Source organism: Aotus nancymaae, unplaced genomic scaffold (assembly GCF_030222135.1).
Source record: "Aotus nancymaae isolate 86718 unplaced genomic scaffold, 86718_ANA_hifiasm-v0.15.2.pri h1tg000059l, whole genome shotgun sequence".
Classification (NCBI taxonomy): Eukaryota; Metazoa; Chordata; class Mammalia; order Primates; family Aotidae; genus Aotus; species Aotus nancymaae.
The window spans coordinates 52791656-52935834 of record NW_026988473.1 but is presented as its reverse complement, the minus strand read 5'-3'; the positions used below and the strand labels follow the sequence as shown (position 1 = coordinate 52935834).

General features: G+C 36.7%; 3 protein-coding genes across 7 annotated transcripts; 2 read left to right on the top strand and 1 right to left on the bottom strand.

Annotated features, from left to right (window-relative positions):
- The first annotated feature begins 4130 nt into the window (after positions 1-4130).
- Positions 4131-24095, top strand: ZNF215 (zinc finger protein 215). Its single transcript, XM_064365607.1, has 5 exons — positions 4131-4530; positions 13313-13395; positions 14792-14924; positions 15253-15348; positions 23257-24095. The coding sequence occupies exons 1-5, from the start codon at positions 4131-4133 to the stop codon at positions 24093-24095; spliced, it is 1551 nt and encodes a 516-aa protein (XP_064221677.1).
- Positions 24096-60259: 36164 nt separating this feature from the next.
- On the bottom strand, positions 60260-79954 carry ZNF214 (zinc finger protein 214). 5 transcript variants are annotated; one of them, XM_064365219.1, is made up of 5 exons: positions 79732-79954; positions 79302-79364; positions 78689-78777; positions 63369-63515; positions 60260-62219 (listed from the first exon to the last, which is right to left on the bottom strand). In XM_064365219.1, the coding sequence occupies exons 2-5, from the start codon at positions 79316-79318 to the stop codon at positions 60526-60528; spliced, it is 1947 nt and encodes a 648-aa protein (XP_064221289.1). In that variant the 5' UTR covers positions 79319-79364; positions 79732-79954; the 3' UTR covers positions 60260-60525. The 5 variants fall into 5 exon arrangements, with proteins under 5 accessions (XP_064221289.1, XP_012312158.2, XP_064221291.1 ...); XM_012456735.3 differs by having other exon boundaries at positions 79736-79954; XM_064365221.1 differs by lacking the exons at positions 79302-79364; positions 79732-79954 and adding exons at positions 67800-67847; positions 69140-69237 and having other exon boundaries at positions 78689-78771.
- Positions 79955-80096: 142 nt separating this feature from the next.
- On the top strand, positions 80097-135675 carry NLRP14 (NLR family pyrin domain containing 14). The gene is made up of 12 exons (XM_012456733.3): positions 80097-80413; positions 98282-98597; positions 99442-99513; positions 102400-103996; positions 106028-106192; positions 107693-107860; positions 115369-115539; positions 115974-116144; positions 117578-117748; positions 119819-119989; positions 134471-134641; positions 135344-135675. Exons 2-12 carry the CDS (start codon positions 98309-98311, stop codon positions 135477-135479), a joined length of 3282 nt encoding a protein of 1093 aa, XP_012312156.3. The 5' UTR covers positions 80097-80413; positions 98282-98308; the 3' UTR covers positions 135480-135675.
- Positions 135676-144179: the final 8504 nt, after the last annotated feature.

Genomic DNA, 144179 nt, shown 5'->3' with positions numbered 1-144179 from the left:
TTGTTGCAATAAATATCTTTGTTATTTTTACTTTTTAGCATAAAGCCTTTTTTGTTTTGTCTTTGACATATGGCCTGTGACCTCATAATTTTTCTCTCTCCATTTATGTTAATTTCAAAGTATCTGGGCCTGTAGTTCATTTTTTTCTATTGAACTCACTTCAGGACTATTCCATCAGTCATATTTAAGAGATCTCTCTTGGCTGGTGGCTCACGCCTGTAATCCCAGCACTTTGGGAGGCTGAGGTGGGTGGATCATCTGAAGTCAGGAGTTGGATACCAGCCTGATCAACATGGTGGAACTCCATCTCTACTAAATATAAAAAATGAGCTGGGCATGGTGGTGTATGCCTGTAATCCTAGCTGCTTAGGAGGCTGAGGCAGGAGAATTGCTTGAACCGGGGAGGCGGAGGTTGCAGTGAGCTGAGATTGTACCATTGCACTCCAGCCTGGGCAACAAGAGCAAAAACTCTGTCTTTAAAAAAAAGTGGGGGAGAGAGATTTTAGTTCAATGATTGTTCTTTTCCCATAGGATTGTGCTTATTTTCTTTAATTGGGCTTGTGTGTAGAGGTGGTTCTGATTTGTTTTCTGTGTCGAGTGGGACCATGAATCCTCTAAGTGGGCCTTTCATCTGCAGAAAACTTCACTGAGCCAGCTGCCCCTCTTTGTTGCTTGTTTTGTTTTGTGTCTTCATGGAGTAAGGGCTGAGTGGTATATTTCTGGAGCCTGTAAGGATCTGTCTGAAAATTGTTAGTGTCCTGAAAAAATACAGTTGCATAAACCAAAGGTGGAGCTAATGAGGCCGTATCAGGAGTGTCGTGGATGTCAACAGTTGTGGCAGGTTTTCAGTCTGTTGTCTCAACTGTGAGCCTTGGCAGATGTAAATGTGTAGAAAGATAGACTTTTGTTACCCATTTGGGGAGATGTCAGGGAGTACTCCAGAGGGATTCATTATAGGCAGCACTTGTTTCAGGGCAACTGGAAACAATTTTCTATTCAGTGAGACCCAGGAATAGCCCATGAAAGGCACCATTGCCCTTTTTCTCCCTCGGCCATGACAGCCTAGATGGGATCTTTCAAGCCAGAAGGCACCTGCCTCTGTGGCTTTTCACTTGCTGTGGGGAATCCTTTGGGGAGTTTGCATTCACAGAGGAAAAAAAGTTTCTAAATAAATTCAGTAAAGTTACAGGAAAATAGAGAAGATAGTACAACAGACTGTCCATATACCCTTTCACTCATTTTTCCTATTAGTAACATTTTATATTAGTATAGTACATTTGTTACAATTAATAATACTACATTAACTAAAGTCCATGTTTTATTCAAGTTTAATTTTTACCTAATGTCTTTTTTACTGACCTGGAATCCATCCAGTATACCACATTACATTCTGTCTTCATGCCTCCTTAGGCTTCTCTTAGCTGTGACAGTTTCTCAGACATTCCTTGTTTCTGATCATGCTGACAGTTTTGAGGGAGTATTGGTTAAGTATAGAGAACCATCTGTTGGATTCTGATGTTTTTGTCATTATTAGACTGGGGTTATGGGTTTAGAGCAGGGAGATCACAGAGGTAAAATGCCATTTTTATCACCTTGTCTTAAGGCTACATGCTGCCAACATTACTTACTGCTGCTGATGTTAATCTTGATCACTTGGCTGAGATAGCGTTTGTCAGGTTTTTCTACTGTAAATTTACCTTCGCCCTCCCCCACCATACTATACTCTTTGGCAGGAAATTCCTACTCAGAGCCCATACTCAAGGGGTGGGGAGTTATGCTCTATCTCATGGATGACTGAGAATTTGCATAAACTATTTGGAATTTTTCTGCATAGGAGATTTATTTATTCTCCCCCATTTATTTACTTAATAAGTTACCATTTATATCAGTATGGATTATGAGTTTTAATTTAATTGTTTGAATTATAATCTAATATTTATTCTGTTGCTTATATTGTTCCAGATTTGGCCATAGGGAACTCTTTCATTTGGCTCCTGTGTACCTTTGATGTACCCCAATAAATATTTTAGTTTTATTTATGTTTATTTTTTGAGCATTTCTTTACTTTATGTCCCTATAAGATACCCAGTGTTTATCTTGTATGACCTCAGTCCTAGAATCAGCCATTTCTCTAAGAAATCCTGGTTCTTATTGGAGAACGGTATTAGAAACCAAGATCTGGAAGCTAATTGTTCTTTTGCTGCTGGGCTATTCTTGCTTCTAGACCTACTCAGCCAACAGAGCAAGGAAATGTGTATTTATACTAATCTATGTATATATACATATCTGTAAATATTTCTGTATGTAACCATCTTCATCTAAATTGAGCGAAATACAAATTCATACTTATATCTCCAGTGCTAATCCATTATCACATGGATCATTTTAGCCTCCTTCCCTTGGTTATTTGTAAATTTCTAGTCAAACATTGAGAAACCTCACTTTCACCAGTAATTTGCCACTAAGCTGTCTTTTCATAATTCTCTGTATATCCTTCCCCAGCTCTGTTCACTAATCCTTATTTGAATGTTGAATGATCTATTCAGGTAGGCATTGCCATGGATAAGGTCACACAAACTTTTGGCCGATAAGATCTACAAACATTGTAATACATTTGTGTGCATATGATCTATTGAGTGCTTACTGTCTGTCAAGAAATGAGATGAGAATTTAATCCCTATAATTTGATCAGCTATTGTTATATCCATTTTACAGTTGAGAACACAAACTTGGGTTAATATAACTTGGTCAGCTTAACATATGTAGTAATTAGTACAGCTGGGATATAAACTGACTACAAAGTATGTACTCTCATTCACTATATATGCCTATAGCAGAGTTTCTAAACCTTGGAATTATTGATACTTTGGGCTGGGTAATTCTTTGCTATGGGGGCTATCCTGTGTAGGATATTTAGCAACATCCCTGGCTTTTACCTCCTAGATGCCAGGTACAGTCTCTAGCTATAACTATCAAAACTGTCTCTAGACATTGCCAAATTTCCCCTGGTGGCAAAAGCTCCCAATCAAGAACAACTCACCTTAGATGATTATAATCAAAATGATGCCTGAGTAGTAAACTGCATCTGGACTTGGAGAACTGTAAATCAAATAGAAAGCTGTATCTGGACTTCCCTGAATGTAGTGACTCCTATAATTTGGCAGCCTTTTTGGGGCAACCCTAAAAGTTGTCCTCAGTTGTTATGAGAGATATTGGCTCCTGGGGGAATTCTTTTGAGTCAGAGTGTTTCCTACACCACATTTATGGGTCTCGTCTCCCTGTACTTGAGCTAAACTCTGCAGACTCACACTGAATAAAAGTGAATATTATTCTTTTGCTACCAAGTTGTTTTTTGCCTTCTGAGTAAATTGGTGCCAAATATGACCTGTGGTAGTCGTGTGAGTCTAAATGTTCAGTTGTGCCTAAGACTCCCTGGTGGTCATTGTATACTTGTCCATAGTGAGTCCTAACAAATAAAAACTTTTAATTGTAGTCGGAGACTGTACTTTTTGATTTATTCCTAATAATAAAATAGTTTATGGATATTGTTCTAGTATATTTTATATAATTGCTTCTTACCTTTCTCGTGCTATTGCCAGTTTTCCTCATCTTACAGAATTTTATTGGCATTCTAATGAGAACTTGGGGAAAGGTTTTTCAGTCATATCTAGTCAGAAGCCTTAATATCCTACCTGAAGATTTGTGTTGCTTAATTTTAAAGTAAAAATTATTTGCTACCTGATACAGAATAAATCTAATTGCAATTCAATTATGAAGTCTTTTTAAATCCAAGGACTCTTTCCTTATCATTTGTTTTGAGATGTCTATTTATCTGCGTGTGTTTCTCTGTCCTGTGGGAAACTGGTTAGGAGAAAGGGAAAGCATATTTTCTAGTTCTAAGAAAGAAAAACAAAAATAGAAGGAGAATCCATGATATGTATTTTTTCTTAGGCAATTTTAAGAATATTATTTATGTTTTAGTGCTATACTAATAGATGTTTGTTACCTGTGGGTTAATTCCTTTTTTTTTTTTTTTTTTTTTTTTTTTTGCAGGTTCTTAGCTCAAGCCTGAGAATTACTGCAATCTAGTAAGGCAGATTTGAACTACTGTGGGAGTACTATTTAGGAAGATGCAGCCTCTGAGCAAGTTGATGGCTATCTCAAAACCTCAAAACCTGTCTCTACATGAACAAAGAGACTTTCTGAGAGCAGATCTGTCTTGGCAGCAGGAAACCATCCCTGTCATGGAGACACAGGACTCTGAGGCATCTCGTCAAAAGTTCAGACATTTCCAGTATTTGAAAGTGTCTGGACCCCATGAAGCCCTGAGCCAACTCTGGGAGCTCTGTGTTCAATGGCTGAGACCAGAGATTCATACAAAGAAGCAGATCATTGAACTGCTGGTGCTGGAACAATTCCTGGCAGTCCTGCCTGAAGAAGTCAGGACTTGGGTGAATTTACAACATCCAAACAACAGTAAAGATGTGGTGACCCTCATAGAAAATGTGATTGAAATGCTTAAAGATGAAGGTAAGAATATAAAAAAATTAGAGGTAAAATACTTGACCTTTCCATGTGAAGAGAAGTTATCTTTTTCTGAAGTTAGAGGGTATCAAGTGCCAGATATTGAAGGAGTTTATATTACTCTATTAGGAAGCCTTAACTTTATTCTGTAGGTAATAGAAATAGAGAATTAGATCTCACAGACTGGATAAGGGAGTGAGACAGCTGGATTTGCCAGTTGAAAATATTACGTTGACATCAATTTAGAGCAGGAGTTGGTAAAATATGGCAAACAGGCCAAATTTTTTAAAAATAAAGTATTATTGGAACACAGCTATGTCCATTTACATTTTGTCTATGGTTGCTTTTGTGCTATGACCAGAGTCGAGTACTTGTAGCAGAGACTGTATTGTCTGCAAAGTCTAAAATATTTGTTATCTGGCCCTTTACAGAAAATGTTTGCTGACATGTCATGTAAAGGAGAGAGTCTGAGGATTCTGAAAATAGGAAAACCAGTTAAGAGACTATTGTGATAGATTAGGTGTTAGAGAATGAACTTTGGGAAAATAGGAGTTTGAACTGAGAGGAACTATAAACGTATAAAAAGGATACGTTTTGAAATAAATTCACATGTACTGACCTGCATGAGTGGAATTTGGGAAAGGGGAGAAGGGTGTAATACTTTAATTATATGGTAAGTTTTTTTGAGGCCCTTGTGAGATTTTCACAATGAATAAACCAATATATAGTTAATAATATGGCTTTAGTGGTTAGAGAAGATTTGGAAGCTTATAGGTATGAACAGAGAAGTAGGAGAAATACAAATCCTTAGGGAGATCAATATTTAAGAGCTGGTCTAGATGTAACTGTCAGTTACAGGAAATGCAGAGGATAGTGGAACATGTTAAACTATACCATGGTAATACCCTTTGTAAAATCCAAACTGGGGAACTATAAGACAGTCCAGTTTTTAAGGGAATTGGGAGGAGTATGGCAAAGTGATATAGAGATATATATCTTTTAAGTTTTTTAAATCATGTGAATGTGTGGACCTTATAAGACATGAGGCCGTGACTGGATATTTGATGAGGAATTATTGACTGGGGACAGTGATTATGTTGATATTGTGGTTATAGTTAGTCTTTTAAAAATATTTTTTTTTAATGAGCAAAAGAAAAGCGAGGTAAGCAGCCTAGAAAGGAATAATTTAGGAAGTCAGAGAATCAGAAAAGATTGGTATCTGAGTTAAAAAAGGAGAAATTTTCAAGAAGTAAATGTTCAACAATGGTATAACAAAAAGGTCCTATTAAGATGAATATTAAAAGTAATTTACTGAAATTGTTGATTTGGAGGAATTTTAAGCTTTAGTTTGAGCAGTTTTAGAGGATTTGAGGGGTGCTTATCTGTAGTGAGTTGTATTAGTTTTCTATTGCTACTATATTAAATTGCCACAAACTTGTTGGCTTAAAACAACATGAATGTAGTATTCTACAAGTCTGTAGATCAGAGATCCAACATGGGTCTCCCTCAGCTAAAATCAAGGTAATGGTGGAACCATTTTCTTTCTGGGGCTTATGTTCCCCTTCCCCTATCTTCAAAGCTAGCAACAATAGGCCAGGTCCTTTTCAAACTGCCACATCTCTGATGCTTTATTCTGTTGTCACAGTGCTTGCTCACTCATGGTGCTTCTTACTGTTTCACCATACTGGGAAAAGTTCCTCACTTTTCAGGATTCATGTGATTAGGTTGTGATCACACAGATAGCTCAAAATGATCTCTCTCATCTTAAGGACCTTGACTTTAATCACATCTGCAGAGTCACTCTTGCCATGTATCCAAGGACTAAGACATGGATATCTTTGGGGGCTGCTATTCTGCCCACCATGTGGATTAAAAAAAAAATAGGCATGAGGTGGGAATGTGATCATGATTATAGACTATTCTTGAGAAATCTAGTAGAAAAGGAAAATGAGAGGTTGCAGGGTAATATAAAACTGAAGAAAGGCTTTTGGTGGTTTCTTTGATTTGTCTGGTGGCTTTCTGAAAAACCTGCTCATAGGTCTTGCCCTTCTTTTACCTAACTCAAATCACTCAGGACTGAGGTGGCTACCTGGGGTGCATTTGTCAAAAACATGGAAATGTATTAGCTACTGCTGTCTTAGATAATAAATAACAGTTGAGATGTAGAACTAACCAAAAAGATTAGGAGGAAAGGCTGGAGAATGATATGCTTTGAAGGAATAAGGGATTTTGAAAGCTCCCACATATATCTGAAAATCTGGAAGCTTGGTGACATGTTCAGAAAGACCTAAGAAAGTGCTACGCCTCATCTCTAGCTGACCTTCAGGTGCTATACAGGAAGTGAAGACTAAGGTAGAGTTAAAACTGAGTGTTGAGTGTGCCCTAACACACACAATGCATCTGCAGAGACCAGGTGATGGCTTTTGTTTTTGATTTTGTTTTTATGTTTCAAGGCATTTAAGAAAACCTCTGTGGAGTCACAAGCTGACCACTAAGCTGAAGGAACAGAGATTCATGCAGGTACACACTACACACAACATAGAATATAGACTTTACAAAATTAGTTCAAAGGTTAATAAATGAGCAATAACTACAACAGTCAGAGCCTCAAAATATATGAAGCAAATACAGAAGTGAAAGAGAAATAGCTCAAGAATAACAATTGGAGATTTCACTTTTATTAACAGATAGAAATACTAGAAAAAAGATTGAAAAGGAAATAGAAGACTTGAGAAACACTATAAACTGGCTTGAACTAACAAATATACAAAGTGTTCTACCCAAAAAACAACAGAAGATATGTTTTCAAGTATATATGGAATAGTCTCCAGGATAGACCAAATGTTAGGCTAAAAAACAAGTTTCAGTACATTTAAGTAGATTGATATTCTATAAAGTATCTTTTCCAACAACAGCAGAATTAGAAATCAGTAACAGAAGGAGATCAGGATAATTCACAGATAAGTGGAAATTAAAAGTCGCATAAACAATGGGCCAAAAAGGAAAGCACAAGGGAAATGAAAAGATATTTTGAGAAATGGAAACAAAAATACAACATATCAAAACTTATGACATACAGTATGTCATAAGGCATGGCTTAAATTATGGCTATAAATGCCTACATTAAAAAAGATCTCAAATAACCCTCCACCTGAAGGAACTAGAAAAAAAAAAACTAAAAGCAAGATGATGAAGTACGTAAATAAATATTAGAGCAAAGATAAATGGTGTGGAGAACACAAAATAATAGAACCAACAAAACTAAAGTTGGTACTTTAAAAAGATCAGTAAAACTGACAAAGGTTTAGCTACACTGATCAGGAAAAAAAGGACTCAAATTACTAAAATCAGGAAAAGTGGGGGCATTACTACTGGCCTATGAAAGTGCTCATAGAATACTATGAACAATTAAATGCCAACAAATTAGATGCACTTAGATGAAATCCACAAATTCCAAAAACACAAAAGGACCAAAACTGACTGAGAAGAAATAGAAAATCTGAACTCAACTCACCAATAACAAAAGACTGAATTAGTTATTTGTAAACTTTCAACAAAGAAAACTCAAAGATGATATGGCTTCACTGGTGAATTCTACTAAACTTTTGAAGAATTAACACCAGTATTCTCAAACTCTTTCAAAAAATGGGAGGAATACTTACTAACTTATCCTGTGAGGCAAGTATTAATCTGATGCCAAAGCCAGACAAAGGCATCGCAAGAAAAGAAAATAGCAAACCAAATCCAACAGCATTTTAAGAGGATTATATAAAATGACTTAGCGGAATTTATCCCAGAAATGCAAGTATGGTTCAACCAATGAAAATATATCAGTGTCATATTAATACATCATATTAATACAGTGAAAAGGGAAAATTAGAAGATTATCTCAATTGATGCAGAAAAAGCATCTGACAAAATCCAATGCCCTTTTATGATCAAAAAAAAAAAAAAAAAATAGGACTAGAAGTGAGCTCACTCAACCTGACAAAGGGCACTTAGGAAAAACCCACAGTTAATGTTGTACTTGATGAACTTGATGAAAAGTGAAAGCTTTGTTCTTAGAATCAGGAACAAGACAAGAATGTCCATTCTTGCCACTTATATTCAATGTCATACTAAAGGTTCTAGCTATGGAAAGGAAGAAGTAAAACTATCTCTATTGGCAGATGATATACTCTTATATAACCAAAATTCTAAAGAACCCAGTAAAAAACTACTAGACCTAATAAATTCAAAGTTGCAGGATACAAGATCAACAAAAATAGATGATGTCTCTATAGCAATGAACAAACTTAAAAAGAAACCAAGAAAATAATTTCATTTATAAAATGTGAAAAAAAATCAGAGGTATTGGACTTGTCTGCTGAAAACTACAAACAATTGTTTAAATAAAAGACCAAAGTAAATCCTGTGTTCATGTATTAGAAAACTTAATATTCTAAAGATGATAATACTCCCCAAAAGCAATCTACAGATTCAAATGCAATCCCTATCAAAATCCCAGCTGCCTTTTTTTTTTTTTTTTTTTTTTTTTTTTGGCAGAAATGGACAAGCTGATCCTGATACTCATATAGAATTGGAAAGGACCCAAAATAGTCTAACTGCCTTCATAAAGAATATAGTTTTAGAGTGTATACTTCTCTATTTCAAAACTCACTAAAAAACCGCAATAATGAAAGCTATGTGGTACTGGAATAGAATTGCGAGTCCAGAAATAAACTCATACATCATGTCCAATTAATTTTTGACAAGGGTGCCAAGACATTAAATTAGAAAATAATAGTTTTTCAAAAAATGTTGCTGGGACCACTTGGTTTCCATATTCAAAAGATTGGAGTAGGGGCCTTACCTCATATTATGTACAAAAAATGAACTCAAAATGGGTCAATTGTCTAAATATAAGAGCTAAAATCATAAAATTCTGAGAAGAAAATACAGGAATAACTCATCACCTTAAATTTGGTAATCAATGCTTAGCTATGACACCAAAAATACAAGCAACAAAAGAAAAAGTAGATAAATTAGACTATCAAAATTAAACACTTTTGTGCATCAAAAGACATCAAAGCAGTGAAAAACCTACAGAATAAGAAAAAATATCTTGAAAATCATATCTGATAAGGGTCTAATATCGGGAAAATATAAAGAACTCTTACAATTTGATGACTTGATAAGCAACGCAGTTTTTTAAATGGACAAAAGGCTTGAATGGATATTTCTCCAAAGAAGATATACAAATGCCCTAATAGTATAGGAATAAATGTTCAGCATCATTAGTCGTTAGAGAATTGCAACTCAGAACTGTAATGATACCCACTAGGATGGCTATAATAAATTACAAAAAAAGGAAAAAGAATGAGGTTAGCTAGGATATGGAAGAATTGTTTGGAATTGTATATTATTGGGAATATACAATTTTCAGCCACTGTGAAAAACAGTTTGGTGGTTCCTCAAAAAATTAAACATAGAATTACCATATACCCCAGAGAACTGAAGACCCATATTCACATTAAAAAGTAGAAACAAGGGCCAGGTGCGGTGGCTTGCACCTGTAATCCCAGCACTTTGGGAGGCCAAAGCGGGCAGATTACAAGGTCAGGAGATTGAGACCATCCTGGCTAACATGGTGAAACCCGGTCTCTACTAAAAATACAAAAAATTAACCAGGTGTGGTGGCACGTGCCTGTAGTCCCAGCTACTCAGAAGGCTGAGGCAAGAATCACTTGAACCCAGGAGGCAGAGGTTGCAGTCAGCTGAGATCATGCCACTGCACTCCAGCCTGGATGACAGCAAGACTCCATCTCAAACACACACACACACACACACACACACACACACACACAGATGGACCTCCAAAACATGCTAAGTGAGAGAAGTTAGACACAAAAAGTCACATACTCTATGATTCAATTTATGTGGAATGTCCAGAATAGCCAAATTCATAAAGACAGTATGAGGAAAGTGAGTATACGGGAGTGACTCCTAAATGAATATGGGGCTCTTTCTTGGTAATGAAAATGTTCTGGAATTAGATAGTGATGATCATTGCACAACATTATGAATGTATTAAAAGCCACTGAATCGTATGCTTTAAAATAGCTAATATGGTGAATTTTACATTATGTGAATTTTACCTTGTTTTAAACTTAAAGTCTAAGTTTCAAAGAGAATGAAGTGATTTCATGAGAGGCATGATAGAATGGGAGAAAATTAAAGAATTAATTTAGTGTAGTGGGACTCTGATAAAAGTTGGAGAATATACAAAAAGCAAGGATGTGAAAATTGAAAGGATAGGAAGATATATTTTCCAATTGATTTATCCAAGTTTATTCTCATGGTAGGATAGTTCTAAGTAATAAATACCAGGGTATAAACAAGGAAGTAGATTGGTTGCTGATTGTTATTAGAAATAAGAAAGTCAAAGGTTTATCAGTCTGGGTTGCTGGAAGGGTTGTCTGTGCCAGTGTTGAAGTTACCTATTGAAAGACTGTCAGGATTTGGAGTGGAAAGCAACAAGTGAACCAAGTAACCAAAGTTTTTATTAGCCTAGTACAATTACTTTAGTGTTGGTCATTCACAATACACTAGACTCTCTGAGGGTGGGTATTTGTGTATCTCACATAGGAGATAGTAAATATGTGTTGAAAAAAATTAATGTGCAATAGCTTAATACATTCCAACATCAAGAACAGTACAGCTAAATGGCATAAACCAGTAAGAAATATTTTTGCATGAGAGAAAATACAAGGAAGTGCAAGGGAGGTACAAGTATATCAGAACAATTTCCAAGATCACAGTGTTTAGAGGATGCAAAAAGGTCCCTTTGATGATGCCAAGATCCATTTAGATAAGGGAGAAGGAAGAGACTATAAAGAACTTGAGACTATGTAGATTTTTTTTTTAATGGAATGAGGTCCTCAGAAAACACAATGTAAGAGTTCAAGAAGGGCAGGTCAGCAGGGAAGAAGTAAGGGAAGAAAAGGATCTTCAGAGAGCAATAAATAAGAGGATAGCTGCTTGGAGGTATTTGTACCTTTCGAAGATACCTCAAATATTTCCAAGAATGTCAAGAACAAGAAACAGTATTGTATTGACTGTCCTAAAGATTATGGAATTGAGCAGATCGACATTCCACAAAGTGTTACAGACCTGAATAAAGTTAACAGATATTAGGGCCAAGCTCACACTTGTAATCCCAACTCTTTGGGAGGCTAAGGCAGGAGGATCACTTGAGGCCAGGAGTAAGACCAGTCTAGTCAGCATTGCAACACCCTGTCTCTAAAAAAAGAAAAAAAAAATTATCCAAGCATGGTGGCATGTGCTTGTAGCCTTTGCTATTCAGGAGGCTGAGGCAGGAGGATTGGTTGAGTCCAGGAGTTTGAGATTGTAGTGAGGTATAATCGCACCACACTGCACGCCAGCCTGGACTAAGCGAGACCATGTCTCTTAAAATAAATAAATAAATAAAAGGTTAACGGACCACAATCTTTGCAACATTCACATGGTATGTTGCTGAGAAATTTGGATTTTTGTTTGTTTTTATTTATACAGAGTCTCCTTCTGTCACCAGGGCTGGAGTGTGGTGGTGCGATCACCACTCACTGCAGCCTCCACCTCCTCCTGCCTCAGCCTCCCAAGTAGATGGGACCACAGGCACACACTCCAACACCTGGCTAATTCAGTATTATTATTTGCAGAGAAGGGGTCTCTCCCTATGTTGCTTAGACTGGTCTTATATGCTAGGCTCAAGCATTCCTCCCACCATGGCCTCTCAAAGTGTTGGGATTACAGGTGTGAGCTACCACACCTGCCCTGATGTGTTTTAAGAAGCCCCATGCAGTTGTTTACATTATCATTGAATCCAATTATACATTTATAATGGAGAATTAATGCTTACTATTATAATGCTGCATGGTTCTAAGATTTTGGGGGGGTTTCAAAGGTCACTAAAAGTTTTTAAAAATGCAAGTGGAGACGATATAGATTTGCCAACTCCTTTTAAGTAAAAACATTTTTTAAATCAATAATTAACACATTAGAAAACATTTAATATCAAAGAAAGTCCCTTATCTTGAATAAATGTAATGTTATACCAAACTTATTACATTGTTTCTACTCTTTTTATTTCACCCTGAATCAGTGAAAACTTCATCACAGACCAGTATTAGTCCATAGTCTGGCACTTGAGGATTACTAATATAACTCATGAATCTTCCAGAGTGGCCCTTGGATAAACTTCTCACTGAATGGCTGGATAAGAGAATTGGTTCTCCTTCAGAATTTTATGTCTTGAAAAAAGCAACAGTTCAAGGTGGACAGGTTGTTTAAGTCTATGTATAGTAAGCACAGAGCAACTTACAGGAAAATAATCCTTGAACAGAATTCTCTATGGTATGTTTGAGGAAGGGATTGGTTGGATAAAATATTATTAGTTCCAAGTAGAATTACAGCCTGTGATGGCTAAGCTATAGTGAGGCTTTAGTTATGACGGAATTAGTTATTTTTTAGAATCTGCTATAACCGTAGATGAGGTCTGAAAATATTATTTTGTCCCTCTTTCTGATTCAATAGATCTCAAGCCCTGGTAGCATATCAGAATCACATTAAAAATTTTTTAAAAGATAGGCCTGACCTTTGAAGATTGTGACTGGCGGTAGTGCCTGACCTTATTTTTTCAAAGTTCTATGGATAATTCCTGTGAATATCACATTAAAACAACTATAATTATTAGAGGTTGCTCCAGGGCAAAACTTGTCTCCCTAATATTTTCCTTCATCTTCTTCAGATACACCCTGCAAGGACTCTGTGCCCCAGAAGGGGAGCATCAAGGATAAAATGAAAGCTGACTCACAAACTGGCAAACCACAGGTGAATTAAGATTCTAGTCCTTACTGAACATATATGCTTGTTTTTAGTATTACCTGCCTTCACTTTTTTGACTTTTGAACTTTTGCCAAACATGGTTCCATCCAAGGACATGAGACTTTTATTTTCCTACAGGACATTGGACCTGTTGGTGATACGCTCTTAGCCAGATACTCTCTGTGTATCTGTTCCCTCAAAAATATAGTTTCTGTTTTATCTGTAGAAGCTATAGATGTAGAGTCTACTCAGAAAATGTTGAGAATTAAGGCTCAAGAGTAGACTCTAGAGCAGTGTCACTTACTAGGCAAAGTAGAAGAAACCTCAAAGCATACTAAAAAGACAGGACCAAAGATGTAGGAGAAAACTCGGGAAATGGGACATCATTGAGGCCAAGGGATGAGAATATTTAAGGGAAAAATGCTTTAAAAGGTCAAGATAATACAGCCCAAGTAGTGTCTATTCACTTATTGTGGTGATACTAAAATGCACAGGAATCTAAGCCAGATTGTGGTGTGTTGAGGAAAGAGGAGGTGAGAAAGCAGACAACTTACTCATAAAGACTGGCTTGAAGGAGAGGAAAGGAAGATGTTTATATAATTTCAGTGTGATTGAAAGTGCCAATAAAGACAAGGTTGAGATGCTGGAGAGACAGTGGAATAATTGATGGTATGATACAGGTGGGAATTAATTCATTAGCCAATATTTTATGTAGTGCATAGTATGCCAAATACTTTTATGAGGGTTGAAAATAAGATTGATAAAATGAAATTCCACCCTTGTGAAAATCACATTCTAGTAGAGGTATACAGGCAAATACAAGCCAAATAAGATAATTGTAAATAGTAATAATTATTACACAGAAAATAAACAATTGTAACTGATTAGTAGGGAGGATACTTTGGGCAGTCAGGCAATCTTGCCTATTTGATGAGTGACGTTAAACTGTGAGTCCCAAATGATAAGAGTTAGTAGGCAGCATTTCTCAAAGAAAATGCTCTACCTCTCCTCCCAGCAGATCCTAAATTTTCATAACAAATTTTCCTCAGAACTACCGCAAACTCTTCCTGTTCTCAACTCCTTTTATGTAAATTATTTGTACAGCATAATAATTTTTTGTTTGACAGTTATTTCAGTTGTTTTTCTCTCCCACAACCATAATGTAAGCTACTCTGGAATAAGGACTGCACTTCACTTTTTTTTTGCAGCCCTCACAGAGTATATATAATGCCAATTTGATTGGCCCTTAATACAATTTGATTTTCATCACTTAGAAACTAAAACATTGTCCTATCAATTCCTTGTGTATTCTGGCTCCTACCCTATTCCTTCAAACCCATTCCTCCTCTGGTAGTGTTTTGGGGAGTGACACCTTTGATTAAAAAGGAACTTAATGTTTTAGGAACCAGTGACATTCAAAGATGTGGTTGTGGAATTCAGCAAGGAAGAGTGGGGGCAACTGGACTCTGCTGTAAAGAACCTGTACAGGGATGTGATGCTGGAAAACTTTAGGAACGTGAATTCGTTGCGTAAAGGTGGTTTCTATATGTTTACCTAATCTGTCCATTTAGTAGTCTCTTCTTACTGCTAAAAGCTATAGGACTGCTGAAGTGGCTAAGTTCACTTTTGGGTCTGGGTTCAGGCTTGCTAATGTCCTTTGGACACAGTAGCAGATTTTCTGACTCTTATCTGGTTGAAGTTCTTTCTGATATTGAGCCAGAGAAACACAAGTCCATGGTGCTCTTCTGGCCTTACCCTTCAGCAGCTTAGATTACTGTGTTTAGTTAGAATTATCTTCCCTATAAAAATGTCTGAACTGTTATGTATGTTAGTTGTTGTTCTTTTTATTTTCTCCATGAACAGCACATCTACTTTCCAAACCAGTTGAGAGCCTTGAGTTGACAAAGAAGAAGAAAAGATGGATAACGGAGAAAGAAATATCAAGGAAGACTATTTCTGGTAAGAATCAGGTAGATATGAGGCCATAATAAGAGGTCTCTCTTTCTTAAACATACAGATAATGTGCAACCTAATCTTTGAATTGTTAGTTGGGAAGGAGATAGCAAAACCTACACTTTGAGGGGAAAAGCACATCATTGCCTTTCGTTCACAGGTTCTTTTTCTTATGTGGTAAAATAGTCACATAAGGTTAAGGATAGGACCACAGACACTTAAAGCTGTGTGACCTGAGAGAACCTTTGTGCCAGTTACCTCATCTGTAACATAGAGTAATAATAGTACCTACCTTCCGGTTACTGTGAGTACTAAATGAGTTGGTGTGCCTAACACACTTAGAACAGTATGTGGTCTATGGTAAGTGCTACATCAATGAATATTAGCCAACCTAACGTTGAATATTATTCTGTATTTTAAAGAAAGTAAATCGACTTTATACTAGAGTGATTTCTAGTAATCTTCCATTTTTCCTTTTTTTTTTTTTTTTAACCTATATCACTTACTTTGTTTTCTGGAAACAGAGTTCTCACTGTTGCCCAGGCTGGCCTCAAACTCTTGAGCTCAAGTGATACTCCCTCTTCAGTTTCCACCTGGAGAACTTCTTAACTTTTGCCTTAACTCCCTATTTTCATCACTTTTTTATTCTTCATTCTTGTTAATACTTTATAAGAGAAAATTATTGTGAGATTAATATAAGTTCTAGTAAGTATAGAGAAATAAAACAAGGAATATAATTTGCCCATTACTTCACTCTCCAGAGCTATGCAGTATTAATTTTTTTTAAGCCATTTTCTTTCTTTGTAACGTTGTATCTCTGTGGTTTCTGAAGATTTCTTTTCTGAAATTGTGGAACAGTTTTGAAAATTTTTCCAAAAGTCATCAGGAATATGTCATTTTATATCCTGCTCTTTTCACCTAAAATGCCATCATGAGTGATTACCTATTTCACTAAATAATCTTTGAATATGTGGTTTCTAATTCCCATATAATATTCTATTTTATCATAATATATTTAACCATCTCCCCGCCCCCCCCACTGTTAGACTTTTAGGCTGTTGCCAATTTTTCAGGCATGTCTGATAACTTCCATAGGATACCCTATTAGAAGAGGAGCTTGACATTAAAGAGTATAAATGCGTTTAGTTGTCTTGTTATGTTTTGCCAAATTGTCTACAGAAAGATTATACCAATTCATACTCTCACTAATAATAGAGTATTATTATCTCTTTATTATCATCATATCAAACACTGGGTATTATGTACCTGAATTCTTTATTAATTTGAAAGACAAATTACTCTTTTCTTCCTTTCTAAGATAAATACCCTCTGTCCCCACCCCCATTGTGCTTTGGACCTCACTTCTCCCTGTCTTTTCTCGTTTACATTTTCACCATTTCTGTCTCATCTTTCCATCAGCTTTTTAACCTTTTTCTGGTCATTACCAATTTTTAAAAAAATGTTTATTTTTGTTTTACTTTAGGTATATACTATATCCAGCATTTCTCCCATTTCTCCCCATGTTATCCCTCCCCACCCTCCTCACCACCCACTGTCCCTCCCCTACCCCCCCCACAAACTGCCCCCAGTGTGTGATGTTCTTCTCCCTGAATCCACATGTTCTCATTGTTTAACACCCACCTATGAGTGAGAACATGCAGTGTTTGGTTTTCTGTTCTTGTGTCAGTTTGCTGAAAATGATGGCTTCCAGATTCATCCAGGTCCCTACAAAGGACAAGAACTCATCATTTTTTATGGCTATGTTGTGTTTCATGGTGTATATGTACCACATTTTCTTTGTCCAGTCTATCATTGATGGGCATTTGGGTTGGTTCCAGGTCTTTGCTATTGTACACAGGGCGGCAGTGAACATACATGTGCATGTGTCTTTATAGTAGAATGATTTATAGTTCTTTGGGTATATACCCAGTAATGGGATTGCTGGGTCAAATTGAATTTCTATTTCTAGATCCTTGAGAAATTGCCACACTCTCTTCCACAATGGTTGAACTAATTTACACTCCTGTTGAACTGTGTAGGAGTGTTCCTATTTCTCCACATCCTCTCCAGCATCTGTTGTCTCCAGATTTTTTAAGGATGGTCATTCTAACTGGCATGACATGGTATCTCAATGTGGTTTTGATTTGCATTTCTCTAATGACCAGTGATGATGAGCATTTTTTCATATGTTTGTTGACCTCATATAAGTCTTCTTTTGAAAAGTGTCTGTTCATATCCTTCACCCACTTTTGAATGAGGTTGTTTGGTTTTTTCTTGTATATCTGTTTTAGTTCTTTGTAGATTCTGGATATTAGCCTTTTGTCAGATGGGTAGATTGCAAAAATTTTTTCCCATTCTGTTGGTTGCTGGTTTGCTCTAGTGATGGTTTCTTTTGCTGTACAGAAGCTCTGAATTTTAATTAGATCCCATTTGTCTATCTTGGCTTTTGTTGCCATTGCTTTTGGTGTTTTAGTCATGAAGTCCTTGCCTATGCCTATGTCCTGGATGGTTTTGCCTATGTGTTCTTCTAGTGTTTTTATGGTGTTAGGTTTTATGTTTAAATCTTTAATCCATCTGGAGTTAATTTTAGTGTAAGGTGACAGGAAGGGGTCCAGTTTCTGCTTTCTGCACATTGCTAGCCAGTTTTCCCAACACCATTTATTAAACATGGAGTCTTTTCCCCATTGCTCGTTTTTGTGAGGTTTGTCAAAGATCAGATGGTTGTGGATTTGTGGATGTGTGGTGTTGCTTCTGGGGCCTCTGTTCTGTTCCATTGATCTATGTATCTGTTTTGGTTCCAGTACTATGCTGTTTTGATTACTGTAGCCTTGTAGTATAGTTTGAAGTCCGGCAGTGTGATGCCTCCGGTTTTGTTATTTTTGCTTAGGATTGTCTTGGCTATGCAGGCTCTTTTGTGATTCCATATGAAGTTTAAAGTGGTTTTTTCCAGTTCTGTGATGAAGGTCATTGGTAGCTTGATGGGGATAGCGTTGAATCTATAGATTGCTTTGGGCAGTATGGCCATTTTCATGATATTAATTCTTCCTAACCATGAGCATGGACGTTCCAATTTTTAAAAGTTTTCTTTCAACCCTACATCCTCTTCTAGCTATTACTGTCTTCCTTACCTCTTCTTTGTAGCCATTACTGTCTTTCTTACCTCTTCTTTGTAGCCAAACTTCTCAAAGTACTTTATGCCTGTTTTTCTCATTTCCTCACCTCTTATTCTACATTCCAGTTTAGCTCTTATCCTGACATTCATCTGAAACAGCTGTTGCTAAAGTCTTTAATGACTTCATGTAGCTAATTCCTATAGATATTTTAGAGAACTTCCTTATCTCACTTGCATTCTCAACAGCAAGTTACACTGTTAACTGTACTTCTTTCTTAAAATATTTTTAGGTTCTCGTAATACTTCTGATTTTCTTCTTTGTTTGGCTATTCTATCTCTATTTTTTGCAGACTTAGCTTTCTCTAGCTTTCCAATAAATTTCAGAGTTTCTCAACATTTAATCTCATTTTTTCTTCTCTTCTTGCTCTTTTCTTCCCTAGTTTGTTACAACCACAACTGAACTTAAATTATCTTACATATATAGGGGATTTACAGATGTATATCCTTACCTCAGACTTTTTCTTTGGAGGTTTAGATATGCCATGATATTTCTCTGGGATATCTTAAAGATGCCTTAAATTCCATGAAACCAAAGTCTGATATTTTTCCCCCTTTCTACTCTTCTGTTATTCCCCGATTCAATGACACTGCCATCTACCTAGTTACACAAGATACACTTTAACTATTCTTGACACAACTTCTTCTCCTTTACCTCTGTAATGTTTGTTTCTGTTTTACTTTTCTGTTACTTTGTGAATGTCTCCACTTTTGTCCATCTGCAGTGCTGCTATGTTAGTCCAGGTAGCATCATCTCTCACCTGAACCACCACCTTGGCATACTTCTTAGCTCTGTTATTTTTGCCCCAACTCCAATCTTTGAACCATACTGCAACCAAAGAGATAAGATTTTGTGATCTGCAATTTTTAAATACTATATTGATTTCAGTATTGTTTATTTCACAACATTCTATTTCCTGCCTACTTCTCCAATCTCATCTTGCACCACATCCTCCCCTCACTTTTTGTACTCAGGCCATACCTATCTGCTTTCAGCAAATCAACATCAAATACATATTAAGCATCTATATACTGTGTCCTAAGCACTCTGACAGGTGTTGGGGTGCAGTAGAGAAAAGATGATTCTAAGGGAACACATTCTGGTTGTCCCTTGAATGTGGCTTGCAGTCTCCCATCACAGGACCTCTGTACATGCTTTTTACATAGAATGCTCTTCTCCCTGTTCTTTACCTAATTGACTCTTATTCCTCAGATCCCAAATAAGTCCACATTTCCTTAAGGAAGTCTTTCCTGACTCAGTTTTTTTCTGTTGTACACTTGCACAGCACCTTATTCTCCTTTTACCAGTTATCATAATTATATTTTACATGTATCTCTGTGAATATTTGTCTCCCACACTAGGCTGTATGTTCCTTGAGGGTAGGCATAATGTTTGTGTTTACCCTACCTTTACATCTTAGCCCTTGGTGCATATAGGAATCAGAAAAAGAAAGGATGGATGAATAGATATAAGATAAGAAAGGTAAGAATTATTTTTTTGGTTGTCATTTAGTAAATGGCTCTTTATGTCCTTTATTGATTAAAGCTGTAGGGGTTTTTAATTACTATATTAACATCTTATATGAATTTTATGGATCATAGTGTGCAAATGAGATATCTCAGAGTTTTGTTTTTTACTTTTATTCATGGTGTATGCCACACATTTTTAAAATTTGTGTTAACTGTATATTTCCCCATTGTTTTATATCTCATCATTTTGTACATGGTTTTCCATCCTAAAGCTAGCAAACATTTTCTGATTATATTCTAATTTCATCTATATCTAAGCATAATAAATTAATCTGGAATTTACTTCAGTAAGTGTAACTTATTTTCTCAAATAGTTAATGGATTGTAGTAGATTAAAGATGCCCACAAAATCTATGTCATAGTCTCCATCATAATGTAGACTTTGCCAGCGCAGGAACATTTCTTGAAGCCAGGAATTCAAGACCAGACTGGGCACCATGGCAAGACTCCATCTCTACAAACAATAAGCTGTGCATGGTGGTGCATACCTACAATGGTAGCTGCTTGGAGGATTGCTTGAGTTTCAGGAGTTGGAGGCTGCGGTGAGCTGTGATTGCATCACTGCACCCTATCCTGGGCAACAGAGCATGACACTGTCTCTAAAAAAAGAAAGAAAGAAAAAAGGCCGGGTGCGGTGGCTCATGCCTGTAATCCCAGCACTTTGAGAGGCCGAGGCGGGCGGATCACAAGGTCAAGAGATTCAGATCATCCTGGCCAACATGGTGACAAAAATTAGCTGGACATGGTGGCACACACCTGTAGTCCCAGCTACACAGGAGGCTGAGGCAGGAGAATTGCTTGAACCTGGGAAGGCAGAGGTTGCAGTGAGCCGTGATGGCGCCACTGCACTCCAGCCTAGCGCCTGGCAACAGAGCGAGACTGTCTCAAAAAAAAAAAAATTGAAGTTATATGGAAAAAATGAGTTGCACAGACATGAGTAAAAAAGATTTACTTGGGCAAATACAACTGGAAATTCTGCTATTACATAAATACTACTAGAACACTGTTTTTGGCTATCTGTTGCTTTTAACAGATTACCCAAAACATAGTGACTTAAAAGAGCAATCATTTTATTAATTCTCAAATTCTGTGAGTTGACTAAGGAGTTCTCATGTTCTATATGATATTAGCTGGTAATGCAGTGTTCCAGGGCTCAAATGGAATGGAATGTCCAAGATGGCACGTCACATGGGTGGAATGCTGGCTGTTCCTTGGAACTTAACTGCTTTTTTTTTAAATGGTGCTTTAAGTTCTGAGGTACATGTGCAGATCTTGCAGGACTGTTGCATAGGTATACACATGCCATGGTGGTTTACTGTCTCCATTCCCCCCATCACCTACATCAGGCATTTCTGCCAGTGTTATCCCTCCCCATCTCCCTGCCCCTCACTGTCCCCCCCAGACCCCCCAACAGACCCAAGTGTGTGACGCTCCCCTCCCTGTGCCCATGTGTTCTCATTGTTCAACACCCGCCTATGAGTGAGAACATGTGGTGTTTGGTTTTCTGTTCTTGTGTCATTTTGCTGAGAATGATGGTTTCCAGGTTCATCCATGTCCCTACAAGGGACACAATTAACTGTTCTTATGGACCAGAGCAGCTACATGTGGCATTTCTTTGAGGCTTGGGCTTCTCACAGCAAGGTGGCTGGGTTCTAAGAGGCGACATCCTGAGAGAAATCAGAAGCTATCACCTTAAAGGCTAGATCCAGAACAGTATCATTTCTGCCACATTCTATTGGCTCAGCAATCATAGGATCAGCCCAGATTCAAGGAGAAGCAGAATAAACTCTATTTCTGTATGAGGATCGTGGCAAAGGATGTGCATCCATTTTGATCTACCATAATCTGTCCTCTGGCTACAAAATATCTATGTTCTTCCCCCTTGCAAAATATATTTACTCTCTCCTAAGACCCCAAGAGTCTTACCTATTATGGCATCAAGGTTGAAGTCTAGGATCTCATAATCTACATTAGGTCCAGGTTTGAAAGATATTTCTTTCTCTGAAGACTTATGAATTAAAGGGACAAGCTGTCTGCCCCCACACACCCAGTGTACACTGGTGAGACAGAGGCAGGAAATTTTATAAAACAATAGAACAAAAGCACATACTTGATTTGAGAGATGAAGGACAATGGTTATTCAAGTTTTTTTTTTATGGACTCCAGTATAAAGATTAGAAAAGCATTGACTCAAACAAAAATGAAGACATCGAAGGAAGTTCTTTCACCATGGAAGATAACTTCAGTCTCTCATTTGTTTAGAAGACTATGATAGTCAAGTGGAGATGTCCTGGAGAGTGATGAAAACAAGGGACGGTAATATATGTGAGTGCAAAGCTGACGTGATTTGGTCACCAATAAATGTTGGAGAATAAAATTATTAGGCATACTTGAAGTTACAAGGAAAAAGAAGTCAGCGAGATTTAATTTTTTTAAAATCACTAGAATATATAGTATAGTGAGTATATAGAAGCTAAGTGAGAGGAATTTTGAGAAAGGATGTGGAACATTATTAAATAAAACAAATGAGGACAGGTGAAAGGAAGAGAACCCAGTCTTAATCAGAACAGGTAAAGTTTTGAGTTCTAGGAAGTACAGTAGAAAAGTACCAAAGCACTAATGTTAGAATCGGGAGTTATTTTGAGGCCAGAACAAGGATTTCCTGCTGCCTTATATTAGAGTTCTTTTTGTCTTTGTTATATGTAGGGAGTAGTTGCAGCTGTATGGAAAACAGGGGCACTATGATTGCAAGTTTCTTTTTAGCTTGTCAAGCTGTGGTGCCTGGGAATACAGACATGTTCTTAAAATTATGATTAAATTGATATTTTATAGAAAGGAATATTTATTATTGGTAAACAGCTTGGGATAAACAAGATGCTGAAGAAAAAATATTAGGCAGAGTCTTTACACACTAGTTAGTAACCAGTGATAACTTGAATTATGATGTGATATGCCATCCCATTCATTTAACAATATTTTACTTGAGCCCTGTGAAGTTTAATATTCCCAAATACCTCTCCTATTTTATTTACTAACCTCCTTTTAACTTTTTTGTACCATTTATTTCTTTTATACATCTTTTCTCTAGCCTTGCCTCGCATTTCCATTCTGTATTTAAGACCCGTGATATATACATATACCTTATACAGTTCAACCTCCATTTCCTAATTAAGCAGTTTCCCTTATAGTTCATGGCAGTTTTTATTTCTCTTTAGACATGCAGAGTATTTCTGGAGAAGAAACATCCCATGGAGTGATTATGACAAGGCTTACCAAAAGTGGACACCCTTCCTCAGATGTCTGGAAAGATGAGGATTGGTTATATAGGAACCAGAAAAAACAGGACATAGATTTGCCGCAAGAATTTCCTGAAACAATCTACACTGAGGAGGAAGATTTTGAATGTAGTGAAAATAAGAAAAGCTTTGATATTAATTCACTTAGCTCAATTTGTGCTATACAACAGGGAATTCGAAAATGTGAGGGGTCTCCAAAATGTGATAAGTTGAAAACTCATTTCAAATTTAATTTAGACTCAGTAGGTAAGCAACATTCAGAATATGATGAATATGGGAATGACTTCAGCCTGAGTACAGATATTCAACACCAAAAAAGTCATACTACAATGAATTTCTATGAATGTTATCAATGTGGGAAAGCCTTCTGCCGAAGTTCATCCCTTATTCGACATCAGATCATTCACACAGGAGAGAAACCCTATAAATGCAGTGAATGTGGAAGATTCTTCAACCGACGTACAAATCTTACTAAGCATCAAAAACTTCACACTGAAGCAAAGGCCTGCACAAGCAATAAAAGTCAAAAGGCCTTCTGTAAAAGTGAAGACAATAATAATCCAACAGTCCACTTTAGAAATAATTCCTATGAATGTGTTAACTGTGGAAAATCCTTCAACCGGAGCTCCTCTCTTATTCGACACCAAATAATTCATACAGGAGAGAAACCATTCAAATGTACGGAATGTAATAAAGCCTTCAACAGGAGTTCAAACCTTGTTAAACATCAAAAACTGCATACTCAAGATAAGCCCTGAAAAGAGAAAAAATGAAAGATTACCTTCAGTCAAAATGCAGAAATCATGCAACATCATGGATTTATGCTGGATAAAATCTCATGAATATAATGTAAGAAAACATATTATTTAAATAATAAAGATTATTCTTTAAATAGAAAACATATTTAAAGAATAATCTTTATTCTTTAATGAATAATTAAATTTATTCATTAAAGAATAAAGATTATTCTTTAAATAATGTTTTCTTACATTATATTTAATAATTAAATAATATCTTTAATATGTTTTCTTACATTCTATTTAATAATTAATAATTATTCTTTAAATAATATGACAGAATTAATAATGGATAGAAATATCATTGGATAGTAATCTGTTTGAAGGACTTTCCCTGGCTTTCAGATGAAGCCATAAGGCTTTGGAGTTAAACACAGTATCACCATACAAGTGTTTATGTATCGTTATTTTGATATCCGTTGCCCACACCTTTCCCTAGTTCATAAATAGGGCTACAGCATACTAATATCCACCTGATTTATTGATGAAGCAGACATTAGGCAAAGCCAAACAATACTCTTAAAGCTGCTATTTAATAAAACTCAGCCCTTATAAGAAGGTCAGAAGAAATCAGGAGCTCATGAGAATATAAGAGAACATGCTAAGGACAGAAGTCTTTGAATTAATACCTAAGACAACAGTAACAGCCATTTTCTCCACCCCTGACAGTATCCTTTGATGTCTTGGTGATGAATGGAAACTAGAGTTGAGAGAGGGTTATCAATTGCAATAGGAGAAGGATGTATTGTTGTTAATCTATATGTATTCTTAAAATCTGCATTTTTTAAAAGTATAGCAGGTCTTTGAAAAATGTTTTTGTTTGTTATAATGTTTTAATTGTTATAATGTTGATGAGACAAATATCAATTCCCAGCCAGGGACACTGTCTCTGTAGAGTTTGCACATTCTCCCCATTTTTCCAGGTGCTCCAGTTTCAAACCTCAAAGATGTACTCATTAGATTAATTGACATTTCTAAATTATCTCAGTCTGAGTTTGCATGTGAGGGAGAGTACCCTGCAGTAGAATGGCTTCTAATCAGGGTTGGTTCCCATCATTGCCCTGAGCTGCTATGATGTGCTCTGTTCACCCATGGTCCTGTACTGGAATAATTGGGTAATAATTATGTTACCTGTATTTGTTAATCCTTCTTAAATATGTGTATAGCTCAGATTTATCTTCATCTCTAATACTGGAAGCATTTGGGGTCTTTAGAAGTTTGGCGATGTTGTGACCAGACATTTGCCATAGGAACTTAACTCTTGTTTGTATCCATTAGTCTATGGTAAAATTGATTTTGTTATACATCATTTCACTTACAGTTGTAGTTTCTAAGAACCTATTGATGATGTTCAGTGCAGACTTACTGTACCTTTGGGAACCTAGGTTGGAGAGACATTCATAGCCTTAGTTATATCATTTATCCCAGACATGAGCTTATTGAAGTGTCCTAATACTCTGTACACCAGAACTGTGTCTTCTGTAAACTACCTCAGGATCCCTTCGGGTTCTTGAGACAAGAAGAATGACTTAATCTACCCCCAAAAATTCACACTGGAGACACTCTCAATTAATGATGATGGTAGCTTTTTGTGGAAGTTCATACTTTATTCAAAGGCAGAAAAGGTATACTGGAGTGAACACCTATGATTCGTTAAATAATGTCAAAAATTCTATGTTTGTTCATACTTTATGTTGCAACGTAAGTTTTATTAGGACAAAGCCCTATATAAGTAATTGATATAAAAATTCATATAAACAAAAGGTAACTTGTAGAGGAGACTAACAAAAGAAAAGCACTCAGAATGTAAAAAATTCTTGAGGTATATACTTCATTCAATAAAGTACTTACATTAAATATAATGGTTTCAGACTTTTTAAGTATTCCAAATCCAGTATTTCACTTTTTTTTAATAAGCTGTGATTTTGTTTTGGATGGTTGAAAGAAGTACTATTTTCATTCTTTATCTTTTCTATGAACTATTAGTTGTTTGAGCCTAAGTAAAATGCTTATTTTTTTCTCCTAAATCTCTAAGCTTTCTTTAAAAAGTGTTTACTATGTTCACTAAGTTTAACATAACATAGCTTCAGATAATTTTTGGAGTGCATTTAAAGTTCTCATAGAGCATTTATAGCCAATTAACATATTCTCCCAGACTTGTTCCACAAGCCTACTATTTATTTAGTACATTGTATTAGAGTTCTCTAGAGGGACAGAACCAATGGGATAGATGTATATATAAAGGGGAGTTTATTAAGGAATATTGATTCACACGATCACAAGGTGAGGTCCCACAATAGGCTGTCTGCAACCTGAGGAGCAAGGAAGCCAGTCCAAGTCCCAAAACTTTAAAAGTAGGGAAGCCACAGTGCAGCCTTCAGTCTGTAGTTGAAGGTCCAAGAGTCCCAAAGCTGATGTTTGAGGGTAGGAAGCATCCAGCACAAGAGAAAAATTTAGGCCAGAAGACTACATCCTTGGAAGTCCAACTCCTTCTTGAACTGGTTTCTGTACCCTATTAGGTTATCTACAGCAAGTGGAAGTGTATTTTTTTAAATTTGACTGCTCATCTCACTTGGTAATGCTTGATGTCTTCACCTTGTAACACAATGTAAGTGGTTATTGCAGGTCCCCAGACCAGCATCATCAACATCTCTTGGGATTTGTTAGAAATACCAGTCCTTGGGCCCCACAGCAGACCCAATCAGGCAGAAATTCTGGAAAATGGACAGTAATTTTTCTTGTAACAAGCCCTCTAATTCTGATGCAAGTTTGCAAACCTCTGATCTAAGCTTGGCATCTGGGCCTAATCTTACCAATAATGCTGACTGTAAATTTCAGAAATGTTTCTAAAATTGGCCTTGCATCAGCTATCACCTATATTTTTCCTGTGTCTTACTGCATGTCTTAAGTCCTTGTTTCTGAAGGGCCCTTGTAGTCTAAGTTTGACTTCAGAGAGAAATAATATATTCAGAAACTATCAGTTGATGATGCCCTTCTCAAGCAAATTAACAGCTTTACCCATTTTCTTAGTGCCCTTTATTTCTAGTCTACTCATCCACCTTTCCTGGGCATGGTCTAATTTAAAGAGTCTTAGCATGTATTTAATTAGTAAATTCAATTGAAAAGACAAAAGGAACCTATCTTGTTCTATAAAGTCAGGCTGAATAGTCTTTGAACACGAGGATGCTTGTTGAATCACTTTTTAACTTTTCACAGATTGGTAGATAATAAGCTATACATGTTATGTGTATGGTTTTTTTCCTTCAGAATTAAGGGAGCTATTTTTCTGTTATCAGAGTCTAATTTCTATTCATATTGATATGATTCAGCTGCGTTTATTTCTGTGAACTGCCAAAATCAAACACATTTGTCCAAGAGATAGTATTCAGGTAAAAAATAATAAAACTCCACCAGAGAGCAATTTACAATATTGCACAAGTCTTTGACATTGGGATAGAACATAAAAAATGCCTCAAATAAGAGTAGATAGATTATAGAGAAAATATTTTAAGCATTGAAGAGAAACATAATCAAAAAAGCAGTGTGACATGGTAGTTAAGCACTGTACTTCTAAAATATTTCTGAATTTCAATTTCATCTCTGCCACTTTCTAGCTGTGTGAACTTTAGAAAGTTACCTAACACATCTGTTTTTTTATAAAATTGGATGATGATTACTGACTACCTTATAAGGTTTTCTGAGGACTAAATGAGATAAAGTATGTAAAGTTCTGAGCACATAAGATCATAGTGGTAGCTTTTGATAAAGAACTCTAAAATGTACAAAAATAGGAAGATGTATATAATAGTAATTATAAAGGAAAACCCCAGAAAAAAAATTTTTGCTTAAAATATGATAGGGAATAAATTTCCATATTTTATCAAGTTTAATACAAAGTAATAAGAAAGTGAAGACCTGGACAGTTAAATGAGCAAAGATATTTTAATAGAGCTATTTTTCAAAACTAATGAAAAATTAGAATGTATCCAAAGGTATGTGAATTTTTAGTTTTGATAGTGATTTTCAGAGCTGTCAATGGATAATACCAATCTGCATTCCCACTACAGAATTTGAGTGTGACTGCTTCTGTTAATTCTTGCTACTTTATGAACTGTAAAATCTGAGCAAAACAGATGTTCATGTCTGACTCCCCACCTAGAAAATAGAGATAGTGCAAATTCTAAGGCTAAGAGTTTAAAATTACACATTGAATTTAAAATCACTTTTAAATTCAGGGTGATTTGTGGGATATTACAACTGCCTCATTTCACAAGAAGAGATTTCTTGAGAATATTTTTAGATGAAAATTAAAGCCCTGAACTCTGTTATCTCTTTGTATTTAATAGTGTTGACCCAGGAACTATCACTATATAGCAATTGTGTACAAGTTTGAAATAAAGTTACCTTCCCTGATAAGACAAATCAAAGAAAAAATACTTAAATTGTTTAACCTGTGTTTTCTATAGGGAAATATAAAATGAGAACAATAAGCATCAAAACTGACACTTTTTATTCTTAACATCATCAAACTGACCTCAGTGATCCACGTCTTCACAAATACCATTTTCAAATATTTTCACTATGGTAAGGTGTCTGTCTAATCTGTTTTAAAAGGCACACTAACTATATAACGCTCAGTATATTTTATATTCAAATTTATGTATTTTAAGATTTTATCAAATTATACAGACACATATGTCATGTGGTAGAGTGTACAGATATATTGTTTACATTTGAACCTGGAGTTCGGGCTCTTTTCTGCGGTGGTTTGTTAGTTTCTTAGGTTTTATTGAGGAATAACACTGTAAAATTCACCCTTATTAGTGTAGATTTTGTGAATTTTGACAAACTCTTATAGTCACGTAACTACCACCATAATCTGTATATAGAACAGTTCCACCACTACAGGAAATTCTCTCCTGTTCTTTTATAGTCAAGCTGTTCCCCCAACCCCTTGTCACCACTGATCTGGTCTTTATATAATTTTGCTTTTTCCAGAATGTGATATGGATGGATTCATATAGTATATAGGTTTCTTAGTCTGGTATCTTTCACTTAGCCTACCTAATTGAGATTCAAACATGTTATTGCATCTTATTTATTGCTGAGTAGCAATAAAATAAAATTGATATTAAAATATGGCTACATATATTCTGTGTATATATGAACCATCTGAGTTATTCATATATGTTATTCACTTTAAATTTTGTTATTTAATCATATATATATATATATATATATATATATGAATAACTCAGATGGTTGTTCATTCACCAGTTGAAAGACATTTGGATTGTTGCCAATTGGAGTTAAGTATAAAAAAATTACAAAATACATGTAAGAGTTTGTGGTAAGATATATTTTCAGTTCTCTTTGTACATACCTGGTGTAAGATTGTTGGGTCCTATGGTAAGTGTATGTTTATCTTGATAAGAAACTGTCAAACCGTTTCACAAAATGACTGTATCACTTGGCATTCTGACCATAATGGATGAGAGTACCTGATGTTCCACATACCAACACTGAATATTCCCAGTTTTGTTTTGCGTTAGCTATGGTGTACTAGAATAAGTTCACACTGGCTCACAAGAAGTAAGTATTAAATTATCAGGAATTTTGTGAGCTACGTGAAATTATGTTATAGCTTGGAATCAATCAGGATGGGAGAATTTACACCAGAGAAACTAGCAAATGCTATTAATCAGGGCTTTTTAATGTTTTTTTGGAGACGTAGCTAAACATTTATCATACCACTATGTTAGCAATTGTAATAAATATCTAATAGCACCTCATTATTCCTTCAATTTGCATTTTCTGAATGACTAAATTATGTTTTCATGGGCTTGTCTTACATATGTATTTTTTATGAAATATCTTTTTAAATCTTTTGCCTATTTTTAAATCTAGTTGTTTTCTAAGTTTTGATAGTTTCAAAAAAATATATTCTAGATGGAAGTCCTTTATTGGATGTGTATTTTGTGTAAATATTTTTGCACAGTCTATGGCTTGTCCTTTCATTTTTAACTGTCTTTCAAAAGGCAGAAGTTTATAATGTTGATGAAGTTCATTTTATCAATTATTTTTCTTATTGATTGTGCTTTCACTGTCCTATCTAAAATATTTCTTCTGTTTCTTCTGGAAGTTTTAGAGCTTTAGGTTTTTCATTGAGACTTATGAGGCCATTCTTAGTTAACATTTGTACATTATGTGAGATATGGGTCAGAGTTTATTTGCTTATGGATATTCAGCAGTTTCAGTACTCTTTGTAGAAGAATGTAGATCGAATTACCACTGAACATGTGTCAAAAATCAATGAACATTTATGTCAGTCCATTTCGAGTCTGTTTTATTTCACTGATCTTTGTGCCTATCCTTTCAGTAATAACTTAGTTTCTTGATTAATGAATATTTAGCCTTGAAATCAGATCATGTAAGTCTTCTTAGTTTTTTTTTTTTTTTCAAAAATTTTTTTGGCTTTCTTTTTCCTTTGCAGTTCTATATAAATTTTTAGACTTAGCTTATTTCTACAGAATAATCATGATTAGATTCTATTAGGGTTATATTAAATCTAAAGATAACCTTTTATATATATGTCTTTTAACACTGTTTTACATACATTAGTGTGTGTTGAATGTATTCACTCACTGAAATAACATTCTCAAATGAGTGCTCAAGTAACATTCTCAGAAAACTCTTTCATACATTTGTATTTAAACAAAGTTTTACATGCATTACATTATAGTGAATACATCCATTCACTGAAATAATACTACTCAACAAGCTGTACAAGTAGAACTCCTACATCATCTTTTGTACATGGGTCTTCAAATGCATCATTTGTGGTGAACTCATATGACCACCACATTAATGTGAGTAGACAGTGTTGTAAGGCAAAGATTCGGAAGAAATATCTGAGTGAAACTTCCATGCTAAATTGAGAACAGTGTTATTTCAGTAAAAGTATTTATGGAACACTGTAATACATGTTATACAGAGTTTTAAGTCACACATATAAAAGTGTTTCTGAGAGTGCCACTTGTGTACCAGTTTAAAAATGGTGTTATTTCAGTTATTGGATGTATTCACTATGCAATTATGTAAAACTTGTTTTTAAACACATGAGTAGAAGATGCTTTCAAAGTGCTACATGGACATCAATTTGAGAAACAAGGTTTTAGTGTACAGATGTGTTCACGACTCTGTTCAGTGTTTAAAAACATCTAAATAAAAGATGTTTCTAAGACTGCTACTTACAAATAAATCTAAAGATCAATTTTGGGAAATTTCACATCTTAAAAATATTGTGTCTTTCAATACATTAGCATGATGTGTCAAAGATTTTTTATTTCTTTTATCAGTCTTCTGTAGGTTTCAGCATACAGAACTTACAAAGATTTTGTTAGATATACTTCCATGCCATTAACATTGTTAGTACATTATAAATAGTACTGTTTTTATTACTTGAATTTCCGTTTGTTCATTCCAGTGCATACTAACAAAATTATTTTATATTGACTTAGCATCATATGAGTGAGCTAAACTCACTCTAGTAGGTTTTTGTGATCTCATTGAGACTTTTTATATAGACATTCGTCATCTGTGACTATTTCTTAGTATTTTAGTTCTATCTTCAGGGAGGATACTGGTCTTTTTCTTGTAATGTCTAGTTTAGATTAGACTAATGCTGGTATAACTAGATGAGTTGGAAAGTTGTTCCTTGTTTTCTGTGTTCTGGAAGAATTTCTGTAAAACTGGTATTTCTTCCTTAAATATATGATAGATTTCTCCAGCGAAGTCTTTAGGCTTTGAGCTTCCTTGTTGGAAAGTTTTAAATTATGAAATCTATTTTTTAAGAGATACACAGCTATTCAGGTTGTTTCTTCTTGAGTAAGCCTTAGCACTTTGCGTCTTTCAAGAATACACCATGAAATATTACACAGCCATAAAAAAGAATGAAATCATGGCCTTTGCAGCAGCATGGATGGAGCTGGAGGCCATTATTCTAAGCAAGTTAATGCAAGAACAGAAAACCAAATACCACATGTTCTCACTTATAAGTAGGAGCTAAACATTGAGTACACATGCACACAAAGTAGAGAACAATAGACATTGGGCCTAGTTGAGGGTGGAGGGTGGGATGAGGGTGATGATTGAAAAACTACCCATCAGGTACTATACTTATCTGGGTGATGAAATAATTTGTACATCAATCCCCTGTGACACACAATTTGCCCATGTAACAAACCTGTACATATATTCCCCCAAACCTAAAATAAAAGTTGGAAGGAAAAAGAATGTTTATATCATCTAAGTTGTAGAATCTATGGGCATAACTTATTCTATGGATAGAACTGTTCACAATATTACCTTGTTTTCCTTTTAGTATCTATAGAATCTGTAGTCCCTTTCTTGATAGCATAACTTGTCTTCTCCATTTATCTTAGTCTGGCTAGTGTTTTATCATTTTCATTGGTTATCTTTATTTTTCTATTTTAAATTTCGTTTTTATAATGTTCCTTCTGCTTGATTTGGATGTACTTTTTTTCTTAAGGTGGATGCTTATATTTTTAAGTGGGAATTTGACATTGCTAATTTTTATGGATACATAATAGTCGTACATATGGAGTACATGTGATTTTTTTGATACATGAATACAATGTCTAATGATCAAATCAGAGCAATTAAGATATCCATCATCTCAAATATTTATCATTTCTTTGTGTTGGGAACATTCCAAATTTTTTCTTTCCAGCTTTTTAAAATACACAATTATTGTTAACTATAGTCACCCTATTGTGCTAATGGACACTAAAACTTATTCCTTCTACCATGTATTTGAGCCTGTTAACCAACCTCTTTTCATCCCTGCCTCCCCCATACCCTTCCCAGCCTCTAGTTACTACCATTCTATTCATGAGGCCAATTTTTTAGCTCCCATATATGAGTGAGAACATGCAATATTTGTATTTTTGTATCTGGCTTATTCCACTTAATATCCTCCAGTTCCATCTATATTGCTGCACATGAGAAGATTCCATTCTTTTTTATGACTGAATAATATTTCATTATGTACATATACCACATTTTATTTATCCATCCTTTGATGGTCACAAATGTTGGTTATTGTGAATATTGCTGCAATAAACATGGGACTGTGGGTTATCTATTCAATAAGTTGATTTCCTTTCTTTTGGTTATATAACCAAAAGAGGGATTGCTAAGTCATGTGGTAGTCCTGTTTTTAGTTTTTTGAAGAATCTCCATACTGTTCTTCATAATGGCTGTGCTAATTTACATTCCCACCAATAGTGTATAAGCATTTTCTCTCACCAGTATATAAATGGTATTGATTTTTGAACATTGATTTTGTATCTGTAGATTGTCTGTTTACTCCCTTGGTCGTTTCTTTTGCAGTGCAGAATATTTTTTATGTCCCACTTGTCAAGTTTCATTCTTATTGCAGTTGCTTTTGAGGACTTAGCCAAATATTCTTTCCCAAGGCTGATGTTGAGAAGGGTATTTCCTACATTTTCTTCTAGGATTTTTATAGTTTGAGGTCTTACATTTAAATCTTTAATCCATCTTGAGTTAATTCTTGCATATGGTGAAAGGTAAGGGTCTAGTTTCACGCTTCTGTCTATGGCTAGCAAGTTATCCCAGCACCATTTATCAAATAGGTAGACCTTTCCTCATTGCTTCATTTTGTCAGCCTTGTTGAAGATCAGATAGTTGTGTGTGTGTGATTTTCTTTCTGAGTTTTCTATTTTGTTGCATTGGTCTATGAGTCTGTTTTTGTACCAACACTATACTATTTTAGTAACTGTAGCCTTATAATTTAAAATTGAGTAGATTGATGCCACTGGCTTTGTTCAATTTGCTTAGTATTGTTTTGGGTATTTGGGCTCTTTTTTCAATCCATATGAATTTTAAAATAGTTTTTCCTAATTCTGTGAAGAATGACATTGATAGTTTGATAGGAATAGTGTTGAATCTTTAAATTGCTTTGGGCAGTATGGTAATTTTAACAAAATGATTTTTCCTATCATGAACATGGAAAGATTTTTCACTTATTTGTGTCATCCTGATTTTTTTCAGGCAGTGTTTTGTAGTTCTTTTTGTAGATACCTTTCACCTCCTTGGTTAGCTGTATTCCTAAGTATTTCAATTATTTCATAGCTATTTTAAATGGAATTGTGTTCTCGATTTCAGCCTGGATGTTATTGATATACATAAATCCTATTAATTTTTGTACATGAATTTTGTATCCTGAAACTTTACTGCAGTTGTTTATTAGTTCTTGAAGCTTTTTGGTGGAGTCTTTAGAGTTTTCTAAGTATAGAATCAGAGCACCAGTGAAGAGATAGTTTTATTTCTTGGATGTCTTTTGTTTCTTTCCCTTGCCTGATTGCTTTGGGCTAGTATTTCCAGTACTATGTTGTATTAGTCTGTTTTCACAGTGCTACAAAGATACTACCCAAGACTGGATAATTTACAAAGAAGAGAAGTTTAATGGACTCACAGTTCCACATGGCTGTGGAGGCCTCAGGAAACTTATAATCATGGTAGAAGGTGAAGGAGAAGCAAGACATGTCTTACATGGCAACAGGCAAGGGAGAGCAGGGGAAGCACCAGACACTTGTCAAACAGATCTCATGAGAACTCACCATCATGAGAACAGCATGGGGGAACTGCCCCCATGATCCAGTCACCTCTACCAGGTCCCTCTCTCGACAGGCAGGGATTATAATTTGGATTACCACTCAAGATGAGATTTGGGTGGGGACGTAACCAAACCATATCATTCCATCCCTGGCCCCACCCAAATTTCATGTCCTTTTCACATTTCAAAACCAATCTTGCCTTCCCAACAATCCCCCAGAGTCCTAACTCATTCCAGCGTTAACTCAAAAGTCCAAGACCAAAGTCTCATCTGAGACAAGGCAAGTCCCTTCCACCTATGAGCCTGTAAAATTAAAAGTTAGTTACTTTCAAGATACAATGGGGGTACAGGCATTGGGTAAATGTTCCCATTCCAAATGGGAGAAATTGGCCAAAATAAAGGGGCCACAGTCCCTATGTAAGTCTGAAACCTGTCCAGGCAGTAATTAAATAAAGCTCCAAAATCTCCTCTGACTCCATGTTTAACATCCAGGGCACACTGATGCAAGGGGTGGGCTCCCATGACCTTGAACAGCTCCACCTCTGTGGCTCTGTAGGGTACAGCCTCTGCAGCTGCTTTCACCAGCTGGCATTGAGTGCCTGTGGCTTTTCCAGATGCATGGTGTGAGCTGTCAGTGGATCTGTTCTGGGCTCTGGAGGATGATGACCCTCACAGCTCCACTAGGTGGTGCCCCAGTGGGGACGCGGGGAGGGCAGGGGACCAACCCCACATTTCACCTCTCACCCTAGTAGAGGTTCTCCATGAGGGCTCTGCCTCTGTAGCAGGCTTCTGCCTGGGCATCCAGGCATTTCCATACATCCTCTGAAATCTAGGCAAGAGTTGTTTCCAAAGCTCAACTCTCATCTTCTGCACACTGCGGACCCAATGCCACATGGAAGCCACCAAGGCTTGGGGCTTGTACCCTCTGAAGCAATGGCCCAAGCTGTACCTTGACCCCTTTTAGCTATGGATGGAACTGGAGCAGCTGGGAGGCAGGGCACAAAGTCCTGAGGCTGCACAGAGCAGCAGGGCCCTGAGACCAGCCCATGAAGCCATTTTTTCCCTCCTCGGTCTCCAGGCTTGTAATAGGAGGTCCTGCTGCCAAGATCTCTGGCATGCCCTGGAGGCATTTTCCCTGTTGTCTTGGTGATTAACATTTGGTTCCTAGTTACTTATGCAAATTTCTGCAGCTGGCTTAAATTCCTCCCTAGAAAATGGGTTTTTCTTTTGTACCACATGATCAGGCTACAAATTTTCCAAACATTTATGCTCTGCTTCCCTTTTAAACATAAGTTCCAGTTTTAAACCATCTCTGTGAATGCATATAACTGTATGCTTTCATAAAAAGGTTACCTCCTGAATGCTTTACTGCTTAGAAATTTCTTCTGCCAGATACCCTAAATCATCTCGCTCAAGTTCAAAGTTCCACAGATCTCTGGGGCAGGGACAAAATGCTGCCAGTCTCTTTACTAATGCATAGCAAGCGTGACCTGTCCTCCAGTTCCCAATAAGTTCCTTATCTCCACTGAGACAACTTAAGCATGGACTTCATTGTTCATATCACTATCAGCATTTTGGTCAAAACCATCTATTCCAGGGCTTTTATTTATTTATTTATTTTTATTTTTGGTTATTAGGATTTTTATTAGTGATTCAGTTTCAGAGCTTGACAACAGTCTATTCAGGGTTTCAGTTTTTTCTTTATTCAATGTTGGGAGGTGGTATGTTTCCAGGAATTTATCTATTTCCACTAAATTTTCTAATGTGTGCATACTGTTTTCAGAGTTGTTCCTAATAGTTTCCAAGGATCTTCTGTATTTTTGTGGGATCAGTTGTAATATCATCTTTGTCATTTCTGACTCTACTTATTTGGATCTTCTATTTATTTTTGTTAGTTACTGTAGCTAATGGTCTATCAATCATTTTTATATTTTTGAATAACCAACTCTTGGTTTCACTGATCTTTCATATGGATTTTTTTTTCCATCGGAATTTGATTAAGTTATTCTCTTTTTTTTTTTTCTGCTAGCTTTGGTGTTAATTTGTTCTTTTTTTCTACTTTAACTGCAAAGTTAGATTGTTAATTTGAAATCTTTCTAATTTCTTGATGAAGGTGCTCAGCACTATAAACTTTTAACACTGCTTTGGCTGCATCCCAGAGATTTTGGAAGAATGTGTCCCTATTTTCATTAATTTCAAGCAATTTTTTTTATTTCTACCTTAATTTCAATGTTCACCCAGGAGATATTCAGGAGCAAGTTGTTTAATTCCCATGTATGTGTGTAGTTTTAACAGATCTTGATACTGATTTCTAGTTTTATTGCACTGTTGTCTAAGAAGGTGCTTGGTATAATTTCAGGGTTTTTTTTTAATTTATTGAGACTTGCTTTATGATGAAGCATGTGGTGGATCTTAGAATATGTTCTGTATGCAGATAAGAAGAATATATTCTGTGGCTGCTGTGTGGAAAGTTCTGTAGATTTCTGTTAAGTCCAGTTGGTCAAATGTTGAGTTTAAGTTCAGAGTTTTCTTGTCAGTTTCTGCCTCAATTATCTGCCTTTTAATATTTCTGAGTATATTATGAAATTCTTATAGTGAATTTTTCAGTTCTGGAAGTTCAGTGTAGTTCTTTGTTAAAATGGCAATTTTGTCTTTCAGCTTATGGATTATTTAACCAGATTTTTTGTATGCTTTGGACTGGGGTTCAACTTTCTTCTGACTCTCATTGAGCTTCCTTGTCATCCAGATTCTTATTTTTATGTCTGTCATTTCAGTCACTTCAGTCTGATTAAGAACCATTGCTGGGGAGCTTGTGGGCTCATTTGGAAGTAGGAAGATACTCTTACTTCCAGAATTGGAATTTGCCAGAGTTCTTGCACTGATTCTTTCCCCTCTGGGAGGGTTGGTGTTTCTTTACCTGTGGTATGGGTATAGTCAGCTGGCTTTATTCCTGGACCTTTTCTGAGGGCCAAAACTCTTTACAGGGTCTTCATTTATGGCTGAATTCTTGCCCTTGGTTTCACAGAAGGATCTATTAGCAAAATATTATTGGTGGTGTAGTTTGGGCTGTGATCCAGTAGATGGTGCTTAAGAGTAATGGGAGGTGGATAAGCTCATACTTAGCCTTGTGGCTCCTCTGTATTTCCTCTCACTTGCCACCGTGCTCTGTGGTGTAGCAGGGAGAGAGGTGACCCCTTCACCAGTTCTGTTCCTGGACCTTCCTCAAGCCCCTTAAGATCACTGGCACTGTGCCTGTATTTCTTTTGTTAGGTGTTCTTGGCTGCAAGGGTCCTTCAGGCAGAGGGTGCAGCAGAGAGACAGGCCACACCCTTTCTGGGCCACCCCAGCCGAGGGAGGCATGCCCTATTCCTGTGCTGTCCCACAGATCAGCACAACTCATACCTCTTGGTGCTCTGAGAGTGTGGGCTCCTCTCCCTCTTAAGTGCCTGCCACGAATCTAGGCTTGGCACTTCTGAGCTATGCGCTATAGCCCTGGGGTGCTATTATCGGCTCATGGCTCCATTCTCTGGTCCCTCAGAGTCAGGTTCTGGGTACACTGGGGGATCCTAAGTGTCCCCAGAACACTGAAAATGTATTCAGGTAAGCAAAGCACCCAGGCTGGGTAGCAGACACTGCTCTGTATACATGTTCTTGTGAGACAAGTCTCGCAGGAGACCACAGAGTGGCTGATAAGCAGGAGGGCTGGCAGAATTGATGTGTCCTTGTCCTGTGGGAAAGCTGGCCCTGCTTTCTCCTGGCCTATGGGTCAGCTGGGACTAGAGGTTCTTGGAGGGTGATGAGTACCTATGGCCACACTCCACTGGAGCTATGCCACACACAAAGGTCCCTGCCTCCACACAGAGGAGTCTGTTTCTATGCTTCACTGCCTGGATTTGGGGGAGGGGTGATGCAGGTTCTCCTGTGGACACTACAGGTGGTGCCACACTTGGTCACACCCTGAGGCCACAGCCTTTGAGACCAGTTCAATGATTTGAGACATTTCTTTCCCAATATACTCATTCCATGCTGTAAATATCCCTCTAAGAACTGTAGCATTGGATATGTTTTGCATCCAAATGTGATATGCTTTTCATTTTCCTTACATGTGAATTATTTTATAATTTGCTTTGTGACTTTGACCCTGTAATATTTAGAAAGGAACTGTTTTATTTCCAAATATTTGGGATTTTCACAGATATCAATGTTATTGATTTGTGGTTTAATTCCTTTTTAGTCAGAGAACATACTTTTGATAATTCTAGTTCTTTTAAATGTATTGACATTTGTTTTAAGGGCAAGAATATAGTTTATCTTGGTGGATATTCCACGTGCATATCTTCTGTTTGCAATGGGGTATTATAATAAAAATAGTAGTTGAGCCTGGTTGGTTGATAGTGTTGCTCAAATCTTCTATATATTTTATTTTCTGTCTATTTCTGTTAATTTACTGTGAGAGGAATATTAAACTCTCCAACTATAATTGAGGATTTCTCTTTCTCCTTTCAGTTATGTTTTTATTCCATGAATTTTGAAGCTCGGATACATACACATTTAAGATGTTTGTTTTCTTAACATTTTGTAAGGCCCCTCTTTATACCTGCTCATATTCCTTGTTCTGAAGGTAACTTCTAGCATTAAGATAGCTACACTAACTGTCTTATAATTGTGATTGCATGATATATATTGTTTCAACATTGTTTTTAACCTGACATATATTTAAAATGGATTTGTTGTTGATAGGATATGTATTTTAACACAATCTGAAAATCTCTGTATTAGTTAGTGTAACCATTGATATTTAATTAGTGGTATGACTGAATATAAAACTATCATTTTTGCTAAACCATTTCTAATTTTCTGTCTATTCTCTGTTTTTCAAAACCTTTCTTCTACTTGCTTTAATATATTATTTTAATTTAGTTTTTCAGTTTACTTTTTTATACTTGTTTTTAGTTAAATACATTTTTAGGGTTTATACTGTATGCACTTGTGTGCATAATTATTACACTAAGAATTTACAGTCTACCTTCAAATAGTATATAACTTTGTTAGCAAAGTACTTTATAATAGTATATTACCAATTCTTTCCTTCCATCTTTGATGCTGTTCATTTCATATATTTTAGTTTGAAATATGCTACAAATCTAAAATATAACTAATTTTATTTTAGACATTCATAACATCATATCCTTTATATTTACTTTTATTTTGAATTTATCATTTTACTTATGTAGATCCAGGTTTCTCTCTGGTATCATATTCCTTCTGCCTGAAACTCTTCCTTTAAGATTTTTGTACTTCAGGTCAACTTGTAATGAATTCTCCTAGGCTTTTGTTCATTTGAAAAGTCTTTTTAAGCACTTTTCTTTAAGCACTTTACAGATATTATTCTGTTGCCTTCTGACTTACATAGTTTCTGATGATAAGATTGCTATACTTCTTATTTTTGTTCCTCTCTATGTAATGTGCCTCTTTTTCCTTTTTTCTTTGGATAACCTCATAAATTTGTCATTATCACTTGTTTAAAGCAGTTTTAATGTAATTCATTCACTTTTTTTTTTTTTTTTTTTTTGATACAGAGTCTCTGTGGCTCAGGCTGGAGTACAGTGGTAAGATTGTGGCTCACTGCAGCCTCAAACACCTGGGCTCAAGCAGTCCTCCTGCCTGAGCCTCCCAAGTAGCTGGGACTATAGGCATATGCTACCATGCCTGGCTAATTTTTTATTTTTAGTTTTGTTCTTGGAGAAATGGGATCTTGCTGTGTTGACCAGGTTCATTTCAAACTCCTGGGTTCAAGCAATCCTTTTGCCACAGGCTTCCAAATTTCTGGGGTTTCAGGCATAAGCCACTGTGTCAGACCAGTTCAGGTATTTTTAAATATTTTTTTTTTTATCAAGCTCAGGATTCTCAGAGTGTCTTGAGTTTTGGTTTGTTGTCTTTCATTATTTTTGGAAAATTATTGACCTTTAAATATCCAAGTATTCCTCCTACCTAGGTTTCCTCTAACCCTTTCTCTTTTCCTGTCTCCTCCTCTCTCCTTTTATCTCCATCTTCCTTCCTTATATTCCACTTCTTCCTCCTTTTTCTCCCCCTCCTCTTCCTTTTTTCCTCTTCTTTTCTTTGATTTCAACTATACAAATAGGCAATAGATGAACTTTTCTTCACTGATCACATTCACAAAGTTTATCTCCAAGTGTAAATTCTCTCAGGAGCAAAAGAAGAACTGCAGCTGAATATATTCCCACACTTTATACATACATAGGGTTTGTAACCAGTATGAATTACCTGGCATACAATAAGGCTTGTAGTATGATTAAAGGCATTTATAAGGCTTTATGTTATTTCTGTTTAGGTTTTTCTCCACTATGAGTTCTCTGATGTTTAATTAAATTTGTATTTGAAATAAAGGCTTTTTCGTATTGTTTACACGCATTGAGTTTCTTACCAGAATGAATTCTCCTGTGCTACAGGAGAACTGAACTCTTGATGAAGGCTTTCTCACATTTCTTACATTTATAGAGTTTCTCTCCAGTATTATTTCTCTGATGTTAAATGAGATATGTTCTCTAACCAACGTCTCTTCCATAATTAGTCCTTATAAAAGGTATCTCTGCAGTACAAACATGCTGGCTTTTAATGATGTGTAATTTCTGGGGACTCTTTCTGGCATTCATAGGATTTCTCCATAGTGTCAGTTCTCAGATGTGCTATGAGGTTTGTACTTCCACAATGATTGCATTTATATGGTTTCTCCCCAGTATGGACTGTCTCGTGTATGGTAAGGTTTGTATTATGACAGAAAGAATTTCTGCATTCATAAAGCTTCAGCCCCAGTGAGTTTTCAGATGTTTACTTAGGCCTCCAGTTGATTTGACAGCATTTCCACATTCTTTACACCCATAGAGTTTCTTCCAAGTGTGCGTTACCTGATGTTTGATAACATTTGTACTTCAGTTGAAAGCTTTTCCACGTTCTTTACACCCAAAGGATTTTTCTTCAGTATGTGTTCTCTTATGTTTAATTAGGTTTGCATTTAAATCGAAGACTTCCCCACATTTATTACACCCGTAGATTTTCTCCCCAGTATTAATGATCTAATGCTACATGACAGTTGAATTCTAGGGAAAGGCTTTTCCACATTCCTTACATTCATTGAGTTTCCCTGTGGTATGATTTCTATGAATACTAATGAGATGTGCTCACCAACTAAAGTTTTTTCTACCTTCTATATATTATTCTGTATGATGATATGTGTTTTCTTTCAACTTTTGTTATCATGCGTAAGATTTTTCCCCTCTATGTTCTTCAATGTATAGTAAGGTTTGAATTTCTAATAAAAGCTTTCCCACATTTCTTACAGTCGTATGGTTTCTTCCCAGTATGAACTCTTTGGTAGACAATAAGGTTTGCATTCTGATGGAATGCTTTTCCATATTTATCACATTTGTAGGACTTCTCTCCTTTTTGAGTTCTCTGATATGTACTGAGAGTTGCAGTTGAAATCTTTTCTTTGCTCTTTACATCCATATCACTTATCTCCTATAAGAGTTTCTTGATGGGATATAAGACTTTAATTATTTTAAAAGACATTTCCACAATCCCTGTATTTGTTGGCTTTCTTCCAAATATGGATTATATCAGGCTAAGGTCACAGAAGTACAGCTGAATGCTTTCCCACAGTTACCACATTCATAAGGTTTCTTCCCAGTGTGACTGCTTTCATTTGTATCAGGTGGCAGTTTAAATTGAATGGCTTTTCCTACCTATTACACATCTGCATTACCGAGCTACTCCCTAGTATGAATTCTTTGATTTCTAGCTACTGTTTTACTAGCACTGAAAGATTTCCCACATTCTTTGCTTTCAAAATATTTTTCTTTATGGATTACATAATGTTGAATAAGATTTAAATACTCCATAAAGATCTTCCAAAATCCTTACATTTTAAACTTCTTTTCCAGTACAGATCATCCTATGCCTCAAAAGCTGTGAGATAAGGCTATACACATCACTGTATTTGTTATTTTTTTACTTTTATTACACATTTCATCTCTTGATTGCCCTGAATTACATTTTAAGCTCTTTGGCTCACATATATGGAGTCTTTTTTTTTCTTTTTCTTTTTTTTTTTTTTTTAACAGGCACTCTGATATGTAACAAGGTTTGAAATCAAATTTAAGCCTGGGCACAGTGGCTTACACCTGTAATCCCAGCACTTTGGGAGGCCAAAGTGGGTAGATCATTTGAGCCCAGGAGTTCAAGACCAGCCTGGGCAAAAGGGCAGAATCCCATCTTTACAAAAAAACACAAAAGTTAGCCAGGCATGGTGTCACATGCTTGTAATCCCAGCTACCAGGGAGACTGAGGTGGGAGGATCACCTGAGCCTGGGAGGTTGAAGCTGCAATGAGCCATGAGCATGCCATCGAACTGCAGCCTGGGCAACAGAGCGAGTCCCTGTCTCTGGGTAAATGTGTTAATAAAACAAGGCTTGAATAAAACAAACTGCTTCCGGTTTTCCAAATGCCTCCCTAATTGTTCATTAGATTTTATGATTTCTTTTCATGGGAAATAGTCACTGTTTCTTCCATATCTTTCCATTATTATGCCATGTACTGATCCTTCTAATAAACTGGGCACTTTGGTGTTGAATCACTGGATTTTATTCTGGTTTCCAAGTCTAAATGAAATCCAAAATGCAAATTTATTCCATGTCCTTTTGCTTTTAAGAAAGAAAGAGCTCTCATATTGACAATTAAAATCTCAGTAACCGTGACTTTGCTTCTAAGGATCAACTTGTAAGCTATGAAAGAACATGCCAAGTGTATTCTCACTTTAAGGCCATTGCAATTACTGTTTACCTTCCTCTATGAATTTTTCTCCACTATACACTTGAGTTACCCCTTGTGGAATTAAGAACACTCATAGTTTTCCTGATTATCTTAATCTCTGATTACTGAGATCTGATTGCCACCACAGAGAAAAAGCTCTACTAAAAAAGATACACTTTTTTCCAAAAGCAAACAGAAAAATTTTCAACTTATGTGGACAAAATAATCTGAATGCACTCTATTTTTAATTTTGACTTTAGAATCATATAAATGTTTCATATAATTAAACATAATTGCATGAGTAAAGTGAAAAGCAATAGCTAAAAAAATTTAGTTAAAACAAATGAACCTAATTATAGCAAAAGCACAGAATTTTCTGAAGATTTAAGATGTAGTATACTTATTAAACATAATGGATTATATCCTAAGAAAAAAGAATTGCAAAGAACTTTAAACCACATATTAAGGCTCTCATCTTTTCATAACTAATATTCGCATTGGTAGAATGTTATTTTTTATTTTTTGAGATGGAGTCTCACTTTGTTGCCAAGGCTGAAGTTCAGTGGTGTGGTCTTGGCTTACTACAACCTCTACCTTCTGGGCTCAAGCAATTCACCTGTCTCGGCCTCCTGGGTAGCTGGGAATATAGGCACCCGCCACCACACCCAGCTTTTTGTATTTTTAGGAGAGCTGGGGTTTCACCATGTTTGCCAGACTGGTCTCGAACTCCTGACCTCAAGTGATCTGCCCGCCTTGGCCTCCCAAAGTGCTCGGATTATAGGCATGAGCCACCGTGCCCGGTTAGCATTGGTATTTTGAAATACATATCACCCCCATGACACGTTCCTGTTAAAACAATTAAAACTCAATCTATTCAAGTTTCTAGATCTACCAGTGCAGAAAAATATGGAAGTACAAATAATACAGGATGATGATACCACTACAAAATGCAATCAATGAAATAAAAGTATAAAAAACTGTACAGAAAAAAAGATCCAATTTCTTTAAAAAAAATGCATGAGAACAAGTTATCGATGACAAGTGACTTAACAGCCATGTTAACCAAGTTCAATGTCTTGCCCTTGTTTACATCCTGATCCGAACCAATCTATTGTAAAAAGACATTCTTGTAACATTTGCAGAAAACTGAACATAGACTAAATATTAGAAAATATTCAGGATTTACTGCTATTAACTTTGTTAGCTGATAAAATATATTTTGGTTATTTTTTAATCCTTGTGTATTAACAGTATACACTAAAGTGTTTGTGGGTGAGTAACACCTAGGATTTGCTTGAAAATATGGAGAAAAATAAGGGATAATTTAAATAAGAATGACAAATTATTGACAATATCTGAAGTTTGGTAATAAATAATGGGCATTCATTAAACTGTTCTCCCTGCTTTTGTGTATTTTTGAAAGTTTTCATCCTGAAAAGTTTAAAAAATAACTGTTACCTTCTCCATCTCACCTGTGTCAGAGTGCAGGTACCTACTGCAACATATGCTCTGCTGCTTACTGAGCACACAACTAGACATTCCCAGACTTCCTTCCTTGCAGGTACATGTATACATGTGATAGTTCTAAACAATGGAATGTGCACCAAATGTGATAAATGAAGGTTTCAGATCTGCCCCTTACAACCCTGTGGAGCAACTCTATCATGCTCTTCTCCCTTGCAAGTGATTGGTAGAACAATGACCAGAGCAATCTTGAAACCCATGTGTTGAAGATGACAGAGTGTAGACAGCCAGAGTAACCTGAAGGCTCATGTGGAGCAAATACTTTGAAATATTAGCCAACTTGAAATATTAGCCCTGGACTGTCACATGAAAAGAAAAAGCAACTTTTATTAAGTTTGTGTCGTTACATTTGAGTATATTTCCTAGAGAAGTCTGCCTCCTTAACTAATATTGACCATCTCTTATTCTTGCTTAAATCCTCACTGCCTAGCACAGTGTCTGAACATAGCAGATGTTAACAAATGTGTAAGCATAATAATCCTGGATCCTTTCCATCACATTTGTCAACAACGAATTGAATTGATCACATCTCCTTCTATGAGAGATTATTTTTCCTCCATGGCAGAGTTGTTGCTCCTCTGCATTTACATAGCTATTTGGGCTAGCTTGTATTATAGTTTTTTCATCGTGGTTTGGTAATACCTTCTCTTCTATCTCCCTGAAGAAACGAATAAATTTTTCTTTACTATTTTGTATCCTGTCACCAATCAGAATGTCAGGAAGATAGTAGATACTCAATAAATGCTGACTAATAAATGTCTATCACAGAGAAAACAAAATGGATAGATTAAAATTCAAAAATCTTTTAGTTCTTTCAGTGTGTATCTTTAGAAAGGAGTAGAGAAGAAAAGTGAGAATTCTTAGATTTTTCTTTGAGAGGGGAAGCCATGAAATAGGAATTCGAGTTATAGAAAATTGTTAGGAAGAAACCTATGAAATGGTATTATTATAAGTTCACACACATTCTCATTCAGCCTTAGTTAAAATTGTCATTGAAACCGTAGACATATAGTCAAAACAATATTTAGCAAGAACTCAAGCTGGGAAGAAAATGTTGATACAGGTGTTTTTGAGTACATAAAGCAGGGTTAGCCATTGTCTTGTTTTAGGAAGAAACTGGAAAATGTTAGAGTATTTACAGAATTGCTAACAAATTTTAAATTAAAGTCTATTTTTAAACTACATATTGTCACTGTAAGGTTGTTTTTGCCAAGTCTATCTACTAAAGGAAATTTCTTTTTTCCTGTACTACTCAGAGATTTGTTTTAATACTTGTCTTCCTAAGACTACTCACTGGAACCTTGAGACTGCCTACTATTATCTGGGAAACTACATTAAATTTTTGAATGAGATAATTATATTTGTTTATTTAAGATTATAGATCAGGCGTCAGTAACTTTTGGGTTTTTTTGTAAAGAATGAGATAGTAAGTATTTTAGGCTTTGTAACTTATATAGTCACTCTTTGTCAAAACTACTCAATTTTTTTTTACAAAAGCAGCCATAAACAATACATAATGAATGGGTGTGACTGTGTTAAAATAAATATTTATAAAAACATGTGACAGGCCAAGTTTGGCACACATAATTTATCAGCCCCCTTTATACTAAGTTTATCCTAGGAGATTGTTTTTTCTAACCAATCTTGTGCAGTTGACTTCTTATGAATTAACAGGTTGTTTTTTATAGTTAATAACCATTGAATAACTATAAACACTGTAAACTCTCCTACTAAATTAGGAATATATCTGTAAGTTTTTCTCCTTGTAAGAGAGTTTTGCAAGTAAAAGTCGTAAGTGATTTTAATAAATTGATTTTAAATTAGAGTGGAAAATCTTTTACTTTCATAAATTCCAAAACTCTTGTATCTTATAAATCAATGGAGGGTGGAATTTCAAGGAAAGTAGAAATTTTCCCTGGCAAATGCCAAAGAAATTTTGACAGAGATGAAACTAAAATAATTTCATTGTATTTTCCTATTAAATGATTACCAAGACAGTAGTAGAATAGTGTGAACTAATAATTGTAGGACTCAAAAGACTAGAAAGAGCTGATATGTAGACAAATTCAGACTGTGCATTTCCAATGTCAAAAAATAACCCTTAGTAGTGAAAGGATTTTAAAAAATTTTTTAATGTTTAATTTTTGTGAGTACATAGTAGGTGTATATATTTATGGGATACATGAGCTGTTTTGATACAGGCATGCAATGTAAAATAATCACATCATGGATAATAGGGTATCCATCCCCTCAAGCACTTATCCTTTGTGTTACAATCCAATTACACACTTTGTTATTTTAAAATGTACAGTTGTTATTGACTGTAGTTCCCTTGTGCTATCCAATAGTAGGTCTTTTTTATTCTAACTATTTTTTTGTACCCATTAACAATTCCCACCTACCTCCCAGCTTCCAACTACCCTTTCCAGCCTCTGGTAATCATCCTTTTATTCTTTATGTTCATGAGTTCAATTGTTTTAACTTTTAGATCTCACAAATAAGTGAGAACATGTGATGTTCATCTTTCTGTGCCTGGCTGTATCACCTAACGTAGTGATCTCTAGTTCTATCCACATTGTTGCAAATGACTGGATCTCATTTTTTTATGGCTGAATAGTACTCCGTTGTGTATATGTACCACATTTTCTTTATCCATTCCTCTGCTGATGGACACTTAGGTTGATTTCAAATCTTAGCTGTTGTGAACAGTGCTGCAACAAGAGTGAAAGTGCAGATATATCTTTGATATACTGATTTCCTTCTTTTGGACACATACCCAACAGTGGGATTGCTGTATTAGATGGTAGCTCTATTTTCAGTTTTTTGAGGAACCTCCAAACTGTTCTCCACAGTGGCTGTGCTAATTTACCTTCTCACCAACAGTGTACAAGGGTTCCCTTTTCTCCAAATCCTCACCAACATGTTATTGCCTGTCTTTTGGGTATAAGCTGTTTTAACTGGGATGAAATGATCTCTCATTGTAGTTTTGATTTGCATTTCTCTGATCAATGATGTTGAGAACCTGATAAGTGTTTATTCAAATCTTTTGCTGATTTTTTGACTGGATTATTACATTTTTTCCTATAGAGTTGTTTGAGATCCTTAAAAGGAATTATTTTTAAAGAAGAAAAACAAAACAAATCTCATGTAAAAGTAGCCTGAGTATCATAAAATTAATTTATTTTCCAAAAGGTCTAATTAATGTCTTAAAATATGCAATGTTGAAAAAAAGACAAAGGAAGCTAAAAATAATATCTTATGAATATAAAGGCCTAGTAGAGGTTACATGAAAATAAATCCAGAGAACTGGCAGCATGTAATTGATGAAGTAGTACCTACATTGAGTCAAGAAGATCATATCAGATAATCCATACATAGAAAATATGTGAAAATGATGTAGTAGTGAGGGAACTTAACTGACTTTAATCTTATCCTCAGACAAAGGAAACTTGGAGGAGTTTCTTGTTGTTGTTGTTTTATTTAATAATTTCATTTAAGAAGAAATTGCTTCCTCTCTGACTGGCAAATACTTTTTGGTTCTCACCTGGAGGGTTAATTTAGAAATTATTTTTTTTCCCACTAGTCATCACTCTTCCCCATGCTCTAGCTGAGTGATTACAATTGGCTTGAAATATCAGTATCTTGTTTGTGGAGAGAAATACAAATGTATATGTTTTCTGTTTCTTCTATCAGTTTCCTATGGCAAATTACCACAAACAACAAAGGGTTTAAACCACAAATAGCTTAAATCAATACATCTTTATGTCCTTAAAGTTCTAGATATCAGACGTCTGAAATCAGTTTCAGTGAGCAAAAAGTCAAGATGTTGGCAGCATCGTGCTCTCTCTCAGGATAATTGGTTCCTCACCTTCTCTAACTGGCATTCCTGGGCTTGTGGCTATATCACTTTAATCTCTGTCTTGTGGCCATATCGCCTTCTCTTCTGTGTGAAGTTGATAGGGACTGAATTGTGTCCTCCACATGTGTTGAAGCCCTAATTCCCAGTACCTCAAATGTGACCGCACAGTAGTCCCTCCTTTTTCATGGTTTCACTTTCTGAGTGATCAACCACAGTCTGAAAATATGAGATGGAAAATTCCAGAAATAAATAATTCATAAGTTTTAAATTGTGAGCTATTCTGAGTAGAGTGATGAAATCTTGTTTTCCTGCTCTGCCCCACCCTGTCCAGCCCAGGATGTGAATGATCCCTTTGTCCAGCATATCTGTACCATATACTCTACCTGACTGTTAGTCACTTAGCAGTTATCTTGGTTATTAGATTTTAAAAAATATATATGTATATAAGGTTCTGTACTATCCAAGCTTCCAGGCATCCACTGGGGGTTTTGGAATGTATCCCCTGTGGATAAGGAGAAACTATTGTATTTGGATATAGGGCCTTTAAAGAGGTGATTAAGTTAAAATGAGACCATTAGAGTGGGCCATAATCCAATCTGTCTGGTATCCTTATAAGAAGAGGAGATTTGGACACACAGAGAGACCCAGGGATGCATACAAATAGAGAAGAAGCATATGAAGACAGATGGAGGCCTCAGAAAAAAATTAAACCTGCTGACACCTTGATCTTGGAATTTTGGCCTCCAAAATTGTGAGAAAATAGATTTCTGTTGTTTATGCCATCCAGTCTGTGGTATTTTGTGATGATGAATACACTCTTGTGACAACAAACCCACTCCCAAAACAATATTCATTCATGAGGGCAGAGCCCTAACAACGTAATCACTGATAAAAGTGAAATATGCATATTCAACAGTGTTGCACTGAGTTTTAAGTTTCCAAAACATGAACTTTGAGGGACACATCTAAGCCACAGCAAAAGGAAACCATAAAGATCAGAGACTCAAATCTGGGAAAAGGCCCTAGTGGAGACTGAACACCTACTTGGAACATCAAATTACTGGGTAGTCCCACCCACCCATGAGCTGGGTATTGTCAGATCAACCAAGTTATACAATTGGATAGGTACTAAAGGAATCCATCATACGAGGGAAATGGTATGTTTGAGATTGATTCAGAGGGCTAAAATTTCATGAATAGGTGGCCCAGACCCCCATGTTCCATAGCTCTGCTGCACTCTTGACTCTTCCTAAACATGTATCCATGGCCCTAAAGGGAGTTTGCTGTGACCAGCTGACAGAGGAAGTGAAAACACAGGCCTGGGTCACAGAAGAGTGGCTCAATACTGCAACCGCACCAGACAAATCTGGTTCAACTTTTTAACAAGGTTGTGAGTTATTTTTCAATTGCCATGGACCCACAGGTCACGTAAACTGAGTATGCCTGGATAAATGAAGCCTGCAACCATAGGGAGAACCTAAATGCTCAGACCTAGGATCAGAAACTGAATTAAGAAGCAGACACTGCATGTCAGAATCCAGGATCAAATCAAATTGAGCTCTGGCATCACCCACATGGCAGGATCCAATCAGATAATGCCTCTCAGCACTACTTTATTGCAAGATCCAATCAGATCATGCTTCATTACCCTATGCTTATAAAACCCAACCCTGCCCCTAGCTCAGGGAGACAGATTTGAGACTTTCCTCCTATCTCCTTGCAGGTCAACTTAAAATAAAGCTTTTTCTATTTTCAAAAACTTGTGCCATGGTATTGGTCTCCATGTGTATCAGGCAACAAGCCCATGGATTGCTTGGTAACAGTATGTTGGAGCCAAAATCATACTGCTGCTGTACCTCAGCCTCACTCAAGGATAGCCTTAAAGAACAATGGTGAAGGGAAATCTTTCCAGTGGTAAAGTCACAACAAAATGGTGAAAAACCTCATCTGTTAAAGTATTATACACAGAACTGTGTATAGAATATGCTGCTATTTTTATTAAAAAACATTTTTAATACATGCACAAGCAAATAGACATGCTGTTTTTTAATAAAACAGAATGCTTTGAAAGAATTTATTAGACACGGAAAAAACACTGCCTGCAGAGATTGGTATGGGTGTGTCAGAGATAGGAGAGGGAGGCTTACACCTTACACCCTATGTATCTTTTGTATTTACAGCCACATTAATGTATTATCTATTTTTAAAGGAAAATTAGTGTTCAGCATAGAATGGAATGTACTGTTTTTCAAAAATTCTTAAGAATGTCTTTCTGTTGTCTTTATATACGAACAGCTATTAGTGGATATTACCTAATTCTAATTTGTCAATTCCAGATCCCCAAAATACACCCACACACACCCCAACCACACACACAGAGGATGTTGAAAAAGAAGGGTGATGAAAATATATTTGGCCCTACCAGATATATATTCACATTATAAAACCAAAGTTATTTAAATTAGTGTGGCACACGGGCAAAAATTCAACAGACCAGGAAAAATGAGAATTTAGCAACAATTATAAGAACTTGTTTATGAAAAAGAATCACAAGCCGGTGACTGGAGAAGGCATTTTGGAAACTGGCTAAATATGTAGGCATAGGCAGGAAATCAAGTTAGCATCACACAAATTTCACACACACATTTGGTATGTGAAATTTGGTAATTTTCACATACCAAAATTATATCCTCCTTTTCAAAGCCTTCCAGCCTCTTACCATGTGAAAAAAGTGTTTTCATCAATTCTCTGACTAATCCTAGACAAGCTGCCTGGTCTGTGGGAAAGGGCACAGAGTCTCAGGTCACAAACCTTATAATAATCATGGTAGAGTTCTGGACAACCACTTAGTATCTCTTTGCCTGCATTTCTTCATGGTCGAAATGGTTGAGTCCTTGTTATCTGTGGTTCCACTTTACCCGAGTCTCCCTTCTTCCCTCTAGGATGTGCAGCACCAGCCAGTGTACAGGCCCAAGGTCTGGACAGCCTCCCTTCCTCTGGTTCCCCTAGGATGCTGCCTGCAACAGCACTGAGGCTGGGGCAGCACACACCCTCCGGATTAGTACTCCAGTGCTCCGTTGCCCCCTCCAGGGTCCTACCCTAGGGCCCCTCAGGCCTCCTGCTCTTACTGCCACCAAACTCCCAACTCACCCCTAACTGCTTTTTTATTTCCTCTTTAAGAGCTCAGGCTCAGCCTTCTTTTTCCCTCTGTGTTGTCAGTATCTCATCTCAGTTCAACATTTGTAAGTAAACTAAACAATGCCTTAGAATCCTTATGACTTCTACACTTTTAGAATTTTTGTATTTTCATTGTGTGGTTCATATTTTCATTGCATGGCTCATATTTTCATGATTTTGTATCCAAATTCTACTTTGCCCCGACTTTGTGTAGGATTAAGTATAACTTCTCAGTTGTGCTAATATTTTAATACCACTTTTAATTTCCAGTATAGTCTCTTAGATTCACTGGTTAGCAAGAGCAAGCTTATTATTACAACAGCTAGTTACTTATCAATACCAAGAGGCGGTTCATGGGGAGATGCCACTGGTTCTATTGGCATCTCCCCATGAACCACCTCTTGGTATTCATAGCATTGTGTAGTCCCCTTCCTGTGATCTAGGGTGGTCTTGTGACTCTTTTTCCCTAATAGAATACGGTAGAAGTGATTGTTTGGACCTAAATTTCAAGAAGGGCTGGAAGCTTGCTCTTGAGCTCGTAGGATTGCTGAGCAACCCAGGAAGAATCTAGGAATTCTGCTGGAAATGCCATGTAGAAACTACTTGAAGAGGGTAAGTCTGAAACTACATGGAGAGAGAAAAAGCACAGCCCAGCTTGTTCCTTAATGCAATCAAAGAATGCATACTGCCAAGACCAGCAGAACCAAGCAGCTCAGCTCAGCCCAGCCCAGCCCAGACTTCACAATCGTGAGCAAATAAAATGGTTGCTGTTATGTAAAATGGCAATGGACAACCAAAACATCAATGTTAGCAAAGGGGCAAAATTAATATATTGTCAAAGTTGTATTTCAAGAGCTAAGACTGCTAATAATGGCCAAAGAATCTGTGAAGCTTCCGCAGCCATCAATAGGATAAACATGCTTAAATAATATGACAGGATATCAACTTTGTCTTAAATCAACTTTTTTACACTAACACTAAAGTGTAAATGTGTAAATTGTCCTCAGAGGGAAAAATACTTAGTTATGTTAGATTTGGAGGACAGGACTGACGGATCACGCTGTGCCACAGAATTATGTCACATGCTGTGAGAAATCTGTTCCTCACCAAGGGGCCCATAGAGACGACCATTGGAACTTTTCTTTCAGCTTCTACAATGAACACATTTCTAATACCATGTACAAGCTGTGAGGTCTGTACTACTCATCCAGCTATGTAGGCTTTCATTCTGGGACCTCTGACCCAGGTTAATGCTTTGGCTAGTCACATTATTGTTAAGTAAACAGGTGTATAGGAGAGCTACAGTAACACTATTTTTTAAATCAACTCCATCTTAAAACTAGCAAGGCACATTCCTTGCCAGTCACAACACACAGTCATAAGATGTTTTTGGCTAAGGAAGCAGCTTAGTAATGCTTGCAAGGACAAACTCCTATGACAGCAGAATGTCCTGATGTCCCAGTAATCACATAACAATGTATGCTTTTAAGATACGGTCATGCTTTGATGTGCTTATGCACTAAAATGCCAAAGAAAACTTTTTAAAAATCAACGAAGTACTAAATTTTGTCACGCTGTCAGCCTACCCCAACATAGACATAATAGCTTTTACATAGATAAGATCCCTATACAAGAAGAGTTTAAAACAAAGAAGGCACATTCCTCCATTTGCTTTCTGAGGACAGCCTACTCTGTATCTTGGTAGCTTTCAATAAACTCTCTTCTCATTGTATTCTGTGACTCTCCTTGAATTCCTTCCTGCTTAGACCCAAGAGTTCTCTCTTGGGGTCTAGATTGGGACCTCTTTTTCTGGCAACACTATTTCCTACTCCATTTTAGCCTCTGATCCTCAGAGGAATCACTTTGAGCTGATTCTTTTTATATCTACCTACTAATTTCTAAATACAGTACTATGCTTACGCAGTTAAGATTGACAATTTTAGGTACTCCTTTCTGATTTTTTTTCTATTATGGGAAGTGGAAATTTGGTGTTTTTATACCCCTCTCACCCTTCCCTGATCCTACTAATATAGTTTCTATCAATTTTTGGTGAATTTATTTTCAGTGTTAGCATTTTTATGACTATGCCAATATTGTCCAAATGGAGACAAGCAGTGTGCTATGAATATATTTTCTTCTGTATCCTATTTTTTGTTTTCTTTTATGCCTTTATGTTTGATTGGCTTATCTAGCTTTTTATATACAGGCTAACTTCATTACTAATGGATTTCATATTTGTAAATTCACCTACTCACTATAATTTATTTGTAACAAAAATCAATACTTGTAGCACTTTCCCCAGTCATTTGTACACATATGCAGAGCAGGGAAAATTTCGAGTTGTCCAAGGTACATGTGCCCAGCTGAGGTGGAACAAAGCAATGCCATGCCTTCTTGTTTTAGGTCTCATACCATAAAAAGCATCATTTTCACAATATATTTAGTGCTGTTTTAGCATCCCAAGTATAGTGCTAAAGTGCTGTCTAGTGTTCCTAAGCACAAGAAGGCTGTGATATGCCTTAGGAGAAAATACGTGTGAAAGAGAAGCTTCCTTCAGGCATTATTGTGCTGTTGTCTTATGAGTTCAATATTAACAAATCAATATAGTAAATATTATATTTTTATATATTCTATATTGTGATATATTAATATCGCTTATTAATACTAATTGATATTGCACATTAATTATTAAAGCCAAATTACGTATTGATCCATTGAAAAAAGATTGTGATTAGGACCTCACCCTCTGGTGAATCATGAACTTTTCTATGCCACAATTTCTCTTGACTATAGAATGTGCCCTGTTGGACCTTTCGCAAAGCAGTTGTGAAATTTAAATGACATTAAACTTTTAACCCTTCTGAGAATCAGTGTGCTGTGAAAATTAATACTTTATTATTTGAATAGGCACTATTCTAGAGAAAAGATAAATTTGTTTGGGCAGTAGCCTTAGGACTCATCTTATTTCAACATTTTATTTTGTAGCTGAGGCTGCTTAAGCTCAGAGAGATCAAAAGATTATCACAACCCCATACCATTGGTAAAGGACAGATTCTGGGTAAAACCCAAGTGAGTCTTTTGGATCCTTCAGCCACGGTGCTGTCACTGTTCACCAGGAAACTATTTTAAAGAATGTTAGAGTTCTAATTCATCTGACAATTAATTTTAATGTTCAGTGAAGGACATCTTATGGGTGCAGTGATTGTGGTCTGTATTCCAAATTTTAAGGCCTGATAAGAGAGATAGAAACACATCATTGTATTACTTTTTTGACTGGATCATAGTTTTTCAGTCTCTGCATACTCCATGTAATATTCAATAGATATTAGGACTTTTATAGGAATTTCTGACAGGATCTGCCTGACTCTGATACTTTTTTCACCAGAATTGCTGATAAGAGTCTATTACTCCCAGTTCACATTGAACCAATGATTATGTTTGTTGATATTAGGTAGAAATATATTTTGTCTTCACAAAAACTGATCTCAGCTCAGGAAGACTTGCTCTTAACCACTAGGCTATATTTATTCCTAAAACTTTGCATTTTTCTCACTTGCTTAAAACACTTTTAACTCCTCTTTGTGCACCCCCTCAGGTTACTGCAATTTATGCTGGACTAAGATGAGAAGATGAGAACCACTCTCTCTGGAAAGCCTAAAGTTGGGCCCCCCAAAGTTGGGCATGACTATTCCCACGGCACAACTTGAGCTTTATATTATCCAGATGAAAAAACAAAAACAAAACCCTCTAGTCCCTTAAAAGTAGCTTAAATCTCAACATTGATATTTGAGATTAATATTTTAATTAACCTTAAAACATTAATCTAGACAGACTGATCTCACTGTCCCTAAAACACTGTGTTCAACTGTAAAATTTTACAAGCAATTCTTCCTGTCTATAAAGTAGTAAAGGATTTTGGCCTCCTCTTTACCTATTAAAATACTACCTAAAGCCCTGTTTTAAAATTACTTTCTGATATATTCATCATGCTCAAAATATATCCGAAATTTATTATTTATCGCACCTCCACTGTTAACACTATGTTAACACCTTATCTCTTTTAGGGGTAACTGCAATACCTCCTAATTGGAATCCCTGCTTTGGCTCTAGCCTCTATTTTGTTAATTCTTAACAGAGCATTCAGAGTAAGCTTGTTTAAATTTGTTAGATCATGTCACTTAAAACCCTCCAGTAACTTTTTATTTCACATAGTGTAAAAGACAAAGCCTTTACAATGACTTACAAGGCCCATATTACCTTTAACTTCATTCCCTATTTTCCTCCTCCCTTACAGTGCTGCAGTACATTCCAGGTCCATTCCTAGCCTCAGACCCTTTGCACTTGCTCTACCCTCTACGTGGAATTCTTTTTTGATGGAGAGCTCCATGGCTCACTTGCTCCCTCATTTCTTTTAGTAAGATAACATCCTGGGATCTATGTTTGTGTGTGTGAGATTATGTAATGTTATCTAACCCTATTCTTTACAAGAGATCACTTGAGTGGATCTCTGTTCTTTACAAGCACCCTAATATTATGAAACTCTATTTCCATAGAATATATTCCTAGATATAGAATTATTATAGAAAAAGTAGCAGCAATTTTAAGGCTCAGGATTAGTCAAATTGTTTTTCCAAAAAGTCGTTATCAATTTACCCTCAACCTAAGTAAACATTACTCCATACTCTTGCTGAAAATGGCTACTGTCATTTTTGTTAAAGAAAAAAAAAGGATACTTCATTGCTTTAATCTGTTTATATCCTTTGTCAAACTTTTAAACTAGATGTCCACTTAATTAAAAAGAGTTCATAGGTCATAATCATGGCAAATAAATCTCCTATTTTTATCTAACATGTTTTTCACCCACAGTTTAAAATTTTTTATGTGGTCTAATTATGTGGTATTTTTTTTCCTGTTTAAAAATCCACTCTAGAGATTTTTGAATATTTTAGAGTAGTGGAACCTCCTTTAAGAAAATAAAGTCTTAAGTTATTTTTGTATATGAAGAGATAAAATGGGGCTAAATTTACAGTTCTTGTTTCTAAAGGTACTAGTCTTCATGAAACCACATGGAGGTTCATGGAACACAGCTTGAAAACTTGAATTCAATTGTTTTATTCTGATAAGATCGTGAAGTCTACTGTGTTATTAGAGTTAAATAATTATCTCAGCATGATTTACTGAATAATCCTCCTACTCACAGATCTTTATCATGTGTGAACTCTATAAATATATGTACTATATGTTAAGTACACATATATAATCCATACACTGGTATATTTCTAAGCTATTTAGTGACTTAGAATCCTTTTTATTCAAATATACAATTAAATTCTCCATTATTACAACTTCATATACCAATACCATTTATTATACGTTAGGGCAATATCATTATTCCTTCTTATAATTATCTTTGCCCTTCTCCAATGTCTATTTTCCTTAAAAAGACTAGAACATTTTTATCTCAAATTCATTGGGATTTCCATGAGATCTGAAATAAATCTATAAATTAGGAACATTCCTTTCAGGAAAAGTAAGACTTCTCTAGTCCTCTTTTATGTTTCTCCTTTTTAAAATTATTTTCATTCAGCATTTTTATTGTTCTTCTTTAAATTTCATTATTAAAAACCAAATATTTTGACATTTTTCTGAATATCACTAGTTTAGAATATTTTTACCCACCTTAGTAAGTTTAAATTAGTGCATTTTTAACCTTTAAAAACATATTGTAGGTACTCCTTTATGTTTGTCTAATAAACCTTCACCTGGTCTCTAAGCAATATGTCCTTTTCATCTGTTATAGCACGTAATTAGAAATTTTTAACCCATTGTTTCAACATTTTAAAATAAAGCATTGAACATATTTTGATACATTTGGCTTTAATCATCTTGATCCATTTCTTTTAATATTTTAGGCCAACTTCTTGGGGATTTTTTGGTAGTCATTGCTATAGAAATTTAATATTTTTTGCTTTTATCTTCTCCCATTTTGAAAGGGATATGCACTCTTTTTAGTTTTATTAGTTGCAATTTTAAGTTTGTAAAAACAAAAAAGACCTTTCTTAAATTGTTAGTCAAAAAGAAAATGTTATGGTGAGTCCCTGCTATTTGACATCAGAAATGTGGCACTTTTGCTCTCCCCCATCATAGGGTAGCTAGATGTAGCAAATAAAAACAGAAATGACCAGATAAATTTGAATTTCAAATATATAAAATTTTAGTGTAAGTCCCATGCAATATTATAAAACAATTTATACTAAAACAAGTATTCTCTGCTTATATAAAATAAAACTTAACTGGGTGTCCCAACAACCTTACTCTCCTACGAGACTCAGCATTTGTACATTTTACACTCAACATTTATATATTTTCTTGCACATTTAATTTTTTGAAGTTTTGCAAACTATTCAGACAATTCCATGTTTAATTGATTTCAGGGCTCATCACTAGTCCTTTTATACCATGATTTTCACATTCATGAACTCTAAGGGACATGTATGCTACACTGTTTTCTTGCTTATCAAAAATATTTGTTTCCTGTACATATGAAAAACACTTTTGTTATAAAACTGTTTAGTGGTAACAAACTTGTCAAATCTCAAAATTCTGAAGGTGCTGTTCCATTGTCTTCTGAGTTACTGTTGCAGAGGTCTGTATCAACCCTCCCTTTTTTGGTTTTGCAGATAACCAGAATTTTTATTTCTGCATGCTTTAAACTGCTTTTACTTCTGTTTCTAAGGTTGCTTTGATACTGGGTTTGCCTAAAATTTAGTGACTGTATACTTTTAACTCAGAAAAAGTTTCTTAATGTCTTTGATCATTGATTCTATTCCAAATGTTCTTTCACCTTCCTTAGAAACACCTTTAATTCTCACACTGGACTTCCACTCTCTGATCTTCATATCTGCCTTTTCTCAGTTTCCATCTCATTATCCTTTTCCTATACATTTAAGATCAGATCAAGTTTACCCATTAACTATCAATTATTTTATATTCTGCAATGTTAATTTTACTTATTGCCTTTTATTCTGATATAGCATTTCAAAGTTCCCTGAAGTCCTTCTTTGTTGTACCTATTTCTCTTTTTACTTTAGAGACTCTCCCCTACTTGTATATTTCTACTCTAGCTTTATTGAATTCAGGTTCTCTGTTATGCCACTGAGGATACCAACATTTTGGAAATTTCCTCTGGAGGCTGCAGTAGCTAATTTTCAGGGCAGTAAGTTTCGAAGTCTTTAGGATGATATTGTTTTCTTTGGTATTGCAATTCCCTCTTATTTTCCTAAGCAGGTCCCCCCCACCCACCCCCGCTTTTTTTTTCTCTTGGGAAGTATTACCTAAGCATATTTGTATATCAATAATTAGGACTGTGTATTCCTATTAAATCTATTCCATTTTTATAATGGCCAAACTCTCTTCTTACATAATTAGCTTCAGGGTACACCGTTGCACAGAATTCTGAGTTCAATGCTATCCTAGCAGATAGTTCTCTATTACCACTCTGTTCTACTGAGATTAAATAAAATTATACTGCTTGGATCTCCAATTCTGAACCAATGAGTATCTTACATTTCTAGCACTTCTGTCCAAACCCTTTACACCTTAGATAAACTAAATTCTGTACTTCTTATTTGAATTCTGAACCTGTGAACAAGCATGGAAAACCATGAAAGGGAAGGGATAAGAGTGCATTGTGGTTACCTCAAAGTTCAGCACCCCTGCAACAGAAGGATGGTCGCTGGGTTTTCTGGTTGACAGAGATAACAACTCACAGCTACACTATCTCAGATACAAAGTTGTACAATGCTTTCCTATCTTTCATTAGGTGGATTTTGTCCATAAATAATGGAATTCTACTGGTCAAAACTGAGTTTTAAGTTTTGTGTGTTTTCATCTTTTCTGTGACTTCCTAGAGATTTTTTAGGGTAGTTAAGGGATGTTGTTTAACAGATGGCCAGTTTCAATTCAAACCAAAATTTAAGTAAATGTTTTGAAGTCAGTGAAAATACAAAGTTGAACACACAATATAATTTCATGCACATTAAAATGCACAGAAAAAAAGACTAGAATGAAACAGGATGAAGTTTTCTCCTTAAATATTTAATATATTTTATTATTACATATTATATTTATAGTAGGTAAAGAAAAATACTGTAATTTTAAATATATAGGGATTTTTCTAAGGATCTCTTTTTGAAGGAAATAATTCTTATGGGAGATAAGGGAAATGATAAATCTTGCTTGATATTACTTGTGTTATTTATAGGATTTCCTTACCAGCAGCATTTATAGAGTTTAAAGGTTGGGTAAATTTTGATTAAAGCTGTTAACTAAATGAACAACATTTATAAGTTTTCTCTTCTATGATTATTAAGAAGATGTGAATTATGATCAAATCCCTTATAATATTCATGGCATTTATAAGGTTTCCCTCCTGTGTGGACTCTTTGATGAATTCGAAGAGCTGAACTATGACTAAAACCTTTACCACACTTAGCACATTGATAAGGCCTCTCTCCTGTATGGACCCTCTGATGAATGTGAAGATTAGAACTGTGACTAAAACCCTTTCCACAGTCATCACATTTATAGGGCTTTTCTCCTGTATGGACTCTCTGATGAATGAGAAGATGTGAACGTTGACTGAATCCCTTGCCACACTCTTCACATTTATAGGGTTTCTCTCCAGTATGTACTCTTTGATGAGTGTGAAGCTTTGAACTCTTACTGAAGCTCTTCCCACATTCAGGACAAGTATAGGGTTTCTCCCCTGTATGGACTCTCTGATGAATGCGAAGATCTGAGCTGTGACTAAAGTCCTTTCCACAGTCATCACATTTATAAGGTTTCTCTCCTGTATGCACTCTCTGATGAATTTGAAGATTTGAGCGTTGGGTAAAGCTCTTACCACAGTCTTCACATTTATAAGACTTCTCTCCTGTGTGTACTAACTGATGAATTCGAAGATTAGAGCTCTGGCTGAAGCCCTTACCACACTCATTACACTTATATGGTTTTTCTCCTGTGTGGACTCTCTGATGAACATGAAGTACTGAACTCCGACTAAAACTCTTGCCACACTGATTGCACTTAAAAGGCTTCTCTCCTATGTGAAGTCTCTGGTGAATGTGAAGTAATGAATTTCTACTGAGGTCTTTATCACACTCAATTTTATAGAGTTTCTCTTCTGTGTGGACTCTTTGATGATTGTGAAGACTAGAGATCCGGCTGAAGCTCTTACCACATGCATTACAGCTATAAGGTGCCTCCCCTATGTCAACTTTCTGATGAAAGTGAACTCCTGAGCTCAGATGAAAGTTACTGTCGACTTCATCACATCCATACAGCTTCTTACCTATGTAGAATCTTGGATGTCTATACAAGTCTGATCTCTGAGAGAAGCATGGTTTACTGATGGAACACTGATAGAGGTTTTCTCCAGGTTGATTTCTCTTGTGAAAAACACACTGTGAGTTCCAATAATAAATTTCTTTACATTTATTACATCTACAGTATTTCTCTTCCATCGAATCTTTCAGCAGGTCTTTTTGACATATCACGCCAATGTACTGTGGAAGGGCTTCCTCCATTGGGATATAAGAATGCTGAACTCTGAGCTTCTGTTCTTTTTCCATGGAAAGGTTTTTCCTGGATATACCAAGATGGTATCTGCCCCCTTGAAAACCATGTGAACCACTCATGTAGATTTCTCTACCACAGTCTTGAATGGTTTTTGTTTCTAAGGACTGCCAAGGTAAAAAGTTTTTATATTTTAAGTTCCTGTGACTTTTGCTTTCAAAAGTTAGTTCATAGTTCCCATACCCTGGTACTTGTGTAGAGAATATTAACCATTCCTGACACTGGGAAAAACCTTGCTGTTTTAGGTCTTTGGAATCTTCCCCTTGGACAGTTTCCCCATAGTTCTGAATCTCATATATCTGAGTGCCAGCATTCCACCAGGCTTGCCAGCAGGAAAAATTTTCGTATTCTAAATATCTGAATTTTTCTTCTTGGGATTTGTAGCTCTCATTCCAGTTTCCTAGAAGAAGAAAATACCATTGTGAGGTAAAAGTTGTGTTGAAAAATGTTCAACTCTCTAAATCAATGACATCTAAATAATAGGATGTGTGGGTGGGGGTAGAAAAGAAGGGTTATGACTTTGGCTGATCCATCTGGGTTTGAAATTCATTTGTTTTGTCCATTCATGTATGTATTCATTCATTCACTTATTTATTCATTCCACAAGTATCTTGAGCAGGCACTGTGAGAAATATTTAACTGCTATTTACCCAGGCACTGTTAGAAATGAGAATAATGCCAACTGCTTAATGGAAATAGTCTTAAAGGCTAAGATTTAATTAGATTACTTTATTTTGGATATTATTATAAGAAACAAAATATACTGTTCCTGTTTTTCTGTTCTAGAATAGTGTGGCAGATTGAGAAAAAATGACTACATTAACTTGCTACTTTGCCTACACCATTGGTGTTCTCCTTCCACACTCTCTCTATGTTTGGCTACACAATTTGCTTTGGTAAGTGAGAAAATGACAAAAGTAACACAAGCAGAGACTTGAAAAGTTCTTGTCCTCTCTCAATGCTTTTGAAAATCCTGTGACCACCACCATGTAAGTGTCTTTGGGGTGGCTTGTTTGAAGAGAGATATATGGCCAACACATTCTCACTATCTCCACTGATACCAAGCCAACTGCACCACATGTGAGTCAGGCCAGCCAGCTTAATCTTAGACCATTCAGCCACAACCAAATATCTCCATGATAAAAGATCCATCCAGCCAATAAGAATCATAAAAAATAATAAAGTTTGTTTTTAAGCCACTAAGTCTGGCATAGTATGTTATACAACAAAAGCTAACATAAAAATAGCATGAAGAGAGAGAACATTCAGGATAACACAAAATTGACTATGTATGGAGATATGTGCTTTAGGGGTAATGCAGAAAATAACTAAAACTAATAATCACAAGTACCTATTAATGATATAACCTAGGTGTCCTGGAATCTGTCTTGCTTTATCTTCTATTTGTAACCTGATTTAAGAAATATTTTTGAGACTATCTCTTACAACACCTCAATATAACACCCAGATAAAAAACAAAACAAAACACTCAACAAAACTGTTCCAAGAAGAAACTCTGACTATTCCCTATGAGACGGGAAAACTTTACCTACTGACATGACATTTGTGTAGTTCTCCCACATGACTTCCCTGTAGAGCCTTTTTTGAGAAGAATCCAGAAATTTCCACTCCTCCCAAGTAAAAATAATCGTCACATCTTCAAATGTTACTGCCATCTGGCCAAAGATCAGGCTTTCTAGGAAGAAGAAATCTAAGTAAGAATTTGAATAAAGATAAAGACATTTAGCAGATAATGTAAGTGACAAGCCAAATAGAAAAAATAAAAAATAAAGAAGAAAACCAAGAAAGGTAAGGAGAAGTATAACAACAGTAGTGAAATTACTAATATATCCAATCATCAAACATCATCACTATCAAAAGAAACACCTATCTAGCACTTCTCTACTAACTACTAAGTTTTTTACCTATATTTCAGTTACTCCTCACAGAAATCCCATGTTGTAGGTAGCTTTCTACTACAATTATGCATTTCAGAATGAAGAAGAGATAAATAGATGTATTCAAACTGCATAAGTATTTCTTTTAGTGGAAAGAACAAATCATAAATTGGTTATGTGACAAAGCCATTTTATTTCTTTTTAAATTTTTCATTTTATTTCTTTGATCACACATTCTCAGTTCTCAATTTCGATTTAAAATATGGAGTACCTACTAGGAATAAAGGATACAGATACTTTAAGGAGTTTACAATAAAATGGAAGGAAACACAAATACTATCATCAGCAGCAGCACCATCATAGCAGCAGCTAAATCTTACTGAATGTTTCTTATATGAATAGGGCTATGTTATCTCATTTCCTCTCAGAACAATCCAATAAGGTATTATTATTCACACTAAATGAATAAGCAAACTAACATTTAGCAAGACTAAGTTACTTGTACAAGGTTATGTAGTTACATCATAGAGGTTTTTAAATCTAGGCCTACCTATTAAGTAAAAGTGAGATAAATTAAAAATGTTTGATGAAGGGTTGTCAATTGAGATTTCCATATACTGTCATAATGTATTAATGAAGAAGGGCAAAGGAAAGAGGCACTGAAATATTCAAGGGTGAAAAATATACCACCAAACTAAAAATAAACATGTAGTTTATTTTCCAAATAAACTACATGAAAATGCATGTCTAAACAATAAAACATTAACCACAAATAACTCAAGAATGAGAAAATTCAGAACTACATATTTAAATATCTAGTGGTCTATTTTCACTTTTTATAAAATAAATTTAATACATTTAAAATATAATGAATCCACTTTAAATATATAAATAAAGAAATTTGGGATGCTCAAAAACCCAAACTACATGACTGAAAACTGTGAAAGTTGGTATCTGTCTGGAAAATAAATGGACTCACTGATCTCTAATTTTATAAAAAGTACAATAAAAATCAATCTGTAGTTATTGGATTTTTTTAAAAAAAATGTTAAGCATTTAAAAAACATAATTTCTTTTACTGGAAATAAGTTCATAAATGTTTAAAATACTGAAGTAATATAAGTAAAAATTAAAAGCCTACCCTCTTCCAAATAATTTAAGATATAACCACTATAACCAGTTTTCACTGTGTTCTTTCTAACCTTCTTCCATGTATGTACACATTCACACTTCACTGATTTTTTTCTTAACAAAGACATGTAATTCTGCAATTTTCTTTTTTTTTTTAATCATTTAATATATGGTGTACAACTTTCCACTTCAGTACACGTAGACCTAGCTTATTTGTGGTAATTTTTAAATATGCCCACAAATTATTTGATCCTTTCCATTCAAGAAGTGAAGCCTAATTCCCTACCCCTTGAATATGGGCTGAACTTAGTGAGTCACTTCTGATAAATAGGAAATAAAGTAGAAAAGAAAGTAGTGTTGTGCAACTTTGGAGGCTAGGTCTTAAGAGTCACTGCAGGTTCTTTCTTGCTCTCTCTCTCTGATCACTAGCTCTGGGAAAAGCTATATGCCATGTCATGAGAAAATCCTGGGTAGCCCTCTGGTGAGGAATTGGGACCTTCTGCTTTCATTCAGAAATGAGACATCTTGCCAATAGCTATGTGAGTAAACTATCTTAGAAGTCGATCATCCAACCCCAGTGCAGCCTTTAAATGACTGCAGTCCCTTCTGACAGCTTCACTGTAACTTCATGAGAGACCTTGAGACAGCTACACTTCTTCCAGATTTCTCAGCCTCAGAAACTGGGTGAGATCATATTTAGTGTTTTAAGTAATGAATAATTTGTTATGCAATAATAGATACCTAATACGTTATTTGTAAAAGTTACATAGCATTTCACTTTACTGATGTCCAAGACTTGACTGTTCCCATACTAATGGATGTTAAGACTGTTTGCGGTTTCTTGGATATAACATACAGCAAAATAATTCTCTTAAATATATCATTATTTCTATTGTAATATTTCTATATGATAAATATATCTATTTGATAAATATAAATATTTCAATATGATAGATATATTTCTATATGATAAATTTCTAGAAGTGAAATTGTCAGGCATCTGTATTTCAGTTTACTAAAACATGCTACAAAATGTCTCTTGAAAATACTTTAAAAAATATGTTACAAATATTTTCCCCCAATGGAACAATAAAAGCAAGACACCTATATTCAAAATTAGTAAGTACAATAAATCTAAAGAGAAAAAAGTAAAGAATAATATAAACAATAAACTAAGATGACAAGTAAACCTACTGATAGAAAAAAGGATACTAAAATTGTTTTAAAATAAAGTGGCATACTACTTATAAGAGATATACTCCAAACTAATGAATTATGAAGAGTTAAAAGTGATATGACTAATCGTTTTCTTGTGGTGTTTAAGTTCTTTATTCACTTCCTTTTAGCTGGTTCTTTTTTTGTTTTTTTTTGAGACCGAGTCTCACACTGTTGCCAGGGCTGGAGTACAGTGGTTAGATCTCGGCTCACTGCAATCTCTGCCTCCCGGGTTCAAGCAATTCCCCTGCCTCAGCCTCCCAAGTAGCTGGGATTATAGGTACCCATCACCACGCCTAGCTAATTTTTTTTGTATTTTTAGTAGAGATGGGGTTTCACCATGTTGGCCAGGCTGGTCTAGAACTCCTGACCTAGTGCTTCACCCACCTTGGCCTCCCAAAGTGCTGGGATTACAGATGTGAGCCACTGCACCTGGCCACTGTTAGCTGGTTCTTTTATCCCAGAGACTTAATTACAGTTTTCCAAAAAGAATGCCTGCCTGTATACTTCCTATAGTACATTTCAGTTAGCTAAACTGAACAATGGCTTCAGGTGCTGTCAGCCCAGTCCTTTCATTCTAACATTCTCTTAAACCTTTAACTAAAAGATTTAACAGTAAATGATGATCATTTTCTAGATTTGTGACGTTATTAGGTTTTATAAATTGGTTGTCTAATTCTATAATTCTACCATTCCTTATGTATATATATGCTATAATTCTTATATAATGAAAAATCTGCCATTGCAAATATTCTGGTTACCCTGAAATGTAGTCCTAAAGAAAAGGACAAGATAAAATGTTTATCTCTCAACTTACTCTCTTTTAAAAATCAATTTTCAGAGTATGAGATGGGACAAAGCAATCACCAACTATGAACAATGAGATTTGTATTGCTTTTCACTGTTTTTATAAACTCATTGATTCTTACATACTGGATGGGTTGCAATTAAATTGCAGTCATTTTTCTTTTAGATGTGCAAAATTCTCTCATCTTAAACTAGCAGGAATCCCTTCAGGTGGCTGCTGGGTGTGTAATATGACCTTTTTTAGCGTTTGAGAGCTTCCTTATTTTCTGGCACAGCCAATGTCCAGGTTCATTCTTGTTGCATTTCCTTTACCAACGAGGATGTACTGTTTCTCCCAGGGGTTTGCTAATTTTCCACTCCTCTTTTGGTATATAAGTAACCGCCCAACAATATTATATAAACTTGGTATCTCTTTTGTCTTCTCATAGCTCTCTCCAACTATTAATTAGTTTTCTTTAAGGTCCTTTTCAAGAAAGGTCAGTTAAAATCATTCTCTATACATCTGGAATTTTGATTCCTTCTTGTTATTGTCAGATTTTGCTGTATACAATTTGAAACGCATTCTTAGCTACATATTAGTTCATGATTAATACATCTCCTTGATGGATCTTTACCATTATTTGACATGACTGACCTTTTATTGTGACATTAAATAGGTCTCTTGTAAAGAGCATAGAGCAAGATTTCTGCTTTTCATCCAATCAGTATGACTCAGTTACCTTACTCGTGTCCATTTACTGTGATTACTAATATAGACTTATTTCTAACATATGATTTTTTAAATTCCTTTCCTGTCTCTTAGATTGACTGATAGTTTTATGCTTTGATTTCTTCTCATCTCCACCTTTTCATCTATGTTGATTTCAATTTCACATAGTTTCTATTATTTTAATAAATAACCTAAATATATTTAAAATATATACACTTACCTCTCTATTTTTCTAACAAGTCAATTAAGATGATAAATCCAGGAAAGGCTGCATGAGATATGACAAGAAAGGTGATCAAGTACCTTGGTAAAGTTTTTTATTATAAAACAAAACAAACAAAAAAATAGGAGCAAAGAAAAAAAGAGACATAGAAAGTATATCAATTCCTATATATCTGTCTGAACTACAATTCTTGACAATACAAACATGAAGGGAGAAAAAGAAGGACTAAGGGTGTGCTAAAGTCCATGTCTTATCAAAAATATGACCTAGATATTAATACATTTAAAAAGTCAGTAGGGGTAAATAAAAGTCAATGTGGGTTTTAAGTTAAGCACAGCCATCATAAGAACCAAAATGGAATCTATAAAAAACAAAAACAGAAGACAGCTTGCTCTAAAGGAAAATAGAAAATAAAAAAGAAAAAGATGGAAAAAATAATGTAACAGTTATAATAAATTTAAATAACTTAATCTCACAAATTAAAAGACAGACGCAAAGATTAAAAAATAAGATTTAGCATGTGGTTTAGAAGAGATACACTAAAAAGAAAAATTTTTTAAAATACAAGGATAGAAAAAGATATGCCACAAAATATGAATCAAAACAAAGCTCAAATAGCAAACTTAATTTCAGATGAGGAAAATTTATGGCAAAAATACCATAAGGAACAAAAACATTTTTTATATGAACAGTAAGAAAAAATATCCAAAATAAATTTCTCAAAAAATTATAGATCAAGCAAACAAAAAAAACTCCAATAATAATGAAGACTACTACAACTAATAAGCTTCAGTTATTTTATCTGTGTTGAACTCTACACCATCAAAATACAAAATACACATTATTTTCATGAATACATAGTAGTATCATAAGATAGACCACGACGTATTAGCCCATAAAAGAAATCATGATAAATTCTAAAGCATAGACATAATACAGAATACATTCTCTAGCTACAATGTAATAACATTTGAAAATATTAACAATAGAATTTTTAAAGTCTGCACTTCTGAAACCCAAGTAACATATTATTAAGTAACCTTTGGATTTAAAAGGAAAATATAACAACAAGTCTTAACTGTTTTTTCTTAAAAATCTAAACGTAATAATGACAATAATTACACAAAAATATTTGCAAGATCCAAATGAAATACTTGAAGGAAACAAATATGGCTAGAGCAACTGGGCAAAGTGGCACACACCTATAATCCCAGCACTTTGGGAGGCCAAAGTGGGCGGATCGCTTGAGCCCAGAAGTTTGAGACTAGCCTGGGCAACATGGAGAAATCCCATCTCTACAAAAAATACAAAAATTAGCCAGGCATGGTGGCACAAACCTGTAGTCACAGCTAATCAGGAGGTTGAGGTACGGGGATCCATTGAGCCTGGAAGGTCAAGGCTGCAATGCGCTGTGATTGTACCACTGCACTCCAGCCTGCAAGACAGAGCAAGACACTGTCTAAAAAAGAAAAAAACACTAAAAAACCCAGCTAGACTAACATTAAACTGACTAAGTGAAAGTATTCATCTTGAGAACTAGAAAAAGACAAAAATGCCCACTCTCACCACTCCTATTCAACACAGCACTAAGTACTGGAAGTCCTAGCCAGAGCAATCAGGCAACACAAAGAAATAAAAGGCATCCAAATAAAAAGATGGGAAGTCAAATTATCTCTGTTTGTAGATGATATGATTCTATACCTAGAAAATCCCAGAGTTGCTGCCCAAAAGCCCCTTCAGCTAATAAACAACTTCAGGAAAGTTTCAGGATACAAAACCAATGTATAAAAATCAGTAGCATTTCTATATACCAACAAAATCCAAGCTGAAAGCCAAATCAAGAATGTGATCCTATTTACAATAGCCACAAAAAAGAATAAAATATCTAGGCATACTGCTGACCAGGGAGGTGAAAGATCTCTACAACAAGAATTACGAAGCACTACTCAAAGAAATCAGAGATGACATATGCAAATGGAAAAACATTCCATGCTCATGGGATAGAAAGAATCAACATCATCAAAATGGCCATACTGAAGCAGTATACAGATTTAATGTTACTTCTATCAAACTACCAATGACATTCTTCACTGAATTAGAAAAAAAAACTTTAAAAATTCATATGAAACCAAAAAGTAGCTCAAATAGCCAAGGCAATCCTACACAAAAAGAACAAAGTTGGAGGCATCATGTTACCTGACTTCAAAAGCTACAATAATCAAAACAGCAGGGTCCTGATATGAAAACAGACACATATACCAATGGAACAGAATAGAGAGCCCAGAAAAAAAATGCCTGACACCTACCACCATCTGTTCTTCAACAAAGTTGACAAAAACAAGCAATGGGGAAAGGACTCCTATTCAATAAATGGAGCTGGGATAACTGGCTAACCATATGCAGAAGACTGAAACTAGACCCCTTTCTTATACAGTACATAAAAATCAATTCAACATGATTTAAAGAATTCCATGAAAACCTAAAACTATAAAAATCCTGGAAGATAACCTAGGGAATACCACTCTGGACATAGGACTTGGCAAAGATTTCATAACGAAGACACCAAAAGCAATTGCAACAAAAACAAAAATTGACAAATGGGACCTAATTAAACTAAAGAGCGTCTACACAGCAAAAGAAACTAAGAGAGTAAATAGACAACCTACAGAATGGGAGAAAATATCTGCAAACTATGCATCTGACGAAGATCTAATGTCCAGAATTGATAAGGAGTTTGAACAAATTAAGCAAAAAACAGCCCCATTAAAAAGTAGGCAAAGGACATACACAAACACTTGCCAAAAGAAGACATACACACAGTCAACAAGCATATGAAAAAATGCTCAACATCACTAATCATCAGATAAAGGCAAATCAAAACCACAGTGAGATACCATCTCATACTAGTCAGATGGTTATTATAAAAAATTCAAAAAATAATAAGATGCTGACAAGGTAGCAGAGAAAAGGGAATATTTAAATCCGCTGCTGGTGGGAATGTAAATTAGTTCAGCCATTGTGGAAAGTGGTGTGGCGATTTCTCAAAGAACTTAAAACAGAATTACCATACCTAGCAATTCCATTACTGGGTATATGCCCAAAGGAATATAAATTGTTCTACCATAGAGACAATGAGTATGCGTATGTTCATTACAGCACTATTCACAATAGCAAAGACATGGAATCAACCTAAATGCCCATTAACAATAGACCAGAAAAAGAAAATGTGGTACACATACCCCATGGAATACTACACAAGCATTAAAAAAGAACAGAATTATGTCCTTTGCAGCAACATGGATGGAGCTGCAGGCCATTATCTAAGTGAACAAACGCAGAAACAGAAAACCAAATACTGCATGTTCTCACTTATATGTTGAAGCTAAATATTGAGAACACATGGACACAAAGAAGGGAGCAACAGACATTAGGGCCTACTTGAAGGTGGATAAAGAGAGGAGAAAGAGAGGATCAAAAAACGACCTATCTAGTACTATGCTTTACTTGGCTGACACAATAATTTGAACGCCAAACTCTCATGACTCACTATTTATCTATATAACAAAACTGCATAGATACCCCTAATATTAAAATAAAAGTTAAAAAAAAATGTGTAGAAATAAAGCATTCAACTCAGGAATGTAAAAAAGAGAAACTATCTCCCTTTTAAAAAAAATAGCAAACCTCAAAAAAGAAGAATGAAGTGGAAGTGAAAGATATAAGAAACAAATGATTGAGAAAATGCATAAAGCCAAAAGATGTTCTTAAATATTTAATGTCAGATCAATGAAAGTCAGATTTTCAAAAAGACAGTTATGAAAAAAATACAAGGCAAAATGGGGAAATAATTTCAGACATAAGATTTTTCAATGATGCAAAGGTGTTGTGAACTATATATATAAGGATATTTATGAGCTATAGGCAAATATACATAAATATGTACCTAAATAAAGGGATCAATTCCTAGTAAAGTACAAAGAATAAAATATGGCAAAAAATATGAAAGACAAAAAAATTATATAGACTAGTAAGTACTAAATTAAAATGGTAGCCACGCTCTTCCTCTCTCTCCCTAATCCCAAGGTTCTAACAGTTTTATAGTTGAGTTTTATCAAACATGTAATTAAGTTAATTACTATTACAATACATTGTTTTCAAAAGTAGAGAGTGAAAATTGCCAATTTATTTTATGTAGCTAGTATAATCTTTGATTCCAAGACCATGTAAGAACAATATAAATAAAATTAAATTACAGGCGCATTTGTAAATTTTGTAGATATTCAAAAATCCTAAATAAAATATTAGCTAATTAACATGAGAAAAACCTATTAACATAATTCACTATATCAATAGACTATAGAAGAAATCCATGATAATCTCAACTGATGCAGAAAAACCATGTGATATAAAGTTCAGGAAGTTCAACATCCATATATTGTCTTAAAAACAATTTTAGCAAACTAGAGGAAAAACATAAACTCCCTAAAGTGGCAAAGGTTAAATATCAAGAACTTTAAGCTTAATGGAGAAACTTCATATATTCCCTTTACACTGGTAACAAGAATGACCACCACCACTGCTGCTTTCAAGAAGCAGAGATTCTGGCAAATACTATAAGAAAAAGAATTAAAAGATATAAGGATTAGAAGCAAAAATATAAAATGTCCTTATTTGCATAGTTATGGCTATGAAAATAACTAGAAATGTAATTTCTAAAATAACTAGCCATGTAATTTTTTTCTACCTAGAAAAACCAAGAGTATACAATACACTATAAGTTAAGAGAGTTCAGCAAAAAAAAGAAAAAAAAAAAAACAGATACAATAAAGAAATAGCCTAACTGATTTAGTAATCAACTACTAGAAAGTAAGATACCATTCACACCAGAAAAAAAAAAACCTATCTTAGCCAAGAATACAAAGAATTCTTTGAAGATAGCTTCTAAATTCCAATAAAGAAGAAAGATTATCTAAATAAAAGGAGAAGCATGCTTCCATCCTCTTGGATGGAGTAACAAATTTCCAGATGGCTATTTTGAGGAACACAATAGACTTCTTTTCCTTAAAACTGACAAGGAAGGAAGGAAGTTGGTAAAGACAAGTGAACCAAACAGGAAGACTACCAGATACTGACATATCACCAAAACTATAGTAGTAAAATTAGAATCTCTCACAAGATTGTTGAGTTGTTGGATCTGCAGTCATCAAAAGGCTTGACTGAGAAGAAGGATTCAATTCCAGGGTGGCTAACTCACATGGCTGTCAGGCTGGTCTAAATGTTGATGAGAGATATGTTTCTCTCCACATGGTCCTTTCAAGTGTTGGGGACTATCTGTCAACATGGTGCAAGTTTCCCAAAAGAAAGAAAGGCAAGCAAAAGCTGCATTCTTTTTATGACTTAGCCTTGGAGGTCACATCCTATCACTTCTGCTGTACTCCACTGATGAGGCAATCACAAGCCACGGCTATATTTGAAAGGGGCAGGACAAAGACCCCACCTTTCAGTGGAAACAGTGTCAGTCATGTTGTAAGAAGAGCATGAAAATAGCATAAATTATAAGTATGGCCATCTTTGGAAAATTCAATCTATTGTAATACCAAAGAATATTATAGCATGGTAAAGTGGTAGTTTACTCCAGAAAGTAAAGGAAGCTTCAAATTAGGAAAGCTATTAACTTTAAACTTTTATAATAACATCAAATAAGAAAAGCCACATGATTATTTTAGTAGATGCCAAAAAGTATACTTCTTAAAATTCAACATGCATCCTTCATTTAAAACTACAAAGCATGCAAAACAAAACAAAGCAAAAGGCACACAAGTATATCTTAAACCCAAAGGTAAAACATTAAAGTCATTCTAATTAAAACTGGAAACTTAACAAGGATACTGCAGTTCCACAATTTTTAAACTACTACTATGAAAACACATGACAATACAATTAGACAAAATTATCTGTAGAGGATATAACTGCATATCTGAGAAATCCAAGAAAATCAGCTGAAAACTATTAGCAACTATAAGGAAATTCATGATCTCAGAAATTCTACTACTAGAATTATAAACTAGAGATTACACGTGTATACCAAACAATCTGTACAAGAACAATTAGAGCATAATAAATCCTGTAACAGTAAAAAACCAAAACAATCCAAAAAGTCCAACAACAGTAGAAAAGATAAGTTGTTCATACTATGAAATAGTACACAGCTGTGAAAATGAACTACAACTACATGAATCAACATGGATGCATTGTAAAAGTTAACATTATGCAAAAGACCCCATTCATGGAAGAATATATAGTGATTCTACTATAGATTGAGCAGTGTCTTCTTGTTTTTTCAACCTTATTTTTTTGTGCGTTTTTTTTTTTTTTTTTTTTTTTTTTTTAATTTTGAGACAGAGTCGTCTTGCTCTGATGCCCAGGCTGGAGTGTAGTGGCACAGTCTTGGCTCATTGCAACCTCCACTTCCCGGGTTCAAGTGATTCTTGTGCCTCAGTCTCCCGAGTAGCTGGGATTACAGGTGTGAGCCACCACGTCTGGCTAATTTTTGTATTTTTTGTAGAGATAAGCTTTCACCACGTTGGCCAAGCTGGTCTCGAACTCAAGTTATTCGCCTACCTTGGCCTCCCAAAGTGCTAGGATTACAGGCATGAGCCACCATGTCTGACTCCAATCCTATTTTTAGCACTGAAAATTCTAAAACTATATATAGGTTCTAAATATTTTTGGTAAATGTATTTTTAGGAATTTATATTCTTATTGCTATTGTAAACGTCATTTGAAAATAATTTATAATTATTACTTATATGTCTGAATTCCTTTTCTATACTCTTAGATTTTATGTAATTTGAACTTTATTGTGATGTATTTCATATAAGCAAAAGAATATATGAAAACATATAGATGTACAATTTAAAATATAATAATGTGGATAACCACCATTGAAATCAGCATATACTTTTTTTCTTTTTAAGACAGACTCTCACTTTCTCTCCCAGGCTGGAGTGCAGTAGCACAATCTCAGCTCACTGCAACCTCCACCTCCCAGGTAATGTTTCTATTTTTTGTAGAGATGGGGTTTCGCCATGTTGGCCAGGTTGGTCTCGAACTCTTAGCCTCGAGTGATCTGCCTGTCTCAGTCTCCCAAAGTGCTGGGATTGTAGGTGTAAGCCACCATCCCAGCTTAAATCAGCATAAAATTTTAAAAGCTGGCTGATGATTCCAGAATTTCTTTCCCACTCCTTTCCTAAAGGAGCAGCCATATCTTAAATGTTATTCCTTAGTTTTTTTTCCCCTGTGCTTTTAACTACGTATACATTTCTAAACAAAATTGTTTAGTTTTTCATATTGTTGATTCCACTACACTCCAGCCTGGGCATCAGAGCAAGACGACTCTGTCTCAAAATTTAAAAAAAAAAAATGCACAAAAAATTAGGGTTGAAAAAACAAGAAGACGCTGCTCAATCTTAGCAGAAATAAATATAATTTTGTTCTAACTAAACTTATCTCTTTTAAAAGGGATTAAATCAAGATATTAATCTTGATTTTGATGTAGGGGTGGAGGAGCTGTAACAAACTGATTTTCAGATGCTTTTCCAAGAAAATCATTTTGAAAGAGGAATAATGAGGAGAGACTGATTCAATGGCATACTGAAACTTTAATAAGGACTCTGTAATTCGTAACATGGCTTGACATGGGAGCAGAGAAGATCAACGGAAATGGCTACGAATCCAGAAATGGACACAAGTACAACAGTGCATCTTACACACGACAAAGGTTACATCAAATGTGTGGGGGAAAGAAGGCTTATTCAATTAAAGAAGTTGTGACAAATGATGACATCTGCCCCCACAAAAAATTAAGCTTGATTCTCTGGCTCAATTCTTATGTTTTAGTGACTAAAAAGAATTATCTCAGATATGCATTATATTTCAAATAATAGCTAACTTAATGCAATAATTGTGAGTTCTTTATGTCCAGCACTGTTCTAAGTTAATTTTACATGTCTGATCTTATTTAACATTCTTAACAGCCCAACACAGTAGTTGTTATTTCTCCACTATAAAGATGAAAGACAGGCTAAATAATTCAATCTAGTTCAGAGTATTAAGAAGTGATAGACATGCAACAAGCTTAGGTAGTGGAATTAGAGTCTATACTATGACCAATGTGCTATATTGATTAAACATAATGAAAGGTTAATATGTTTATTATCTAAAACTTATTACATGTGCCTTTTACATCTTTTGGTCCAAAATGGCAATCATCATAATATTATTCTGTGGAAAAAGCCATCCTCTCTCCTTTTTATCTTCATCGAGTGAAAAAGAAAGGCTACATTCTTCTTCATTGCCTATCAAATGCACTACACATAAAGGAACAACAATAAAAACATTCTGATACAAGTATAAGAATTGAGAAAAGGGTTGACAAAAGAGGACAGCTTCAAAAGTAATCTTTGTATACATATGTGTATGTGTAATTTTGTATATGAAAAGGTAGCACCACAGTCAATAGAGAAGATAAATGTTAGTGGAAAAATTAAATAAATAGGAAGTAAAAAGAAGGTTTAAATTCTGTCATTTCTCACATCAAAATAAATTCTTGATAGATTTAAAAATTAAGATTTTAAAATACTTAACACAATTAAGAAACAGGAAAATGAAAAGAAATTATGTATTAAATTTGGAAATGAACAGATTTCAAAGCACAAAACTAAATAAGTAAAAGAAATAAGATGTCATTTCATGCAAATTTAAAACATATAAACAAGTCCTTAAAGTAAAAGGCAAATGATAAACTAGGAGAAGTATTTACAGCATATGACAAATGGTTTATATGTTTTACATACAAGAATATCTACTATCAAATGGAAACAAAAAATTTGGCAGGAAAACAGTGATGTATATAAAAAGGTGATTCATCACAGAAGGAATACAAAGAGTCAATGAATGTATGTAAAAAAGTCAACCCTACTAAGGATTAAAAGGATGCAAATCAAGGCAAAATTTAAAAATTAATACTCAATGCTGGTAAAGACTCAGTAAGATAGAATCATTTATCAGATGGTTGTAGGAGTTAAAGTTCATGTAACATTTCTAAAAGAGAACTTGAGTTTTTTCAAAAGCCTGAAACATGCTTATATTCTTTGATTCTGTTTTTCTATTTCTCACAATTTATCTTGAGAAAGTAAAAAGACATATACTTAACAAATTATGTATAAGAATATTTATTATATTTATAACAACAAAATACTGAGAAATACTAAATTTTCCCCAATAAAAGCAAACTTAATGGGAGGCCAAGGTGGGCAGATTACCTGAGCTCAGGAGTTTGAGACCAGCCTGGGCAATATGGCGAAACACCGTCTCTACTAAAATTACAAAAAAATTAGCCTGGTGTGGCAGTGTGTGCCTGTAGTCTCAGCTAGTCAGGAGGCTGAGGCAGGAGAATTGCTTGAACCCAGGAGGCTGAGGTTGTAGTGAGCTGAGATGATGCCACTGCACTCCAGCCTGGGCAACAGAGCAAGACTCCATCTCAAAAAAAAAAAAGCAAACTTAAATAATGCACAGTATATACCTAGAATGGAACAGTATGGATTCAATAAAACTCATGCTACCAAAACATGCTTGGAAAAATGCTCATTATATGTTAAGTGAAAAATTTATACAAATAACAGCTATTCATACATTCAGTAAATATTTACTGAGTGCTTAGTATATGCACGGTACAATTCTATATACCAGGTACATTTCCTGCCCTCATGGAGCCTAGATGTCATGACTCAAATTTTTTAATTTAATGTTTTATATATACTAATCTCTTTATATACGTGTGTGTATATGGGTGCATATGCCTATATGTGTATATTTCTACATGTGTATGAACATGTATACATACCTATCAGTATTTGTACAGACTAGTGAGTACGTATATACAATAAGTATCAGATAAAAGACTACAAGTAAATACACCCAAAGGTCAACAATGGCTATCTGTCAATATGGTTCATGTGAAGAGACGCACAAGAATAAATTACAAATTTAATCATTAATTGCCCTCCACAATGTGGCTTTATACGTTCATATTACACTTCCCTGTCGCTAGCCTGGTTTCCTTATTTGTTCCCTCAAATTGTACCTGAAACTAAATGATGGCTTTCCTGTTTAGAATGGTATCTTCCTACTCATAACTGTTCAAATCTGAGTTCCTCTTGCTGTGTTTTAAGTGCCACTCATTCTAGCACTGCTTAATGTGGATAACTTCAGAAATTATTACTAACCTCATACAGTTTATTCCCCCCAATGTGAAGACATTTTTTTTTCTTTTATTGAGACGGATTCTCCCTCTGTCGCCCAGGCTGGAGTGCAGTGGTGCCATCTTGGCTCACTGCAACTTCAGCCTCCTGGGTTCAAGCAATTCTCCTCCTTCAGCCTCTTGAGTAGCAGGGATTACAGGTGCCTGCCACAATGCCTGGCTAATTTTTGTATTTTTAGTTGAGACGTGGTTTCATCATATTGGCCAGGCTGATCTCAAACTCATGACCTAAGTGATCCACCCACCTTGGCCTCGAAAGTGCTAAGATTACAGGCATGAATGAGCCACTGCACCCAGCCATGACATTCTTATATTCCTTTATCTCAGAACACCAAGAACAGTATGAATTATACCGTAGACTTGAGTGAGTGAATAAATGAATGAATAAATGTTGGGAAAAGACACTGGGTGGGGCAAAGTCAAGCCTGCATGCTTGAAATTTTCTCAGGCAAATGAGGAACATTTTCTGTGCAGTCCATCCATCCTCAATGCCGCTTCCACTACCTCCTCCACCCATGGAGAATGCAGGGACATTTTATAAATGAGAAAAGACAGTCATCCTCACCTGGGATCAGACTATGAGGAAAACAGTGTACATTTCTTCCTCCTTTGTGCTCCTCTTCTGGGGAACGGTAGAGTGCTGAGATGGCTGAACTGAGGAGGAAACGGGGAATTGAAAACATGGGTATGACTTTAAATTCCCAAACTCATTAAATTCCCCATATACTGACTGGGTATGACCCACAAATCTCCTAACAAGAGGTCAAAAAGAAGCATATGAATGTTCTTGTTTCCTTTCAACGACCAGAAAGGAGAGCTATGAACACTGGCACCTTCGAATTTATTTCCGACCCTCTAGAAACTTCAAAGGCTACAACTCATTTATTTATTATTATTATTATTATTACTACTACTACTAACAGAAAAGCACCAGCACACTTAAATAGTATCTATTCTCAAGGTATTTTTCTTATTTTGTTCCGTTTAAGTAGAAAATCATTCCATTGTCTTCCCCTACTTGTTAAACAGGAATACTGGATTTGAGGTACCTGGAGTCTTAGAGAAGTAGTCCAGAACTGGGGCTTCCAGGTCCTGATCAGCTCAACTCTGCCATCAAACACTTGTAGAACTTTAAAGAGGACCAAACTTCTAAATCTCCAAGCCCTCAGTTTCCTTACCTGTAAAATGGGGGCATGAGCCTCTGTCACCCCAGTCCTTCCTTGCTGATCACAGGTAGGTTCCTGGGCAAATGATAAGCAATTAGTTAAGAGCCCTCTTTCTCTAGATGAAAAACGTTTCATGCGTGCCCCAAGAGCAGGACAGGTTTGGGCTCCCCTAAAGCGTCACGGGCTGCTCAAATGTAAACGACAAGAGAACCAGACACACGAACGGTTCTCCAGGAGCGGGATCTCCGGGTCTCGGCCACAGATCTGCAGAACCTCTGCTCCTGCAGCGAAGACTCGCGCGGCCTCCGCTGCTTATCCAGATTCCGGCCAGAACTGCCCTAGAACCGAACGCCGGGCACCCATACCTCAGGGTCCAAACTACTTCTGCCCTCCTCTCCTTGCCTTTATTCAGTCTTAACGTGGGAGAGAAGCCGTGACGTACCCACCTACACGGGTGTCTCCGGGATTTCTAAACAGGAGTCGCTTCTCAGTCCCGGACCCTCTATTTTCTGCCACTCTTCCTTCAAACACAGCTCGTCCTGCTCTTGTCCGCTTTTGGCTCAGTCCTCCCGAGAGTTCACGTCACTTAACGGAACCTGAGAGAGTGGACCGGGATGACAAAAACACTGGGTCCACACAAACAATGGCCGCAGCCCTGCTGGACCGAAACGGAAGTCCCGGGTCTTGGAGTAGACACTTGCAGTGTTTCCAAGGATACGGGGGGGGCGGGGCGGGAAGCGAGCGCTGGTGAACGTGACCCCTGATTGGCCAAAAGATCCCGGCGCCTTCCGACCTTTGGCCACTGTCATTCCTGCTCTGGAAGGCGGTGCGCTCGGGGATGAGGCAGGGACATAGCGGCATTAATGGAATAGGAGTATTCCCGATGCTTTTAGGGCACCGGGAAGTGGGGCGTGGCTGGAGTTAAAGGGAAATGGAGCGACTGGCTTCGGAGAATTCTGTGACCCTCACCGCCTGCCACTGCGGAACCCGTCGACGCGACCCAAAGGAAACGCTGTCAGGTCGCCTTTGGTTGGCAAGGCGTGGTTGTCCTCGCTGTCCCGCGCCCTCGGCGGAATGGGCACCCCACTGTCCCTGGCACTAGCTAGCTTCGCTCTAAACTCGAGGTTAGCGCTTTTCAAATTCCGCCCTATTGTTGACAGAGACCCTCTTCGTTCCTGGTAAAGTGGGGCTATCCTCCCTCCCGCATTGCTGCCAAGTCCCAGGCTCCTCTGGAGACTCCAGACAGTGAAGGGAAACGCACAGTGGAGCTGAGATGAAGCCATGAGAAGATGAGCCCCTCCTCAGTGTCCTGGGACCACAGAGAGAGTTGCAAGAGCCTGTTCCATTATTTAGCTGAGTGTGTTAGGAAAATATTTTCGCATCTTTGGGCCCTGTCCCTCAAACTTGGGCTAGATTAGTAATATTCAAATATTTTATTGGGCAAGGAACTTTTGGTAGGATAGTCATTAAAAGCAAGAGACTCCTTGGATTCTAATCTGGCAACACCACTTCTGAGATAATTGGCTGGATTACCTAACCTTTAAGCATCAGCTTAATAGGCTTAATATTAATAGTCAATAATAATAGTAACTATTTTACAGTCTTGTTAGATTGAAATGAGTTAGTATAGTTAAAATGCTTAAACCAGTTCCTGGCACATAGGAAGTACTCTAAATGTGAACTGTTTATTTAGTTTGGTGTTTAGCAGGGTTGGGTGGCCCAGCGCCTATCTGCTTGAGTTCGCCACACAATAAACACCTCCATTTTTTACAACTCTGGCGACCACATTTTGAAAATTACTGGGCGTGGACCCTCCCTGGCTTCAACATTTAGAGAGTATAGCATAGCATTTTTAAAATGTGGGCTTTGTTGTCTGACTGAACTAACTTTAAAACCTATCAATCATTGTTATCCACTAGGTGGTGTTGAGCACGTTGTTTAACCGCTCACCCTTAAGTTTTTTCACCTGTAAATTGCAATGTATTTAAATAGCTACAATTGATAGCTGAATTACTGAATGCAAAGACATTGACCAGTAAGAAGGAACACTGGAAGTGGGCTGTTCTGCCACACTGCTTCTGCCCTGAGAATATTACTCATTATTGTTAAGGAGTAATCTGGATAAGCCATGTAATTTACTTTTCAGTATTCCTAGAACAAAAATATCAAGTGTTGGCTATTGATGTTTATAATTAACTTATCATTTTAAAAAAATAGTGTGCTTTGAAACTAAATTACTTTGTATCAAGGATGTGAAAGGTGTAACTGAGTCTCCTGGATTCTGATGTGTTTGAACTTATTTTGAGAGGGAAGTGGAACCTAGGATTTTAAGCAACTGATTGTTTGCTAATTAACTAAGAACACTAATCCTTAAGGCCTTTAACTCCAGACACACTGATAATCTTCTCCATGCCAAGGTTGGAAAATACTGGGAAAAACCAGGTTTTTTTCATGTAAAAGAAAGTGAATAGTTCTCCCATTTCATAAGATGAATCACAGGAAGGCTCTCTGTAAAAGATATATGAGGATTGTGGGGAGATGATAAGAAATGGCTGCCTAAATGAACTCCTCTATTTCCTGCTTATTGCTGTCTGCCTCTCCTAAACCAGAGTACTGAGGTTTATAAAGAGAAATGTTGGGATTGAGCACTCTCTTAGAGACCTAGTGTTAGACCTCTCCACATCCCTTTCCTTATGGGCCAGATAAGAATGTGGAGAACAGCATCAAAGCCTAGGCATGGTAACTTAAACAGCATTTTTTCAAAAGACCCTGGACCTCACATCTGTGGACCATCTAAGAGACTTCTATAAACTTAATGGGGTTCCTTGACTCTCAGAGGCCATGAAGAAGCTGAACATGTAAACTGACTGTCCCTGTGCTAAATCTGAAAGATTATAAGGAGATGAAAGAGCAAAAAGATTTTCTCCAGGTTCTCCCAAAGGCAAATGGCAGGCTTTATGATTCTATTCAATGGTCAACAGAAGTAGAGACCTCTTTGTCATACCCATCTGTATGACTGTTGCCACTTAAAATATTCCATTAATCAGACCTGAATCTCAATGAACTAACCAAAATTAAAAGAAAAAAAAAGCTAAGAGGATCCAGTTTTCAGAGAAACAAAATGTGTATCTGAAGAAATATAGCTGCTAAAGGGCAGAGGCCAATATGAATAATAAAGAGCACCAAGTACAGCATACACAAGACTTTTAGGAATGAATTCTACCCAGTTACAGTTTGGAGTTTAGCAGGGGTGGGTGGCCCAGAGCCTATCTACCTGGGTCTGCCACACAATAAGCATCTGTATTTCTTATGACTCTGGAAACTACATTTTGAAAATTATTGGGCATGGACCCTCCCTGATTTGAATGGGCAGAGACCCAAAGCACCAGCTCTGATGGGGGTCCTGGGACTTGAATGGGCAGAGACCCAAAGCACCAGCTCTGATGGGGGTCCTGGGGACAGTCACCAGATGCCTAGAGATGTACCTGGGGGAGGAGTGAAGAAACTGCCTTGCATGGGAAGAGAGAGAGAGCCCAAGTTCTTAGTCCAAGATGTTACAGATTCTTCATAGCAAAAAATTGAAGAATCTAGGAATAGTGTGGTAACCTAACTTTGGCTAGCCTGACTGACTCCATTTTAGCAGTAAGCTCCAGCTTAGCTTCTCCCTCCCTGCCTCAGCCCCCACAGGTGCATTACTGGGTCATGCTGCACTGAAAGCTTTGAACCATTAAGAGTGGTTCACACTGTTCACAGTACCTGTAACCCATCGTAACTGCATCCTGCTTGGCAAGTCTACCCGCTGTTGTGAATACCTTCCTTGGTGATTGATTGTATGGAAAATACCCCCTGCTGCTCCCCTTGATGACTGTATGGAAATACCCTTAGCAACCAACAATCCTGGAAACCTCCTGCCTCCTGGTTACCAGCTTCCTTATCTAACTTGCTTGTTCTACTTCTGTAAAATTACACTTCAGCTAGGCTCCCCCTCCCCTACCTAAATCAAGGTATGAAGGGAAATCAAGCCCCTTACTTGGGGCCAAGAGAATTTTGAGCGTTAGCCGTCTCTCAGTTGCTGGCTAATAAAGGACTCTTAATTTGGAACTCAGAGTGTGGCATTTTCCTTCTAACTCACTTGGATACAACAATAGGACTGTGGCTAGAGGGCATAGAATTTTCCCTAATTTTGGTCAATGTCACATAACTAAGAAAAAAATTAAAGTAATGTCTGACAAGACAGCAAGGAATTTAGGGGCCAAGATCCTGATGAAAAGGGAATCTTTCTTTAATCAGCCAGCACAAAACTTGGTGGTTTTCTCTTCAACAGTTAGCAGAATTCTTAAGATGAACAGGGAAAGAAGATAAGAAGAAGGCTGTTGATATGCACAGAAAATTTTCAGAAGTCTCATCACAGATCAGGGGAGATCAAAATTGTAGTTCAAAACCCACCAAGGAAGAGATAGCCAATTAGAATTCCTGCCTCTTAAAATATTCCATTAATCAGACCTGAACCTCAAGGAACTAACCAAAATTAAAAGAAAAAAAAAGCTAAGAGGATTCGGTTTTCAGAGAAACAAAATGCATATCTGACGAGATATACCTGCTAAAGGGCAGAGGCCAATATTCCCCCAAGTTAGGGAGAATAAGAACAGAAGCAAATTGGCAGTAAATAGAGATGTAGCTGCAATTCAACTTTGAGTCAACTCCATACCTAACTGGATTGGTGTTATCTGCCCTCTCTATCTGCCTATGAGAGGAACACTCTCAGGAGGAATATTGTTCAGAACTTCTACAATATTTCATATTCAATGCCTGATATTCAACCAAAAATTATAAGGACAGAAAGAAAAAAGACAATAGAAACAAATTCATGGTTGACTAAATTATTGAGATAAATATATATTTAAACATAATTCTGATTAATATGTTCAATAATGGAGAAGAGTTAAGATTAGAAATTTTAATCAAAAAATTAAAATTTTATGAATAAAATTAAAATTGAGAATGTAAACAATGTATATGATAGCAGATCAGCTCCACCAGAGGAGAAGAGGAAAGACTACAAATACCTGAATAGAAGATTACCATTTTATATGCGTGTATAAAATTTTAAATATATATTTTAATTTTATACATATAAAATCTTAAAATAGATATTTTAAGATTTATAAAGTATATATTTTATAAAATAAAATTTTAAATATATAATTTTAATTATATACTACATATAATATAGTTCATATGTTTAGCTTGGAGATTTTGGTTTTATATAAAAACATTTGTATCACAAAATTTTAATTTTATATATAAATCTATTTTATATATAAAATATATAAATCTATTTTATATAAAAATATATAAATATATTTATATAAAGATATATGTTTATATGTAAATAAAATCTCCAAAGCTAAAGTACAGAGTAGAAGGCACATAAAGAACATAAGAAATTGTATTAGGCCATTCTTGTATAAAATATATATCTTGAGACTGGGTAATTTATAAAGAAAACAGGTTTAATTAGCTCACCATTCTGCAGGGTTTACAGGAAGCATGGTGCTGATATCTGCTTGGCTTTTGGGGAGGCCTCAAGCAGCTTACAATCATGATGTAAGGTGAAGGGGCTGTGGGCATGTCTCACATGGTGGGAGAAGGAGCAAGAGAGAGAGAGAGCATAGGGAGGCTCCACACACTTAACCAGATAGCGTTAGAACTCACTGTCACAAGTACATTACGAAGCCGTGAGTGACCCACCCCCATGACCCAAATACCACCTACCAGACCCCACTTCCAACGTTAGGGATTGCATTTCAACAAGGAGATTTCGGTGGGGACAAACATCCAAACTATATCAGAAAGATATGGAACACAGCAAAAAGATCTAACATACAGAATTAGAGTCTCAGAAAAGATAAAATGAGCAAAGATCAATATGTGAAGAAATAATGATTTAGACTTTTCTACACCGATGAAAAATGCTAATCCACAGTGTATTATTTCATTGTAACTCTCAACTGGTATATTGAAAACCTACAGATATTTCCAGGGATGCCTGGAGCCATGATATTGATCCTTGGCCAAACCTGAATAAAATATACTACATAGGAATTAATGTAGCTTTGTGCTAACATAGTTTTCCAAAAAATACCAAGAGGGAAATCTGCCAGTGTTGCTTATAGAAAATGTATTGATTAATGGTTTGCCTCTGATTTCTGCTATTGAACCTGGTCTCATAGCCTGGTTTTAGCTACATGACAGGAGTAGTATAAAAGACCCCCTACTTGAATGAGCTGTGGCTTCCTTGAAATCAAATATCTTGTGGTTCACTTGCTGGACATAAAGCACAACGTTGTGACTGAGAGAGGTCTCTGGAATCTGTGTGGGTATTGTGGACCTCCTTTCTTACCCCTGCTGTCCTGTATCCATATCTGTCATAAATCTTTCATGAGCAAGTATGTGTGCATGCATACAAGTCTATGTTACACTGTATTTTTATAAATATCTCTAATAAGCTTAGAATATTTGTACATTTTAATGAGAAAATATGTGAGTAAAATGTGAAAAGAAAATCTGTATTTTTTTCTAATTAAGCGTGTTAGCAATTGAATTGGTGGGGAAAAATGGTCACTTTTTGAGCTAAAATGTATCCTATATGAAATACCTGAAAGCAAAGAAGAGGAAAAAGAGTTTGAAATCATGAAAAACAGATAATAGGCTTAAATAATAGATATATAAAACCTATTATGCAGACATAAAATTTCTACAAGGAGAAAAATGAGTTTATAAAAGTGAAGAAACGAATAACAGAACAGTAGAAAATGTCTTTGTGTTGAAATTTTTTGAGAAGGCATGAATGCAGGCAAAATAACTCACTACATTTCAGTCTGGATTAGTGAGTAAAGACTCACACTAGACATATAAAGATATAATTCATATACTGTAAGGGTAAAGAGAAAACTCATAAGCTTTTAAGTAAAAAGGGTAAGTTATCTAAAAATAAAAATGAAATTGGACTTCTCTTTTGTAATGTTGGAAGCTAAAAATGTGTTCAATAGCAGTATAGACTAGTAGGATAAAGGGGCTTCAATACATCAGCCAAAAACGTCATCTATCCCTAATGCAGTGAAAGAAATGTTTAAGGTATTTCAAGAATTCAGAGCCTGTATCACTCAGATGTCCCTAAGTTAACAATTCAAGAAAGGATTCTAAACAAATAACAAACCAAAAACAGAAATACCCCACAAAAAAATATGGACAAGGAAACAGAGAAAGCCATGATACAAAATAAATAATAAACCCAAAGTTACATACATAAAGAATGCAATAAATCATTAGTCATTATGCTAGATGTGAATGGACTGAATTTTTCAATAGAAACTCTCAGTCACTCAAGTAACAAAATCTAACCATATGCTATTTTCAAGAAACATCTATGAGGTGTGTAAAAAAAGATACTAGGCAAACAAGCAAAAAATTCAAATAATTGAAGGTTAATTTAAGAACAAAAGAAAGAGATTGACTTTATATCTTGATAAAAGGTACAATTTATGAAGAAGTATAATGCCATCAAACCTGCTAAGTACATGGAGCAATAATGCATACATTTGAGTACTTGATTAAAAAATACAGTTCTATGGGAAAATTCAACATGTTTGTTTTAGAATTAGAACTAGGACACAATAAAATAAAGCCATACACAGATCAAGTAGTATAATTAATAATCTGAATTTCAAAGGTATACACAGAAACCTTATATCCCTAGAATTGATAATATATTTTGTGTCCATAGAGCATTTACAAAACTGATGATGAGTTTTGCCATCTTCATCCTCAACTGATTAATGTATTTTTAATTGTTCAGAGTAAATAAGCAAAGAGAACTTCCATACCCCTGCCCATCCACACAATGTATTCATACACCTACCTGCATCAGTGCCCCTTTATAGCTGGAAGCCTGATCATGTAGTCACTAGTTTCCATCCATTCTTGCTCACATGCATCTAAATCCACTAATTTCCTTCCCTTGCAATATCAATTTTCCCTCTTTACTATATCTTTCCCATCATCAAGAATGCTGTCATTTCTTCAAAACAAAATGGCAAAACAAAAAGAAATTTTCTACAGCCCTATTTTAGTTAGCATGGGCTGCTATAACAAAATACCATAAACCAGATGGTTGACAATAACAGAAACACTGCTCACAGTTCTGGAGGCTGAAAGTCCAAGATCAAGGCACCAACAGATTCAGTTTAGTGAGGGCCCACCTCCTGGTTCATTTATGACTCTCTTCTCGTGGAGTCCTCACATGGCAGAAGGGTCCAGAGAGCTTTCTGGAACCTCTTTTATAAGGGCACCAATTCCATTCATGAAGGCTCTGCCCTCACAACCTAATCATCTGCGAAAGTCTCCACCTCCTAATACCATCACATTGGGGATCAGGTTTCAGCATATGAATTTGGGAGGACACATTCAGTCTAAAGCAGGCCTACTTCCCTGTCAGCTGCTGTATCATTTCCCCCCTTCCTTTTGAGCCAAACTTCTTAGAAAGTAGTCTATTGTCTTCATTTTTTTCTCCTTCCAATCTTTTTTTGACCCTACTTCAATTAGGTTTTCACCCTACTATGTCAGTGAAACTTCTCGATTCAAAATCACTGATGATCTCAATGTTGCTAAATTCAATGGTCAGTTTTCAGTCTCATCTTGTTCTGAGAATTTGGCACAATTTATTTCAAGCATTTGGCAAAATTAATCTCTCTTTCTACCTTGAAACATTTTCTTCACTTACAGCACACCCTTCAGGTTTTCCTCTCTCTTCTTTTTCATGATCTCTTGAAAACAATTTTATTGCCCCTCCCAGGTCTGCTCCCTCTCTGTGACTTCTAAACAGTAGAGTGAGTCCTCAGGGATCAGTCTTTGAATGTTCCATTCTCACTCCCTGAATGATCTTCCATGGCTTTAAATTCCACCTATAAGCTAGTAACTTATAGTTTTTATTTCCTGCTCAGACTTTGAATTCCAACTCTAAACTCCCTCCTTGTCAATTTGACTTCAATGTTCAATATTTAATATGCATCCCAAATTTACCAAAAATGTGCTCCGGAAATGCCTCACATACTTACTTTTTTAACAGTCTTCTCCATTCCATTCTTCCAAATTCCCAAGTCAGTATCTTAGATTTCCCTTTGACTCCTTTCTTTTTTCTTACCTCTCATATCTGTTCTGTCAGCAAATCCTTGCAGTTCCATCTTAAATACCCAGAATATGACTACTTTCACCACCACGGCTGCTACCAGCCTTGCCCTAGCCATCATGTTCTCTCATCTGGATTATTATAATAGCCTCTTAACTGGTCTGCTTGCTTCTGCTATTGCCCTACTCCAGGATACTTCATATATATCCAGGATGATTCTCTTAAAACAAAATCGTTATTATTCACTTTGCCCAAAACCCTCAGTTGGCTTTCTAGTTTCCTCAGAGTGAAAGCCAAGGTACTTACAGTGACCTATAGGGCCCCACATGGTATCTCTCTAATTACTTTTCTCATTTTCCTCCTATTTCTCTGATTCCATATTCCATTATTTTGCTCCCTTATCCCATGTTAGCCATTCTGGACTTTCTTCAACTTGTCATTCTTGTTTTCACTTTACTCCCTTCTTACATTAATGAGGTGCTGTTGATTTATTCATTCACTGCTTTAGGTGCTGAGAATAAAAAAAAATGAATGAAATAAATAAAAATCTTTATCTTTTATGGATCCATTCTCTAGGTGGGGAGGATTGGAGTGGGGAAAGACAAATAGTAAATAAATAAAATTATTTATTGGGTGACAGTAAAAATACAAAAAAAAGTAATTCAATCTTTGTTACTCATTGTATTTGTGCATCTGACTGTTTATGCAGCATGAAGAAAAAAATGTAAAAGGATACATATGAGAGAATTGATGTGTTCAATGTGGATTGTTTATTGAGAGGGATTGATGTAAATAAAAACAGGAAGAAATCAGGGGCCTATAAGGAAATCTCTCAAACTCTTAGTAAAATGGAATACTACCACTTTTATTTTGCCTTTATGCTTGTGGTAGACAGGGGAAGTGACAGGTTCTTTCAATTTGACAAATCCTACAAGCATTTTTACCTTTTTGCAACACAGAGATGTCATTTAAAGTAGGTTACCAGCAACAAATGAACAAGTACTACAATCGCTCACAATTGCAGACCTTTTAGATATTAAAGATTACTTTCATGAGGTATTGCATTGCAATAATTTCAAAAGTACAGGTTTCTGATAAGATCCTGCTGAATAAATAACCTTCCAAATATAAATTTATATAAACTGAAAATACAGCAAGATAATAGCAGCCTTCATGGGACAGCAAAAATGTTCTATTTCATGGTTTTATGTGCATGTTGGAAACAATTTCCAAACAAAACCTTCTAGCATTTAGTTTCTCTTAAGATGTACATACTTGTGGACATATTCCGCACATTAGCACATTATAGCAATTTAATATCGTATGTTGGAACCAAACTAAAAAGAGTTTATCCTTTCTCTCGCCCTACACTTGGTTGTCCTTTTGAGGTAGTTTTTGTATGAATCCTTGTAACCTAGCCCTCTGATTTCTGGCTGTTACTGAGGTTGTTGGGCCCATCTTGCTAACTAGCACACCTGAGTCCTTAGTGTCAGCTGCCTAGAGTGTACATTTTCTTAATGCCAATGAATACTGGCTCCTCCTTTGCCAATAAAGCTTAAAGTTTTCCTTGAGGAGTCCAGCTGGAGAAATGCTACCTTAAATAAGGTTAGAATCTCCCAAGTCTTGCTGCTATGTGAATATGAAAACTTGTTCCAAATGAATAATCCTTAGAAAAAGGAAGCCATCTGAACTGAGCATCCATTTACCCATGTATCCAGAGGTTTCTCATCTGAGAGGCAATTCTCAATCTCGAAGCTCCTGGACCTATTAGCTTCTAAGACTGTCTTTAGGGGCAAAGGCCATGAATTCATCTTAGAGCAGATCTAGTCATGTGAGATTTGAATGAAACTGCATTATCCATAAAGCAACAGAGCCTTGGTGACCATTATAGTTGATTTGACTCAAATGTTCTTCAAATATGTCAAGTAGGCTCTTGCCTGAGGGCCTCTGCACTTGCTATTTTTTTACTCCTGCAATTCTCCACCTCCCAGATATCTTCACTGCTCATACTTTCACGTTCTTCAAATGTCACCTTAGTAGTGTCTTTCCATTCAAAGAGAAATAGGACCCAACCCCTACCTCCCACCCCCAGAGCTGTATTCCTAGCCCCACTCTGATTTTCTCCACAGCAATGATCACCACCTGATATGCTACAATTCATTATCTGTGCCCCTTCAACAGAATGTAAGCTCCATGGAGGTAAGGGCTAGAGGAGCGAGACTTTGGATATTTTATTCACTGCAAGAGAGGGCACAGAAAACTGTCAGGCACAAATAAGATGCTCAATAATTGTACGGATATTAGATGGATGAGAAAGGGACACCGCTTATTGGGAGTCAGCCAGTCTGGGAAAGGTCCTTCAAAGCTAGGGTTCAATTCCCCGTCTTCCTCTTCCCCACATCGGGAAAGCAAGGAGGAAGGCCGTGCGCCCACAGGTGTGCTGAGGGAAACACTGTATCTTCTGCGGTAAATGCGTGGAAGAGCGTAGGCGAGGGCAGAGCGGAAGCAGCGCTTTCTTGGCCTCTGCAGCCAATAGGAAGAGAGATTCGCTAGGCCTGGCCGTGGTCCAACCACACAGGCTGGCCTGCAGCCCTCTTAGAGGGTTTGCTCCTTTCGCAGGGGAGGAGGGAGATGAGGTATTAAGAGCCAAAGAGTGCGTTCCCCATTCTTGTGGAACGGAAAGTGCCTGCGGATCCTTTCTTTTCCCTCTGATTCCTGGCTTTCGGTGCTTTTACCCTTGGACACCGACGTCTGGTGAGACCCGAGGTATGGAATGACCCTCCTCTTCTCTGGATGGGTACTTTGTCCACTCTAAAATGGGAAGTTGGGTTCAGTGCGAGTTCATCCAGCTCCCACATTCTGTGTGGAAAAGGAAAGGGATGTGGACTCGGGGTCCCAGAGGATGAGCTGCCAGGACACCCCAGGGTGGGACATTTCTGGGCATGCACCAGCCATGACCAGGCTGGAAAGGCGACCTTGAGGGTGCCAGTCCACGGTCAGCTGCAAGTAGCCTTCGGTTGGAGACCTAGTGTTGTCTGCATCCATTTGTCAAATTCCAAAGAGATAAAGAGACCTATGCACCTATGCAACAATCTTGCATGTTCTTCACATGTACCCCAAAACCTAAAATGCAATTAAAAAAAAAAAAATGAATGCCTGCCAACTATACTTGAATTCGGCAGGCACTGCGTGCAGTGCCCGCTTCTTGAATCTCCCGGATTAAAGCGGTATGAATAGCACCAGTTTCACTAGCCTTGACGAATGCAGGCAAGCCCCTTGCCTCTCTTCCCAGGAGCAGGTGTTCGTCTTTCAGTCGTAAGCTATTCCCACCACCTGTGTTCTGCCGTCTTTCATTCACTCTGGGTCTCCTCCTAGACCCTCTCCCTGCTGAAAACGAAACCGCCTAAAAACTGCTCTGCAGGTGAACCAGCTGCTCTCGCTGGTGCTCCAGATTAGCATATCTTTCTCTCTACTTCCCCCTAGCAAAGTTCAGGAAATATTAGTAAGGTAGCACACGCTTGTCCCTGCGTTGGTCATCCTCTAGCCTATAATGCTTCAGCACCCCCACTCCCTCTTCTCCAGCAGTGACCCAAAATTGCTCTCTCTCTGCGAGTTAGCAATGATTGCCAACATGCCAAATTCAAGTACAGATGACAGACATTGATTTCTTTAACTGGAATTTAACAAATGGATATTGTCTTTTACCTTTTCATTTCTCCACTTATTTAAGGAATGTATTCTGATGAAAGATAATTGTCACAATTGTTCTAAACTCAGTTGTGTTTTGAGCTTAGGACAATTCGTGACAATTATTTTAAGTGTATTTTGTTTTTTTTTATGCAAAGCTTTTGTTTTCGTTGCTTAGTAGTTTCATTGCTTCATATACCTGCCACCTGTTTTGCTGTATGATAAAAATCACGTGTGTGCTATATTTTTATGCATTTACTTTATTATAATTGAATCTTTATTGACAATTATTTACTATTCTAAATAAACACTCTTATGCACAAAAGTTTTTTTCTGTATTTAGGATATTTTTCAGGATTTTTATTAGTTGGGATTATTTCCCAAAGAAGATACTGTTTGAAAAGTCATGCATGTTTGTAAAGTTCTCAGTAGGCATGCAGATATGCAGTTTTTCAAGAGTGTAGTAATTAACATTTATGTTAACTCCTTTATATGATATTGTTTTTTAAAGCTTATTTTTGCCATTTCAATCTTTGAGAAGAGATGTTTCCTGGTTTGCATCAGTTCGCTATCTGCTTAAATTTGAAAATTTTCTGAAATACTTGTTAGCCATTTGCTTTTTGCCTTTTTTCCCCCATCCTATGAATAGGCTATTCACAATAAATTTGTTTTATTGCTATTCTGACCTATTCGTATCATGCCATTTTAGGGATATGAACCTTTTCAAAACAATATTTTAGTGTGAACTGTAACTCATAGAAGACTGCACTAAACATAAACATGCAGCTTAGTAAATGATTAACAGGTGATCACTCAAGTAAACCATCAGCAGGTCAAGGAATAGGACTTTCATTACCAGGACCTAAGGCCCCCTTCATCCCCCTCCACCACATCTCCACAGAGGTATTAGGAAACCGACTTTTATGACTTCATAATCTTGTTTGATTTGACTTATTTCACTAATTATGAGATTTATTCTAGTGGCATATTCTAGCTGCAATCATATATTTTCTTTGCTGTTAAGGATTTCATTATATGAATTTACCACAGTGTATCGATTGGTTCTACTATAGATGGACTCTTGGGTCTTTTCGAGTGCTTAGGAATTAAAAGCAGTGGGTCTGTAGTTATTGCATATCTCTTACTGTACCTACACACATATTTCTATTGGATATTTTCTAATGACTGTAATTGCTATGTCATGGTGTATGTATATTTCCAGTTTTAAGGAATAACCATTTTAGAATAGTTTTTTTTTTTAGAATTACAGAAATGTATTGTATACCTGTCACCCAATTTCCTCAATTTTTAATATCTTGCATTACTATGGTATAATTGTCACAATGAATACGATAAGGCAATTAAGTTGCACTTAATTTGGGTTTTACTAGTTTTTCCATAGCATTCTTTTTCTTTTCCTGAATATTACATGTAATCATTTTGTCTCTGTAGATTCCTCTAGTCTGTGAAAGCATCTCAGTGTTTCCTTGTTTTCTGATGACCTAGACAGTTCTTAGAAGTACTTATCAGGTAATTTGTAGCATGTCCCTCACTTTGTTATTTTCTTATGGCTGGACTAGGATGATGGGTTTGGGGAAGGAATATCATAGTGGTAACATGCCATTCTTGTCACAATATCAATAGTACATACTATCATAGTGACTTACCGATGATAATAGTAGCCTTGATCTTGAGGCAGGTTTCTCACTAAAAAGTTTCTCCACTCTCCCCACCTACTCCCATATTCCTCTCTTTGGAAGGAAATCAATAAGCACAGTCAATGCTCTTGGAAATAGGGTACAGTTGGGTTAAGAGCCACTTCCTGGAGGAGAGAATATCCTACATAAAGTATTTGGAAATCTTCTGTAAGAGAGATTTGGCTCTTTTCTCTCATTTATTCAGACATTTATCTATACCAGCACAGACACATGGATATTTGCTTTGTACTTTGGGCCATAATCCGATACTTTTATTTAGGCCATTGGGATCTCTTTCTGGTTGTATCTTGGGTCTTTTTGATATACACCATTATTTTCTTTTCCTTGTTTCTGACACTATGAGATGCTATAGGCTTATCTTATCTATTCCCTGTCCCAGCCCTAGAATTGGCAGTTTCATTGAGGAGCCCTGATTCCATTTATTGGCAAATGGTACAGTTAGAAACCAAAATTTAGGTCTGGGTGGACATCTCCAAATTTAGTAGTTAATACAAACAGTTTTAAAGTGGTTTTATTAATTTACACTTCAGCTGTTTATTTGCCATATTCCCTGTAAACATTTTTGCTGTTTTTGGTTGACTATTTGTGTTTGAATTCTAAGGGCAAGAGGTTTTAATTTCCACATAGTTAACAATATATTTTCAAATATTCATTGTGACTCTTGGTCAGTTCCTTTATTGTGTCCAAACTGGTAAGTCCCTCCTTTCCTAAGTTGTGATAAATATTCCTTGCTGTTTTTTCCTCCCTGATTTGAAGTATTAATGATGTACTGACTTACTATATCTGAGATTTATTTATTTATTTTTATTATACTTTAAGTTCTGGGGTACATGTGCAGATTGTGAAGGATTTTTACATAGGTATACACATGCCATGGTAATTTGCTGCATCCATCCCTTCCCCCCCATCATCTACATTAGGTATTTCTTGTAATGTTATCCTTCCCCAATACCCCTACCCTCTGCTATCCCTTCTCTAGCCCCCCCACCCCCCACCAGGCCCATTGTGTGATGTTTCACTCCCTATGTCCATGTGTTCTCATTGTTCAACACCCACTTATGAGTAAGAACATGTGGTGTTTGGTTTTCTGTTCTTGTGTCAGTTTGCTGAGAATGATGGTTTCCAGCTTCATCCATGTCCCTGCAAAGGACACGAACTCATCCTTTTTTATGGCTGTATAGTATTCCATGGTGTATATGTGCCACATTTTCTTTATCCAGTCTATCATTGATGGGCATTTGGGGATACTAATTAATTCTTGTCAAAATGGTTTATAAGTTGTCCTAATAAACAACACTGAATTATTTCCTCCCAATTATGGTATCTCTTCTATAATATATTAAAATCTAATGAGAACATTTTTTCTTGGCTATCTACTCTTTTTCTTTAATTATCATGATAAAAGTTGTACACAGGCTGGGCGCCATGGCTCACTCCTTTCGCCTATAATCCCAGCACTTTGGGAGGCCCAGGTGGGTGAATCACTTGAGGTCTGGAGCTGGGGACCAGCGTAGCCAACATGATGAAACCCTGTCTCTACTAAAAATACAAAAAAAAAAAAAAAAAAAAAATTAGCCAGGCATGGTGGTAGGCACCTGAAGTCCCAGTTACTCTGGAGGATGAGGCAGGAGAATCACTTGAACCCAGGTGGGGAGGCAAAGGTGGTAGTGAGCTAAGATCTGCTACTGCAGTCCAGTCTGGGTGACAGAGGGAGACTCCATCTCCCAAAAAAAGAAGTTGTACACTTAGCAGTAGAGGTTAGACTCTTGAAGTTTTTTCAACTGGGGGCAGTTTGCTGCCCTGGGGATGTTTGGCAATATCTAGAGACATTTTTTGTTTGTCACAACTGTAGAAGATCCAAGGTTCTAATTGGCATCAAATAGGTAGAAGCCATGAGTGCTGCTAAACATATAATGCACATATAGTGTGGATGCCAAGGAAGTAGTACCAATCTCAGCCTAAAATGTCGGTACTACTGAGGTTGGGAAACTGCTGTAGGAGATTTAATTAGAGCGACCAAGAAAGGAAATCAGTCAGGACTGTATGAAAAGGGTGGAAACACCTGGCTTCCTAGGTCAAATCTTACTTCCCTGAGACCTCCTTGTCTCTACTCTCTCTAGGCAAGAATCCCTTATTCCTTTGTGTTCTCCTAGAGCTACTCTAGTCATGATGATTGTCATGCTGTATTTAGAGGTCTTCCTTTTCTAGTCCAGTATTCAGCATAGGGTCTGCTATCACAGAGCGTGGCCACACAGATTCCGTATAACTCTGAATTTCCTTTTAATTTCACTAGTGAAATTAAAAGGCAGTGCTATGTAGTAGAAAGTGAATGAGCTTTGTAGTTTGATAGGTCATTTGTCAACTCTATAACCTGGGCAACCTGAGTCTCTTAATTTCTGAGACTCTTTATCTGTAAATTTGGATAAAATCAAACTTTCAGGTCTGTTTTAAAGACTAGAGAAAATTTTTATAAAGAGCCTATACACACTAGGTCCTTACAAATATATTCGTTAATATGAGCTAATTATTTTGAACAAATATGCTTTGTTACAGGCAAAAATTTATATCAATAAATTTGCAAATTGAAGTCCTCATGGATCATTGGTTCCCATTTTAGTTCAGGGCATTTCTGAATGAATGCATGCCTTCATATAAGAGAAACAGTGCCAAACATGTGTTCCTCTTTCTAAAAATGTAAAAAGACAAAACAAAACAACAAATTTCTTCAACAGCATGAAACCGTTGGGAAGGAGACTAAAGTATATTGTACTCTATTATAATTATGGATTTATGTAGTAGAAAGCCAGTAGGATTCAGACCCACATAGATCTTGGCTCAGAAGGATACCCAGAAAGGAGAAGGAAAATGAAGAAAGTGTGGGATTATGACAGCAAAGAGGCATGTGAGTATCCAGATGTAAGACATTGTTAAAATAGTATTACTAACATATGGCACCTTGTTAAAGTTAGATGCATAGATTAGCTTCTTTAATCCTTGCAGAGGTAGGTACTCTTGCTATTCCTGTTTACAGATAGGAAATTTGTATCTCAAAATGCTCCTTGGATTTTGCAACAAGGAGGTTATTGTTATTTCAGTGAAATTGTGGTGGCAAAAGTTCGATTGCAGTGGATTGAGGAGGTATAATATAATAGGTGATAGAGTACAGAAGACCGTAGAAGTTTGACTATGAAGATGAAGGGGATTTGGAGTAAAGGGAATCTTTGTAAAAGACTAAGTTAGATTTGGGCACATTTAAGTGCTAATGAGAAGGACTTAGTGGACAGGGAGAAGTTGAAGAAAAAGAAGATAGATTTCTAATGGATTAAATCCCTTTGGGAACAATTGCTTATGAGATTTAGATCACAGGTGGAGGAATAAGCTATAAAAAAGGGAAGAGAGCTGCCCTCCTTTGTTACAGGAAAGACAAAGATAAAGATGGACACACATGCAGTGGTATCTGTCGATTTCTAGACAGGATGTTGAAGATGTGTTCTATGCCTTGCTTTCCCTCACCTACCATATTCTGTATGTCCTGGAGAAATTTCAGTGTTATTCTTTCAAATTTCCTCAAATCTTTTCCTTTTTACTTTAAAAAAAATTACTATAGGACTTGTTTTTGTCAGATTTATCTGTAATCTAGAATGTTTTTACTGTGTAAACAAACAAGCTTAAAACAGCTGATGGTTCACCAATTACTGTAGGAGAAAATCCAGATTTACTATACAAGTTTTGAGATAATTCACCTTCTGTTTAAAAGGAGAACTCTCCCTTCTATATACTTTTATTTCCCCCATCCATCTTTCTTTTCCAATCGTATTAGCAAGAATGGGGGAGACATTATTAAAGACTAGAAAGGGCAGGAATTTTAGTGAAAGATCTAAGTTGAGTTCCAGCTGTACCACTTACTAGTTCTGTCTCTTCAGGCAAATCACCAAAAGAGATTAAGAAAACTTGATGGTGCTTGGGAGAGTATGGATTAAGTGATTAGAAGGGATAAGGATGGACAGTTAGCAATACCTAGGAGGAGCCAGTTCTGTGCCAGGTTATATATGAACCCTAGTTCGTTTGATCCATACAAAAATTAGAGGTTGGCTCTGCTATCCCCACTTAGCAGAAGAGTAAACTGAGGTTGAAAGAGAGAAATTATCGTTAGTTTTATAGCTCATAAGTGGTAGGACTGGGAATAAATCCTAAGAAGGTGGAATAAATAGTATAGTGGTCTATATTAGAAGAATGCTTTGTGAAAGATGTATTACAGAGGACACTAGGTCAGTACCAAACCTAATACAGTGGACTCCTGCAAATGTTTGTTAATCTATATAGGTATTTCATTTTGAAATCTGTCTTTTCCCTGTGTCCCATTTATTCCATGTGCTTTTGGTTATTTTTTTCTCCCACAGAGGCCTGAATATTAATTCAAGGACAAGATGGCAGATTCATCATCATCTTCCTTCTTTGCTGATCTTGGGCTGCTATTGTATTTGGAGGAGCTAAACAAAGAGGAATTAAATACATTCAAGTTATTCCTAAAGGAGACCGTGGAACCTGAGCACGGCCCGATACCCTGGACTGAAGTGAGGAAGGCCAGGCGGGAGGACCTGGCCAACTTGATAAAGAAATATTATCCAGGAGAGAAAGCTTGGAGTGTGACTCTCAAAATATTTGGCAAGATGAATCTGAAGAATCTGTGTGAGAGAGCAAAAGCAGAGATCAACCGTGAGTGATTCTAGGGGCTAGGCGGGAAGGAAGTGTTTCCTGGAGCCCATTGGAATGATTCTGTAAGAGGGATTTAGGGATTAAACCATTTTGGGGAACAGAAGCTCCATGGTGGTCTTGTGCATGGGGAGCTTGTTAGATTATTTGAGGAAGGAGAGGCAGAAGGGTTTTGAGTACTGCTACTCAGCCTAGCTCCTTAATTGGGGGCAATTCATCCATCTTGTATTAATTGAAATGATTAAAGGAATTAAGTGATAGGAATTGTCCCATAAAGTGCCTTCGCTAAACTACAAGTTATAAGTTAGGCAACATTTTGAGGAATCAAATATGATTTAACATATTTGCTGAAATATGAGGAATGAGGTAAAAATTATTATTGGACATAAGCCAAGCCAGTATTTTTAGTCATTCTCAGATATGAAATATTATAGACATCTAGAATTCCTTACTCATGTACAAGGCTTTACAGTTATATATATATATATATAAAAGTATATATGTGTATATAAAATATTCATATCCATTGTCTCCTTTGCACCTTACCATATCCTAGTGAAGTCAATATAGACAAAGAAACTGAGGCTTACACTACACCATTTGCCCTGGAGTTAGTTACAGGGTGGAAACCAGGGCAAGAGGTCTCCTACTTCAGTGTTGTCCATATCACATTGTTTCTTCCCCCAGCTAAGCTTATGGAGTCTGAGGCTCTGGCATCTCTAGTTTTCTTAAATCCAGATAACCATAGAATTGTACCACTGATGAGAATGCTGGCCTCTGTTCTGGCCATCATGAAAGCTCACTTTGTTTTTGTTAACTCTCAAAATTCCACTGGAATCTGTTGCAGGGTCGGCCCAAAGTATAGGACCAGATGATGCTACCGCTGAAGACACACAAAGAGATCAGGAGGCAGTGCTGGGTGAGTAATTAGGCCTTTCGTCTGACTTGGGAGGCATTTAAAGTTTTTATACAGAATGGGGATTTATCTCCCAGAGAACTTTGTTCAATGCTTGCTGTCTTTTTTTTTTTTGAGACGGAGTCTCGCTCTGTCGCCCAGGCTGGAGTGCAGTGGCATGATCTTGGATTACCGCAACCTCTGCCTTCCAGGTTCAAGCAATTCTTCTGCATCAGCCTCCTGGGGAGCTGGGACTACAGGCACGCATCACCATGCCTGGCTAATTTTTTGTACTTTTAATAGAGATGGGGTTTTACAGTGTTATCCAGGATGGTCTCTATCTCCTGACCTCGTGATCCATCTGCCTCGGCCTCCCAAAGTGCTGGGATTACAGGCGTGAACCACCGCGCCCGGCCAACTCTTGCTAACTTCTTCTAATACCCCACCTGTTCCCTGAATGTCACCCCAAAAGAGTTAACAAAACTGACTCTCTGGCCAAAGTCAGAATCAGGGCCTTGTTAATTCAGGCCCTCAAGAGAGAAGTATTTAGAATGCCTGCTCAAAAGTTGAAGGGCTGATGCACAAAGGTATATTAATGTTTATATTTTATGGACTAAAGAGTTCACTGAGTTGGCAAGAAACTTTCAGTTTATCACATCTCCTTTCTTTCAAGATGGTGCTGTAATTAAATTCTAAGAGTGGTGACAAACTGGTTCATATAAAAACTGATTTCTAGAACCAGGTCTTCTCAGTTGTAGTTAACACAGGGGTCCCCAACTCCTATGCCATGGACTTTTACAGGTTGTTGGCCCCTCAGGAACTAGGTCACATAGTAGGACGTGAGTGGTGGGCCGAGTGAGGATTACCACCTGAGCTCTTATATGAGCAGGAACCCTATTGTGAACTGCGCATGCAGGGGATCTATACTGTATGCTCCTTATGAGAATCTAATGATATATGTAATGTAATTGAATCATCCTGAAACCATCTCCCCTCCCTGCCCTGTCACCCCTGCCCCTGATGTTCATGGAAAAATTGTCTTCCACTAAACTTGTCCCTGGTGCCCAAAAGGTTGGGGATTTCAGACCATTGGTCTAACACCAGTTCCCCACTTTGTTTGGAATTCTACATAATTTAATTCCAGTTTATATAAATGGAATTACAGTAGAAAGAAAATTGGATCAAGTGAGAAACCTTTATTCTTAACCCAGCCACATTCTAACAAGCCACTTTATTTCATTCAAGAAATAATTGAAAACTTCATCCTAAGCACTAAAATATAAAAATTGCTTGCTACATTAAATGACCTTGAATTCCCACTGTGACCTTAATTTCTGATTCAATATAAAGAAGTTTATGTTTGTGGTATGAGAAAAAAACTCATGGTTAGTAAATTTTGTTTTATTATTTCAAACCTAATGGGTATTTCCTTCTTATGTGCAGGTAATTGCACACAGATAGCTAATAAATGTCTCCAAATTATTTGGCAAATTGTGATAAAAGTAAACTGTATTATAGAAACTTTGGAAAATACTGTAAGTACAAAACAGAAAATAAAAAGTACAACAATGATTTACTTATTATTTTCTCTATGAATGTACTGACATCACACTGTTTGAATTACTATAGTTTCATGGTAGGTTTTAATTTTGAGTAAATAGTGCTTTTTCTTTTTTCTCCCTGCTTGGACAATCATTATTTTTGCTTTTCGGAATTTTTTAGTTATCATTTATTTATGTTTTAGCTTTGTTTTTAAACTTCACATAAGCAAAATGACCTTTTTTTTTAAAAAAAAAAAAAGATTCAAATATTATTTAAAAAGTACATAAAGTGAGTTTCTCACTCTTCCCACTCCCCATCCCCAATCCTATGATTCAGAAATAACCAGTGTTAATATATTGGTGGATATGGTATAGGTTTTCAGATACATAAAGTTGGTTCATTTTTTTTTCCCCAGGAGAGGATCATATTGTACATAATTCCCAGAAACTTGATATCTTTTTTGTTTGTTACTTGGGGGGATATCAGTATCTATAGTTACACTTTATTCAAAAGTTGTAAAGTACTCAATTACATGATTGTATTCTCTCATTTTTTATTGCTCAAATATATTTGACACTTCTTGTGTGCAAGGAGATGTGTTAGACACTAAACATGCAATGATGAAGCCCCTAGCCAAGTGCATCATTTATTTAAAAAATTAAGTAATTATAGCTTGTGACATGTATGTGAGTGAAAATGTACTGTTTTGAGAATATATAAAAGGGAGAAGTCCTCTAGCAGTGAGGGTCAGAGAAGTCTTCCCTGAGATCCTGTCCTTTTATTAGAGATCTAAAAGGTCTCTACAGGATCAGACTTAAACAGGTAAAGATGAATTATATTTTCATTCTATTTCACTTAGGATATTTTTCTTTTTCAAAATATTACTTAAGCTATGATTCAATGTTTATTAACTTTTTACTTGTACAAAGTAAATTATTTTGATCTGTAGATTCAGGTCTGTCTTGGGGTCTTCCCTATTATTGTTAATGGTTGCTTCTGTTCTTTTTTTTATCTGTATGACATCTCTGTTCTCCATGTCTATCACCTTTTTTCTCTGTAAAAGGAAAAGTGGAAAGAAGAAAAAATATTTCTAGAGTGTATCTGGCTTTTATTTCCCACCACAAATTCATTTTTCTGTATTGTCAATTCTGGTTTTTGTTACAGCATCTAATACGGGTTTTAAATTCATAGGAATATTTTTGTTTGATTTATATAATTTTTTAAAAATCTAAACCAGCTCTGATTTCAACCTATATTCTTTCTTGTTCCTAACTCCAGGTTTGGTATCCTTGACATTGCATTTCATAGAATTTGTTTTAATCATGGGTCTTTGTTTTTGTGTTTTTAACCTATGCCATTCTGACTTAGGTGGTGGAACAGAATACAGAATTCGAATAAAGGAAAAATTTTGCATTGCATGGGACAAGAAATCTTTGGCTGGACAGCCTGAAGATTTCCATCATAGAATTACTCAGGAAGACAGAAAACTGTTGGAACAGTTGTTTGATGTGGATGTCAAAACCGGTGAACAGCCACAGACAGTGGTGCTTCAGGGAGCTGCTGGTGTTGGGAAAACAGCCTTGGTGAGAAAGGCAATGTTGGATTGGGCAGAGGGCAATCTCTACCAGCAGAGATTTATGTATGTTTTTTATCTCAATGGGAGAGAAATTAACCAACTGAAAGAGAGAAGCTTTGCTCAACTGATATCAAAGGATTGGCCCAGCACAGAAGGCCCCATTGAAGGGGTCCTATCCCAGCAAAGTAGCCTCCTGTTTATTATTGACAGTTTTGATGAACTGAACTTTGCCTTTGAAGAACCCGAGTTTGCACTGTGTGAGGACTGGACCCAAGAACACCCAGTGTCCTTCCTCATGAGTAGTTTGCTGAGGAAAGTGATGCTCCCTGAGGCATCCTTATTGGTGACAACGAGACTCACAGCTTATAAGAGACTAAAGCAGTTGTTGAAGAATCACCATTATGTAGAGCTACTAGGAATGTCTGAGGCTGCAAGAGAGGAGTATGTTTACCAGTTTTTTGAAAATAAGAGGTGGGCCAAGAAAGCATTCAGTTCACTAAAAAACAATGAGATGCTGTTTAGCATGTGCCAAGTCCCCCTAGTGTGCCTGGCCACTTGTACTTGTCTGAAGCAGCAAATGGAGAAGGGTGGTGATGTCACATTGACCTGCCAAACAACCACGGCTCTGTTTACCTGCTATATCTGTAGCTTGTTCACACCAGTAGATGGACGCTCTCCTAGTCTACCCAACCAAGCCCAGCTGAGAAGCCTGTGCCATGTTGCTGCCAAAGGAATATGGACTATGACTTACGTGTTTTACAGAGAAAATCTCAGAAGGCTTGGGTTAACTAAATCTGATGTCTCAAGTTTTCTGGACAGGAATATTCTTCAAAAGGATGCAGAGTATGAAAACTGCTATGCATTCACCCACCTTCATGTTCAGGAGTTTTTTGCAGCTATGTTTTATATGTTAAAAGGCAATTGGGAATCTGGGGACCCTTCCTTCCAGCCTTTTGAAGACTTGAAGTCATTACTTCAAAGCACAAGTCATAAAGACCCCCATTTGACACAGACCAAGTGCTTTTTGTTTGGCCTTTTGAATAAAAATCGAGTAAAACAGCTGGAGAAGACTTTTAACTGTAAAATATCACTGAAGATAAAATCAAAGTTACTTCAGTGGATGGAAGTATTAGGAAAAAGTGAATATTCTCCATCACAGCTGGGATTTCTGGAGTTGTTTCACTATCTGTATGAGACTCAAGATAAAGCATTTATAAGCCAGTCAATGAAATATTTCCAAAAGGTTGCCATTAATATTTCTGAGAAAATCCATTTGCTTGTATCTTCCTTCTGTCTTAAGCACTGCCGGTGTTTGCAGACCATCAGGCTGTCTGTAACTATGGTATTTGAGAAGAAGATGTTAAAAACAAGCCTCCCAACTAACACTTGGTAAGTGTGTTAGGGCCATTCCCTAGAAGTGCCTTGTAAGGGAGAAAAGTAGATTTTGTCAGAGGAAGGAGTTGTTTGGCTGAGGTCCCAGAGCTGAGATAACCCTTTAGATTTGTCCCATCTTGAGGCAGGGAGGTCAAGCATTTAAACCCTTTATTGACCATTCATGACTACTGGTGATGAGTGTGCAAAAACTTTCCTGAAATGACTTTTTTGACCTGAAGGCAATTCCAGGAGAGGGACTGGGCTGGGGACTCTTGTTGACAATTCCAACAACTCAGGGGGAATGAGCACTTCATTCTTCAAGGAGGAATGTGGCCTGGCACAAACTTGCATCCATGTTAGTAAGTATCTTTAATGTCTAAAGATAATGCCATCAGAAGAATAAGGAACCAAAAATTTCCTGCTGAACCTGGTAAACACAGGTTATCTCTCTGTATTACATTCCTGTGTACTTGGCTGACCTAGCTCACTTTCCCCATTGCTCAGACATTGGTTGGCCTTTGTGTTGTAGTTCGTGAAGGGTCTCAGCCCTTTAATGCCTGTCTGGAGACATTGGAGGTTAGTAAGAAATAATAGATGCTAAATGAATATTTTTGAAAAAAAGAAATGAACCTTAACATTTTATGTGTATTATTCTACTCTATCTCCTTCCTTAAGTTGGCTTTTCTGACTCTAGTCATCTAAATCTGAGGAAAGAATTGAACTATGGAATTCATTCCCAGATGGATATAAAATTAATTGAGGACTTTCTATGTGCTATATAGTTGTATAGTGAACTGGATGTTTAACATAATATCCAATTTAATGCTGGCAACCATCTGTATTTATTTTTAAGATTACAAAACTGAGACTCAGAGATGTATACCTAGAAAATTTCTTGATTCAAGCACACATGAAATAATAGTTAAGTTGCTGAGTGCTTACCACATAACCTGGCAGTCTTGTAAGTCCTTGATCTCATTTAGTCTTCCAATAGTCCTATGAGATAGTTGCTATTATTTCCATTTTACTTAGGACAAAATTGTGGTACCAAGAAGGCATATGACTTGACCGAGGTAACACATCTGATTGTACTTCCTTGGTTTGCTAACTTTACCCAAGCTGTTGAGTGCCATTATATACAATTGCAGAAGCATTCCTCTCTTATAAGAGCATACATTACTTACAGCATGAGACATTTGCTAAGCATTTTTTATATACTACCTTATTGAATCTTAACAGTAATCCTAAAAAATAGATACCATTATCTTCATTTTTCAAGATGATGAAGCTGAGGCTTGCATGGGTTAGTAAATTTTCCAGAATAACTCAGTTCAGTGAGTGACAGAGCTGAATTGGGACTCAGAACTGCTCCATTGTTGAGTTTATAATCACCAGGTTGTTCCCTGTTTTATTCTTTATTATTTGAGTTTATTGATGATATTCCTAATAATTAAATTATAAAGTATGTAGCATTTACAGACTGCTTTTTGTGTACCATCTAAAATGCACTATTAAATTTTCACAACCCTGTGGAAGGAGACAACATTTCCATTTTATAGTCGATGAAAACTTGGAACTTACAGAATTGATGAAACTCTCTTAAAATAATATAGCTAGTAATTGGTAGACCTGGGGCTCAGGCCTGTGTTTTTTAATCTCTACCACTTTATACCTAATGTCTACCCATTAATCCTAATCATATTCTTTGTGGCCAAATTTTATTTTATCTTTTGATAATTGGCTCTTCAAGTATTTGAATACTTCTCTCTTATTCCTCCTGAGTCTCTTCCTCTAAAGTAAAGCCTCTGGTTTTTATTTTGTGTGTGTTGAGGGGAGCAGACGGGAAGTGGGAGAGCCATTGGACAAATAAGGCCTCTGGAGTGCCCAGAGAAAGACTTCTTGGTGACTGTGCCCACGTTGGAGCTGCACTAGATGCTCTTGCCTTTCCAAAGTACACTTACTTTTACCCCAATACTATCTTCTGAGAGCTGCCTGGGCTGAAATAAAATCCGTGTTGTTTTTCTTTTTTCAATTATTTATGCAAAGGGATGGTGATCGCATTACTCATTGTTGGCAAGATCTCTGTTCTGTGCTTCATACAAATGAACACTTGAGAGAATTGGACCTGTCCCATAGCAACCTTGATAAATCAGCAATGAATATCTTTCATCAAGAACTAATGCACCCAGACTGTAAACTACAAAAGCTACTGTAAGTCTGGTATGAGAAAATTTAATGGAGTTACTCTAATTTCTTTCTGTGTCCCACCTTCCACTCATACTTGTTAGGTGAAGCCAATGCTAAACAAATGCTTGTAATCCATTGTGTAAAATACTCGAAGAACAGGAACAATGGAATCCACTGGGGACATGGGATCATGACTAACTTGTTCTCAGCGATTCCACAGGGCATAGTAGCTGTTCACACGGGTTTTTTGGGCTTGATTAGGAACTTTCTAAATGAAGAGCACAGAGCTAAAAGCCTAGGCAGGTCACTAACACACTTTCAAGGACATGTTCTGGAACTTACTATCTTCTTAAATTTTTCTCTATTAAGGAAAAATTTACATTTAATAAAATGCACAAATAATGTTCAGTTTGTTGAGTTTTGACAAGTGTATTTTGTGCCTGTCACTGTGTGCAAGGTGCATTTGTTGCTTAGTGTGAACTGAATGCTGAACAAATGATAGATCTTTGTTTCCATTAGCACTGGAAATAGATATTCTTTTGGGTAGGGGGTGGGGACAGGCTTCTCACCAAATATTTTCCTACCAATCTCAGTGTTTTTAGTGAGTTCTGACCTCAGATTTCAAGCATCTAGAGTAGGTCTGGTCTTGCATATAGATGTGGTAAGGCAACTGGGTATGTGTTATGATTAAGCGGTTCCTGGAAGTCCTTTCCACTCATCCCTAAACATTTCCCCCACATTGTCCCTTCACTGGATGTCACCAATCTGGATCTTCACAAGAGTCATTGCCTTCTCGGTTAAAAGACTTACTTCCTTTCTTAGAATGGGAGGGTTGCATTGGTGAGATGGCACCATGATGACTGGTTTCAATCTGTGCCACCTTAATGTGATCTTACTTAGTGTGGTCCTTTTTCCCTAATAAGTGAGGTGGTGCCATTTATATTTATGAAGTGCCTTAGGCACTTTTACTAGATGAGGATGGTTAGTGCTGTAAATGGGTAAAAGCTTTATTTTCCTGTGTGTACTTGCCTGGGGTGGGTGGTGGGCAGAAGGGAGGAAAGGTGGTGTTACAAAGCAAGATTTTGGGCTGAGGAGGTAGAAAATAAGACAAAATGGCAGATTTAACTTCATTATTTTGCTTGAGCTGCCTCTGTATACCTAACAAAGTCACCGAGCAACAAACAGTGGATGCTAACTGTGAATTAACCTTCGATTATTTAAAGATTTGGCTTTTGTAAATTAATGTTATTGTAGTACTTGGAATGGTCCTGATAATTTTTGATAGTCATTCCTGGGATTACAAGTTTCAGAGGCTCCTCTTCTTCTTTTCCCTTAAGGTAAAAAAAAACTTGGGAGTATCAATTATCAGGACATAGATAGAAATTGAAGTCATAACCTAATTTTTTTAGATAAAAATAAGATAAAAAATATTAATATATCCAAGAATTAGATTGTAAAGAAAGGGATCCTGTAACCAAGGAGAGATGGTTTTTCTAATATCTCCTGTATATTTTTCTTCTGAAGGTTGAAATTTATCACTTTCTCTGATGATTGTCAGGATATTTCTACTTCTGTGATTCATAACCAGAATCTGATGCATCTTGACCTAAAAGGGAGTGATATAGGGGATAATGGAGTAAAGTCATTGTGTGAAGCCTTGAAACACCCAGATTGTAAACTACAGACTCTCAGGTAAGCCTTCAGTTGTTTTGTGTTGTTTTGTTTTTATAATTGAGGCTTTTGTCTGTCCAAGTACACTCTTACAGCCTGGATTTGCTATTTATAGGACTGGCTTGAATCTACTTTCATAATACGGGGTAACAAGCATCAGCAGAATCAGACTGATTTCATCCTGGTAGGACTTCTTACTCCTCCCATGTCCCCACGAAGATTGCTCAGTGTATAGTTTTCTGTGTCTCCATCTCCTAAATCTGCTGGTGGAGAGAATAGAAGCAGATTCAGAATTTGTAAACAATTAGCACTTCTAATATTTAAGTACTGGAACAGATTTATTGTATCTTTGAACTCTCATAGAAAAAAATGCACTGGGGGATGTTCTTTAACTGGGAGCAGTGCTGGGACAGACTCAATTTTATTTGATTTTTGATGGTGACTCCCCCTTAATTTAGAACTGCAACTCAGTGACCAGCCCAGAAAGCTGAGAAAAAACAGCATGGAAATGGTCATCTTTCAAGGTGCTTGCTGGCTACCACACACTACTTAGTGGTGACTCTTCTTTGGCTGATTTTATGTCTATGAAAGTGAGAAGATTCACAATCATAGTGTTCTCCACATTGTGTGACAGGTTTTAAGAAAGATCTTATTTTCCAATGAAAGGCGGTGAAATAATGTTTCTGACAAAACCAAACAAAACAGTTACAGTAAGTTTTATATTAGAAGTTTTTATAAGCCCTGGACTCAGTTCAGGGTGGCCAAGACTGAAGCTTGATGCATGGAGGGCCAAAGTAGATTTGTATTTGTAGGAAGCAAATTATAATCCAGACATGGGAAAAATAAGTGAAGTCTGGAATAAGACTTTCTTTGACATTTTTAAAACTCTTATCAGTATAAGATGGAATTCACTTATAGCATGTCTGGAAAGTTGTTGAATAATTTTCAAACAGGTTGAGTTCAATTGTGAGCAGGCCAGGTCAGAGTAAAGGTTTTACCCACTAAGAAGTAGTTTAAAGATATTATGAGGAATTTTCTGTAATCTACATTACAGAAATCTCTGGTCTGAAACTCAGGTGAGAAGTATGTCACTGGTTCCTATGTCTAAAAATAAAATATATTAGTAGCAAAAAGCTATTACATTGAGGAAAAGAGGAAAGATGTTTTCTTACAGTGGAGCTATGGATCCAAGACAAAAAGACTTTGGCACTTGACAGATCAGGAGGACTTGATAAAGGGTCCTTTCATTTGAGGTTTGAGTAATGTCATCCTTTGGTAAACCTTGATACAGACAATTGCCAGGCTTTCAAATAGGAAACCATCTTTCTGGGTCAACTAGCAGGGCTCCTTGCAACAGTGAATACGATGCTTTGGCAAAAGTCATCAGAGCTTTGTAATAATCTAATACTCCATTATGTGGGACTGCATGTTCCCCCAGTGTGGGTGGCCACTGATGGGTAATCAGTGATCCTATTAACATTTCATGTGGGAGAAGGTCTAGTTTTCTGTTTGCTTCATATCTCATAAGAGCCATGGGCAGTATGAATGTCCTCATTAGTTTGGTTTGTGTATAGACCAGGCACACGTTTTTAGAATTGCATTTTGATGTTATACTCTCTCTCTTTCTAGATGATGGGCAGTGTTGATACATCAGTAGTGTAGATACATTGGTATGACTTTGCCAGTCTGCCTTCCAACACATAATCCCCATTATTGTGAGAACTTGGTTAATCTAGAAATAAAATATCTTTTAAAATTTTAAATTGTTCATGTGAGCCCTTGTACATGAACATACTGAAAAGATACACAAATAATCACTAATTTTCATGAGAATGCTTCACTAAAGTATTTACCAAAGGCTCCTCTCAAGAAGAGGAGAAAGATCTATTCTTCTTGTCTTGATAATTTTTTCCACATCATAGACCTTATAATAGGTCTTAAGGTATGTTTTAAAGTGAGCTCTTAAAATTTGCTGAGCAAGAAGGGAGTTAAAACAAAAACCTTGGCATAGTCCAGTAATTTCTGATTGTGCCCAGAATCTCTTCTTAGTTTGTGTATGCTCTGCCATTGGGGCTTTATAAGCAAGGTAAGGGAACGATTGTTGCTTCCACAGAACAGCCACCTGAAGGGTACCAAAATGGTATATAAATGCAGAGCACTCACTATATCTTCATGGAATTAGAGGACGAATATTTCAGAATATTAGATAAGGCCAGGTGTGGTGGCTCATGCTAGCAATTCTAGCACTTTTGGAGGCCGACCACTTTGGATCACTTTGAAGCCAGGAGTTTAAGACCAGCGAGACCAACATGGCAAAACCCCAGCTCTACTAAAAATATAAAAATTAGCCATGCATGGTGGTGCATGCCTGCAATCCCAACTACTCAGGAGACTGAGACAGGAGAATTGCTTGAAACCCGGAAGGCAGAGGTTGCAGTGAGCCAAGATGGCACCACTGCACTCAAGCCTGGCTAACAGAGCAAGACTCTGTGTTTAAAAAATGTCAAAAAACAACAACAAAAAAAGTTGGCTAAGAGGAACTTGCCTCAGAATGGCAAATATCCACAGCTGTGTCTCATTATCAACTAGAGTAAAATATTGCTTAACAGGTAGGTAGCATATGGACCAACAGAAATTTTTCCTTCTTCAGGAGTGAGGAAGCTTTGTGGCTCACTACAGTTGTTTATAATCATGAAGTATCTAATGAGTCATCATAAATATAAACAGAGTTTGGAGAAATGAGAATACTCACTTTAAAACCAGAAGTTCTGCCACCTGGGCAGACTGCCCAGCAAACAGAGACTAAACTACCAGTCCTCTTCTCCATTCAAAAGTGTTTCATTTATTCATTAATAAACCATGATATATGTGCATACATAGCACCATAATTATACCAAATAAGGTGTAAGTTAAATATTTTTTAATGGTTGAGACCAAAAGTTTTTGATCTCAATATGGAATATAAAACCATATATTGATTTTTGCTGTCTTTATTTGAATAGTATGAAGAACAAATGGGTAACAAATTGTGTGGTAAGATTAATTTATGTTCTCTCATTGAAACTAAACCTCTCTAGAAACATTTAGATAAACAAATTGAGAACTAATTTTTAAAATATTGTATTACTTCAACATTTCAGAATCAATAAGATTGGAAACTATATTTAAGTTAATATTAGGAATAATATAACCACTGTTGTTAACTAACAATCTAGCCAAACAATGTGATACCTCAAAACTTGACCCAGATAGTATAAAATATTTACAGTCTTGACTGATACCCAGATTTACAAGCTTCTAGTTTATAAAGATGCTGGTCACTTATTTAACTCATTTTAATTATATATATTTATATACTTTAACATGTTAATATAAGTAATAATTATATGTCTACAAGAGAATTGTAGGATACTTAGGAAATTCTTTAATTTAGACTTCTCATTAAAGAAATACAGAACCTTTTGTGATCTAAAAAGCCATTATTTGTATTTTTTTTCTGAGAGGATTTTGTATTTTTTTACTTTCAATTTTTTATTTTCAATTTTTGTAGGTACATAGTAGGTGTGTATATTTATGGATTACATGCAATATTCTGATACAGACATGCAATGCATAATAATCACATAAGGGTAGGTGGGTTATCTATCACCTGAAGCATTTATCCTTTGTGTTATAAACACCCCAGGCATACTCTTTTAGTTATTTTAAAATGTACAATTATTTTTTTCTATAGTCACCCTGTTGTGCTGTCAAATACTCAGTCTTACTCATTATTTCTAACTACTTTTTGTACCCATCCCCCTCTTTTCCTCTTTTCCCTACTACCCTTCCCAGCCTCTGATAACCATCATTCTACTCTTTATCTCCATGAGTTCAATTATTTTAATTTTTTACTCCCACAAATAAGTGAGAACATGGAAAGTTTGTCTTTCTGTGCCTGGCTCGTCACTTAATATAATGATCTCCAGTTGTATCCCTGTTGTTGCAAATGACAGGATCTCATTCTTTTTTATGGCTGAATAGTACTCCATTGTGTGTGTGTGTGTATGTATGTGTGTGTGTATATATATATATATATATATATATATATATATATATATATATATACACCTCATTTTCTTTATCCATTCACCTTTTGATGGACATTTAGATTGCTTCCAAATCTTGGCTATCGTGAGTTGTGCTGCAGTAAACATGGGAGTGGAGATACCTCTTCAATATATTGATTTTCTTTCTTTTGGGTATATACTCCACATTGGAATTGCTGAATTGTATGGTACCTCTAGTTTTAGTTTTTGAGGAAACTCCAGAGTGTTCTCCATAATAGTTGTATTAATTTGCACTGCTACTAACAGTGTACAAGGGTTCCCTTTTCTCCACATTCTCACAAGTATTTGTTATTAACTAACTTTTGGATAAGTCATTTTAACTGGAGTGAGGTAATCTCTCACTGTAGTTTTGATTTGCATTTCTCTGATGATCAATGGTGTTGAACATCTTTGCATATGCTATTTGTATGTCTTCTTTTGAAAAATGTCTATTCAGATATTTTGCCCATTTTTAATTAGATTATTAGATTTTTTTTCCTGTAGTGTTGTTTGATCTCCTTATAAAATATATTTCTGTTATTAATCCCTTGTCAAGTGGCTAGTCTGCAAACATTTTCTCCCATTTTGTGGGTTCTCTGTTCACTTTGTTGGTTGTTTCTTTGGCTGTGCAGAAGCTTTTTAACTTGATATGATCCCATTTGTCCATTTCTGCTTTGGTTGCCTATGCTTATGGGGTATGACTCAAGCAATCTTTGCCCAGTCCAATGTCCTGGAGAGTTTCCCCAATGTTTTATTTTTATAGCTTAATAGTTTGAAGTCTTAGATTGAAGTTTTTAATCTATTTTGATTTGTTTTTTTTAATATATATTGAGAGATGGTAGTCTAGTTTCCTTCTTTTACATGTGAATATCCAGTTTTCCCAGCACCATTTATTGAAGAGACTGTCTTTTCCACCATGTATGCTCTTGTCACCTTTGTCAAAAATGAGTCCACTGTAGATGTGTAGCTTTATCTCTGCATGTGGTACTTTTATTTCTCATTGTGGTAAAATCAAAATCTCAAATTACACAGCCAATTAATTTATCTAATGATTCACCTTGATTTAGAATAGGCCCATGAAGCCTATCCTGTTAATGGAAATGCTCCTTCTCTTGGAAATATCATTCTTCTGCCACCTGCAGTACATTTATATTGATCTTTAGAAACAAACAGCTCCTGCAGCCACATAGCTTCAGCAACAACTCTCCTGTTATCTCTCAATTTCTATTCATATCAGAAAAAGAATATTACACTCAAAAAAACAAAAATAAATTATGAAGTTCTTGAGCAACCTGGAAATTACACAGCAGACATTTTCAGAAGGGAAAAATATATTCACACAGCTTCTCTGAATTCCTGGGAGCTCATCTTCAGGAGTAGCAGTTACTCTTTACTGAGGAATAGCTACTTTTTCAGGTGATAGTTTTCTGATCCTAGTTTGCTAGCAGGACAGGAGAACTTAATCCCACAGGGCTCAACTCATAAAGAAAGCTCCAGCATCTTGCATCAGTTAAAATCCTACCCTGACTAACCTCAAACCAAGAGCTTATTGTAGGTAGATGGAACTCGGGTTCTCTAAGTCAACAGCATTTTTGCCACCTTATGGACCTTTACTTAATAGCAGCTGGTCAGAGCTCCAGACAGCAAGCGATAAGGACAACAAAACCATTTATAATTTGCTTACTTTTAAAGGGGTTTGGGCCTTGGGAATTTTTATCCAAGGGTGTTGTTTTGGTGGCACTATTAAGAGGAAGCTGTGCAGGCTCCTAAGAAGGACCTAAATGTAAGTGATAAGCTAATCTGTCTCGTTTTGCTGGCTTATATTTAGGGGTCAGTTCCCTTTGATTGAATCACTGGTAATTGATATTATAATTAATACAGGTGAGGAAAAAACCTCCAAACTCTAGAAAACTAGAAAAGAGTTATATTCTTTATTACTTTATACATGTGAGAGTATTAATGATTTTTTTCCCATTTGAAAAAAATCTTTACAATATTTGTAAAATTTAGGAATTCAGAAATACAATGTGGCTACTACAAGAGTGACACAAAGTAAGACAACTGATAAAAATTACAGACTTAATAGTAGGTAAGGGTTGTTTTCACAAGGCATAGCAATAATTTCTAAAGTCCAGGTATCTTATAAGATTTCATTATTATAATGAGACAAAATCATTCTTATAAAATATTTTCTGATTTGTAATACTCTCTGCTTTTCTTTGCAGCTGCAAGGGAAAGGGGAAACATTTTATTTTTATGAGGCTGAGATTTCATACATAAAGAGGTAGGCAGTCCCATAGCTGAAATTCTATTAGCACTAATACAAAAAGACAAAATCTCAAGAAACTCATAATATGGAAAGGATGAGAGAAAATGGACTACCAAGCATTTAATATTTATAGTTAGAAACATTTTTAAATATTTTCAGTACCATTTTTCCTTCATAAATGGGATATATATATTTTTTCATTTTGTTCTGTGTACATTTGTGTCCAGAAACTTCCAAGTAATATTGCCTGTTTTTAACTTAAGGTGATTATTAGTTATGTTTTGGTGCAAAAGTAATTGCGGTTTTAGGCAACCTGAGCTTTTTCAGCATTAGCCCATGTTCTAGGTCATCTATTAAAATCTAATTCTGGACTGAAGAGGAAGCTCTCCTGTTCCTTCCTCTATATACCCTGATTTTGATGAAAAGAAACAATTCTTGAGTGGCTCAAGTTGGTAAGTCTTGATTAAAAGGAATACCCAGAGAAATTCCAAATACCAGAAATGCTGCTGCCACTGCCTGACTCTTACTACAAAGAGTTAGTATCACTCCCGACCATGTATAAGGCACAAGTTGTTTCTAAATATGAGTCTCTCTACATGGACTTTTACTGTTTCTCTTCTTCTTTTACTTTATCTTTAAAAATACTTTTGTTTTATGTAGGATTTACTTCTTGTTTTTCACTCTTAAGAACTGGATTCCTCAGAAAACATGGCCTCATGAATCAATGAGCTGTGGGAGACACACTTTGCTCCCAATTCCCTGTCCATTTCTGTTCTGTTTCAGAAGTTGGAGTGTAGAGGGATACAGTCATCCTTTGAGCCATTGTCTTCTAAGTTGTAGTTAGAGAAAATTCTTCCCAGACTAAAAAATATTACCATTTAAAGATACTTTTGAATGCTCTCAAATATATTTTCATGTATTTATGAATTAAGGGGGTGGGAATTAAGGGAATTAAGGGGGTGGGAATGTGATAAACAAGCTCCCTCCCTTCCTTCCTTGACTCTGTCAGAGCCTTATGCTTTAATTAAATAACTTTTTTTCTGTGTAGAGAAGTTGGATTTTCAGGCAAGTTCACAAAGATTGGGAAACTTCCTACCTTCAGGCTGGGTGGGTGTTGGTTGTAATTTTTCTCTAAGGAGTGGTAATTTCTGTTTTTCTGTGTTGTTTTCCAGGTTGGAATCCTGCAATCTAACTGTATTTTGTTGTCTAAATATATCTAATGCTCTCATCAGAAGCCAGAGCCTGATATTTCTGAATCTGTCAACCAATAATCTGTTGGATGATGGAGTGCAGCTTTTGTGTGAGGCCTTAAGACATCCAGAATGTTATCTAGAGAGACTGTCGTGAGTATTTCTGTTTTGTTTTCTGTAGAGTCATTTTGCTTGGTTCTGTGTAGCTTAATTACAATCTGATGGGGAAACTGCTTGGGTCTTGACACTAACTGGCTTGATTGTCAATCCTGAATAAGCTCTACATGCATCCACCTTCTCTTCCTCTACTTCCCTCTCTTATTTCACTTTTAGACCTACCTTTTTTTTTTCTGATTGACCTCTTTATTTTCATTCTTTTTTAAGCTTTTCCTCTTGCCTTCCATGTTTTGTTTCATCATATCCTGGACACAGCTGCAGTGGAATTCGTAATTTAAATGGGTTTGTTGAGGTTACTTCTATAGTTGAGGTATCGGGGTTATAAGTCCCACTGATTTCCCTGTGAAGGAGAAGAGAAGCATGAGCTTCAGGAATTGACAGATCCTTTCCCATCTGTGTTTCTCCTTCAGCTTAGAAAGCTGTGGTCTCACAGAGGCTGGCTGTGAGGATCTTTCTTTGGCTCTCATCAGCAATAAAAGACTGACACATTTATGCTTGGCAGACAATGTCTTGGGAGATGGTGGAGTAAAGCTTTTAAGTGATGCCTTGCAACATCCACAATGTACTCTACAGAGCCTTGTGTAAGTGTTCAAGTTTTTATCCTTTCAATATATTATACATTTAGAAATAAGTTTAAAATAGTAAAGTGTTATGAACACATTCTGTCCCTTGCTTTTTCCCTGTTACCCTTAATGAAAAAGAAGGTGATGATGATATTAATAATTGCCATTTATTGTGTCCTAACTCTACTCTGGATCTTGTGTTAAGTGTGTTTAATTTGCACAATAGTACCTGATGATGTCAAATTGGCCACTTGATTTTGAGGTGCCTCACTCTATAGGTGATGAACGTGAGCCTTAGAAAGATAGTGCTTAATGTCTCACAAGAAAATAACGAATTCAGAACTAGAGCCTACCACCTATCCTACTCTATAATCTGAGCTCAGAACAGAAATACAGCACTTTGTTGTATGTCTGAATCACATTGTGATTATTCTGTTCAGTTCTGTTAGGTAATTTTATAAACATGGAATTAATAAGCCAAAGTTTTAACTTGGTAAAATATGGTTAAATTGCCTCCCAGATAGATTGTTTATATCCCCAGAAGCAGTCTAGGGGCCTACACTTTAATACCTTCTTTGGACATCTACAATCTTTTTGACCAATGATAGATGTTGAAAAGTAACTTTTAAAGTAATTTAAATATTGAGCATTTTTTTCAAGTGTTTTTGGCCTTTTATATTCAGGAATTTCCTCTTCATAGGCTGTTATCTTCTGATGTTTTCTATTATATATGTTATATATTATACTTATTAATACCACATATACATTATATATATTATAAACAATTTTCTTAGCATGTTGCTTTATTTCTAGCTTTATGGTCATTTTTAGAACAGACAAGTTTAAAATTTTTTGTGATGTCAAATTCTGCCTCATGACTTCAAGAAGTTTTGTCATAATTGGAAGTACCTTTCTTTAAAAAACTATGTTTATGTCATCTCAAACTCTTTATAGTTTAATTTTAACATTTACATGTTAAATTATTCCAAATTTATTTTGTTATAAGGCTTAAACTTATTTCCCCCATATCAGATCTGTTTTACAAAAAGCAATAATGACATAATATGTATTTTCCTTACAGATTGAAAATGACACTTCTGTTACAAACAAAGAGTACTTACTTTATTGTGATTACTCTTATTCTACTCGATCTGTTTCTCTGTTCCATGGAGCTAGTTCTGCAACAGGGTACTAAACATATATATACGTAATGTAACAAGGTTAGCATTTGATGTATCATAAGAAAAATGCTGGAGAATATGAATCTAGTTTGTAGTCCAATTTGATATAAATCTATTTCCCAAATGAGATAGGCTGGTAGTGAGGGTGTTTCCTTTGAGATGAAATGTTGGCAAATAGATAGGGATCAAATCATGAAATCTTTTCAAAGAGAGAACTATCTGGACAGTACAGCAATGATTCCATCTCTCCTCACATTGTCCATCCTGTAGGCTGAGGCGTTGTCATTTCACTTCACTTAGCACTGAGCATCTGTCAGCTTCTCTCCTACTCAACAAGAGCCTGACGCATCTGGATCTAGGATCAAACTCTCTACAAGACAATGGAGCCAAGCTTCTGTGTGATGTCTTTCGGCATCCAAGCTGCAATCTTCAGGATTTGGAGTAGGTTTTTTGTTACTTTACTTTTGTGTAGTTTCAACAACAGAGTGTCTGGGGAAATAAAGAAAGGCTGAGAACTGAGAACTAGCAGAGGAAAGAATATACAGCTGATTTTCTCTCATTCTGCCTGGGACAAGCCGAGGAAGGCTGCTCATCAGATTTTTAAAAATAATTACCATAGTAATTCTAATCAACTTTCTTCAGGTAAGGAGGACCACAGGCATCAATCTGAACAGTAGCCATTTTATTCTTTCCTTGGTTGTGCCCTAGTGAATCTACTGTGTGTCCTCTACTTTTATCCATGAAGCCGAAATTGTGCTCTCCTGATTTTTCTTTTAGATTTATATTTAAACTCAGGGTTGTAATTAAGTCAACTTTGAAAGAATGGGAAGGGGATTTTTAACAATATCCTGCAAAATTTTAAACTCCAACCATTTTTATTAATATTATGTTTTCTCAGTCTGTGAGCAGGTATACATACATATGCATTGTATGTGTATACCTAATTGTGATTGCTATATGGATATGACTTTGGGGTTTCCTTTTCACTAGATAGTATTTCAGAAATACATTTATCAAGGTGTGCATGCTGAGAATAAAAAAAGAAATACAATACTTATTTCAAATTATCTTCTTGATTATTTTAATGACTGTATGGTATTTAGTATTTCATTGCATAAATATTTTGGCTGGAGTGAATCAAGACAGACACATCACTTAGCAATCTCAGCTTATTTTCCTACCAGGGCCTCCCATGTGACCAGTAACTTTTGTGAGTCATTAAGGGTCTAACCTCAGAATAGTTTTTTAGATCTATAAATTCGAGCTCTTTGGTAGACCCAGAGGTATTTGTCTTGACCAGACCAATTCATAATAACTAAACTTCCAAATCAGTTTAATAGTTTAATGTGACATCTATAAACATTAAGGTAATTACACTCCAATTAATACCTTTATTTACTTTAGGAAAATATAGATGATATGGGTTACTATGTGATTCTCTGGAATTACATTGATCATTATTCAACTGGAAGACAAAGTTTTACTTAATGGAAAACTTTGCTAAATCCAATGTCTTCATTTAACTAAAGAGATATAATTTCTAAGTGACCTATATACTCAAGGTCTCTGCTAGCCCATTTTCTCTCCTTACCATTGCTGTAAACAAAGCTGTACTTTTCTTGGTTACCTTCCAAAACCTCTATGCATACCATGTCAATTCTCCTAACCAATGTTTACAATCAATATGAGCTAGATGCCAAGGGAACTAAAAGTCACTAAGGCGATGCGTTTGTCCTCAAGTAACATAAAATGCTGATAACAGGGAAATAAACGTAAAGCAAATGATAAAATATATATTCCATATGCTGTTGTAAGGATACGGCAAAAGTCTCAGGGATTAAGGTTGGGACTTCACAGTAGAGACAGAATTACTTTAGGCTTGAGAAATGATGAAGATTCTTTTATGTGGGGATATGCTAAACAGAAGAAAAGGAGAGAGAAAGTAGAAGAGAAACAACAACAAATATGGTATAGTTGGAGAAGATGCATGCGTATGGTTAGAGAATAACATAGGGGTAAAGTATGGAAAGAGAAAGCTTGTGGCCAGATTGTAAGTGCTCTTGAATGCCATGCAAAGGACCTGGAATAAATATCTTTTTATGTGTAGCTTTCTTCTTTGGAGATAATACTTTGAGATAGATTCCTGGAAACTTTTTTCACTTAAAGATATATTAAAAACTGAAAGCACAGAGATCTATGGGTTTCTTGGGAAAGTTTATATTTGTTTTTTAAAGTATTGTAAAAATAAATGTTTATACCCTAGACTTTTAAAGCTCTTTGTGGAAGTAGATAAGCTGTTTGTGGAAGAAGACAATTTTACCTGCTGGTTTCATCTGCTCATTAAGAAATCCCATCTGTTTTACTGATAAATTAGAACCTTTCATGTATGTCCTGGATTGTAGATAGAAAAGAGACAGAAAAGAAGTTCAAATACTTGGGTATATCTCCTGGGAAGAAACTTATTAAGCTTCACAATGGAAGGATTCACTTTTCCTATTGTATTTCTTATAGATTAATGGGCTGTGTTCTCACTAATGCATGTTGTCTGGATCTGGCTTCTGTTATTCTGAACAACCCAAACCTGAGCAGTCTGGACCTTGGGAACAACAATTTGCAGGATGATGGAGTGAAAATTCTATGTGACGCTTTGCAACATCCAAACTGTAACATTCAGAGGCTCGGGTGAGTTCAGTTTTCCATTAGGAAAATGGTGCCTATTTGGTAGCTGGTATAGCTAGAAGATATCTAGTGTATGGAGAGAGGGAAAAAAATAAATGGGGCTAGAAGGTAAGTTACTCTCAGAAATAAGAATCTAAATTTCAAATAAATGGGCCAATGTACTGTATGTTCTTCAGTGTAGAAGCCATATTTCGTGTTTCTTTGTGTCCTCTTGAGTACCTTGGACAGATACTTATTACGTAAGTGGTACCTAATTTGGGTCTTCCATGTTCTGTCATCCTTAAGATATTCTATTTGTCTTTGAATTGATTTTTTAAATTAAATTTAAGATTTTACTAATTATCTTCTATCTGTAAAATACTATTTTCTTAAGGAACTTGTAAGCTAATAAAATCACATTCTGTGTTGTGGACATTTCTTATGTTCAATTCTGTATTTAGATTTTATTTAATTTTGAACTGATATTGGCTAGTATATTTTCACTTATTTAACATGAATTCTTGATCTCAGGGTCAAGAATTGTGCTCAATATGTGGGAAGCTCAGACATAATTATATGTCTCAGCCTTTAGAAATTTAACAGTCTTCCAGAGAACTCTTCCCGACTCTTCCTAGAAAATGCAGCTTTTATATTTCCACTGACTGTATATTTTTATAATAACAATGATGATGCTATAACTATGAGGTCTGTGATTTAATTTTATCCTACTTATAACCTAATAAATCTACTTGTTACTGTTTCATGATGCTGGCCCAAAACAAAACCCACAAGACTCTTATCAGAGACAAAGGACTTTATTACTTGTAACAGAGCAAAAGCATGAGCATTAGCATGTTTGTATCAGTTCCTTTTGTCCACCAAGCTCACAGGGCTGACTGACAAAGAGGTCCCAGACAGATGCCTGCACGTGCAACACTGAGTTTGAGAGACCTGGGATTTTACAACAAGCAGTAATAAGCCTGTTCTTTGTCCCTCAAGGTTGCTCATTACAAACACAACCCTGGAAAATGGCTCAGGTAAAGAGTTGTCAGGGCCTTGCATTTGTGTTTGCAAACATGTAGGGAAAGAAAGACCTATGGAAGAATATCTCCCAAAAATGCCTACCCCTTGTTTCTACACAGTGAAGTCTTGGCTTCTGGTGAATTTTCACATGAATATGCTACTCCATTGGCCATTCTAATTAACAGAGACTGGGACCAAATCTGTTCAATTAATCTCATCTACTTAATCAAAGCTACTAATAACAAGACTCCAGGTACAGGATGAGGCCGACTTGTAGTATTGATTTCAAACATTCCCACAGGGTTCTGACTCAGTCAACTGAGTAAGTCCCAAGAAAGACTAATAGATCTTTTATACATTAGAACCCATAAAAGGGAGTCTAAAATGACGTGCCAGTCTTTGGCGTCTCTGGCAATAAATAAAGGGCAAAAGATGGCCCAAAAGTAACTGTCTTCCACAGTAAAGAGAGAGTTAGCAGTCCACTCTTCCCCACATGCAAGCACATAACTAAAAGGAGCACAGGTCACTCTAATTTTGGATTTGCTATTATATTTTATTTGGGTAGCTATTGCACTAGTTTGGTTAAGCCAGCTGAGCAGTCTCACTGGTAGTTGTAGCTGCCTCATTTCCATACATGGTATATTCCAAGACTGTTCTGGCATCAAGAGAAGCTTGCAGATTTGTATCAGATTGAAACAAGGTTGTGCTAGTGATTGTGTTTGTATACATATGATAAGGCTCCACATTAGGAGTCTGCTATTGATGGCATCAGGCACAGCAAAGTAGTTCAGGACCTGCTATGTCTACACAAGATTTTCTGTTTTCATAGTATACAGATAGGCATGACAAACCAGGCAGTTGCTGCTTAGACTCCACAGACTACATAATTATTTTGCCAGGCTGAAATGTTGCATCTAGGAGAAAAAAGAGAGCATTAATTATTCTCCTCAGTCTCCACACCTCCAGGTTCTAAGGTGTTCCTATCCAAATATTGTTGCTACTCTCCCCCTACAACGATGAAATCAGTTTGTCCCATCCCAGTGGCTAGAACTTCACCTGTTCTCCAATTATCTTTTATTTGCACGCAGACCTTTGGTCTGGAGAAACCATATAGATGGGAGAGAGAGAAAAACATCTTCACAATATTTACAGAAACCCATTATATCCCATATGTTATATTCCAATTCTATATTCTCTCTTAATTATCAAAGGCAAATTATGAAACTTTGGAGTCTCTAATCTACCTTTTAAAAATATGGGTGAAGATAAATTCAATTTTATAATTTTCCTGTATACTCATTTTTTTTCCAGCAAAATATATTGAAATTTTTCTCTCCTCTGCTTGGCAGGGACATCTTTGTTATAAACCAAATATTTATATGTGCATGGATCTGTTCCTGAGTTCTCTATTCTCTTCCGTTGACCTGTTTGTAATTCCCAGTTCCAACAATGCATCGTCTTAATTAATATAGCTCTATAATAAACCCTGATACCCACAACAGCAAGTCTCCCCATCTTCTTAAAGAGAATTTTGGCTCTTCTTCCACTTTACACTTGCAAATAAATTGGAAATATAAACTTAACAAGTTACGTGCACATGTACTCCCCTTAACCTACCTATATGTTGGCATCTTGAATTGAATTGCAGTAAACCTATCAGTGAGTCTCCTGATACACCAAAAAGACGTATCTCATTTATTTAGTTCTATCAATAATGCTTAGTAATTTTTTCTTGAGTGGTCTTGTATTTTATTACTGGTTAACTATTCCAAAGTGCTTGCTATATTTCATGCTATTGTAAATGATTGTTTTAGTTATTTTTTGTTGTGTTTATACACAGGAACACAGGGTTTTTTTTAAAAGTTGGTTTCCTATCCAATAGCCTGCCACATTATCTTGCTTATTCTAGTTGCTAATTTGTAGATACTTTTGTATTTTCTGGGTATACAATCACATAATTTAGGCATAATACAATGTAGTTGTTTTTCCTTTTCTGATCTTACATTCTTTTTTCCTTTTTAATATGCCTTAGTAACTGTTAATATATGTGACACAACATTAATATGTTGGGGATAATGAACTTTCATATGTTGTTCCCAATGATTAAAGCACAATTCACAATTTCAGTGGTCCACCAAATTATCAATTTAAGGAAATTGCCTTCTAACCTAGTTTACTAGGAGTATTCTTTTTCTTTTTTTAAAAAAGTTGTACTTTAAGTTCTGGGATACATGTGCAGAATGTGCAGGTTTGTTACATAGGTATGCACATGCCATGGTGGTTTGCTACACCCATCAACCCATCATCTACGTTAGGTATTTCTCCTAATGCTATCCCTCCCCTAGACCCCATCCCCCGATAGGTCCCAGTGTGTGATGTTCCCCTCCATGTGTCCATGTGTTCTGATTGTTCAGCTCTCCTTTATGAGTGAGAACATGCAGTGTTAAAAAATATATATTTTATTACATCTTAGGTTTTGGGGTACATGTGAAGAACATGCAAGATTGTTACATACATACATACATACATGGCAATGTGGTTTGCTGCCTTCCTCCCCATCACCTATATCTGGCATTTCTCCCTATGTTATCTCTCCCCAACTCCCCACCCCACGCTGTCCCTCCCCTAGATCCCCCCCACAGACCCCAGTGTGTGATGCTCTCTTCCCTGTGTCCATGTGTTCTCATTGTTCAACACCCGCCTATGAGTGACAACATGCAGTATTTGATTTTCTATTCTGTCAGTTTGCTGAGAATTATGGTTTCCAGCTTCATCCATGTCCCTACAAAGGACATGAACTCATTGTTTTTTATGGCTGCATAGTATTCCATGGTGTATATGTGCCACATTTTCCCTGTCCAGTCTATCATCGATGGTCATTTGGGTTGGTTCCAAGTCTTTGCTATTTTAAATAGTGCTGCAATGAACATACGTGTGCATGTGTCCTTATTGTAGAATGATTTATACTCCTTTGGGTACATACCCAGTAATGGGATTGCTGGGTCAAATGAAATTTCTATTTCTAGATCCTTGAGGAATCACCACACTATCTTCCACAATGGTTGAACTAATTTATATTCACACCAACAGTGTAAAAGTGTTCCTATCTCTCCACATCCTCTCCAGCATCTGTTGTCTCCAGATTTTTTAATGATCACCATTCTAACTGGCATGAGATGGTATCTCAATGTAGTTTTGATTTGCATTTTTCTAATGACCAGTGATGATGAGCATTTTTTCATGTTTGTTGGCCTCCTATATGTCTTCTTCTTTTGTCTGTTCATTTCCTTCGCCCACTTTTGAATGGGCTTGTTTGTTTTTTCTTGTAAATCTGTTTTAGTTCTTCGTAGATTCTGGATATTAGCCTTTTGTCAGATGAGTAGATTGCAACAATTTTTCCCCATTCTGTTGGTTGCAGATTCACTCTAGTGATTGTTTTTTTTGCTGTGCAGAAGCTGTGGAGTTTGATTAGGTCCCATTTGTCTATTTTGGCTTTTGTTGCTAGTGCTTTTGGTGTTTTAGTCATGAAGTCCTTGCCTATGCCTATGTCCTGAATGGTTTTGCCTAGGTTTTTTTCTAGGGTTTTTATGGTGTTAGGTCTTATGTTTAAGTCTTTAATCCATCTGGAGTTAATTTTAGTGTAAGGTGCCAGGAAGGGGTCCAGTTTCTGCTTTCTGCACATGGCTAGCCAGTTTTCCCAACACCATTTATTAAACAGGAACTCCTTTCCCCATTGCTTGTTTTTGTCAAGTTTGTCAAAGATCAGATGGTTGAAGATGTGTGGCGTTGCCTCTGAGGCCTCTGTTCTATTCCATTGGTCTATATCTCTGTTTTGGTACCAGTACCATGCTGTTTTGATTACTGTAGCCTTGTAGTGTAGTTTGAAGTCAGGTAGTGTGATGCCTCCCGCTTTGATCTTTTTGCTTAGAATTGACGTGGCTATGCAGGCTCTCTTTTGGTTCCATATGAAGTTTAAGGTGTTTTTTTTTTCCAGTTCTGTGAAGAAGGTCATTGGTAGCTTGATGGGGATAGCATTGAATCTATAAATTACTTTGGGCAGTATGGTATTTTCTCAATATTGAGTCTTCCTAACCATGAGCGTAGAATGTTTCTCCATCTGTTTGTGTCCTCTCTTAATTCATTGAGCAGTGGTTTGTAGTTCTCCTTGAAGAGGTCCTTTACATTCGTTGTTAGCTGTATTCCTAGGTATTTTATTCTCTTTGTAGCAATTGTGAATGGCAGTTCATTCTTGATTTGGCTCTCTTTAAGTCTGTTATTGGTGTATAGGAATGCTTGTGATTCCTGCACTTTGATTTTGTATCCTGAGACTTTGCTGAAGTTGCTTATCAGTTTCAGGAAATTTTGGGCTGAGACAATGGGGTCTTCTAAATATACAGTTATGTCATCTGCAAATAGAGACAATTTGACTTCTTCCTTTCCTAATTGAATGCCCTTTATTTATTTTTCTTGCCTGATTGCTCTGGCTAGAACTTCCAATACTGTATTGAATAGGAGTGGTGAGAGAGGGCATCCTTGTCTAGTGCCAGATTTCAAAGGGAATGCTTCCAGTTTTTGCCCATTCAGTATGATATTGGCTGTGGGTTTTATTATTTTGAGATACGTTCCATCTATACCTAGTTTATTGAGAGTTTTTAGCATAAAGGGCTGTTGAATTTTGTCGAAGGCCTTCTCTGCATCTATTGATATAATCATATGGTTTTTGTCTTTGGTTCCGTTTATGTGGTGAATTACATTTATAGACTTGAGTATGTTGAACCACCCTTGCATCCCCAGGATGAAGCCTACTTGATCGTGATGGATAAGCTTTTTGATGTGCTGTTGCAATCAGTTTGCCATTATTTTATTGAAGATTTTTGCATCTATGTTCATCATGGATATTGGCCTGAAGTTTTCTTTTCCTGTTGAGTCTCTGCCGGGTTTTGGTATCAGGATGATGTTGGTCTCACAAAATGATTTGGGAAGGATTCCCTCTTTTTGGATTGATTGGAATAGTTTCAGAAGGAGTGGTACCAGCTCTTCTTTGTATGTTTGGTAGAATTCAGCTGTGAACCCATGTGGACCTGGGCTTTTTTTGGTGGGTAGGCTATTAATTGCTGCCTCAACTTCAGTCCTTGTTATTGGTCTATTCAGGGTTTCGACTTCTTCCTGGTTTAAGCTTGGGAGGATGCAAGTGTCTAGGAATTTATCCATTTCTTCCAGGTTTACTGGTTTGTGTGCATAGAGTTATTTGTAGTAATCTCTGATTGTAGTTTTTATTTCTGTGAAATCTGTGGTGATATCCCCTTTATCGTTTTTTATTGTATCTATTTGATTCTTCTCTCTTTTCTTTTTTATTAATCTGGCTAGTGGTCTGTCTATTTTGTTGATCTTTTCAAAACACCAGCTCCTGGATTTATTGATTTTTTTGAAGGGTTTTTTGTGTCTCTATCTCCTTCAGTTCTGCTTTGATCTTAGTTTTTTCTTGTCTTCTGCTAGGTTTTGAGTTTTTTGATCTTGCTCCTCTAGCTCTTTCAATTTTGATGATAGGGTGTCAATTTTAGATCTTTCCTTCCTTCTCATGTGGGCATTTATTGCTATATATTTTCCTCTAGATACTGCTTTAAATGTGTCTTCATTCTCATTGGTTTCAAAGAACATCTTTACTTCTGCCTTCATTTCTTTGTTTATCCAGTCAACATTCAAGAGCCAGTTGTTCAGTTTCCATGAAACTGTGCAGTTCTGAGTTAGTTTCTGAATTCTGAGTTCTAACTTGATTGCACAGTGGTCTGAGACACTGTTATGATTTCCATTCTTTTGCATTTGCTAAGGAGTGATTTACTTCCAATTATGTGGTCATTTTCAGAGTAGGTGCGATGTGGTGCTGAGAAGAATGTATATCCTGTGGATTTGGGGTGGAGAGGTCTGTCCATGTCTATTAGGTTTGCTTGGTTCAGGTCTGAGTTCAAGTTCTGGATATCCTTGTTAATTTTCTGTCTTGTTGATCTGTCTAATATTGACAATGGGGTGTTAAAGTCTCCCACTATTATTGTGTGGGAGTCTAAGTCTCTTTGTAAGTCATTAAGAACTTGCTTTATGTATCTGGGTGCTCCTGTATTGGGTGCATATATATTTAGGATTGTTAGCTCTTCTTGTTGCATTGATCCTTTTATCATTACGTAATGTCCTTCTTTGTATCTTTTTATTTTTGTTGGTTCAAAGTCTATTTTATCAGAGACTAGGATTGCAACTCCTGCTGTTTTTTGCTCTCCATTTGCTTCTTAAATCTTCCTCCATCCCTTTATTTTGAGCCTATGTGTATCCTTGCATGCGAGATGGGTTTCCTGGATACAGCACACCGATGGGTTTTGGCTTTTTATCCAATTTTCCAGTCTGTGTCTTTTGACTGGGGCATTTAGCCCATTTACATTTAAGGTTAATATTGTTATGTGTGAATTTGATCCTGTCATTTTGATGCTAGCTGGTTGTTTTGCCTGTTGAGGCAGTTTCTTCATTGTGCTGATGCTCTGTACCATTTGGTACATTTTTGGAGTGGCTGGTACTGGTTGTTCCTTTCTATGTTTAGTGCTTCTTTCAGGAGCTCTTGTATAGCAGGCCTCGTGGTGATAAAATCTCTGAGTAATTGCTTGTTCGTAAAGGATTTCATTTCTCCTTTGCTTATGAAACTTAGTTTGGCTGGATATGAAATCCTAGATTGAAAGTTCTTTTGTTTAAGGATGTTGTATATTGGCCCCCACTCTCTTCTGGCTTGTAGGGTTTCTGCTGAGAGATCTGCTGTGAGTCTGATGGGCTTCCCTTTGTGGGTGACCTGACCTTTCTCTCTGGCTACCCTTAGCATTTTCTCCTTCATTTCAACCCTGGTGAATCTGAGAATTGTGTGCCTTGGGGTTGTTCTTCTTGAGGAATATCTTTGTGGTGTTCTCTGTATTTCCTGGACTTGCATATTGGCCTGCCTTGCTATGTTGGGGAAGTTTTCCTGGATAATATCCTGAAGAGTGTTTTCCAGCTTGGATTCATTCTCTCTGTCACATTCAGGTACACCTATCAAATGTAGATTAAGTCTTTTCACATAATCCCATATTTCTTGGAGACTTTGTTCATTTCTTTTTACTCTTTTTTCTCTAATCTTGCCTTCTCATTTTATTTCATTGAGTTAATCTTCAACTTCTGATATCCTTTCTTCTCCTTGTTCAATTCGGCTATTGAAACTTGTGTATGCTTTGCAAAGTTCTCGTGTTGTGTTTTTCAGCTCCATCAGTTCATTTATTTTCCTTTCTAAGCTGTTTATTCTCGTTAGCATTTCGTCAAATCTTTTTTCAAGGTTTTTAGTTTCTTTGCATTGGGTTAGAACATGTTTTTTAGCTCAGAGAAGTTTCTTATTACCCACCTTCTGAAGCCTGTTTCTGTCAATTCATTAGACTCATTCTCCATCCAGTCTTGTTCCCTTGCTGGTGAGGAGTTGTGATCCCTTGGAGGAGAAGAGACGTTCTTGTTTTGGGTGTTTTCATTCTTTTTTGCACTGGTTTCTTCCCATCTTTGTGGATTTATTTACCTGTGGTCTTTGTAGTTGGTGACTTTCAGATGGGGTCTGTGAGTGGATGTCCTGTTTGTTGATGATGAAGTTCTTTCTTTCTGTTTTATAGTTTTCCTTCTAACAGGCCCCTCTGCTGTAGGACTGCTGAAGGTCTACTCCAGGCCCTGCTTGCCTGGGGCTCACCTGCAGTGGCTGCAGAACAATAAGTGTTGCTGCCAGTTTCTTCTTCTGCTATCTTTGTCCCAGAAGGATACCTGCCAGATGTTAGTCTGAGCTCTCCTTTATGAGGTGACTCTTTGGATATATGGGGGTCAGGGAGCTGCTTGAGGAGACAGTCTGTCCTTTACAGAAGCTCAAGTGCTGAGCTGTGAGCTCTATTGTTCCATTCAGAGCTGCTGGGCAGGTACATTTAAGTCTGCTGCAGCAGAACTCATAGCAGCGTTTTTTTTTTTTTTTTTTTTTTTTTTTCCCCCAGGTACTCTGTCCCGGGAAGGTAGGGCTTTATTTATAAGTTTCTGTCATGCTGCTGCCCTTTTTCAGGGATGACCTGCCCAGTGAGGAGGCAGCCTAGTCACAGTCTGCCAGCAGAGGCGTTGCTGAGCTGCTGTGGGCTCTGCCCAGCTGCCGTGTGAACTTCCCTGCAGTCCTGTTTATAGGAGTATAGTTAGAACTAACTTGGCAATGGCAGCCAGCCTCTGTAATGGCGTACTCTCTCTGTAATGGCGGACTGCCTCAGCAATGATGGATTGCCTCAGCAATGGCAGACTGCCTTAGCAATGGCCAACCTCCTCAGCAATGGTGGACTACCTCTGTAGTGGTGGACTGCCTCGGTAATGGCGGATGCCCCTCCCCTACAGAGCTGGACCATCCTGGGTTCAGCTTTGCTTGCTGTGAAACTCTCAATCCAGAGCATTTCAGATTGCTGGTCTTTGTGGGGGTGGGACTGGCCATGATTGATCACCTGGCTCCCTTCCTCAGACTCCTTATTTTTCAGTTGAATGGTCAACTCTGTCTCCCAGGTGTGCCAGTCACCAGTTGAAACGGCGCCCGGATTTGTGGGAGTTCTTGTGCAGAGACCCACTGCACCAGCTGAAAAAGCCATGCTGGGGGCTTGTGATGCTTTTTCATCCAGGAATCTCCTGGTCTGGCTCCCTGTTTCAGTCCCTTTTTCAGTTGAACAGGTGACTCTGTCTCCCAGGCGTTTCAGTCATCAGTTGAAAAGGCGCCCAGATTTGTGTGAGATTTTGTGTGGCAACCCACTGCGCCAGCTGAAACAGCCATGCTGGAGGCGCTTTTCCGCCCAGGAATCTCCTGGCCTGGCTCCCTATTTCAGTCCTCTTTTTATCAGTTGAACAGGTGACTCTGTCTCTCAGGAGCTCATTGCCAGCTGAAACAGTGCCCAGACCTGTGTGAGTTTTTTGTGCGGAGACTCATGGAGACCCTCCGCACTGGCTGAAACAGCCACGCTGGCCGAAAGAGCCACGCTGGAGACCTGTGGCATTCCTCCACCCAGGAATCTCCTCGTCTGTGGGCAATAAAAATCTGTCTGGAAATGTGGCGACCACTCACCCTCTGTGCTCTCTCTGGGAGCTGCAATCCAGATCTGTTCCTACTTGGCCATCTTGGATCCCCCTCCAGACCTTTGCAGTGTTTAGCTTTCTGTTCCTGTGTTAGTTTGCTGAGAATGATGGTTTCTAGCTTCATCCATGTCCCTGCAAAGGTCATGAATGCATCCTTTTTATGGCTGCATTGTATTCCGTGGTATATATGTGCCACATTTTCTTTATCCTGTCTATCAGTAATGGGATTTGGGTTGATTCCAAGTCTTTGCTGTTGTGAATAGTGCTGCAATAAACTTGTGTGTGTATGTGTCTTTATAGTAGAATGACTTATAATCCTTTGGATAATATACCCAGTAATGGGATTGCTGGGTCAAATGGTATTTCTGGTTCTAGATCCTTGAGGAATTGCCACACTGTCTTCCACAATGGTTGAACTAACTTACACTCCCACCAACGTGTAAGAGCATTCATTCTTATTTCTCTACATCCTCTCCAGCATCTGTTGTTTCCTGACTTTTTAATGATCACCATTCTAACTGGCATGAGAAGCTATCTCATTGTGGTTTCTCTAATGACTAGTGATGATGATCTTTTTTTTCATATATTTGTTGGCTGCATACACGTCCTCTTTTGAGAAGTGTCTGTTCATATCCTTCACCCACTTTTAGATGGGGTTGTTTTTTCTTGTAAATTTGTTTAAGTTCCTTATAGATTCTGGATATTAGCCCTTTGTCAGATGGGTAGTTGCAAAATTTTTCTCGCTTTCTATATGTTGCCTTTTCACTCTGATGATAGTTTCTTTTGCTGTAAAGAGCTCTTTAGTTTAACTGGATCCCATTTGTCTATTTGGTTTTTGTTGCCATTGCTTTTGGTATTTTAGTCATGAAGTCTTTGTCCGTGCCTACATCCTGAATGATATTGCCTACGTTTTCTTCTAGGCGTTTTTATGATTTTAGGTCTTACGTTTAAGTCTTTAATACATCTTGAGTTAATTTTTGTATAACGTGTAAGGAAGGGATCCAGTTTCAGTTTTCTGCATATGGCTAGCCAGTTTTCCCAACACCATTTATTAAATAGGGAATCCTTTCCACATTGCTTGTTTTTGTTGTGTTTGCCAAAGATCGGATGGTTGTAGATGTGTGGTGTTTTTTCTAAGGCCTCTGTTATTTTCCATTCGTCTATTTATCTGTTTTGGTACCAGTACCATGCTGTTTTGGTTACTGTAGCCTTGTAGTACAGTTTGAGGTCAGTAGCATGATGCCTCCAGCTTTGTTCTTTTTGCTTAGGATTTTCTCAGATACACAGGCTCTTTTTTGGCTCCATATGAAATATAAAGTAGTTTTTTATAGTTCTGTGAAGAATGTCAATGGTAGCTTGATGGGGATAGCATCGAATCTGTAAATTGCTTTGGGCACTATGGCCATTTTTATAATATTGATTCTATCTATGAGCATGGAATGTTTTTCCATTTGTTCATGTCCTCTCTTATTTTCTTGAGCAGTGGTTTGTAGTTGTCCTTGAAGAGGTCCTTCACATTCCTTTTAAGTTATGTTCCTAGGTATTTTATTCTCTTTGTAGCAATGTGAATGGGAGTTCACTCATGATTTGGCTGTTTGTCTATTATTGGTGTATAAAAATTCTTGTGATTTTTGCACATTGATATTGTATCCTGAGACTTTGCTGAAGTTGCTTATCCTTGAAGAAGTTTGCCAAATGTGATGAATCACATTGATGTATGCATTATATCAACCTTGCATTTTTGGACTAAAACCAACTTGGTCATATCTCCTATATACATTGTGTAATTTACTGTGTTAATGTTAGTAACAGCATTTAACCATCTTTGTTCACAATGGAGATTATAATTTATTTCCTGTGCAGTCTTCATCAAGTTTTTGTATCAAAATTACAGTATTTTCATAAAATGAGTTCAGGAGCATTCCTTATCTTTTAGTTTCCTGAAAGGATTTTTGTAAAATTGAAATTATTTTTTCCTTGAAATTTTTGAAGCTGTCTAATCTGGAGTTTCCTTTGTGTGTAGGACTTTTGACTTCGGATTCTATTTTTAAAATATTTAGGTTTTCTCTTTCTCATGGCGTACTTTTTGGTAAGTAAGTAATGTTGATTTTTGTCTATGTTATCTAAATTTTAAAACTTACTGGCAGGCATCTAATATTTTATTATTTGTTTAACTTCTTAATCATCTATATTGATGTCTTTTTCTCATTTCTGATATTAAATTTGACCCTTTCTTTATTTTTGTATTCAAAGAACACAACATTGATCCCCTCTATTGTACATCTACATTCTATTTCATTAATTTCTGTTTTTATCTTATTTATTTTATTGTACTTTTGTTGGGTTTATTTTACCTTTTCCTAAATTCTTGAATTGGATGCTTCGATCGTACATATTTTCTTTTTCTTCTCCAACACTTCTTTTCAAATGATTACATTAACTTTATCATAAGATTTTGATATTGTATACAGTGCTTTTGTTACTTTTGAGTCCACAATATTTTTAAACGTCCATAGAACTTTTTTCTTCAACTAATAGGTTATTTTTAAACACACTCCTTAATTTTCAAACATAAGGCTTTTCTTACCTTTTCATATTCAGTCTGTAGAATTGTTGTCTGAGAACATACTGTGTGTGAGTGCTGTTCTTTGAAGTTTGTTGTCATTTGCTACATGACTTTAAACACACTTAAAAAGAACATGAAAAATTATTGGTTTTAATTTAATTTTTATTTTTTCTAAAGACAGGGTCTTGTTCTGTCACCCAGGCTGGAATGCAGTGGTGTGATCCGTGCTCACTGTAGACTGCAATCAGCTAGGCAACCAATCATCCCAGTCTCATGAGTAGCTAGGACTACTGGTGTGCACTACCTTGTCTGGCTATTTTTTTTTTTTTTTTTTTTTGGTAGAGATGAGGTCTTGCTCTGTTATTAAAGCTAGTCTCAAATTCCTGGTCTCAAGCCACCCTGTTTCCTCAGCCTCCCAAAGTGCTGGGATTACGGGTGCCAGCTACTGTGCCTGGCCAGCTGCAGTATTCTGTATCAGTTAATTAACATTATTAATTCTGTTCAAACTATATAAATTTTAGTGATTTTTTTCCAGATAGTCAGTTATTGTGAAAAATATGTTAACATTTTTATTAAAATTCTAGATTTGAGTCTTTCACTTTGTAGTTCTGTCTTTCTGTCTTCCATATTTTGAGACTAATTTGTAACTGAAAATGTAACATTACTGTATTTCCTGATGAATTCATGATAACACTTTATGTTTTATAATGCTTTTTTTGCCCTAAGGAAGATTTTGTGTGATATATATATACCCTGTCTCATAATTTGTGGGACCATTCTTCATCACATAAATGTGATCACTTAACAAAAAAAAAAAATTTTGTATGCTCAACATCTATATAGGCACTCAGTTGTTCAATGGCCAGGTAAACATAAGGTGAAAATTAGATTCAAATTGGTTAGGAGAATGTTCGGTGCAGAAAGTTGAATTTGACATAGTTCCTCAGTTCCTCAGTATATACTGTTGGCTTGTGCAGAGGCCCTTGACTGATGGATGGGTGGGTTGGTTAATTTATCTCCCTTAGCCATTCTCCTTCCCACCTATAGGCAGCTGACCTAATGTATTTGAAATGTGCCGTAGAATTGCATTTTTATTTGCATCAATGGCATGATGCTAAAGACCTTATTATATTCCTTGCTTTTTTTTTTTTTTTTTTGTGATGGAGTCTTGCTCTGTCACTCAGGCTGGAGTGCAGTGGTGTGATCTTGTCTCTCTACAACCTCCACCTCCCAGGTTCAAGCAATTCTCCTGCCTCAGCCTCCCCAGTAGCTGGGATTACAGGTGCATGCCACCAGGCCAAGCTAATTTTGTATTTTAGTAGAGATGAGATTTTCCCACATTGGCCAGGTTGGTCTCGAACTCCTGACCTCAGGTGATCTGCCCACCTAAGTCTCCCAAAGTGCTGGGATTACAGGCCACCATGCCTGGCCTATTCCTTGCTTTTTAAGTACTCACTATCAAGCTTCTAATATCTTGTTATAGTGATATATTTTTAGTGATGTTCAAGGATTCAGCTGCTTCATAGTATTTTGTAATGTGCTTGCATGTTTTATTCCTTAAACAATAATTACAAATTTGTAATTCATTATTTTGGAAGGGATAAGTTCAGCCTAGAAATATCTGGTAATAATGAATATTATAAGTACTTACAGTCCTTGAATTACACTAACTGCTCATTTTTTAAAGTTTCTGGAATTATCCTCCATTTTGAGTTCACAGATCTCCTGTGGGCTTCTTCTCTGTCATCAAAGTCATTTTCTTCTGTTGTCTCTCTTCTCTACAGTTTGGAATACTGTGGTTTGACATCTCTCTGCTGTCAAGATCTCTCCTCTGCTCTTAGCATCAATCAAAGACTGATAAAAATAAACCTGGCACAGAATATCTTAGGGTATGAAGGAATTGTGAAGTTATGTGAAGTCTTGAAGTCTCCTGAGTGTAAACTACAAGTTCTAGGGTAAGTCTCCATTGTCTTCTCATGGGGAGCATTTCCTGTACTGAGTGATTGGGGAGCCACTCATTTATTGTAGGCCTCAAAATCAACCTGATTTTGTATCCTTGGGTATATTCTAGACACTTGTTTTTCTCTAATAGAACATTGAATTTTGAGAGACACAGTATAGCATGGTAGTTAAATGTTGAGTAATCTGGAACCAGCCTAGCTGAGTTTGAATTCTGACCCTACCACTTACTAAATGTTTAATTAAGGCTAGTCCTCCATTGTTCTTAGTTTGGATTTGCTTATCTGTAAAATGGGTGAAATGATAAAATCTACCCATAAGGTTATTGTGAGGATCTGAGTCAAGTTCTTAGAACCGTGCCTAGCATAATAATAAACAATAAATGTGTTAGTTGTTTTCACTACTATTAGTGGGTAGTATTAATTTTGCTTGGATAGCAAGGCTCTTGGAGGATCCTTTTTAATTTTAATCAGTTTCTCTTTCTCTTCTGTTAATATATTCTATTTTCCTTCAACTGCTGTATCTCCCTCACTGTATCTCTCTCAGTTCCCTTCCCCACTCCTCACCCATGTTGTAATAGTCTCTTTCTATTTTAACGGAACAGTTTCTTTTTCTCCTGAAATAAATTCTTTACAGAGAAAGTAGAGGGCTGTAGGGAAATTGAGTGCAGGAAAAGAGATGTTCCCTTGTTTTCTCAGGTTGTGCAAAGAGGCATTTGATGAGAAAGCCCAGAAACTGCTGGAAGCTGTGGGAGTTAGCAATCCACACTTAATCATTAAGCCAGATTGTAACTATCATAATGAAGAAGATGAGTCTTGGTGGCAGTGTTTCTGATTTGAAGAACCTGACATTCCAATCAATCAATCAATCAATCAATGCCGACACTTGGGTGCTTAGCTTTAGATACTCTATGCCCAGAGATAGTGCACTTGATATCTGTCAGATACTGTTCACCCACTTCTCTGTAAAATGTTCTACTTCACACAGGGGTTGAGAGGCTAAAATAAAATGAAAAGCATCAAACTCTCTGGAAAGTATAATATGTTTTTCATTGGAGATAGAGCTTAAGAATGCAGATAAGGGAAGCCTGGATATGAGGCTGAAGGATGGGGACAGGGAAGATCAGTTAAAGTGCCTTGTTTTTTCCTAACTTCCACTGACCTGGTTTAGTTCGCAGCCCTGCTATCTCTGGCACCTTTTATTAAAATGTGTCTCCATGTGTGTTCTTGGAATCACCAGTGTCAAGATCACTTGGGTATCTGTCTTAAAATGGAGATTCCTGAACCCCACACTAGACTTACCAAATCAGAATGTCTGGGTGAGGGCCCTGAGGAACCAGCATTTTTTATAATTTCCCAGGCAAATTCTTAAGTATAGTAATAGTTGAGAATCACTAGTTTAAGTAGAAATGGGAGTCTACTTCTACAATAAACACTTTCTGTAGCTTATTGTAAAGATAAGGGAGATTAATTTCCTTTAAGAGGATATAAGGTTACTTGGGGTAGAGCTAGAAACAGTCTTTCATTCGGCAAAAACATGACACAATAAAATTTTTTGGTGTGAAATATCGTTCTGGTTATTTACTGCTGTGTAACAAACTATCCCAAAACTTGGTGGCTTAAAACAATAACCATTTTATTAAATCTCATAACTTGGATTTGAATTCAGAAAGAGCCCAGCTGAGCATTCTTATCCTCCATGTGGTATCACTTGGGGTCTCTTGATGGTATTCACCTTGCAGCCAGGTTGCTCTGGAGGCCCCAGATAACTTTTACACATCTCTTGCCCACTAGGCTGGATTGGGCCAGATCCCTCTTCTTTGTTACCAGCAGCAGTGTTTTGCAGTAGTTTCCGTCCCTGCCCCCTCAGAGGACAGAATTCAACTGAGAGGCAGAAGTAGGTTTAAAGCAGAGGCATATTTTATTAAATATAGCAAAGAAGCAAAGTACACTTGGAAGAAACCAAGCAGGCAGTTTGAGAGATTCAAGTGTCTCTCTCTTGATCCTTGGCCTGGGACTTTTACATTGACTCATCTTCTAGTCTCTGTGTTCTCCTCCACTGAGCCCTCCCTTGGGCAGGTTGTTGCTTGATTACTCCATGTGCTGTGGCCTGCCAGCAATTGGGGCCCCAATCACCTTGGGGTGATTTTTCCTTACTGGTCAAGCTCCCCCAGAGGAAGGTCATATACAGGTCAACGTCCACCATCTTGCCCCCTTTTGCACACGCTTAAAACCTTATCAGGGATTGTGGTTCACTGGCCCCAAGTGCTTTCTATCTGTTGGAGGCCTCCTTTCCCTCCTGGTGTCAGTTGTGGCCACTTATTGTCTCAGAGGGATAGTTTTATGGTCATCTGTCCTTCACCTGAGGTGAGCCAAACATCTCTGGGGGCTCTCCCTTGTCCTGCTCATTGTCTCAGAGGAAAAGGTTTATGATTGCCTGACTACAGCTCAAAAATTGGTTGGCATTCCTGGGGGCCCTCTCTCCAGCCCTGCTTATATCTAACTACCTACTCTAACATTCCCTCTAGTCTTAGGGCCTCTCCATGTGGTTTCTGCAGGGTGAAGATTCAGGATTTGAAAGGGCCAAGTGGAAGCTTTTCTTAAAAGCTAGGCCCAGAACTGGCATAAAGTCACTTCCATAATCCTCTATTGGTGAAAACAGTACAGGCCAGCTCAGATTCTAGGGCAATCAATTATTGATTGGAGTAGTGTCAAAGAATCTGTGGCCTTCTTTAGTTCACCACAAATGTAATGTTTTTTTCCTTGTCTGTGGGAGATAATAAAGCCTCTTAACTGATTGTAAGGCAAAAACCAACACATTTTCTTTGCTAACACAGTCAATTCTCACACAGTTTTGGTCACCAAAATGTGTGGATTTTTACCACACCAAGCAAATTTCCAGCACTAGCTGGGTGTCCTATACTTCAGTTCCATTCTGACATTATCATCCTGGAGAGAGCATTATATCTCACAGGTAAGGATCTCAGTCCCACAAGACTGTCCCCTATTTGAAGTACCAATTGCAAGTCCCAGGTTGTGACCTGTACTTCTGACAAACTGGCTGTAATTCAGGGTTCCCCCAACTCTCTTTCCCTGGGTTCCATAATTTGCTAGGATGGCTCACAGAACTCAGGGAAATATTTTACTTACATCTACCCATTTATTATAGAGAATGTTACAAATGATACAAATGAACAGCTATATGAAAGATACATAGGGCGAGGCTCAGAAGGGTTCTAATCCTGTGGATTTAACTTGTGCCACCCTCTCAGCACGTGGATGTGTTTAGTAACCAGGGAGTTTTCTGAACCCTATCTTTTTATGTTTTTGTAGAAGCTTCATTAGGTAGGCATGACTGATCAAATCACTGGGTTTTGTGATAAACTCAACCTTCAGCACCCCCTTGCTTCTTTGGAGGTCAGGATGGGGAGTGCTGAAAGTTCCAACCCTTTAATCACGTGGTTGGTTCTCCTAGCAACCAGCTCGCGTCCTGAGGCTATCTAGGAGCCTCTAGCTACCAGCCATCTCATTAGCATGCAAAAACACTTATTGTTTCAAATATTCCCAAAGTTTTAGGAACTGTGTGCCTTGAAAGGGGCCAGGAAATCATACTCATATGATATTCCCTGGGTTAATGTGGCAGGACTGGAAAATAGACCTTGGCAGTCAGAGGGGGCAAATGTTTTTCATGAAAATTTGCAAGTAATATTACTGGTGCTGATATCTACACAAAACTGATACTGCTGACATTTGGCATAGGTGATATATAGAGAGGTAGCTTTTCTGAGAGTGATTTCCAGTGAGAACAGTTTTGCTAGTTAGAGAAAGCTAACTGGGGCTGTTATAACAAACACAGAAAGAAAGTATATACCAAAGTGGTGACACTTCTTTCACATGATAGAGGTGTCTATCACCATCTTGAGCTGCAGTCACCATCTCATCCTTCACAGGCAACAGGATTTTCAAGCAGCCCGAGGAAAACGCCAACAAAGATAAATGTTTCTTAAGATAATTTCTACCAGACTGTCAGAAAAAGAAAAATTCTTATATTTCTGAAATCATTTCAGAGCATTATAGAAGAAGACAGGTTTTCCAATTTATTTTTTAAAGATGGAAAACTATTGATAATAGAATCTGACAACTAAAATGAGTGAGGCATAAGTCTCAAATCATCAGGATTTATTGAGCCAGCTTGAGAATGCATCTGGGAAAAATATGAGTCACAGATGCATCTGTGGCTATTTTTTCCATAGAGGGTCTCAAATGGTTTAGAATTTATATATCTTCCTTTTAAAAGGAGATATGGCAGTGAGATTAATGATTATAGAGTTTTCAGACTTTAGTGCCCAGTAGATCCACATTTTATATAAGGTGAACATTTGAAGTAAAAAGGAATAGAGGAAATAGATGTCTCATGAAGGAGTGAAGGAACAATTTTTGTCTTTTTTTTTTTAAACTGGGGGAAAAAAGTGTGGAATCTTTTTTTTTTTTTTTTTTTTTTTTTTTTTTGAGACAGAGTCTCACTCTGTCACCCAGGCTAGAGTGCAGCAGTGGTGCAATCTTGGCTCACTGCAACCTCCGCCTCCCAGGTTCAAGTGATTCTTCTGCCTCAGCCTCCTGAGTAACTGGGACTACAGCCACATGCCACCATGCTGGGCTCATTTTTGTATTTTTAGTAGAGACAGGGTTTCACCATGTTGGCCAGGCTGGTCTTGATCATCTGACCTCGTGATCCACCTGCCTCAGTCTCCGAAAGTGCTGAGATTACAGGCATGAGCCACTGCACCTGGCCAGTGTGGAGTCTTTTGAAAGGGCTGGTTTCTGTTTAGCCTATAGGGAAGAAAGCCGAACGGTAGTTAGCTAGGCAGAGGGAATAATGTGGTGTGTCTGACCTCCCATCTCTCCTAACGTGAATGGAAACTCAGCTTCCAAGGTTTTTCCAGGGTTCCCCTGGGGTCCGTTCAGTCAGTTGGGGGCTTCAGATTTTATTTCTCAAACCTAATAGCACTATCAAGAAACTTAAAGATGAATGTTGCTTATGAATATGCAAAGATCTAGTATTAAAATTTTTTTAAATTTCAACATTTAATTAAAATACACTGATTATTGTGACTTAGAAGTGCAAGAGTGGGCTGGTGTTAGGAATATTATAATTTATCACATTAATTGGATGATGTGGAAAAATTATTTACTTCAATTTATGTTGAAAAGGTATTTAATAAAATTCAGTCTCTTTATGAGGTAGTTTCATAACATGAGGAATGTTTATATTAAACTAATAGCAATACAGTTAGAAGCATTAGCATTTAAACATTGAAAACAACCATTAAGACTATGAATTTCCTTTTGCATAGCTGATCCTCTCTGGCCACCCTGCTTCTCTTCCTGCTCTTTACACAGCTGGCTGTCAATGATCCCTTAACGTGCAGTTGAAATATCACCTCCTCAGAAAGGTTGAGCACTCTATGTTATATATCATCATTGCCCCGTCCCCTTTCCTAGCAAAACATCATGTTTCTTTTTTTTCTACCACTATCATAGATATGTAATTATTTCCTGTTGCTTATCTCCTTCATCACAATGCAAGTTCTGTGAGAACAGAAGCTATGACCCTTTTCTTCACTATTTTATTTCCAGCCTACAGCACAGTGTCTTCTTGCACATGTGAACTATGATTCAAGAATGAACAAATGAATGAATGAATGAATAAAAATTGGTGAATGAATGAAGAATGAATAGAAGCAAAAACATCCTACTCTTCCAGGGAACATTTGTATTATTTTTCAACTTCCCAGCAACTCAGTAAAGTAGGTGATCTTGTTATCATGGGAAGCCCCGGAGACTCCAGCAGCCTGGGAAGTCACTTCCTGAAACACCTCAGTCTCTGGAGACTCCTGAAATTGCATCCGGTGGGAGTCCCAGGATTTTAACCCTGGGTGCCCCACGTTTCTAGGTGTCTTCTTACATTTTTTTAGTTGGGTGTGGCGAATCAGCTCTCAGGTCCTGCCCTTCCGCTTCTCCTTCTGTGTCCCTGAGCCAGACACCCTCGGAATTTGGCATGGGGCCCCTGGTAAGGGCGTGGATGCGGCTGCAAAGGAGTTGACTCCAATTCTGGTCTCCACCACCAGAGAAAGCAGGACGCTGGACAGCGCCAAGGGCCCACAACCACTCGCATTTCTCCCTTTAGTTCTAAATTCTTTACCCACAGGGTCAATTTCGCCAATCTGAGCCGAGGTCCCAATCTCTGAAGCCGCTCTCCTAAAGACAGAAATGGATTCCCTAAAAGTAGATGCTTACCATTCATTGAAGTAACTTACATATATGTGAATTAAGAAAAACATTAAAAGTCAACCAGTCTTTTTCATGCTGTTTGAATAAATGAGGATGTATTAGTCCATTTTCACGCTGCTGATAAAGACATACCTGAGACTGAGCAATTTACAAAAGAAAGAGGTTTAATGGACTTAAACAGTTCCATGTGGCTGGGGGAAGCATCTACTTATGGGAGAAGGAGGGTGGTTGCGGGCTCTCGGCGCTGTCCAGGGTCCTGCTTTCTCTTGTGATGGAGAGACACGGTGGTTCACTCCTGCAATCCCTGCACTTCGGGAGGTCAAGGTGGGTGGATCGCCTGAGGTCAGGTGTTCGAGACCAGCCTGGCCAACATGGTGAAACCCCGTCTCTACTAAAAATGCCAAAATTAGCCGGGTGTGGTGGTGGAGGTGAGTACTTGTAATCCCAGCTACTCGGGAGGCTGAGGCAGGAGAATCGTTTAAACCCAGGAGGTGGAGATTGCAGTGAGTCAAGATCACACCGTTGCACTTCAGAACTCAGAATAAAAAAGAAGGAAACAAATTAGATTACATTAAATCATTAAATCTTTTAAAACTTAGGAGGTAACCAAATTGGGAGTTTCCCTCCCCACTGCTGATGAACTTGTGGGATAGTATAGAACCATGGGGTTGCTCCACATGTCTGGAGTATTGAACCAGAACTCAATCCCTGAAGAAAGCAGAAACAAAGTAAGGGTCCCAGGCCACAGGCACTTGGTTCTGCTTCAGGGAAATTTCCCTGACCTTTCTAGTTGGAAAGAGTCTCATTTAATTGTCTTAGGAACTTATACCCTAGAGAGATAGGGATTTGCAAGACAGTTCTTTGTATTCTCCAATTCTTCCTTGTCAGGACATAGCCCTATGCAGATTTTGGGGGTGGGTAGGGGAAGAAGGTGATTCCTCTTTCTCTTTTTCCATAGTGAATACATTTATCTTCTTCATCTTGGAGCTTTTCTGCCTCCTAAATTCTCATCTAGAGTCACCTGTTCCAGTTACTCTCTTGGAGGATACTGAGGCCAATGTAGCCAGTAAAATACTCTTTAGAGAATGCCTCCTCTTTACCTGGTTCTTGTTCCTTTGGTGTACTCTTCCTTGTTCACCAATATTCACACCTTCACTCATCATTCAGATATACCACAATTATCTGCCATTAGTTGTAAAAGGAATAAAAAATATTGTGAGTCATTCTTTGTCATAATCACATAGAGAACAGTATATAAACCATAAAATATTCATCTACTTAATGTATTTTTGCATTTTCAGGTATTATACATTAAATTATTACTTAATAATTTTTCAAAATGAATGGTCTAAACCATGGGTGTTAGAATTCATGAAGCCCATATATGTTAGAACCCCTTTATTGCAGTTTACTTGGCAACTGTTTAGGTATCCTGGGGACCCCATTTGCAACTGGCATCTGAAGTGAGGGTAGCCTTATTGTGACTAAGCCCTTAAAATGTGCGTCTGCACTAATTCCTGGTACTTCACGTCAGAATTGAATTGTAGGACACATGGTTTGTGGCAGAAAATTAAGAATTGTTGTTGGAAAATGATATACTATATTTCCTTGATTACTGCAATAGTCTCCCAGTCAACTTGAGGATTTCTACAACCCCTCAGGTTCAATAATTTACTAGAACCATTCACAGTACTCAAGAAAGGGCTATACATTTTGTCATGAACAGTTCAATGTTAGAAATAAGCAGGTCCACGCATATTTCTGTCTTTCCACAATGTCAGGCTTTTATTGATGCTATTTCAATCACAAATGCCACCTGGAATTCCCATGGAGACAATTATTCATAGTACTTCCTGTTTACTCCCTAGCCAGAGCCATGGTCACACAGGTTCAAGCCACTCCATAAGTCAGTCAATATGGCAAACCATACATAATAGTATAGTTAATCAATATTCAAATGTTATAGGTTAAACATTCCACAAAAAATGAAATAACATTTATCACCAAGAGGAAAAAGAGATAGTGTAAGACTTAAAGAAAGAGGAAAGAAACACGAAATGCAGCTTGACAGTCAAAAACAGATTTCTTTAATTAAAACCTGAGAGGTGCTCCTGGCCAATTGTGGTCAGAGGCACTTTCTCTTACAGACTAAGAGTATTCATTGGTTTTAGGGTGAGGGAGCTTATCATAAGCTTGGAATGTTTATGTGTGTGGAGAAGTTTATGGCAGGGTTGGAATCTCTCAGGGAGAAAGGGAGGTTATCTTGGGGCAGACATCTTTCTGGCCTGGAGGGGGGTTATCTCAAGGTTGGCATCTTCCAGGCTGGAGGCGGGGGGGTTATGTCGATGCTCGCATCTTCCTGGCCAGAGGGGGCTTATCTAGGGGATAGAATGCCTCTGGTTGGGGAGGAGTTTGGAATGTTTCTGGTTGGAGATGTTATTTGTGATTTATGATTATGCTGACCTTAGTCATTTGGCTAATGCCCTTTGGATTTAGGCGGTATTTTGTTTGTTTGTTTGTTTGTTTTTTTAGATAAACTTTAGAATGAGGGGCTTGTCCAAGTTGACAATGCTCCTGCTCTGTCAATCCAGACTCTATAGTTATAAAAAGGAGGAAGGACAGTGTGTTCTTTCTGGGTAGTTCCTGCTGATGAGGGGATGGAGAGTTTTCTGGTCTCGGGTTTACTATAGGAGCAAAGCTGTCTGTAGATGTTTTTGGGTAGCTGTTTGTGAAATGGCCATGATCCTGTCAGTTAAAAATCTTGAAAAAGGTTAATTAGTCAGGGTAAGAACATTAGTTCCAGGCGTATTATTAGGAGAGGGCCCAGGAATGGAATGACGCATTGTCAGGAACAAATGCTTGGTACTGCAAAGAAGAATCAACACTGAGACAAAGGATATCTCAGCAAGGCAAATTTACTTTGCGCAGAAAGGGAACTACTCATGATGGAGGGATGGCAAGAGAACATTGAACAAAGAAGGGAAGGAGTTTTTACTAGTAATGCAGTTCATCCTTGCTACTATGTCTTGTCTCCATTGGCTGGAGATGGACTGCACAACCTAAGCTGAACCCGGTTTGCTAACTTGAAAAGTGCAGGAGTGTGGTTACACCAGCTGAGAGTGCCGTTTCAACAGGAAGAGTCATTGCAACAGGAGGGGTAATCTATAGAGTGGGTAGCGGACGTGGAATGTAGTCTCTATAGGTAAAGACCAGTGGGAAGTTTGTTTACCAGGGTGGGGGATAC

What these genes read in the sequence shown, in the direction of transcription:
- ZNF215 (XM_064365607.1), top strand. Translation starts at nt 4,131, where the DNA reads ATGCAGCCTCTGAGCAAGTTGATGGCTATCTCAAAACCTCAAAACCTG. An exon ending in TGAAATGCTTAAAGATGAAG is followed by an intron (nt 4,531 to 13,312) that starts GTAAGAATATAA and finishes CATCTTCTTCAG; the next exon opens with ATACACCCTGCAAGGACTCT. An exon ending in CACAAACTGGCAAACCACAG is followed by an intron (nt 13,396 to 14,791) that starts GTGAATTAAGAT and finishes TTAATGTTTTAG; the next exon opens with GAACCAGTGACATTCAAAGA.
- ZNF214 (XM_012456734.3), bottom strand. Translation starts at nt 63,678, where the DNA reads ATGATTGGATATATTAGTAATTTCACTACTGTTGTTATACTTCTCCTT. An exon ending in CACAAATGTCATGTCAGTAG is followed by an intron (nt 62,220 to 63,368) that starts GTAAAGTTTTCC and finishes TTCTTCTTCTAG; the next exon opens with GAAACTGGAATGAGAGCTAC.
- NLRP14 (XM_012456733.3), top strand. Translation starts at nt 98,309, where the DNA reads ATGGCAGATTCATCATCATCTTCCTTCTTTGCTGATCTTGGGCTGCTA. An exon ending in AGCCTCCCAACTAACACTTG is followed by an intron (nt 103,997 to 106,027) that starts GTAAGTGTGTTA and finishes ATTTATGCAAAG; the next exon opens with GGATGGTGATCGCATTACTC. An exon ending in TGTAAACTACAAAAGCTACT is followed by an intron (nt 106,193 to 107,692) that starts GTAAGTCTGGTA and finishes TTTCTTCTGAAG; the next exon opens with GTTGAAATTTATCACTTTCT.